Below are 138161 nucleotides of genomic sequence, written 5' to 3'. Positions count from 1 at the left end.
GAAGAGGCTGCTAGTGAGGCCTCCCATCTCCCCCAGCAGGCCCTTTAAGATGGGCCCTTCTCTAGCTCTTTCCCAGACCTCCTTGTCTTTGCTAGGATCTTGCCACATAGTGCCCCCTCCTTGGTTGGGGGGGGGGTCTGTCCTTCTGAGTCAGTGCAGGGATGCAGGGATTATAGTAGCCCTCCCTCACCCTCTTTTCTTGCCACCCCCGAGCTAAGTGCAGCTGGACCTAAGCACTAGGCCCCAGGACTGTCTGGTAGGCTTCCCCCACCACACAGCTCCCTGCTGAGATTGGGGACTTGAAAGGGGATGGGGCAGACAGCCCCAAACCCCTACAGATGCTGCTGATTTGCAGGGCTTGGGCTGTTAAGTGTCTAATAGGTGTGTACATATATCACACCTTGAGGGAAAAGAAGGCCCAGAGGAGGCTGGGACTCCTGCTGATCAGCCCCCATCCCAGCCAGGCTCTGTGGTGCCAGGCGGCTCTGAGTGAGGGGAGCAGTCTGTGAGTCAAGCAGCTGGCCATCTGTGCCCTGAGACTGGACTTCTGGGAGGGCCAAGGGTCTTCTGCCAACCCACTCGCTGAGGTTCCCCTGGCCAGCCTCACTCTTGTCGACTCTGGTATCAGAGGATCATAGAACCTGGGGCAGAAAGTACCTTAGGCCCTCATTCCACTGATGAGCACAGGGAGGAGAAGGGGCTGGCCAAGGTCATGAGGGATTAAGTCACAGGACCAGGATTTGAACTGAGTACTCCTGCCTCCTAGTTCAGTGCTTTGTTCCTTGGGATGGGGGGCAGGGAGCTGTCCATGTTTTCCTCACCAAGGCCCTCATTTCCGGGGGCTTGAATTTGAATTTGCTTCTGTACTTGGGAGCCTTGAGACCATGGGCAGCCCCTCTTTCCTCCCTGCGCCTGAGAAGATTGGCTCTTCCAGTTCCAGTGTGTTCTGAGACACGTTAAGCACTCCATCTCCTGTGTCCCCTTAGCTGAGGCCTTTCCTGGCCTCACCCCCCCCCCCCCCCCCCCCGCCCCGAGTTGTTGTTGGTGTGGAATCCCAAGGATGCTTGACATAACAGACAGAATGCCAGAGGAGGGCAGCCAGGGTGGAGCAGGTCCTGGGAGAAGCCCCTGGAGACTTCAGGCGGTGTGAGAGCTGACTTCCAGTATCTGGTGGTCTGTCCTACTGAAGAAGGCTCAGGGGGCTTCTGCTTGGCCCTGAGGGCAGAGCCAGGAACAGTGTGGGGAGGGAGATGCAAACAGGCCAATTGAGGCTGGAAGGCAGGAAAAGATTCATTCTGTCAGGTACTCTCATTAAATACCAAATGTAGGCAGAGTACCAAGTGGGCATCATCACACCGGCTGTGAGACCCTGGGCAAATTACTTAACCTCTCTGTGCAACTCTGAGAACAGACAAGGTGCCAGCCTGCACTGGAGGGAATTCCCAGTACCAGAAACCTTAAAGGTCCAGCTTCTAGCCCTGCCCCTATGAGGAGTAGTTGCAGGTCGGGAGGTGCTAGCGACAAGGAGGATCAGAAGAAAGGCTTTGCAGGCACCTGAGGAGCTGAGCTGGAAGGCAGGCAGGGATCCGAGATGGCCGGGTTAGGAAGGGGGACGTTCTGGCGTGGCCCTCGCTGACAGCTATCGCTGAGAGAGCTGGCCACGAGGGGAGCCCACAGGCCAGTTCTGGGGCCCCCTTTGCTGACTCCTGGCATCCTGCCCTCTCCTCCTCCCCAGGCCCTTCACCAGCTCTACTATGACCCCAACATCGAGAACAAGAACCTAGCCCAGAAGTGGCTGATGCAGGCCCAGGTCTCCCCACAGGCCTGGCACTTCAGCTGGCAGCTGCTACAGCCAGACAAAGTGCCTGAGATCCAGTACTTTGGGGCCAGTGCTCTGCACATCAAGATTTCCCGCTACTGGAGCGACATCCCTGCCGACCAGTATGAGAGTCTGAAGGCCCAGCTCCTGGCGCACATCGGCCGCTTTGCCAGCGGCTCCAAGATCGTGCTGACGCGACTGTGCGTGGCGCTGGCCTCGCTGGCCCTCAGCATGATGCCAGAGGCCTGGCCCTGTGCTGTGGCGGACATGGTGCGCCTGTTTCAGGCCGAGGCCACCCCTGGTGACGGGCAGGGCCGCTGCCTGGCGCTGCTGGAGCTCTTGACTGTGCTGCCCGAAGAGTTCCAGACCAGCCGGCTGCCCCAATACCGCAAGAGCCAGGTGCGCGCCATGCTGGCTCAGGAGTGCAGGGCCATTTTCCCCCTGCTGGAGCAGTTGCTGCAGCAGCCCAGTCTGCCCAGCGCCATCAAGCAGAAGGCGCTCAAGTGCTTCTCCAGCTGGGTGCCCCTGGAGGTGCCCCTGCTGGACTGTGAGCGGCTGATCCAGGCCGCCTTCAGCGCCCTCCGGGACCCTGAGCTCTTTGACAGCAGCGTGGAGGCCATTGTCAGTGCCATCTCACAGCCTGATGCCCAGAGGTGAGTGCACCGCCGGAGGGGGCTCGTCGCAGGTCACACCGCTAATGGAGCGGGTGCCAGCGGCAGCTGGTGGTGCAGTGGATAGAGCGTCAGGCCTGCAGTCGGGAAGACATGAGTTCGAATCTGACCTCAGACACTTACCAGCTGCGTGAACCTGGGCAAGTCCCCGACTGCCTCCGTTTCCTGAACTGCGAAATGGGGATAATAAGTAGGACCAAGCTTGAGGGTTGTTATAAGGCTCAAATGGGATAATATTGGGTAGAGTGCTCAGGGCACAGTAGCTGGCGCATAGAGTAGGCACTTCCTAAATGCGTGTTCCCTTCCTGAGAGCTCTCCCCTTCCCTTTTCCTCTCCATCCCCAAGAGGCTCCAGCTTTCTGTTGGCATCAGCCTGGGGGGCGAGCGGTCCCTGCCTCTCAGTCAGCCGAGCCAGGACGGGCCGCTGAAGTCTCAGGTGTGGGCAGGGCTGGGGAGGGGGCTGTCCTCTGGGAGCTGCAGCCGGGCCTGCCATTCTGGGCCTTGCCAGGCATCCGGATGATACCCGTCCTCCCCCAAGGAGGGAGCCCACGGCTGTCTGAGCTCCGATTGGCTGGAGAGCCCTTGGTTGCTTAGCAACACTCCCCATTTTCTCCGCTTGCCTCTCAGAGCTCTAATTGCAGGTCTGGGTTGAGCTCAGTGTGAGAGGCAGCCAGGAAGTCAGGTGCTGCTGCTGCTGCTGCTGCTTCAGCAGCTACCACCCGTGCCAGCACCAACACCAGCACCAGCACCGGCACCACCCAAGGGGCTGGGGCTAAGCCCTGCCCCCTCTTGAGGAGGGAGCAGGGAGAACCGGCTGCATCCCCAAGGGCTGGCAGCCTGGCTTGCCCTGGCCCAGCCCCATACACTGCCCAGTCATAGCAGCCTGGGCTGCCCTGCCTGCCAGCAGTGGGTCCTCCCCAAAAAGCCAAGGCCTACGTCAGGCTTCCAGACAAACCCTGGCTCTCTTCAGCTCTGGGTGCTCATCATGGAGTGGGGAGTGCCGCTTTGCTGCCACCCCAGCCCCACCCCCACCTGGCTTGTGCTCCTCCCCTCCCCTCCTCCTCCACAGCTGCTGCCACCCGTCACTGGTGCTCCCTGTGCCAAGACAACAAGTCTTTGAAGTGTATTTTTAATCCTGGTAGAGCACATCAGCCTAGGGTGAAGAGGCAGGGTAGGGCATGGAGAATGTAGGGGGTGGGGAGAGAATCCTGAGACCCCAAGGCCAGGGCCAGATTGGAGGAAACGTGTGGTGCGCACCACACGTTTCCTCTTGATCCAAGTCAGCCAATATTCATTAATTGGTGCCGACTGTACATTTGTGCTTGGGCCCACCACCTGCCCTGGCTGCTTTGCCTTCCTTGTTGAGGCCCTCGGTCCCCAAAGAGGCAGGTGCCTGGGCTTGGCTACCCTCCCCTCAGGCTGTGACCTTGGCTCAGAACCCTTCCCCCATGTCCCTACTACCCATCCAGGGAGACCAGAGGCCCTGGGTGTCCCCCTGAGCTCCAGGCTGGGGGGCAGGAGACCTGGCTTCCATTTCTGGTTTCGTCCATAAGTCACTGTGTGAGTGGGGACAAGTCACTGTCCTGGGCTTTGGTTTCCTCCCCTGTAAACTGTGGATAATCAAGCCTGGGTCACCTTTCTGTGTGAGTTGGAGTAGAGTGCTTGCTGTGCACCAGGCATTGCCCGCCACTGGCAAGCCCATGCTGGGCAGGAGCTGAAGGCTCTCATTGTTGTGGGACCTTGGGTGTCAGGGCAGCAAGGGGTGACGCCATCTCCACTGGCACCAGGAGGAACGAATGTTCTGAGAAAGAGGCCGAAGAAGGGGGAAAGGGGTGGGGTGGACATGAGAGCTTAGCCTCCCCCTTCCCCACCCCCAGGCTGGAGAGAACTTGTGGGTTAGTGTCCGATACCTAGAAACAGCTGCCTCCCTGGTCCTTTGCCAGCCTCCGTGACCTGTTCTCTCCTCCTCCCCCCCTCCCCATCCAAGGGCTGCCGTAGAAATGCCACTCTTGTGGGCAGCACAGCCTTCTTCAGGAGGCATCGGTTCCCCTTGACCTAGCTTGTGTATGGAGGCCCAGGCTTTGCTACCCTGCCCCAGTCGTGTTGTATCCTGGGTCAAGTAGCCCGAAGTTTCTGGGCCGCCCCCTCTGACTAGCAGGTGTCCTTGCCTAGGGTTCTCCTGATGAACCTGCTTAGGAAGGTAAAATGACTCCCATGGTTGAACTCCAGCTCTCTGGGCTCCACATGTGGTGCCCTTCCCGTTGCTATATTGTTTTTCTTCAAAAGCCTTTTTGAAAACCGCGTGTGGCTTGTTCCCACATCCACGGTCACTCCTCTCTGTGGGGCAGCGCCTCGCCTCTTCCTGGGGGGAGAGCCTTCAGGCTTCTAGCTTCTTGGAGGTGGAAGGGGGTGTGCTTCGGGGTTTAGGGGAAGGGTCCTGACCTCTTCTTGGGCAGGGAGTGGAGGAGACTTGTGGGTCCCGGTCTCACCCATGGGGGAGTAGAGATTACAGGGTCCTGGCCTCTTCCCTATAGGTAGCTCTGGTTGAGGACCCCTTGGAGGTCTGTGGCTAAGAATCTGGGAGAGCCACAGGTGGTTGTCCCCACAGGTATGTGAACACACTGCTCAAGCTGATCCCCCTGGTGCTGGGGCTGCAGGAGCAGCTTCGGCAGGCGGTGCAGAATGGGGACATGGAGATGTCTCACGGGATTTGCCGAGTTGCTGTGGCTTTGGGGGAGAACCATTCCAGGTGAGGCCTGGGGGGATGTGGGAAAGCTGAGGTGTGGGCTAGAGCCATGGTGGAGGTCGAGGAAGTTGGGGGCGTGGAGAAGGGGTGCTGAGTCGGGGACAAATGAGGGGCGAGCCCTTTTCTGAAGGGCCTGGTAAGAAGCAGAGCATCCCGCCATGTGGCTGACGCTGGTGCCACGTGGGCAGGATGGGGAGAGTGTCGCCGTCAGAGTCTCCCAAGTGGTCATGAAGGGAGGGTGGGTCAGGCCAGGTTAATTCTGAGGGACAGGAGGGTGCCCAAAGAAGGGACGGGAGGTCTGCTGTGCACTTACTGTGCTCCCTTTCTCTGCCAAGTCAAATAATCTTGGAACTGGAAGAGACGGCAAAAATGGGTATTGAAACCAGAGCTAAGCAAGGAGACTTTGAGAGAACACCCAGCAGCCTCTGTGTGACACTTCAGTGAGGCCTGCAGAGGGTCAGATGGCTCCGCTTCCCTGAAAGAGAAGGGGTTGTCTGCAGACTCTCAGCCAGGGAGCTGAGTTTTCAGTTCCTGGCAAAGTTTTCCAGCCTGTTATTAAAAGGATGGTTGGTGCACATCCTGAAAGGAAAGTGTGCTTGTGAAGCCCACACGGCTTCCTCAGGTACTGGGGATGACAGGCTCCTCAGACTGGTTATACCCCGAGGGCAGGTGGGAGGAGGCAGTGGGATCTTTTCCCTATGTTGTAGCAAAGCATGTGGTAGCCTTCCAATAGAAAAGATGATGGCGTTGGAGCCAGCCCATTGCAGAGTTCTGGAGCTGTGAAAGGCCAGACCCTCAGAGTAGTCATGAGTGGCTTGACGTCAGCTTGGCAGGAGGTCTTCAGTGGCATGCCCCAGGGATCTGTCCTCAGCACTGTGCTGTTTCATAATTGTGTCAGGGATTTGTGTAATAGCCTTGGCCTAGGATGTGCTTGGGAAATTTGCAGATACCACAAGCTGGAATGGACAGTTAATGAACTGGATGACCAGTGTCAAAATCCAGACTGATTTTGGCAGCCTAAAACATGGGGTGGCATCTAAGGAGAGGAAATTTACTGGGTTTAAAAGTAAAGCCTTACACTCAGCTTCCAACCTTATGGGAGAGGCATGCTGGGAAAGCCTTGTAAAGCCTTGTATCAGAAAGGTCTGGGGCTTTTACGCCCTCAAGCTGACCACTCGATGACAGGCAGACAGACCGGTGCCATGGTGGGCTGTGTCAAGGAGGCCTCGAGTTCAGAATTTGGAGGGGATAGCCCTGCTTGACAACTCCAGGTCGGCGCTCATCTGGAGCACCAGGGACAGTACTGGGCACTATGGTTTAGCGAGAGTGTCAGAGAAGGGCGAAGGATGGCAAGGCCAGGGCACAGCTGACTCAGCTGTCACTGTGTGCTAAACACTGAGAACATGCTAAAAAAAGACAGTGCCTGCACTCGAGGAACTCGCACTCTGATTGGGAGAGTCAGTCAGTAAATATTTGTTAAATGCCTACTGTGTGCCAAGCACTGAGTTAAATGCTGGAGTTCAGTTGCAGGGCAAATGGCAAGGCCCAAGGGTCAAGAGGGCCTAGTGGCGGGGCCAGTGAGCAGGCCTTGGGTCCCCTATCTCAGTGGACAGTAAATGAATTTGAGGTGAGGAAGTGGAGGCAAGCCTTGTTAGGAGTTGGGTTGAGAAAGGGAGGAGAGACCTAGGATGGCAGCTGGTGGGGTCTGCAGGATCGAGGCGGGGGCTGGGTGAAGACTGGACTGTGCCTATGGCAGTGGAGAAGCCACCAGGGGATAAGGAAGGGTCCAACATGGGAGTGAGTAGGGCCCAAGCGAAGGGACGATCTCCCAGGTGAGGCGGTTGGGGAGGAGGAATGTAGGGCTTGGCCTTGGGGAAGAGAAGGCTAGAACGAAGGAGGAGATGGGACTCACGGGCAGCCTCGGCTTTGTCAGGAGATGAGTTCCTCAGCTGAGAGTGAGGGGTGAGTCTGAGGAGATCAGCGGCTCCGGGAAGGGCTGGCCGGCGAGGGAGAAGGCCCAGCCGACCTCACTGGTTCTGGCAGCAGCCCATGAGTCAGAGTGAAGGGATAGGAAATGGGATAACCCAGCACAGAGGTCAGGCTCAGTGTGACTGGCAGTCACTGGATATGGGGTTCAAGGGCTAGGGTCAACCTGTAAAGGGATGGAGGCAAGAGCAGGGCAGATGGCCTGGGAGGCTGGGGGTCGGGGTGCGGGTAGAGTAGGAGGGAAGGATGGGAAGCTGGGTCAAAGTTCAGGATCGTAGAGGTGGGTGGCAGTTACAGGTGACGGTCACATCAGGGTCCAAGGCTCTCGCTGTGCTGGGGTCATGCAGGGCATTGCAGTGAAGGCGGTGTATGACCCAAGGAGCCAGGATGTAGGAGTAACATGTGGAAATGAGGGCAGGGGTTGAAGTGGAGGAAGCCACTGTCGGTGAATCAGATGCTAAATGCTTGGAGAAAGGGAATGTGGCTTGGGACCCGTAGAAGACTGGGCTGAGCGAATAAATGGATGCCAACTATGAATGAAATGCTTCTGGGGGAAGAGGAGTGAGCTGTGATGGCCGAGTGACTGCATGGATCTAGGAGCAACGAACGGGGGGGGGGGATCGCCTCCTCATAGCCGAGTGCAGGGAGTGGGCTGAGGTGGGGTGATGCAGTCTGTTGAGGGTGACAGACCGGCACTGGGGGTCTTCTGTGAGTGCCAGCAGATGGAGAGTGGGAGGCAGAGAGGCCCAGGATCAAAGGGCACTTGTTAGCCACCGAGTCGAGATGCCTGTGGGCAGAGGACTAGACTGTAGGGGCCAAATGGGGTGGAGAAAACTTCCTTGTGACCAGAACAATCCCAGAACAAAATCGGTTGCCTTGGGGGTGGGGGAGGCTTTCTTCTCCCTTAGAGACTGTAATCAGTTGCTGGGGAGCTGCAGACAGGAAGCTCGGCCAGGTCTGTCCTACCTCAGAGATCCTGTGATTCCTCAGGCAAGTGGAAGAACCCTGGCTCCCGTCCCTTTGCTTGGCTCCTGCTCCCTGCCCCATGGCAGCCTCTTGTTGGGTGAACTCAGTCCCCTGTGAGTGTCTGGCCAGGTAGGAGAAGCTCACCTCTGCCCTCTGCCCCATGCCAGGGCCCTGCTGGACCAGGTGGAACACTGGCAAAGCTTCTTGGCTTTGGTCAACATGATCATGTTCTGTACGGGCATCCCTGGCCACTACCCAGTCAATGAGACCACCAGCTCCTTGACCCTCACTTTCTGGTATACTCTGCAGGTCGGTTTCCTGTTTTCTTTGGTGGGGTGAGGTGGGGGAAAGACAGCTTGGGCCTTTGAAGTGGGGAGCGAGGGGGAGCCTTGGACGGCACATCTCACTGAGCTGTCACTTGTGAGGAGACCAGCCTTGAGCGTGATGGGGAGGCACAGGCGGGACAGACTCCTGATGAGCTGGAGGGGTCAGGGCCAGAGGGGGTGAGGGTATGTGGGGAGAGTGATGCTCAGTGCCAATGTGGGTGGGAAATGGGGGAAACCTAGTTTTGAGGTGAAGCTTCCTGGCAAGGGAACAGGTGAGGCTCCTGTGGGGTCCAGGCCAGGTAAACTTGACTGCCCTCACCTGACACCCCCCAGGACGACATCTTATCATTGGAGGCAGAGAAGCAGGCTGTGTACCAGCAGCTATACCGCCCTGTCTACTTCCACCTGGTGGATGTGCTCCTACACAAAGCTCAGTTCCCTGCAGACGAAGAGTATAGCTTCTGGTCATCTGACGAGAAAGAGCAGTTCCGAATCTACAGGTAAGCTCCCCTGGGCTCATGGCCCTGGAGGCCACAGGTGTGCCACTGGCCCCACCACACTGTGGGGAAGCCTGCCTGAGGCCTGGGCAGCTCCTAACAGCAGCTATTCTTAGGGTGGACATTTCGGACACACTCATGTACGTCTACGAGATGCTAGGGGCGGAGCTGCTGAGTAACCTCTATGACAAGCTGGGCCGCCTGCTCACCAGCTCTGAGCAGCCTTGCTCCTGGCAGGTACAGTCCCCCACCTCAGCCTGCCTTGGCCCGTCTTCTCCCCACTTCCCTGGCCCAGCCTGGCTCCTGGATCCTATAGACTCTGAGTGTGAAGGCGCTACCTTCATTCTCTAGTCCAAACTAGAGCTAAGAGTCTCCACACAATCCAACCCACCTCTGCATACCCCCTTCCCTGCCATGCCCTGGCCCCTGCCTTCAGCCTTGTGCCTGCTGGCCTGTCCTTCCCACAGCACACGGAGGCCCTGCTCTATGGGTTCCAGTCCATTGCTGAAACCATTGATGTCAATTACTCCGACGTGGTGCCGGGGCTCATTGGCCTCATCCCCCGCATAAGCATCAGCAACGTGCAGCTGGCGGACACCGTCATGTTCACCATTGGTGAGTTGTGGCTGGTGGGTGGGCCCCAGGCACCCGGGTTCAGAGCCTGCAGCCCCCGTGGAGGAGCCTCTGGGTGCCCCTTCCCCCATCCGTCTGTCTTCTCCTCTCCAGGGGCCCTGTCGGAGTGGCTGGCAGACCACCCGGTCATGATTAATAACGTCCTGCCCCTGGTGCTTCACGCCCTGGGCAACCCCGAGCTCTCTGTGTCCTCTGTCTCTACCCTCAAGAAGATCTGCCGGGAATGCAAGTATGACCTCCCTCCTTACGCAGCCAACATCGTGGCTGTGTCCCAGGTATGGAGATGTGGTGGGCATGGCCTGGGGCGAGGGGCTTGCTGACTCCACCCCCATCTTACTGATGGTCATATTGTTTCTTCCCTAGGATGTGCTGATGAAGCAGATTCACAAGGTATGGCCTTGGGCAGCAGCTGGGAGATGGGGAGGACGGTCTGGCTGCTGGTAGGGGCAGGGAGAGTATGGCCTGGACCCTTGGGACTGAGGGTCTGGAGGTGGGAGAACCCAAGCTCAGCTTGTAGCTTTGGAAGCTTGTCTGACTGGGTTTCTTCATGTGAAAAGTAATGGTCGCCCTAGCTCCACTAGCTTCCTGCAGTTTGACTGTAGGAGGGGAGCTCCCTTCCCGTCCTGGATTCCTGTGGGGAAGTCACAGACCTTGGGCCTTGTCCAGGGGCTGACCCTCCCCTGTTCTGCCCCACAGACAAGTCAGTGCATGTGGCTGATGCAGGCCCTGGGCTTCCTGCTGTCAGCTTTGCAAGTAGAAGAGATTCTGAAAAACCTCCACTCCCTCATCACCCCCTACATCCAGCAACTGGAGAAGCTGGCTGAGGAGATGGTGAGGGAGGCCGGCCTGCTAGAGGGTGGGTGGTAGGAGATGAGGGAGTCTGCCCAGGGGGAGGGGAGAGAAGGTGATAGAGATCTTATGGTGGTGGAGTGTGGGTGAAGATGCCAAGCATGTGAGAGGAGAGGAAAGGGAAGCTTCCCTGGAGTGGGAGGATGGGGTGCCGGGGGAAAGTAAAGGAGGGATTCCTGGTTCGGAGGAAGGCTCAGGAGGCCTGCCCAGAGTGGGGGTGGGGTGGGGTGGGGATGGCCCATCTGGCAAGGGGCAGATGGAGAAAGAAGGTGCTGCCTCAGGGCATTAACCACTACTAACCCGTCTCCCACCCCTCAGCCCAGCCTCACCCATTCAAATTGTGGGCCCTCTAGGATGTCCCGGCTTAATGTTGTCTCCACCTCCACAGCCCAACCCTTCTAACAAGCTGGCTATTGTCCACATCCTGGGGCTCCTCTCCAACCTCTTCACTACGTTGGACATCAGTCATCATGAGGATGAGCATGAAGGCCCTGAGCTCAGGAAGCTGCCCATACCACAGGGACCTAACCCAGTGAGTGATGCCCTGGCTCTCTCCCTCCCCTGTTCCTTCCCAGCCCCTGCCTGGTCCCAGAGCTGTGCTCCCCTTCTTCCTCTGCAGCCTCCAGGCCTCGTCCTGGGTGACCCCCCTGGGCCCCTGTAGCTCAGAGCCCCACCAACTTCTCTCTCATCTGGTCTTCTCCCCCAGGTGGTGGTTGTGCTACAGCAAGTTTTCCAGCTCATCCAGAAGGTGCTGAGCAAGTGGTTAAATGATGCCCAGGTGGTAGAGGTAACTTGTCATCCTTGGAAAATCACAGGACCCAGAATCAATAAGTCACCAGGCATTATTAATTGCTTACTATGGGCCAGATACTGTGCTGAGGACACAGACAAAGGCAGAAACAGCCCCTGCCCCGGAGGAGCTCCTGTTCTGATGGGGGAGATGGCATGCAAACACATACATGCTATGTACATACAAGCTCTTGGCAGGATCAGTTGCACACAGTCTCGGAGGGGAGGCCCTGGCAGTAAGGGGGATGAGGAATGCCTTGCAGAAGCGGGTTCTGAGCTGAAATGTGGAGGAAGCCAGGTAGGCTAGAGGTCCTCTCCATGAGGTGGAGCATCCCAGGCCTGCAGGCTGGAGAGCCTTGTGGGAGGCGCAGCCAAGAGGCTGGTGCTGCTGGATGGCAGAGAACGTGAAGGGGAGGAAGGCACGGCAGTGCAGCAGGAAGGCAGAGGCCAGGTTAGGAGGCTTCACAGCCAGACGGGAGGGGCTCAGGAGCCACTGTGCTCTGGTGGGGGTGGGGGGGAAGGTCACTGACAGCTGGGGCGGGTGGAGAGCTGAGGCAGGGAGGCTAACCTGAAGCTGCGTCAGGAGTCCAGGTGAGAGGTGAGGAGCACCGCTATAGGCCCGGTGTCTCTGTGAGCAAAGAGAAGACGAGACGGGTTGTTAGGGTAGAAAGGAGAAGGGATATCACCTAGTGATAATCTGGAGCCTGAAGGACTGGGACGCTGAGCACCCTTGTCAGGAAAAGGGGAGTTGGGAAAAGGAGAGGGTTTGGAGGGCTTAATTTGAAATGTCACAAACAACAGAGGCTCCCTGTCGAGAGTCCTGGAGTGAGCTGACCTCTCAGCACAGACCTCTCGGAGAGCCTGGCCTCTCCTGGGCTTCTCACGGTCATAGCGAGGCAGACTTCCTTAGAGACCCAGCGCGGGCCGGCCTCTCCTCTAGGCTTCTGTGATGTCACTGAGGGAGCCCCCCCTTCTCCGAGGGATCCTGTAGTTCCAGAAAGGCTCACCTGTCTTCGGGGATCTTAGAATCCCAGACCAAGCTAACTCGCCAGTCACAAGGTGGACTAATCCCTTCTGGCTCCTGGCGGGTCCTGTAGAGTGACTCAGTGGGCTCACTGGTCAGGGAGGCTCCCCTGGTCCTTCTTCCGGGTGGTCGCCATCTTCTAGGCCAGCCTGTCTCAGAGGGATCCTCAGAGGCAGAGGAGGCTGGCCTCTCCCAGCGACTCCAGTAGAATGACAGTGAGTTTATCCCATAGAGTCACAAAAGGCTGATAATAGCTACCATTTATAGAGCACTTTACAAATATTATCTCATTTCATCCTCACTACTATCCTGGGAGGTAGGTGCTATTATTATTCCCATTTTATAGATGAGGAAACTGAGGCTAAGTGTATTTAAGTGACTTGCCCAGGGTCACAGAGCTAGTGAGTGTCTGAGGCTGGATTTGAACTGAGGTCTTTGTGACTCTAGTCAAGAATTCTATTCACTTTGCCGCCTAGCTGCCGTCGTTTTGAGGGATCTCATAGTGTGAGAGCAGGCTCACCTCTCCTAGAGGATCCTATAGAGTCATAGTGGGCTACCCTCATCACTGGATGTCAGGTTTGGGAGGGACTGGGGGATGGGAGGGTGGGCATCATTTAACCTTGAAAAGACTAGACTTTTGCAACCTCCAGGCTGAATGAGGCCGTCTCATCCCACCTCAACCCAAAGCAGGAATTGCTTCTTTCCACTGCCTCTGACTAGAGAAGCCCTGTATTTAAACGCTATGGATGACCAGGTGCTCACTGCCTCCTGGAGCAGCTCCCGTCATGAGGAAGTCTCCTCTCATGACCACTCCTGGGTTAAATCCTGTCAAAAAAAACAACAGCTCTTATTTCTGTAGCTCTTAGAGGTTTATGAAGTATTCTTTTCACAACGTCCCTGTGGGATAGGTAGTGTAGGGGACATTGTATAGATTTTACAGAAAAGGAAACTGAGTCTCAGAGAAGTGATTTGCCTGCAGGTACACATCCAGTAAGTTTCAGAGCTGGGATTTAAGCTCAGGCCTTCTGTTTCCAAATTTGGCTCCTCCCAGCCTTGGCCTTCCATTCCTCATTGTGACAATTGAGCAAGGTGGAAGTGGTCATTGGGAGGGCAGAGGGGTGGTGGGTGCCGTGTGCGCTGCAGCCTGCCTCCTCTCTGCTCTCTCCTCTCCAGGCGGTGTGCGCCATCTTTGAGAAGTCCGTTAAGACCTTGCTAGATGACTTTGCGCCCATGGTTCCCCAGCTGTGTGAGATGCTGGGACAGATGTACAGCACGATTCCCCAGGCCTCTGCCCTCGACCTCACTCGCCAGGTATGGAGTGGGCTCTGCCAGGGCGGGTGAGGGACCCTTGTGGAGTGGGAGAGGGGCCTGGGCTGACGCACGGTGGGTGCACTTTCTCTCTTCCAGCTGGTGCACATCTTTGCTCATGAACCTGCCCACTTTCCCCCCATCAAGGCCCTCTTCCTCCTCGTCACCTCTGTCACACTCACCCTCTTCCAGCAAGGTAGGTCTAGCTGGGCCATGCTCCTCTTCTTGCCGCCGCTGCCGCCGCCGCCAACGCCACCCACCCAGGCAGGGGATTCCAAGCTCCCGACTCAGCCCTCCCTTTGCCCTTCCAGAGTGGCCAGACTGGAAAGGGGCTGAGAGGCTGGGGAAGAGATTCCTGAAGGAGGTGGCTGGATGGCGTGGGAGAGCAAGTAGAAGGGGCGTCTGTCTGTGTCAGCCTCGGCACTCAGCAGCGGCTCTGCCGGGGAGAGGCAGGCCTAGGGCCCATAGGGTTCACAAGAGGCTGCCTAGGTCTAGCTTTCTTATTCCCAGCAGGGTTTGGGGGATGCCTTTGAGCAGGGAGCTAGTTTTCTCTCTGCTAGTCATAGCCTAGGTATCCCCCACCTGGCTTGGGGTTGCTGACCCACAGTCGGGAAACATTGTGAGGGAGGCCTTGGGTCCAGAGTGGCTGGCACTAGTTGTCAGAGCTCTGCCTCCTTCTCCTCGCCCGGGCCTTCTCTTCACCTCCTAGCCCCTTCCAGGCTCAGTCCCTGGGCCCAAGGTGGGCAGAGCAGTGACTTTCTGACCCCTTCCTCTCCTCCTCCTCCTCCTCCTCCCCCTAGCCCCAGTGGTTGTGGCAGTGCAAATGCTGGTGAGGGGGAGGGGAAGCTGACGAGATATCTTTCCCTCACCTCCTGAGAGAGATCAATGTCTACAGATGTCCTTTCCGAGAGGCATCCGTGAGAGTTGCCCAAACTGCAAGGTGTTAAGGGGAGGAAATGTGAGGGTTAGCCTTGAGTCCCAGAAGAAGGACTGGGCTTGGTAGTGGGCTGTGTGTGCACACTGGTCACAGCAACCCGAAGGACCCCCACCAAATCAGGAGCGGCAGTCTGCCTCAGTGAGGGCTCTGGAGGGCTCTAGACCCTTACATGCTTGGGACCAAGACAAGAGAGCTTGGTTCAGGCCCCAGCTGGTCAGGGCAGGTGCCTCTCTGATACTCGCAGCAGCCTGATGGTGGGAGCCCAGGAGAGACATGGTACGTGTGGGCGTGTCTCATCCCCCATCCGGCAGAGGAGGACGTAGGCAGAGGTTAGTGGTAACATGGGCTGATCCTCCCGCACTGCCCAGGGAGGGACGTGGTCAGAGGGGAGCCTCCCTTCCTGGCAAGAACATCTCTCTGTGGGCCTGAAGTGTCGGGAAACCCTCGTGTGGATCTAAGTCATGAGCCTCCCCATTCCTGTTCTCCCGTAGCATGACAGCCCTCCGTGCATCCCTGTCTTCCCTGAGCTGTCCCTGGTGCTGCTGCCCAAGCTCAGCTCTTGGCTTTCTGGGGCCATCTCTGTGCACATCTGAACCCCGCCTGGAGTCCTTGCCTGAAGGGAAATAGGGTGGGGAATGGGGGCCGGTTCTGGAGCCACAGCCACCCTAGCTCACCCAGTTGTGGACCTTCCTCCTGCTCTGTCTGATCCACTCCGGGACCTCTGCATGCCCTGGGCCTCTGCCCTCCTCCTCCTTCTCCTGCCTCTCTGCCCATGACTGTTCAGGAAGAGTCCCAAGGGAAGCTTGGTACAATGCCTTAGGACAGGGGCCAGGGTAGGAGGTCAGTGCCAGGAAGAATGGGGCTAAGGTGAGGGGTCTGCCCCCATTCCTTCACTAATCCCTAAGCCAGCAGTCTGAATGAGAAGAACTCTGAGGCCCTTCTGCCCTTACTTGGCTGGCACGGGCACCTGGTGTCCTGGCCCTCCACCAGGGCTCTTTGGTTCTGTCTCTGGCATCGCTGGTCTGAGGGCCTGAGGAAGGAGGCTCAAGAAAGGTAGCCAGGGGTGGCAGTCCTGTCCTCGCCCCCTTCCTCTGGCGCTCTGTGCTGGTGAGTTCCCTGACTTGTTTGCAGGGGTTTCCCAGGCCCCCTCCTGCCAGCCAGGAGCCAGTCAGCCCACCCCCCACCGTCACTCTGCTGTTTCTTTCTGTTTGGGGCTTTCCCAGTTCATGGTTTTTGTATGTTTTGTTTCTTTCCCTCGCTTCCTGCCGCTCAGGCCTGCCTCCTGCAGGCCCTCCGGCCCACGTAACTGTATGACGTTGAGTTGCTGTTTGGATGAGTTTTTCTTAAGTTCCATCTTTATTTATTATATTTTAGGGCCCAGGGATCATCCTGATATTGTTGATTCATTTATGCAACTCCTGGCACAGGTGTGTTTTAGTTTCTTACTCATTCACGTTCTGTTCTCTCTCTTTCTCTTTCTCTTCTGTTGGAATTCAATTTAAATATCTTTTTAGCTTTCTGTTGACAACTTTTTTTCTGTTGAGTTGAATAGAGTTTCTCCATCTGTTTCCGTGGAAGTTGATAACCCGACACTCTCCTCTAGTCCTCCTTTCCCCCTGGACTTGCCACAAGGGTCGTGGAGAGGCTGCCCCCGTGGGCACCTAAGGGTCGAGTAGGCAGGCCTGGGGGTGGGCTACATTGGGAAGCTCTGCCGTTGCTAGGCGCCCACCCTCAAGGCTGCAGGAGGGGCCGTGGGGCCTGGGAAGCCAAGTGGAATTGGGAGTCCAGCTGCTGCGAGCCTCTGCTGGGAGGTCTCTTGGCTTATTTGTACCTGGTCTGTTCCAAAACTCCTAGGGAGTGGGAACCTTGGGGCTGGCGGATTCTGTGGAAGGTACTATGAGGGGGAGGAGGAGATGGGGGCTGGGCCTGGGCCTCTGGGCTGATTGATATTAGGGCTGGATCTGGTGAGGCCTGGGTGGTGGGCTGCCCCTGGAGACTGAAAAGTGGAGGGGCCTGGGATGGTCTCGAAATATCTGATCCACTGGAAGGGGGAGGCTGTGCCTTCCCCTGGGGTCAGAACCTCCTGGGGTGGAGATGAGGCTGTGAAGGGCTGGTGGCTTGGGATCGTTCTGGAAACGGATGGTCTGTGGGGCTGGTGATGGGGTCAGGAGGTACTGTCAAGGCTGAAAGAAGAGAGAGGATGATCGGCCCCCCTGAGCCCAGAGCTGAAGCACTGCGTCTACCTAGAGCCCTCTTTGGGAGGCCTGGCCCTGTTGGGGGGAGATTTGGAAAACACTCCCACTTGAGACTGTCCTTGGCCTTCTCCTGGGTCCTTCCAGTTCTTCCTTTTATGTATCTTCCCCCCCAATATGTGACTCAGGGTCTTTTGCCACCTCTGCCCAGAGAGCCTCTGGTCCCAGCACACGATGTCCCTGCCTTCATCAGCCATTGTCTCCCTCCTGTCCCCCACTTCGTGCAGGAGCTTTGAGGTGGCCTGGGTTCCTGTGTGGGGCGGGAAGGGAGGGAACAGGCTTTTTTGAGGAGCCTAGCAGGGCTGGATCCCTGGTGTGGCCACACCCTAAACCAGACCAGGGCAGGTGAGTGGCTTAGTGGGGTGGGGCCAGGAGAGGGTCAGGGGCTGGGTTCACGGGGGCTCCATCTCCCCATAGGCCTTGAAGCGGAAGCCAGACCTCTTCCTGTCTGAGAGCTTGGATGTCAAGGCTGTGTTCCAGTGTGGTGAGTAGGGGGCTGGTTATGGCCTGGGGAGGGGCTGGATGAGTTCCCTGGCCTGACCCGTCTCTCCCTGTGGGCAGGTGTGCTGGCACTCAAGTTCCCTGAGGCCCCGACTGTCAAGGCCTCCTGCGGCTTCTTTGTGAGTATGGGGCCTTGCTCCCCCTCCCAACCTCCAAAGGACTCTCGGGGTCCAGGATAATAGGAACCAAATGCTTCTATTGGTCATTCAGAGGACCGCTGTCCTGTGCTCCCAGGGTCTGGCCCAGGCTTCTACAATAGGACCCACTCTCAGTTTCTCCCCTCATATCCTGTCTGTGTCTCAGGCTCAGCATTGTTTCATGGTTTCTGCTGTGCAGGACCACTGGACGATGGCCGGGAAATAAGTCTCTAATTCATCCTCCTCTTCATTCTCCCTTGTGTTCTGTGTGACCAGGACCGGACTCCTTTCAGGTGCTGGTCAGCGCAGCCACAGGCCTGAGTGAGCTGTCCTGGTCCTCCCAGAGGCCTGTGGGCCAACCTCTGGTTTTGTAGGCGTCTATGTGTAGGACCTCCCAAGGGCCCCTGGAGCCAGTGCTGAACACCCTTCTATAGACAGGTAGTTAAGGTGCTGGTGCTGACACTGAGCTGGAACCATCTGCCTCAGCTGTAGGCACACACACACAGGAAGACACAGACACGCACACGTACACACATGCATCTACATAGATAATGCAGACACACACACATAGACATAGACACACGTGTACACACAGAGACATGTACATATACACATGCAAGCATACACAGATGTGCATAGATAGACATATACATACAGACACCTGTATACGCAGATACATGCACATGCCCACATAGATAACACATAGACATATACATATGGACACACATATACACACAGACACTCACATAGATAACGCAGACACAGACATATACATACGGACACATGTATACACACAGACATACATATACACATATGCTCACATAGATAACGCAGACACAGACATACATAGACATATACATATGGACCCCTTTATACACACGGACACACACGGATACACTCACATAGATAACGCAGACACACACAGATATGCATAGATAGACATATATACAGATAGACACATATACACACAGACACATGCACACACGCTCACATAGATAACATGGACATACATAGGTGGACATATACATACGGACACACGTATACACACAGAGACATACATATACACATGCTCACATAGATAATGTAGACAGACATACATAGATAGACATATACTTACACATGTATACACACAGACACACACAGATACGCTCACATAGATAATGCAGACACACACAGATATGCACAGATAGATGTATACATACAGACACATGTATACACACAGACACATGCACATACACGCTCACATAGATAACAGACATACATACGGACACATGTATACACATAGACACAGAGACATACATATACACATGCTCACATAGATAATATAGACACACACAGATATGCACAGATAGATGTATACATACAGACACATGTATACACACAGGCACATGCACGCTCACATAGATAACAGACATATCATACGGACACGTGTATACATGCAGACACACAGAGACATACTTATACACATACAACTCACATAGATAACGCAGACACAGACAGACATAGATAGACATATACATACGGAGACACGTATACACAGACACACGTGCTCACATAGATAACGCAGACACACGCAGATAGACATGTACATACAGGCTCACGTATACACACACAGAGACATGTACATACGCACGCACACGGGTGCGTACCTTTGCCCACGTTCTGCCCCCCTGGGGTCAGACGGCGTGCGTCTGGCGCCTTCCCCGCGACGAGCCTCCAAGCTCCTGCAGCGTCCTTGCAGCTCCCGTGCCCCGGGAGGTTTCTCTCCTCCGAGCCAAGCCCCCCAAGTTCTCTTAACGGACCCTTGTGTGATAGGGTCTCTAGGGTTCTTGAGGCCCTTCAGCAGCCTCCACGGGAGTGCGTCAGGTTGTGAAATGTCCTTCCAAACTGTGACAACAGTTGTTAGATGTGGCCTGACCACGGTGGAGGGACAGCGGACACTGCAGCCCGAGGTCACATGAGCTATTTTGGCTGCCTTGTCACACTGTTTGAGTGAGCTTGCAGTCCACTGAGGCCTCAGATCTTTTTCATGTGAGTTGTTGCCTAGTCCTCTCCCTCTTATGCTTCTTCAGCGCTTTAAGGCTACAAACTGTTGTCCTGTGGGGTGGGTGGTACGAGTGTGACCCACGCCTGTAAAAAAGGTCAGCCATCTTTCAGAAGTGCAGCGCAGTAGCAGCTAGGATCTGAACCCAGGCCTTCTGGCTGCCCTCCCTAGGCTGGTCTGGTTCTCTGGGCTTCTTCGGCATGTCCTCAGATCCTTGCGCTCCCGGTGGAGTATGCTGTCCCCGGGACAAATGCCAGTTCATCCCCTACCTGCTCATCCTCAGTCTTCTGATTGGGAGAGCGATCCTGACGATTGAAGGCCATGCTCTGCATTTTGTGGCTGGCAGTACAACCTGGGGAGCAATTTCTTCTGATATGGCCAGCCCACCTCAAGTGTCTTAGCCACTGCTTGCATTCAAGTCACCCTAATGTGGCTGTCAGATGTCATCTCTTGCATCCATCCTGTCTCTTTCTGTTGCCTTTGGGCTCACCTGTAAGTTTGCTGCTTGACCCCACCTGAGAGCATTACTGGGACAATATTGATATTAAGAATGTTGTGGTTTTGGCAGCAGGGAGCAGCTTTTCAAATATCACCCAGCCACTCTTCCCAAGCTGTTCAATTTTGGATTGAGCTCACTATCCATCTATAGTGTACCTTTCACAGAGAAAGTACTATTGGACCACATCAATGTATATTCTTCATCCACTTTGTTTTTCCTGTGTGGGTTGTTAAGGTTGTCTGTTTTTACTGTCTACTGATCTTACTGAGACAGCCCAGTGGTCACCTCTCTGCAAGGATACCACAGGTAGCTTAGTAAAATGACACCTTCAGTGAGATGGAGTAGATTCAGGGATAGACAGATTTGGGCATTATTTAAGGAAATTGAAGCTGTTCAACTGTGAAATAGGGTACCTCCAGAGGAAGCAGATCCCTGATCACAAGACGCCTTCAAAATTTTGCTTCTCCTTTCTTTGCCAAGGAGGATGGTCTTTGGACTAGAAGTGGCAGGATAAGTAAGGATAATTAATGAGATAATAAGGAAAGGACCTATCTACCTTTGATGAATTCATCACCTAGGCCAGAGAAACTGTGCCTTCCAGTGTTGAAAGAAATGGTGGATATGATTGCTGATATTTGAAAGATTGTGGAGAATGGGAGAGGAAAAAACTGAGGAGAATGAAATCCTCTAACTGTAAGCCAGTGAGTCTGACTTTGATTTGTGCAAAAAGTTCTAGATCGTTTTATTAAAGGGATGCTTGGTAAACCTCTGGAAAAGGAAGCAGCGATCACCGAAGCCATCATGGGTCCATCCAGAGCCAGTTATACAAGGGATAACTGCCCTTTTCGGACAACCTAACCAGCTTGGAATAGCTGGAGAATGCTATTAATGCTGTTTACTGAGGTTTTAGCAGTCATTAGGCAAAGTTCCTCATATTATTCTTATGGGATGTGGGCTAGGATTCAATACTGTTATATGGATTTGAAACCTGTGGAATGGCCAGACCTAAGTAGTCTTTGGTAGTTTGATGTCAGCTTGGCAGGTGCTGTTTAACATTTTTATCAATGACTTGGATAAAGGTTGAGATGTCTAATAGGTCATTACATTTTCAGACGACACAAAGCTGTTGGAAAAGAGCATTAACATACTGGCTGACAGGTCAGTCCAAGATGATTTTGACAGACTTTGGACTGAAAGATTGAATCTCCTAAGTTGAAATTTTTTTAAAAGATGAAATTTAATAGGAATAAGTATAAAGTCTCAGGTTTAAAAAAAAAGCTACCTTCATAGCCTCATCAGGCAGAGAGACATCTTGATGGTCCGTCTGAAAAAGATCTTTGGACTGCAAGCTCAATGAATCATCAGTGTGATGGTATTCCCAAGAAAGTGGGTGCCATTTTGGGCCACCTTCATAGGGGTGGAGGGTCCTGCAGGGAGGAGGGGGCAGTTCTTCTGTGCTCCATTCCCTCAGATGACATCCAGAGTACCTGGTTCAGTTCTGGCTGCTAAGTGTAGGAAGCATATGTATCAGCTAGCTGGAGCCTCTCCAGAGGAGGGTGGCCAGCTTGGAGAAGGGCCTCAAGTACGTGCTATGTCAGGACCGACTCAACCAAATGAAAAAGACAGACGTGAAATAGCCCCTGCCCTTGAGGGAGTACATGCATTATAAGTCTATACAAAATAAATCCAAGGTCATTTCTGGAAAGGGGCAGCAACCAGCAGCTGGGGAGCATGAAGAAGGACTTATAGGAGAAGCATCTGAGCTGAGCTTTGATGGAAACCAGAGGTTATAGGAGGTGGAGGTGAGGAAAAAGGGCATTCCAGGTGTGAGGGACAGTCTGCACAAAGCATGGAGACTGGAAATGATGGAAGGCCTTGTGGGAAGATCAACAATGAGACCAGTTTGGCTGGACTGTAATGTGTGTGAAGGGGAGTGATGTGGGAGTGAGGTTGTAAGGAATGTTGAATGCCAATGGAAGGAGTTTGCATTTGATCCTAGAGGTAATAGGGAGCCACTGGTGTTTATTGAATGGGAGTGAGGGGTGGCATGACGTGGTAGAACAAAACCCCTTAGGAAAATCTCCTTGGCTTGGGGGTGGAGGCTGGGGAAGGATGTATTGAAGTAAAGAGACAGAGTTGGAGAGACCAATTAGAAGACCTTTGCAGTACTTAGGGGAGAAGTATTGAAGGCTTGGTCTGGATCAGTGGTCCTGTGAGTGAAGAAAGAGGAATGGTAAGAAAGATATTGTGTGGGGCAGCTAGGTGGCACAGTGGATAGAGCACCGGCCCTGAAGTCAAGAGGACCTGAGTTCAAATCCGGCCTCAGACCAAACACTTGACACTTACTAGCTGTGTGACCCTGGGCAAGTCACTTAACCCCACCTGCCTAAAAAAAAAAAAAAAAAAAGAAGGAAAGATACTGTGGACATATAAACAGAATAGATGGGTAAGTGTGAGAGGGAAAAGTGTGAGAGAGAAAGACAATGAGGTCACGAGCCTGAGTGGCTATGAGGATGGGTGGTGCCCTCCACAGAAATAGGGAGATCTGGAAGAGGCCTGGGCATGGGAGAAAGGGGAGTGAGTTCTGTTTTGGATTTGTTGAGTTGAAACACCTACAGGACACCCACTGGGAAATGCCCAAGAGGCAGTTGTTGATATGCGACTGAACCTCAAGAGAGGTGGGCTGGATCTATAGACTTGGGAGTCATCAGCACAGAGTTAGTAATTGAACCCTTGGGAGGGAATGAGAACACCAGGAAAGAGTGTGAAGAGAGAAGAGGTTCCAGGGAAGAACCCTTGGGGAGCATCCACAGTTAGGTAGAGCGATGGGGACGATGATCCAGCAGAGGCACACAGAGCTGTTAGATTATTGTTTGCTTCGGACAGAGCAGTTGGAGTTGAGTGATGAAGGCAGAGGCCAGGTCACAGAGAGCTGAGAAGTCAGTGGGAGGATGGAAATGGAGACAGCAAGAGATGGCTTTTTCAAGGAATTTGGCTGGGAAAGGGAAAAGTAAGATATATGGGGAGAGATTGATAAGATCTTGTAAGGTATCATAAAGATTAGAAGAACCTTGGGCGTGTCTGTGCACAACAGGAAAGGAATTGATGGAGATTGAAGAAAGGTACACCTGAGGTTCTTTGCTGTGTAGAGAGGGGTAGTGGGTGTTGTGGGAAGCTTGAGAGATATCTGTTGTGCAGTGTATTAGAGAATCAGGAAGGGATGAAAGCCCAGCAGTGATTAGGGGACCTACCCAGATAGTGCAGACTGGTCAGAGCCAAGAAGACAAGAGGTAGTTGTCTAGGGCTGGTGTTTGGCAAGACAAGTTTGGTGTCAGGGCAGAGGCATGTGGGATGTGAGAGCAGGGAACAGTGTAATATTGAACTGATTACTCTAGATTTAAGATTGGGAGGAAGAGAGGAAAGTGAGGCCAGAGCGGGAGTAATGGCCTCAGAGAGAACTGAAGGCTTAGGCTGAGTCAGATGTTAGGATTAAGGTCATGGTGAGGAAGAGTAGTTTTAGGAGTAAAGTACGTGCAGAGATGGAATGATTAGATGTTAGGGTTGAGTAAAGGAATTTTAGAAATCTTAATTTTGGAAGTGGGACACTTGTGGGGTGATGATGAGAGCCAGGCCATGACCATTCCAGTGTGGCTAAGGAGTAAGTGGGTCAGGGGGTTGAGAATAAAGAACTGGGATTTCACAAGTATTTGAGGGACTATAGCCATAGTTCCTTAGAATAGGACAAGGGCTGGTGGAAGAAAAGACTGAGGAGGGAATAGGCCCTGGGGCTGGTGGGTAAAACAAGAGCTGTATTGGGCAATCAGTCTGGATAGGGGAAACCTCCAAGGAGGAGAGAGGTTCCTGAATGGTAGTGGCAGGGGGTGGTGGGTCTGGAAGTGGTGATGGGGAGCAAGCAGTATGCTGATTCCCCTACCCCACCCCCTTGCCGCCCCTGTCCAGGACCAGTGCAGAGTTTAGAGAAGCCTCACACCTATCTACCACTAATGTTTTCTTTGAGAATGGAGTTAGGAAGCTCTGGATGTGGTGAATCCCATCACAAAAACGAGATTAACTCTTATCTTGATTGGAAAAGACTGCTGTGGTCATCCTTTCTGAATCATTGCATCTACATCTTGCCACTGGACCCAGATGGCTGGTGACTTTGCACAGCCCTCCCTCACTTAAATCCAATTCACTCGCATGTCATGGCATCGCCTCCCTGATGTCAGGGTCCTCTTTGAGAATGAAGGACAAACAATAACAACAAGCCGTGGTCCTGTCAGAACATTTGTTTTTTAAAGATCAAAATCAGCACCAAATTTAAAGAACAGCAGGCAACAAAACCAGCTCCAACTCATTTTAAGACAATCTCGACACAGTGAAGGATTTCATCAGAGAAATCATGATAGCTTTTTTGAAACAGGGCTGGCCACGTGGCCAGTGTGAAGGGTGACTAATGGGCAGATGTTTCCCACCGTATCCCTGCAGTGGCAAGAGAAAGGAAAGAAGATGTCCACCCCCACCCTCATTCCTTCCCCAGGACTTTTTTGGGTGGGCATAAGCACAAGTTGCACTGAATGTGTTTCCATCTACATCATTAGAACGTTCACATTGATGAAGTCACAGATCCATTCAGATATTGTGAGGGGGAGAAAACTGGGAATGGATAAGGGAACAGACATTGACACGAACAATCTCTATTGCCTGTGGAAGTTTAACCAATGTAGTGCAATTCCTGCTCAGAGGAGGCCAGAACATCCTGGAAAGTGCTTGAGCCAGCAAACCCTTGATCTCCTGGCTGAGCAGCAAAACATGGTGGCCAAGGGCAGTCCCCATTTAGCATGACAACTCATTTGCAAAACCTTGTGGAGGAGAATGGTAGATTATAAGCAGTACTTTCTCATAAAATAGCAGCAAGAGTAGAAAGGAAATGTGTTGAGAAGCCAGAACTGCTGGACCAGTGAGCAGAGGATGGCAAGGATCCCTCTGAGATGTGTGACCAGATGTCTGCATCAGTGACCGTGGAAGCCCGGCTTCAGGGTCCTCGGTGTGCTCTGCAAGGAGATACAACAAGCAAAGATCAGTGGAGTGGCTACCCGAGCTCTGTCTCTTAGAGTACCTGAAGGAGAGAAAGCAAAGCCACAGATGGGGTGGCAGGCCCGAGGATGTCCACAGCTCCTCCACATCCTGGTCTCCACAGCCTAGGGCAATAGGCTTTACCCGTATTAGGGGCATGCTACAGGGGGTTGCACAGTGTTCCACAGCAGACCACATCTTTACAGTCCCCCACGGGCGGAGAACAAGGCATCCCACCTGACGACGTCTCCTAGAAACGTGCCACGATCACATAAGATTGCTCCAGAGATGTAATGGGCACATGCTTTGTTTAACAGCACTAAGTGCTACCTCCAAGTGCAGTAACAGAGAATGATGCTCCCCCCTCCCCAGTCACTGCTTGGTATGGCGGTGACCCAGCACGCTGCCCACATGCTCTTGGTAGTTGACTGGTGCCTCCTTCCTGAACAGCCTGAGCAGCTGTGCAGGAAGACCGAGGAACGGCTTCCTTCCCATCCATTCCCTGTGGATGTCCTGACCGTGCACTGCATCTGGACAGGCAGCGTTGGAGGAACAAGGCTGGAAATAATGTGGCGTTTTCTGTGCTTCCGAGCTTCTCTTAGAAATAAAAACTCTAACCTACTGTCTAATTCTGCCCTGGGGCAGCCAAACCCTGGCTCTGCTGGGTTTGAGGTGAAGTGCCCCAGCAGCATTCTCACAGGGCCCTACGCCTCACTTGTCCACCAGGTGTGAAATCCTACGTCAGTCATTAATAACTCATCTCTGGGCCTGGCCGTACAACTATTTTTAAATCTTTTCTGTGCTTATCCTGCTTCTTCTGAGCCATATTCAAGGCCTGGGTTTTATCCTATCAAGTCTGCCTCCTTTTTCAGATGCCTATTACCCATCCCTTTAAATAATATGTTCTAGGATTTTCGTAGAAATTCAAGCCTCACTCACTGGCTTGTGGACTTCATTTTATTTCCTTTTTTGAAAATTGGGACATTTGCCCTGCTCCAGTCCTCTGGTGCCTCTCCCGTTCTCCACAGGGGTTGCCTCGAGAGGCAGTGGGTCCCCTCTCTCTAGAGATCTTCAAGCAAAGACTAGATGACCACTTTTCGGATGTGTTATAGAAGGCTTTCATGTACAGGTTTGACTGGATGGCATCTGAGTTCCCATCCAACCTCGGAATCCTGTGATTGTTCAAAGACCTCCGACAGCAATCCCATTGGTATTTCTTTTTAGTACCTAAGAATGTAGCTTATCTGCCCTGGTGACCTGGGTTTTCTCTTATTATCTCTCTCCTTCTCTTTGGTTTCAGCTTCTCATCTGCCGTTTCTGTTCTCTCTTTATCTGCTGCAAAATGGTTCAACTTGGCAGAAAAAGGCAGCACAGAGCCGAGCAGGTCTGCCTTCTCTCTGCTGCCAGCCATTGCCCCACCAAGCCTGACAGAGCAGGGATCCCATCCTCCTCTTTTCCCCAATACCACCAGAGCCACCCCCTTGGTTGTCAGTCTTCTCTCCATCCTGAGTTCTTGGTTTCTTGGGTCCAGAAGACTTCTACAGATTGGTCTTCTCATCCTTCCCACCTTGGGGAAATACATGTCTTTGTGAACTCTTAAGTAGGCTGGTAAGTTCCATCTACCCATAAAAGATCATAAAATCAGTGGGTCCTAGACCTTGGCATCCAACCCTTTAATTTTATAGCTGAAGGAGCTGAGGCCCAGGCTGGTGAACTGGCTGGTCAGAGGTGGGATTGGAGCCCCACCTCCCACTGATTCCAGAGCTGTCCTCATTCCACTGTCCTGTTCCCGTGGTCTCTTTTCTTCTTCATCAGAATTGTTTCTCTGGGTTCAGTGTTATGTTTCTGGATTTGCTGACTTCTTGGTCCTATTTGTCTAGTGTGTTCCAGTGTTTTCTATTCTACTTTGTAAACAAAGTAGTTTGGAGAAGTCTCTCTTTATGATATAGTTTGAGATCTGGTAACTCTATGCCCATTTGCTCCTGTTATTTTTTTCTTTAACAAATCCCAAAATGGAGTGGACGCTTCCTCAGGATATTCCCATTATCTCCACGCAGGCGGCCAGTTTTTCCATTTGGTGAGAGACAGCACCAAAATAGAATTTCCCTCTGTTGGCCCTTACACCTTTTGAAAGATGGAATTATCAGTAAAGCAAATCAGTAAGTTCTTAGCTGCCCATTTCAGCGGAGAGTTGGGGGGGGGGGGTGAGAGAGGAGAAAAAGAGAGAAGAGAGAAACACAGAGAGAAGAGAGAGAGAGAGAGCATGCTCCGGCAGTTATCTGGATAATTGAAGTCCCCTGTCACTGTTTGCCCCTGTGCCCCGTTTCTCATGTTTTCTGAACTCCTTATCTCTTTCTTCTTTCTGCCCAGGTGGTCCATAGCCAACTCCAAAAAAATTACTTCTATTTCTCCCTTTGTGCTCCTTCTCCCACATGCTGTTCATGATTCTTCACTGCCTTTTCCTCCTTCTCTCTCTTACACCCCCCCAAATCTACCCCATTCCTGTCTCCCAGATTGCCTTAGGTGAGTATGAATCTTATGTTCCTTCATATTTCTTCCTATATGAGTGTGAATGGAGCTGCCCTTGAAGTCAGGAAGATAGGGATTGAAATCTTGCCTCCAGGACCTACTGTCTGTGTGAATCAGAGCAAGTCCCTCACCCTCTCAGGGCCCCAGATCACTCTCTAAGACTGTGAGTTGCAGGGGCAAGTACTGACCTGCATTGGTTAAGAGAGTTTCCTCATTGGCAGCACCCTGTGTCAGGAAAACCATGGATCTGGGCTTCCTGGTTCCTCCCCCCCTTCCCCTCGTGAGTATGTTCTTCATAAACAGTGCCCACCAGTGCCCTCCCTCATTCCCTTCTTGGTTCTCCTGGGCCTTTTGGTTGTGGCCTGACCTTCCTTCCAGAGTCCTGTTTGAGGCCAAGTCTAAGTGACACCTGCAGAGTTAAATTTGCCTCTTTGAATCAGGAACTGTGGTTTACCTGGCTTGTTACTAGTGCTTGGGACCTTTGTGGTTAGTCAGTGGTGCTCATGGGCCGTGTCATTACCTCCTTTCTTCCATTTTTCTCTCCTGTGGATTTCTTAGTGTCTGTCCCAGCTCTTTGTGTGTCGGGGCTGCCCCTGATGGCCCCTGGTTTGGTTGATAGACCTCATCCCTCAGGCTGATTCTCCTGTTGGATTTTGGGTCATGTACTCTTGTCTACCCTTTTTCTGATTAGAATGTGCTGGTTTTCCTCTTTTCTGTCACAAGGCCATGGAATAGTGGACAGAATAATGGCCTGGGAGTCAGGAAGACCATGGTTTGTAGCCTAGCCCCGACACTTGTTATGTGGTTATGGCCAGTCACTTTCAGAACCCCAGTTTCCTTTCTTAGGAAGCTTGGGAATAGTCACACCTGTATTACATACTTCACAAGTATCGTGAGGACCAAATGAGATAAGTCAGGCTCAGTGCTTTAGAAATGCCACCAGTGTGTTGTGGGGAGCAGTTTTCTCCCAAGCGTCTTATGATTTCTGTTTCAGCAACTAGTTCATCCTTGTTGGTCAGAGTTAAGGGGCTTAGGGCCAATCAGGAACTCATCAGCTGCTGTGTTTTTAGCAGAAGGAGAGATGGGCCAATGTCCCCATAGCTGAAAAGCCCGTCCCGCCGTCCTGCCTCTGCATTGGGTTTGTGATCTGTTTCCTGCCCTGGCCGGTAGTCTTCAGTAAACTACTATGACCACGTTACTTCTCTTCATCCCACTGTTGATTCTCACCCAGAAGCGCTCCACAATGCTTCCCTTCTCATTTGTGTATTTCCTCTCATGAGTTTATCTCCTTGCTATACTATGCATTCTACCACACATTTGATTTATTCTGACCTTTTAAAATAGGATATAACCTTCCATAACCATATTTTAGATTTGAGCTCCATTCTGAATGTCTTAGTGATAGCTGTGAGATTGAACTGACAAAGGGTCACCTTTGTTCTTGGATACAGACAGTTCTCACTTTACATAAGTGGACTGTTCCATAGACCTCCATGTAAAGCAATTTTATGTAATGCAAATTTGCCTGTGGATGGGGGGAAGAGAGGGAGGCAGGTAAGAAGGGGCCTGTGCACCAGTGGAGGGAGCAAGGACACCTCGGGCCTGGAGACAGAGAAATGAGAGGGGCAGGAGGAACATGTGGCAGGGGGCAGACATGTAGGAGTAGACACAGACCCAGACAGGAGAGGATGGGTGACGGCAGGGGCAGGGGACAGGAGACTGACACGTGGGTGGAGTAGGGCAGAAGTCTCAGTGCTAGAGGTCTCAAGCCAAGCTCGCAGCCCATCTTCAGCAGTGGGGGGTCTCTTCCCCACTTCACTTCTCTTTCACTTGGAGGGATTTTTGCGTGGGGATAAGGGAGGCCTCGAAGTGCCCCCAAGGAGCAGGGAGAGGGAGCCCAGTACTGTCCAGTGAAGTTAACACAGATGTATTTTTGGAATCCAGGTTCCTTTCAGTGTTCCTTCCGTGAAGTTGAATTTGCGTAATGCAGGTTTGTGTAAAGTGAGAACTGTGCGGATTGTGTTCTCCACTGGCCTTTTGTATTTTGTGTCATGCCTGGCACACTCTGTGCTGATGTGGCAGCTTTTCCTTAGCCCTCCATCTTTACTCTGAAACCTCCTTGATTCAGTCCACGAGGATGTGAGAATCACTCCCAGGTCTGTCTTCCTGCCTGCATGGATGTCAGTCCGTCTTGTCCCCAGTACTCGGGAAGACAAATTCACTCCCCCGTTGTGGCCCAATGGATGTGCTCCTCTGTGTTTCTGACCTTTCTCCAGGGCCTTGTGTATCTCCCTGATCCTTTCTTGGAGTCTGGGCAGCCGCTGCTGCTGCTGCTGCTTCCTCGGAGGGTGTGGCTCTCACCCTGGGCTGCCGCCCTGCCCAGTGTGGTGATGGTTCCTCATTCCCTTCCTTCTTCGGTGAAGGTGACAAAGCCCCTGGCTCTTGAGGTCATTCCTCACTGGAGGCCCTCTTTCACCTGTGGGGTATAATGAGTGCTTTGAGAGCCGAGGCCCTCCGAGCTTTGCCCTCCTGCCCCCCACCCCACAGGGGGCCAGGGGAGCTGGTCTGCAGGCTTCACGCACCGAGGTGTGCATTGTCACTGGCAGAGATGGCGTCACATTGTGTGAGCCCTCAAGAGTCCCTTTCCTTCTCTTTTTGCTGGGATGGAAGCTTCTTAAAGACAGGGACGTTCTGCAGCGCTCAGATCCTCCCTCGTTCTTGGGGATGTTTCTCATGGCAGCTGCCTGTCTCTTCAGCCCAGAGCTGGGTTTGTGTCCGATGACCAGGCACTTCTCACTCCTTTCCCTGGGGATTGGGCCTCCAGCCAACCTACGCTGCTCCTTCCTCCTCATCCTCTCAGCAGCCTCCCCTTGTTGCTTAGAAGTACCTTTTAGGGAGAATCCTGCCAGATGGACCCTGGTGCTTCCCAGAGGACTTGACTCTGGCCTGGGGACAGACACAGATGCATGAGGCAGCGAGGTCACATCTCAGGACGCTTGAGATCGCTCCTTCCTTGTATGTGTTCCCACTTCACATGAGAAAGTCAGGTCAGATCATTCCCTGGGGTGGCCAAGTCCTGGCCCCAGTGGGGGGGTGGGGGCAAGATTCTGCTGGCCAGGCCCTGCCTGTCAGCAGGTCACATGTGAGATGAAGAATGAAGGAAGCCTGCTTCAGTTGTCTGGCAGGAGACTCACCCTTGGGGAGGCAGGAGGCATTGCCATGCCTGATCCTAGGGGCCTAAGCCGCCTCTGTCCTATCCCTGCTGCAGACAGAGTTGCTGCCCCGCTGTGGGGAGATCCCACCTATCGGGCAGGTGGTCCAGGAGAATGGCAAAGTGCTGCTGCAGGCTGTGCTCGAGGTGAGTGGGCAGGGGCCATGCTGTCACAGAGGAGGAGGGCGGGCCAGAAGCAGAAATGTACTTCATGTGCAAGGTGTCCGAGAGCTAAGATCAGCCTTCTGGAGGCCAGAGCATGGGCTTTCTGGGGGCACACTGGCCATTGGGTGTGGGAGAGATGGGGCTTCTCTGCCCGCTCGCCCTCCTGACTCCAGCCACCTTGGCTCCCCTCTGCCTAGGCCATCGGCGGTCAGGCCTCTCGCAGCCTCATGGATTCCTTTGCAGATGTCCTCTTTGCCCTCAACAAACACTGCTTTAGCTGCCTCAGTGTGTGGATCAAGGAGGTGATGCAGCCGCCGGGTTTCCCCTCACCCCGGCTCAGTGCTGAACAGAAGGATACCTTCAGCCAGCAGGTCCTCAGGTGATTGGGCAGGTGGTGGGAGGCTGGGAAGGAGGGGGCAGGAGCCTGCTGGGGATGGTGGAAAGCCTCTGCCCTGGCCTTCAAGGCCCCCCACGGTCTGGCACCCCCGTACCTCGCCAGCCTCATCACATACTTCATTCAACTGGGAGCTCCTCTAGAACAGGGACTTGTTTTTTGTATCCCAAGAGCTTAGCCCAGTGCCCAGCACATAGTAGGTGCTTAATAAATGCTTGTTGACTGACCTACTCCATCCTTCACACGTGCTGTTCACTAGCCAAACTGGGCCCAGCTTACCAACAGCCTTGAGCTTTCCCACCTATGTGTCTTTTCTCAGTCTGTTCACTGGCCTGCCATATTGCCCCTTTTCCCCGGCCTGGGCACTTTCCTCAGCAGTAGGCCCTGATATGGGAGTCGTGGATGATGGAGCTAATGCTCTACCCCCTTTCTCTTCTCCCTGCCTTTGCAGAGAGCGGGTGAACAAGCGTCGAGTGAAGGAGATGGTGAAAGAGTTCACGCTGCTGTGCCGGGGTCTCCATGGTACTGACTACACTGCTGACTACTGAGGGCCGGCTGAGGCCAAGTTTCTATAGAATAAACCCCAACCCCCCACTCAGCTCTGTCCTCCTGTTTTGTGCTGCCCTGTGGGGGAGGACAGGGCTGGTTTGCAGCCATCCGTCCCCTTCATGAGTGTGAGGAGGGTCAGGTGGCCCCAGGACTGAGGGATGGGGATTCCCTCAGATCTGAGGTGAGGGCATGTTAGGCTTAACACCCCAGTTCAGTCCAGTCGTGATTGAGTGCCTTGTGGAGATATCCTGGGGAGTTCCAGTGTGGTGGGGGAGAACAGCCTCTCCTCCCTGGAGGGTCCTTTGATCCATAGTTATCCCCCATCCAGATCCTGGGGGCCCTAAGGCAGACCTCAAAAGCTGTTCTCCCCCTGACCTCCAGCCCCTCCACCCCTCACCCTGGCACTTCCCTCCCTTCCATCCTGGTGTCTTGTCTACACTGTCCCCTTAAGTCCCTTGCTGCCCTGTCCCAATACCTTCTAAGCCTTGCCAGTCTTCAGCCTTGGATTATCAGTCAGCTTCCACCATCTGCCTCTAGGGAGCTCAAGCAGGTCGTGAAACTGCACGTTGGGGCTGCTGCAGAGTTATCCTCGCATCTGCCCTGGGCCCTTACTCTGCAGCAAGGCAAACATCTCTTCCCTTCCTGATCCATTTACTGTCCCGCTCTGCACAGCAGATATTCTAAACCTGTCTTCTCAAGCCTCCACGTCACTCTCGTGACCCATACTTAGGGCCCCCCCCCATCTTTCTTGTCTCAGGGTGCTCTGACATTCCCCACGCTCTATGCCCTCACCTCCATCTCACAGAAAGAGATGGCCTTTCTCCTTGCCAAGGCCAACCATCTATCTGCAATCTTGATCCCATCCTTTCCTGTATTTTCCAGAAAACTGCCCCTCCACACCACCCTCACTCTCCTCTTGAATCTCTTTGTATTAACTTCCTTCCCTGCTGCCTCGAGTATGGCCCAATCTCCAACCTTAAAAAGCTCCCTGGGTCTTGCTGTTCCCTCAGGCTATTGTCCTCTCCCACCTTTTCACAATCAGACTCCTTGAGAAAGCCCCGTATTCTCAGCGCCTTCGCATCTTGTCTGCAGTCTGACCTCCGACCCCATCACTCAGCTGAAACGGCTCTCTTCAGTGTCACCCGTGATCTCTTAATTGCTGAATCTGACGGGCCTTCTCTCAATCTTTGTTTTTCTTGAGCTCTCTGCAGCCTTTGATTCCAGTGATCAGCACCTCCTGAAGACTTTCCCCTCAGCTTTTCCCAGAATGACTTTCAAAGTCCTACCTGTGTCACTGATCCTTCTCCATCCGTTTCATGCCTACTAAATGTAGGTGTCCCCCAAGGTTCTGCCCTGGGCCCCCTTTTCTTCCTGTTTACAATGGATCTCATCGACTCCCAAGTGTTCAGTGGTCATCTTCATGCAGATGCTTCCCAGGTTCATGGATACCACTGTGGAGTAGCACTGGACTTGGAGTCAGAGCCTTGCTCAAACACACCCTGTTCAGTCTGTCACTTCTTGGAGCCTCAGTTTCCTTCTCTCTCAAATGAGGGTCACTTCCAGCTCTGAATCTATGAACTTTTTATTATCCAGGGTCCCATGGGCATCTCAATCTCAGCCTTCCCAAAAGCAAAACCTATTATCTTCTTTCCAAAATCCATCCTTCCTCCAAAATTCCCTCTTACTGTCCAAAGGACCAGTCAATCAACCAGCACTGGTCAGGTGCTGTGCTTTAGAGCTGGGGATACAAAGAAGGGCGATTATAGAGTGCCTGCTTCTAAGGAGGCCACATTCTAACAGGAGACAGCGTGCAAACAACCACTGCAAACAAGATATAAACAGGTCTGGAAGGAATCTTCCAGAGGGGTGACATTAACTGAGGTGAATGGGTGAGAGGACAGGAAAGACCTCTTGTAGAAGGTGGAATTTAAGCTGTTTTAAAAGAAGACAGGCGGGGCAGCTAGGTGGTGCAGTGGATAGAGCACCAGCCCTGGAGTCAGGAGGACCTGAGTTCAAATCCAGCCTCAGACACATAACACTCACTAGCTGTGTGACACTGGGCAAGTCACTTAACCCAAATTGCCTCACCAAAAAAAAAAAAAAAAAAAAAAAAAGACAAGGAAGCTGAGGAGTGGAATTGAAGGATGGCCAGATGGATTTACCATTTGAGGGGAGGAGAGACTGAGGCAAGCAACCCCCACCCCTCCAAGCAGGCTAATGCAGTAGTCCAGGTGTTAAGTGATATCTCCCATCAAGGCAGTGATAGTGCCCAAGGAGAGAAGGGCACACGTAGGAGAGAGGTAAATATTAGAAAGACTTGACAATATATTAGATGTTTGGGGTGAGTGGAGACAGTCACAGTTGATACCAAAGTTAAGCCTGGCAGACTAGGAGGATAGCGTGGCCTTTGGCAGCAATAGGGACGTCTGGAAGAGAGAAAGGTGGGTGTAAGGGAGATGACGAGTTCCGTTTTGGACACGTTGAGTTTCAGGTGCTTGTGGAACATCCAGCTTGACATGTCTAGAAGGCATTTGGTGCTGTGTGTCTGGAGGTAAGGAGTGGATAGATCGATCTGGGAATCATCTGCATGTTAGATGATAATTGAAACCATGGGAACTGAGGAGATCACCGGTTGAAATAGTATAGAATGAAAAGATAAGGGAGCCCAGGGCAGAGCCTTGGGGGATCCCTATGGGAAGTGGACGTGATGAGGATGCAGTAAAGGACTTGAAGGAGCTGTCGGGAAGAGAGCCTAGAGAGAGCTGTGTCAGAACGTAGAGAGACGAGGGTATCCAGAAGGGATGGCGTCCAGGGCTGCAGAGGTCAAGAAGAAGGAAGACTGAGAAAAGGCCATTCCATTGGGCCCTTAAGAATCTATCCGGAATTTGGGAGAGACAGAAGCCAGACTGTGGAGATTAAAGAGAGGGAAGAATTTGAGACAGTAGGTGTTAGAAGCATTTAGTGCTTCTCAAGGCATTCAGCTGTGGAGGGGAGGCGAGATAGAGGGCTGTAGTCCTATAGTCCTCTGTAAGGATGGAACAATGCAATGAGGGATTTGAGTTTTGTTTTGTTTTAAGGATAGAAAGGCATGAGTGTGTTTATAGGCCGCAGGGGAAGAGCCAGTAGACCTCAGATTAGAGAGAGTGGGGGTGCTAGAGGGGGCAGTGTGCTGGAGTAGACAGGAGGGCTTGGGATTGAGGATGTGTACTCTCAGCCACTTGGGTTGGGAACCTTAGTGACCTCTCACTCCTGAGCTACATATCCAGGTAGTTATACCCTCACAACGGCTTATCTGGCCCTCTCCCTCCCTCCTCCCCTCCTCCCGACCCCCCAAGGCCTTCACCACTCATGTCTGGACTATTGAGATGCCTACTGTTTGCCCTGCCTCTGGAGTATTCTTTCCAATAAAACACTGCCGTGATTTTCCTAGAGTAAATGTCTGACCACGTCATCCCCCCCTCCACACACAGACATGCACATATGCTTTAAACTCCAGTGGCTCCCTATTCCCTCCAGCATCAGATAGGAAATCCTTTGGTTGGCATTCAGAGCCCTTCCCTTCCCAACTTGGCCCTTTTCCACCTTCCTAATGCTCTCCTCCACCTTCCCGCTGCAGCATTCCATACCTTCATGTCTTTGCCTAGCTCCCTCCACCCCCCACACACCCTGAAATGCTCTCCCTTCTCACATGTTTCTGTTAGCTCAAATGCCACCTCATGCAGGAAGCCCTTCTCAGCTCTCCCACCTCCAGCTGCAAGAGCCCTCACCTCTAAAGGAACCTTCTCTCTCTTCTGCAGCTGCTTGTACATACAGCACAAAGGAACGGCTGGACCACAGATCGGGGGAGGGGGAGAGATGGGAAACGAGGCTGGAAAGGCTGGGTGGGAGTGAGGGGCAGCTTCCAATTAAGACGTCCCCACAGTGAAACCCAGCTCCCCCACATTCACTCTGGCAATGACCTAAAAAGAGTACTGAATTGAACCCCAATGACTGGGAGCTCTGAAGAGGGATGCCAGTGAGTGAGCTCCTTTACCCAGTCCAGAACTAAGCAGCAGAACCCAGAGAAAGGCATTTAGAAGCTGTGGCCCCTCATGGAAGGGCCGTGCCCAAGAAACAAGCACAAGCACAGGTGAATAAGCCAGGAGCCCGGGGTATCTCCAGGCCAGGGAGGAAGGTCTGGAGAGGATGGGAGTGCTTCCGGAGGCCCAGGGAGGAAAGAGGACCCTGTGTGAAGAAGAGCCCAAAGGCCAGTTGGGCTGGACCACAGAATTCACCAAATGGAATAATGTGTGAGAGAGCTGGAAGAGGAGTCAGAGTCCCGCTGGGAAGGACTCAAATACACAACAGAGGAATTTGCATTCGACCCTAGAGGGACCAGGGTTCTAGAGGGAACTAGAATGTATTGAACAAGGTATTGTGTGCATCCTCTGTTCTAGGCAACGTGCTAATGGGTGAGAATATAAGGCAAAAGCCTGTAGCCCTCCTAGAGAAGCTGTAACCTAATGGGGGAGGGGGCAACCTGCAAACAATTGTGCAAAGAAGGAAAGCATTAGAATGAAGGGGTCTCGAAAACATTTCTCTTAGGAGATGGGATTTTTGCCAGGACTTGAAGGAAACCAGGAGGCAGAGATGAGGAGGCAAAGCATTCCAGGCATGGGGGACAGCCAGGGAAGATGGCCAGAATCTTGTGTGAGGAGCAGCAAGGAGGCCAGGGTCACTGGATCAGAATATGGGAGGTGGATAGGAAGGTCTAAGAAGACTAGAAAGGGAGGGGGAGGCTGGGACATGATGGGCTTTGAATGCCAAGCAGAGGGATTTTTATCTGTTCCTAGAAGTGATAGGGAGTCCCTAGCATTGGTTGGCTAGGAAGGTGATATGAACAGACCTGGGTTAAAATGAAGATATTCCTAAAGGAAGATTAAATTGAGAGCTGAATAGAGCACAGCTTGGCTTGGGGACAGACTGGGGACAGGAAGGCCAACCAGCAAGTAGCTACTACCATAATTCAGGGATTTAGTAGTGAGGGCCAGCACCAGGGGAGAGGCCATGTAGAGAGGAAAGAAGGGGGTGGATGTCGGCTATGGCAGTGAAGCCAGGAGGATCTGACAAGCGCTTTGTTGTACTGGGTGAGAGAGAGTAAGAGGTAGAGGGTGTTAGTATAGCTGTGAATCCGGGGGACGAAGAGTGGTGGTGCCCTGGACAGGAAACCACAAGTTGGGAAGACAGTAGATGGCCTCTTTGATGTCTTTTGATACCATCCTGCTCCCTCCACCCCACCCCGCTCTAAAGCCTCTGCCTCCAAGTGAATAGCCGTGACCACCCCCAGTGCCTCTAAGTGCAGAGACCTAGATCATCCAACTGGGCATTGATGCCCCAGGGATGGGGACCAGTCCAGCAAAGCTGTGATGACTGGATGAGCTGAATCCAGTCACCTCATTCCCTCCTCAGCACCTGTTTCTCATCTGTTTGAGAGGGGAGGGAGGGCAGAAGGAGGAGCAATGGTGGGGGGAGGGATTGTAAGTCGGCAGGTTTACGTTACATGTCATAGCAGCCTTGGGTTCTCCAGGGTCAATGCTGGTGGAGCGTACGCTGGGGCAGGTTCTGTCATGGAAAGGCCTGGAGTGGCGCCCCATCAGCCTGGCTAGTCAAGCACCCAGAGCAGGGCTGGCTACCTGACAATGAAGCTTCTTTGACTGTGGCAACAGCCATGGTCCCGTGGAACCCCTTCCTCTCGGCAGTGACAGCAACAGCAGCAGCAAAGGAGGAAGAGGGTGCCAAGTTTTAGGCCATCAAACCTTCATTGGACTGCTGGCCTTCTAATTCGAAGTCCTTGTTCACTGACAGGTGAGGGGACACATTCATTGTCGGAGGAGCTGAATCACATTAACTTTAACATCCTTGCTCTAAAAATGAAACCGGCTGGGTTGGTGCCAGGGCAAGATCGGGGGATGAGAGATGAGGGATGACGTGGGAGGGGTATGAAGCCATCGGAGATGTGTGTGCTAGGAAGAACAAATGGGCCCATCCCACCCTGAGAGCAAGGAACCATGGGGTGATGGCCAAGGTCCTCCATTGGAACTCAAGATGTCAGCAGAAATCGAGGAAAGCCCTCTGGCCTGTGGGTGGACTCCATGGGAGGACATGAACAAGAAGAATCACCCAGAATAAGTGGGTGGGCATGGAGGGGCTGCTATTTGGGTTGGGGAAATTCTTAACTGTAAGAGATCTCCACTCCACATGCATCTCTGCCTGGTTTCCCCTCCATGGACCAGATGCCCCTTCCAGGATCACTTCTAACCTCGGTGCCATGTTGCTAATTGAAGTCTTGGATATCACCTGCCTCAGCCTCTCCCCCGCCCCCCTCCCCCCTGCATTGGAGGGCTGGAGGGTGTCGTACTGAATTCCTACCAAAGCTCTCCTTTATAGGGGGCAGAAACCAGACTTCCAGTTCACTCTGCTCTCTATCTGCAGGTTTGCCTGGCTTCAACTCCATGGAACGAGATGCCTCCTGTGCCAGGGACTTCAACCCCCCCCCATGTCTCCCCACCCCTTTCCAGCTTCCTTTTGTGAGTTATCTACCTGATTAGATTGTAAGCTTCTTGAGGGCAGGAACTTTCTTTTTCCTATTTGTATCACAAGCATTTAGCACAGTGCCTGGCACATCTTTTGTTATTCACTCTTTTGAGTTGTATCCAACTCTTTGTGATCCTATTTGGAGTTTTCTTGGCAGAGATACTGGACTGGTTTGCCATTTCCTTCTCCAGCTCATTTGACAGACGAGGAAACTGAGGCAAACAGGGTTAAGTGACTTGCCCAGGGTCACACAGCTAGTAGGTATCTGAGGCCAGATTTGAACTCAGGAAGCTGAGTCTTCCTGACTCCAGGCCCAGCACCATCCACTGTGCCACCAGGAGCCGCTTAATAAAGGTTTATTTAATTGAATTGTCCAAAAGTGAAATGGACTAATGGGCAGAGTGGACTCCCCAAAACGGGAGGTCTCCAAGCAGACTAGGTGATTCCTTGTTGGCTTGAAGAATACAAATCTTAAAGTATTATATAAATGAAAGTTCTAAAAATGCTGCAGTCCAGTCGCTGTAGATCACTTGCAGCACTTTATGGCATGCCTAGATTGCACTCCCTGCTCACTTCAGCATTGCACAATCTCTTGCTTCTTCCAAAATTCATCTCAGTTGCCACCTTCTACAGGAAGTCTTCCCTGATCCCCACAGATGCTTGTGCCCTGCCCCCATTACCTGGGACTTACTTGGGTTTATTTTGTATCTATTTAAAGGTGTTCATGTTGTCATCTTCCCCAGCAACGTTGGAAGCTCCTTGACGGCAGGAACTGTCTCGTTTTGTATCCCCGTTGCCTAGCACAGAGCCTGGTGCTCAATAAATGCATGTTGGTTCATTGATTTTAAGGGTGGGTAGAAATTCTGCACCTGAAGAGAGGGACGATGGGGACATTCTAGGTGGAGGGAACAGCCCAGGCAGTGGCATATGGATAGTAGCATAGGAGCTGCTAGGTGGCCCAGAGGATAGAGAGCCTCTTCTGAAGTCAGGAAGACCTGAATGTAGGTCAGATCTCAAACTCATACTGGCTGTGTGATCCTGGGCAAGTCACTTAACCACTGTCTGCTCAGTTTCCTCTTTTGCAAATTGGGGATAATAACAGCACCTGCCTCCCAGGGTTATTGTGAGAATCAAAGGAGAGAATAACTGTAAAGTGCTTAGTACAGGGTCTGGTGCCTGATACGTGCTAGTGCTATATAACTTAGTTTATGATGATGACCATGATGAAGAAGAAGATGGTGATGATGATGTGAGGTGTCTTCCAGGTTGGTTCAGAGTGATGAGGAGAAAAAAACAGGAGTGAATAACATTTATTTAGTACTTTCAGATTTGCAGTGTTTTGCATACATTATCTCATTTGACCCTCAAAAAAATCTGGAAGGTGGATGCTTTTACTATCTCCATTCTAGAGATGAGGAAACTGAGGTGTGGAGAGGTTAAATGATCTGCCCAGAGTCACACAGCTAGGATGTGTGTGAGGCGGGACTGGAACTCAGATCTTCCTGATTTCAAGTCCAGCATTTTAGTACAAGTCCTTTAAGCTAGAAAGATAACTGAGTGAAAGGTTTTGAAAAAGCCTTGAATGCCGGGCATAGGGGTATGAGTTTCTCTAGGGAAGCCCTAGAGAATCACTAAAGGTCTGAGAGCAGTGGAGTCGCTTGCCCAGATTTGTGCATAAGAAAGGTTGTAAGAAAAGCCCCAAACCCGCTCCCCGTCCCCCTCCCCCTTTTTTTTTAATCTGCAAGTTCAGGGAAGGAAGAGTCATCCCCAGCGTAACAGGGAGAAGTGACTCAGCCCCAAGTCTCCTGACTCCCAGTCCCAGTATCAGTCATCTCCTCAGACTCGAGGTCAGGCCGGCTCGTCCTTGAGGGCTCAGGCTCCTCCTCCTTGTGAATACCGCCTGGGGAGAGGAGGAGAGAGGACCAAATAGCTGGAGGCCTCTCCTCTTTCCAGAGGTCGCGCGAGTGAACACAGACTTCCCTATCTTCACTCCTTCCCCCACCCCTACTGCTGTCAGTTCACCATCTACTTATCGGCTCCTTTAGACGCAAGCGCCGCCTCCTCCAGGCAGGCTTCCCGAAAAGAGCTAGCCCGCCGAAGTTCCCGCACCCCGCGGGAGTCAGTGGGTTTGGCCGTTAAGTCTCTGCTCCGCCACTTCCTTGCGGAGAGATCTCAGACACGTCTCTTCCCGACCCTCGCCCCACCTAAAACTAGGCGTGTTGTACAGGCCGAGCTGATAATCCTTTGGGTGCCGTGAGGTTTTCTTTCAGTTCTCGGTGCCTGTAACTCTTTTCCCAGCCCAGAGCTGAGGGAGTGGTAGCCACCTCGAGTCAGTCTGGCAGCCTGCTGCCTTGGAGCTACTTTGTATCCACCGCGGCTGACCTCGCCAGCCCGGGCAGCGGCTACATTGTATCCAGGGCAGGTACCCCCCCCCGAGTCCCGCCTTCAGCCGAGACTTGGAAGCTACATTGTATCCATCGCATCGCCACTGCGCCCTCCCCCTGCCCCGAGAGGGCTGGCTGGCGGGTGTATCTATTCGGGGGCGGCTGCTTTTATATAGTAATCCCAGTAGAGAGTGTGAGTGTGTGTGTGTGTGTGTGCGTGTGTGTGTGTGTGTGTGTGTGTGTGTCTGTCTGTCTGTCTGTCTGTCTGTCTGTCTGTCTTTCTCCTCCTCTCCAGCCCACCCCTGCTGCGGCTGCATAGCATGCAGGCTCGCAGCTCCGCCGCTCAGCCAACGATTGCTGGGAGGGGCTCGGAGGAGAATCTATGGGCCAGCCGCAGCGTTGCCCTCTCGAAGCGCTTTACGCCAATAGCTCTGGGTACTGCTGGTAAACGTAGTGATCGTCGCCGCTGTCACAGTTCGACTTAGGATGGAACACCTCCTATACCCTGTTGCCCGGGGAACAGAAAAGGGAACACGAGATCCAGGTTGCGCATGCGGCTCCGGGACTTTTTCCGACATCACCCGCCCTCCCTCTCCCCATCACCCGGGATCCTGGAAACTACAACTCCCACAAAGGTATGCGGCTGGGGCGGAGGTAGGGCAACTACGCCCCTTCCCATTGGCTCAGAGTCCGGGAGTAGTCTATTGGCTACTGGAGCAGGCAAGAAGGGAATCACGGGCTCGGATTGGTGAAGTCTGAAGGCAGGAGTAGTACCGGAAATAGTGGCGAGGCTGGAGGGGAGACCCACGTGGAGCGTCCGGGCTACCCAGTGCAGTCCTGGAGCTGACCCCAGGCTCGGACCCGAGGCCTGGCGATCCCTACTGAAAGGGGTGACATGGAAGACGCTTTCAGCAGCCCAGCAGGGGCCGCGCTGCAGCGGGAGGCTGGGGTTCCGGAACCACTGACGCCCCTCACGGAACTGGGCCGCACTTACGAGCTGGAGCGGGTGCAGGCCTTCGTGCTGGAACACGAAGCCAAGCGGGTAAGTGAGGGAGGGGAGAAGGGGAGGGAGAACTAGGGAAAAGGGAGAGTGTAGAGGCTGGGTGGGGGTAGGGGTTAAGGGAAAGGCCAGGACGGGGGGAGACTTGGGGGAAGGCGAAGCAGGTGAAGGGGCCTGGGGGTGGGGAAAGAGGATGTCGGGGCTGGGGGTGGGAGTACGTCCCCTACCCAGAGCCGAGTGAAGCTCTGAGCAGGGCTCTCTGCTGGCTGCTCAGGTGGCCTTGCAGTTCCCCGATGAACTCCTTGGAGACAGTGTGGCTGTAGCTCGGGCACTGGAGGAGATGACAGGAGCCAAGATGTTTGTTCTGGGGGACACAGCCTATGGCAGGTGGGAGCCTGAGGACGGGAGGGAATCAGGGAGGTCCTCTGTCGGCCTTGCCCCGCCCCTATAATTGATCCCCTTCTGCAGCTGCTGTGTGGATGTGCTGAGGGCTGAGCAGGCTGAAGCCGATGCCCTGGTCCACTTTGGCCCTGCCTGCTTGAGTCCGCTTTCCTGCCCCCTGCCTGTCATCTATGTCCTTGGCCAGCGTCCGGTGGCCCTGGAGCTGTGTGCAGAGGCCTTCAGAGCCCTGCACCCCAACCCTGCAGAGCCTGTGGTGCTGCTGAGTGAGACAGCCTGTGCCCATGCCCTGGGTGAGGACTAGGGGAGAGGCGGGTGGGTAGAGGCCTGCACTGGCAGTCTCCAGCTGTATGTCTATGTGTTCTTCCCCATTGGACTGTGAGCTCCTTGAGAAAAGGGACCGATTTTCGTTGTATCCCCAGTACTAGCACAGTCTGGCACATTATAGGGGCTTAATAAATGTTGATTGATTTACTGGGGAGGAGAAGAAATCGGCTGAGACTTTACTACCCAAGTCAGCCTGGGCTACTTACCTTTTTTGCTGCCTCAGTTTCCCTATCTGCTCCTTAGCCAAGAGCCTTAGTTTCCCCATATGTCCTTGGGATGGATGCCTGACTCATAGGACCTCTGAGTTGCAGGAACATTTCGGAAGGCCTGGAGTCGAATGTGTCCCAACCACTACAGTATAGTGGCCATCCAGTGTCTGTGACCTTCATTGAGGGGGTGCTCTCTCGTCCCCAGGCGGCCCAATCTAGTGCGGCGCAGTTCTGACTATGAGGAAGGTCTTCATAAGTCAAACTTACATATATCTTTGTGCTTTCCTCCCTCCTTCTTCCCCTTTGACCTTCGAGGTGAGCTCTCACGTCCCATTTAGTCCTCTCTCCTCCCTGATGAGCACCCCCGGCCCTTCCGCCTGTCCTAATCCGACCCATGCATTTTGCCTGCAGAAGCCTTGGCTGCTCTCCTTCGCCCACGGTATGAGGACATCCTGGTCTCCCTCCCAGCTCTGCCCACTACTGCCCCAGGCTGGGACCACCCACCGTTGGAGCGTTTTGGCCGCTTTTTCCCACTGGGCCCTGGTCGTCAGCTGGAGAACTATGGTGCCTTTTATGTGGGGGGCTCTGAGAATGGGGACAATAGCGGAGCTGAGGTGAGCCCAGACCTGCTCCAGCTGCTCCTGGGCTGGGCCCCCAGCCGCCCCTTCTCATCTTGCCTGCCAAGCTCTGGACAGGCCCGAGCAGAGGGCCCCCGGGCAGTCCGAGCCAGAGCGCGGAGCCACTATCTGGTGGAACGGGCACGGGATGCCCACGTGGTGGGACTGCTGGCAGGTGCTCCAGGAGGGGCAGGGCACTGTGAGGCTCTGGCCTACCTTCGGAAACTGGTGCAGGCCGCTGGCAAGCGGGCCTATGTCCTGTCGCTGGGCCGGCCCAGCCCTGCCAAGCTGGCCAACTTCCCAGAGGTAGATGTCTTTGTGCTGCTGGCCTGTCCCTTGAGGGCACTTGACCGATGCCAGAGTGGTGCCAGCAGAGGGCTCTTCCGGCCGCTGCTCACCCCCTATGAGCTGGAAGCTGCCTGCAATCCAGCTCGGGGGCCACTGGGGCTGGGCCCCTACCTGACTCACTATTCTGACCTGCTGCCAGGTAAGGCCCAGCACCTTTTGCCTTGGGTGTCTTCCCTGTCCCTTAGCCCTGTGCCTTGGTTTTGCTCCCAGCTGGGAGGGAAGGAGGAGGAAAAGGCCCATCTGTGATCTCCCTCCATTGTCCCTCCAGGCTCCCCCTTCCACGTGCCAATCCCACCCCCTGACTCTGAGCTATGGGGTACACCTGATGTGTCACTCATCACTGGAGAGCTGCGTGTATCACAGGCCTCAGCCTCGTCAGACGTCCCCGACGTCCTAGAGGCCTCGGTCCTGAGCCAGCGGTCCCGGCTTGAGCTTGCTGAGAGCAGTCCAGCAGGTAAGCCCAGTGTGTGCCCCTCCCCCAGCCCAGCTCCCCAGATCCTCTGGGAGCCTTGGTCAGTGAGTGGGAGGTGTCTAGACCCCTGGCTGACCCTCTTCTTTGTCCCCTCCCAGCTTTGTTCCTTGGTTCTCGTACTTGGCGGGGGTTGGAACCTCAGCTAGGCCAGACAGCACCAGTGCGAGCGGTAGCAGGGAGACGAGGCATCCCCATTGCCTATGAGGATGAGCCTGGCAGCTGAGGAACCCTCAGTGGCAGATGAGACTCCCAGAAAAGACCTTGGCACTCCTTGAAAGAGCAGATCCCAAGTGCCAGCGGCCAGTCCCGCTGGAGTAAGCAGGCTCAGGCCGGACTGTCCTCCCTGGCTGACTTCAGATACCTCTGCCCTCTGAGCCGTTACTGATGACTGAACACAAGGGGGAGGGGAAGGAACAAGCATTTAAACAGCACCTACTGTGTGTGAGGCAGTGGGCTGAACACCGTTACCAATAGCTCCTGGGATCCTCCTAATATCCCTGGGGGGTTATCCCAGTTTTATAGATGAGGAAACTGAGGCAGGCAGAGGTGAAGTGGCTTGCCCAGGGTCACACAGCTCATAAGTGTCTGAGGCCAGATATGGACTCTTGTCTTCCTGACTCCAGACTCAGCGCTCTATCCACTGTGCCCACCTAGCTAATAGGGGGTCCAAGATCAAGGTGACCCCCAAAACCGAACACTGTCCCTTCAGCTGCTGCTGTCTCTGTGTTCTGCCCTCCTGGTGTCTCAGGGGCTCTGTCAGCACACAAATGGCATTGATTAGGCACCTGCTGTATACAATATGTCAGGCCCTGTGCTGAATGTGTAAAGCATGGTAAGGCCGGAGTCCCTCCCCCTTTGCCCTCAGTGGGAGAAATGGACAACATGGACCGGAGACGGTCTGAGCTGCAGGGGATTTTGAGGCATCCAGGCCACCCTGCACCTTAACACCAGGTGTGGAAGAGGGACATTCCTGCCCCAGTCCCTGAAGCTGCCCATGTCTTTGAGGGAACCACTGTATTGGTGAGGGGGATTCTCGTGCAGGGACAAAATCAGCCTCTTGTGTGGAGTTGGGGGGAAGGAAGGTCCAGTTGAGTGTATTAGATATTTAAAAAGAAAAGCAACCTGGTAAACTAGGCAAGAGCCCCATTCTCAGGTTATCTTTTTCCTGTTCTACCATGTTCTTGGAAATGCCCATTTTATTCATCAGGTTCAGAATAAAAAATGTTTTCTTTAAAAATGTTGAATGCATTAATGAATGATATAAAGGGTGCCCTGAATTCCTGGGCGCCTTACCGGAGGAGATTCCTGGGTTTGGGGAGGGACTTGGCCCTAGGGTCGGATTCACCAGGATGGGAAAGGCCTCTTTGCCCCATGCGGCCCTGGCTCTGCTCTCCTTGGCTGGGGGTGGCTTTCTCCAGAGCCACAGCCTTGCCCGTTGCTGGCTCGGTGGACCCTGCCAGCTGGATGTTCTGTAGGCTTGTGTCCCAAGCAGAGCTCCTCCTCTCCCCAGTCCCTAATTTCCCCATTTCTGTCTGAGGCACCCCCTCCTCCCAGCATCATCCCTGACTCCCCCATCTCCCTTCTCCCCCATGTCCAAAAAAAATCAGTTGCTAAATCTTACTGTTTGTCACAACCCCCCACCCAACTTCTCCTCTCCACTCCCATGCTGCCAGCCTCAGTCTCTCATCCTCTCTCACCTGGACTATGGCCACAGCCTCTTCCTTGGTCTCCTCAAAGCCAGCCTTTCCCCTCTCGCATTCTTCCTTCTGACACAGCTGTCAGTGATACAGTAGGAGTGGGATCACATCACTCCTATATTCAAGAAGCCTCACTGGCTCCCTGTTGCCTCTCCTCTACGGCACACGGAGCCTGTCACACTTTGGCTGCAGCCTCTTTCCAGAACTCGGTGGCATGTGCTCCACGTCTTGGCCAGCTGTCCTCCTTGTTATTCCTCATTCACAACTTGCCCTCCCCCTTCGCACAGGCTGTCCCCCCTGTTTGGAATGCCCTCCCTCCTCCCCTCTCATCTGGGGACTGTGGGCAGCTCTCATTAGTATAACAAGTTCCCCCCAAAGCAATCTTCATTCTGCCTCTCGCCCTTGATTTGGCCCTCGGGGCCAGACAAAACAAGCCCTATCTTTCTCCGTGTGTCTGATTTTCAAAAACACGAAGGAAGCTGCGTTGGCCCACTGAGTCTCTCCAAGATAAACACCCCCAATTCGTTCAATCCTCATATGACTTGGGCTTGAGCCTCTCCCGTTGCCCTCTGGACACTCCCTAGCTGGTCCACTGTGGTGGCTAGACCCAACCACACTCCTCCAGATGAAGTCTGGCAGAAGGCAGTGGGGCCTCACCCTACTCCTAAAATTGTGTCTTCTTTGAATGCAGCCCAAATCACATTGGCTTTTTCGGCCACCTGCCTCATCACACTGCTGGCTCATTGAGCTTGTGGTCCACTACCCCCCCCCCATGTTTTTCCAGAACACCTGCTGTCTGTCCATGGCCCTCCCATCCTAGACTTTTGGTACCCAAGTGCAGGACTTCTTTCCCTAGTGAATTTCACCTTCTTAGAATCAGCCCAACGCTCCCACCTTAATGCCATCCTTTTGGAGCCCGGTTGCCATCCAGTGTGTGAGCTCCATCCCTCCCAGCTCAGGGTCATCTGCAAGGCTGATGAGAGCACATAGCATCTATGCTTTTCTCAGAGTCAGTGATAACATTAAACAGCTTAGAGCCAAGCATAGATCCCTGGGAAATGCCACTGGAGACCTTCCAAGTGGGACTATTATTAACAACTCCTGTCAGGCCACCGTATTGGACTCTTGTCTGGCTACATCTTTTCCCAGAAGACTGTTGTCTCACATTGCTAAAAATCCAGGTAAACTACCTGAAGTATCTGCCGATGTGGGAGAGAGAGAGTCTCTGAGGAAGCTTCGGGTTTGCCAGGTTCCTATGCCCTCACGTGACTTCCAGTGACTTCCACAGAGAAATGAGGAAGCCTCTTGAGGATGGGGAGGAGATTGCTCCGGGAGGCCCTGCCCTGGTGGCTGGGACCCCTCCTCCCACTCGCTGAGACTGGAGAAAAGGAAGCAGAAGCAGCTGCAAGGTCATAGCTGGTGTGGGGGGTGGAGGGGAAGAGGAGGAAGGGGAGGGACTGTGCCTGACCATAATCAGCCACTGTGGGGAGGGGACGGGTGGTGCTGGGGGGTGGGGATGGCCAGGGCAGCAGGGGATCCCACATGTGCTCCCAATCCAGGCCGGAGCCGTTTGGCTTTCTTCCCTCTGCCCTGATGTGCAGCTGACCAGAGAGCCAGCCCGGCTCTTTCATTCCAGGCGGAAGCCCCTCATGTATGGAGTGTTGGGGGAGAAGGTGACCCCCGGAAGCTCTTGGTTCCCCAATGTCAGTCATCCCCAAATAGCATTTGGAGTCCTTACTCTTCTCAGTCATATTCTGCATTTCTGTTACTTGAAGTCACTGTTACACCATGTATTTCACTGTGCTCTTTACATGTATACTCATACTCTATATAAATGCTAGAAAAGCTCATTTACAAAGATGTGGACCCAAGTGCCCGGTTCAGGATGGAAGCAGGGGGAGTCAACACAAAAGGGAAAAATTGAGTTTCCCCTGGAGGAGGAACTGAGAGGGAGACTGAACAGATGAGGAAGAGTTCCTGTAGATGAAATACTACTCCAATCACACCACAGACTTGCCGGCCTTTTTTTTTTTTCTTTTAAACTCAGATAAGCTTAACTGGGAATGAGTCTGGAAACAGTGATAGGGGTGGGGGGGGGGGGGAGCAGTTTCACCTTTGCTCCTGTTGGTATTATAGGACTCCTGGGACCAACCCCCCTTTCCCATAGAGAATTTCCCACACATACACCGCCCTGCCCCCGATTCATTCATCATAGCCCACAAAAAAGCTTAGTTTGGCAGGATCTGGGCTGCCTCTCTGATCACTCTGCTCCCCTTTCCACACGTGCACTAACCATTCCTTCATACAGACTGAAATTTTGCCAGGAAGCCCAGAACCAATAGTTGATAGATTCTGTTCCCTTCCCTTTTTTTGAATGACCACCTTTTGACCTAGCCATACCAGATCTTAGATTGTATTATAAAGCAGCAATCATGAAAACTACTTGGTACTGGCTAAGAAATTGAATGGGGGATCAGTAGAATAGGTTAGGTACACAAGACACAATAGTCAGTGACTATAGTAATCTACTGTTTGATAAACCCAAAAACCCCAGCTTCTGAGATAAGAACTCACTATTTAACAAAAACTGCTGGGAAAACTGGAAAATAGTATGGCAAAAACTAGGCAGAGACCAACACTCTACACCGTATATATCAAAATAAAGTCAAAATAGGTACACGATTTAGATTTAAAGGCTGATACTATAAGCAAACTGGGAGAACAAGGAATAGTTTACCTGTCAGATTTATGGAGAAGGGAAGAATTTATGACCAAACAAGAGAATGAGGACATTATGAAGTGCTAAATGGATGATTTTGATTACATTAAATTGAAAAATTTTTGCACAAAGCCAATGCAACCAAGATTAGAAGGGAAGCAGAAAGCTGGGAAAGAATTTTTACAGCCAGTGTCTCTGATAAAAGCCTCATTTCCAAGATATATAGAGAACTGAGTTGAATTTATAAGAATAAATGTCATTCCTCAATTGATAAATGGCCAAAGGATATGAACAGACAGTTTTCAGATGAAGAAATTAAAGTTATCTATAGTCATATGAAAAAATGCTGTAAATCACTATTGATTAGAGAAATGCAAATCAAAACAACTCTGAGGAACCATATCATATCTATCAGACTGGCTAACATGACAAAACAGGAAAATCATAAATGTTGGAGAAGATGTGGGAAAATTGGAACACTAATACATTGTTGGTGGAGTTGTGAAATGATCCAACCATTCTAGAGAACAATTTGGAACTATGCACAAAGAGCTATAAAACTGTGCATACCCTTTGACCCAGCAATAGCACTTCTAGGGCTGTATCCCAAAGAGATCACAAGAATGGGAAAAGGACCCACATGTACAAAAATATTTATATCAGCTTTTTGTGGTGGCCAAGAATGGGAAATTGAGGGGATGCCCATCAATTAGGGAACAGCTGAACAAGCTGTGGTATATGAATGTAATGGAATACTATTGTGCTATAAGAAATGATGAGCAGGTGGACTTCAGAAAAACCTGGACTTACATGAACTGATGCTGAGTGAAGTGAGCAGAACCAGGAGAACATCGTACACAGTAATAGCCATGTTGTGTGATGACTAACTTTGATAGACTTAGTTCTTCTCAGCAATGCAAGGATCTAAGACAATTCTCAAAGACTCATGATGGAAAATGCTATCCACATCCAGAAAAACTATGGAGTCTGAATGTAGATCAAAAGCATACTATTTGCTCTCTCTCTTTTTTTCATTTCTTCTTTTTTGTGGTTCTTCCTTGGTTCTAATTCTTCTTTACAACATGACTAATGTGAAAATATGTTTAATATGAATGTGTATGTAGAGCCTATATCAGATTGTATGTTATCTTGGGGAGAGGGGAGGGAAGGGAGAGGGAGAAAATTTAGAACTCAAAATTTTAAGGAAGTAAATGTTGAAAACTAAAAATAAATAAATTTTTAAAAAAAGACCACCTTTGCCCACTCCAGTCCTGTGCCAGTTTTCCTGTTCTCTATGATGATTCACGTCTCAGATGATGGCTCAGTAATCCCACTTAACCATTTTTCTCAGTCTCACTGGATATGTTCCATCTGGGCCCAGTAACCTGAACCCCTTAAGGGTGGCTGGCTATGCTCTCACAACCTTCCCACATATCTGGAGTATCAATGTCCATTTTTATTACATCCTGATCCTTCTTCATTCTCCTGGACTAATAAAGCAAATACAACTAGACTCATTGAGCCACTCTATGGTTTAGAATCCCCTAGAAGCGAAACATACTTGGAGCGGCTTAAAGATTGGTGGTTTATTTCCTGCTTGTCTGACTTCCCCTTTGCAAAATCATTATCTACATGCTACCCATCCCCCCACCCCAGACCATGAGTGTCCTCCAGAATTCTCTCACTTAGAAAGCCCCAGAGAAGTTAGGTAAAGAACTTAGAAGCTCTGGGGGGTGGTTAGGAGACCAGTCTGATGCCAACTATCAAGGTGTTCCTGGGCTCAGACTGGGAAAGCCCAGGTCCAGGGGCTCTGAGGTCCCTAGCACTTTGTTCTGAGATGTTGGAGAAGACCCTAAAAATCCAGCACTCTGGACCTCAAAGATCCAGGAGGGCCTAACCTTAGGAGTTGGGGTCAGCACGAGAAGCCAGAGGACTCTTGGGGAAGACCAAATAGGGTCAACCACTCCACCCTAAAGCACCACAGGTAGTGGGTGGATCATGGTCCTGACACAAAGCTATGAATCAGGAACTAAAGCTGAAGAGACAGGTACATCAGGTTGTTGTTTTTCCATCCTTGGTTCTCGAAGAGGACCAATGACATCACAAAGGTGATATCTTGACTTGTGCATAAATTGGATTTAAGGGAATCAGAGCTTTGTAAAGTCATCAACCTCACTCTCTCCTCCAGAGTCATCAGAGTCCAGGGGCAAGACAAAAGTCAAGATGACTGGCAATGGCCAGGGTAAATCAAGGAAAACACTGATATAAAAAAATTTTATTTTAGATCTAGAGATCCCCACCCCCAAAGAAGGAGCAAGTTAACCTTGTAAGAACTGCAAGCAACTCAAAGGACAAAAAAAAAATTCTCACAAGGACTACATGCATACATGGAAGAAATGAAGCAAGAAAATTTTTAAAAAATAAAATAAAATCTCAGGAGGAAAGAATTGGGGAGAGAATACATAGCTTAGAACAAAAAGTAACAAAACTTACTCAAATAAGAGACTCCCTGAAATCTAGAATAGACTGAATAGAAATCAATGGCTTCATAAGAGCAAGAAATATTAGACAAATACAAAAGATTGAAAAAGAGAAGAAAACGTAACTACTTGTATTCTAATATAAGAAGATATATGTGTCTCCTCTGAACCCCTATAATTAGAAGGCCTGGCTGTGATTCTGTTATGTCTTAATGATCTTTAAAAAAGGAAAGGAAAAGGAAGAGCACTATACTAGGGGAAGGAAGGGAAGGAAACAAGAGAGGAAGGGTAGGGAGAATCATCCCACATAATCATGGTGCTGTAGGAGTCTATACAAACAAGACGGGAAGGATGCACATATACACACTGTTTGGTACAGAAATACATTTCACTCAACAGGGAATTAGGAAGAAAAGGGAAGAAAGGGAATGATAGGGAGGGTAGATTAGTAGGGGTTAGTCAGAAGCAAAGAAAGCTAACTAAATATGTACAAAAATATCCACAGCTCTTGTTGAGGTGGCAAAGAATTGGGAATTGAGGAGGTGCCCACCAATTGGGGAATGACTGAACAAGTTATAGTTTTTATGTAAAGGTGATGTAATACCATTGTGGTATAAGACATGATGAAGGGGATGGTTTCAGAGAAACCTGGGAAGGCTTACGAACCAATGTACCAAATTCCCATTAGGCTTGCCCTACACTTGTCCAGAGTTCTCAGACTATTTTTAAAATTTCTTTTTGGAGTGATATTACTTGTTCTGATAGTGCAGTCCATCCATGTTTGTTTGATTTTTGGAGCATAACTGGACAGCCTGCTTGATAACAGGAAGGGGCAGGACAGTTCAAGAGAAAGCTCTTTTTAAAAAAAAATAATAATTAATTAATTATGAATTATCAATCATCACTTCCATAAGCTTTTGAGTTTTAAATTTTTCTCCCCTTTCCTCTCCACCTCCCTCCCCAAGACAGCGCACAATCTGATACAGGCTATACATACACATTCCTATTAAACACATTTATTTTCACATTAGTGATGTGAGTAAGAATTAGAACAATAGGAGGAACCATCAGAAGAAAGTTCTTGAACTAGTATTACGAAGTGCATCTTTGGGGTTCACCTGAGTGCTTTTCTCTCTGATGAATAAAGCTTCCCCCCCTTCTATTTTAAAATGTCCATTCTGAGTTCTTTGTTTTACTTTTATGAATGTTTTTTTCTCTCTCCTATCAATTCGAACAAATGTCTTCTATACAGTGTCGACACATAGAATTTGTTTTACTGCTCCAGCACTTACTGTTATTTCATTATTCATAGGCTCAGTGTGAGTGTGGCTGCTTCTTGCTTGCCCTACCCATCTAATCAGCTGCCAGATGTTGCTGCTGTGATCTCTCCAACATCATATCTCTCCACTCACACAAGTACCCCCTCCCCCAGGGGAGGTCCTCTCAGCTGAGTTATTGTAATAGCTCGCTGGTTTGTTTCCCTTTCTTGCCACTCTATGGTCCAACACAGAGGCCAGAATGCTATTCCCAAAGTGCAGATCTGACCACACCACTGCCCAAACAACACTCCAAAAACTCCTTGAAAGGGTTCCTTATTGCCTCAATGATAAAATATAAACTCTCCTGTTTGGTCCTTCTTCCACTTTACTCTCCCTTTCCAACTTGGCCTTCCAACCATACTGGCCCAACTTGCCGACCCCATTTCCCACTTTTGTGCCATCGAACCAGCTGTGCCCCATGCTTGGTATGCCTTCCCACCTCTTGGAACCCCTCTTTCCTTCTTGATTCAGCTCAAGTATCACTACCTACCTCTCTGCTTGAAATCTTTTCTGGTTCCCCTCCCCCAATTTCTAGGGCACTTCTTCCCCAAACTACCTTATCTGCATTTTGTAGATATTTTGTATGTGTTTGCAGCTGAGGTCCAAGTTTATACCAGTAGTGTCAGAGGCCAGATTTCCATCCAAGGCCTTTTTTTTCCACACAGACCTGAGTGGGTCTGAGCCTCCCTGGCCCAGACAAGCATCGAGGTGGTGCGCTGTGGGGTGTGAAGGGTGGCGGCTTCGGCTCCATTTTCCACCAGCCCCTTTCTCCCCTGAAGCCCCAGCGGTGCCAGGCGCTCCTCGGGCCGACAGGCCGACTAACTACAACTCCCAGAAGCCCTCTCGGGCCGCCGCCACAGGATCACGTGGACGTACGGGGGTGGAACCTGCGGTCACATGGCAGAGGTAGTGACGTCAGGTGACCCGGCGCTGGGACGGGCGGGCGGAGGTGGCAGAGCTCAGTGCGCTCGGGCCCGTCCGGCGACGGCGACCGCGACCCCCGACCCACGGCTCCAGCCTCGGACCCCGGCGCTGTCGCCGCCATGACGGGACTCGCGCTGCTGTATTCCGGCCTGTCCGTGGCCTTCTGGAGCTGCGTGATTGTCGTAGGTGAGAGCCGGGCCTTGCCCGTGGGCGGGGGGCGAGGGAACCAGCCCCTCAAAACCAACCCAGGGGCCGCATCCTCACTACAGGGTCCGTGCGGCCTGCGTGTGCCAGCGACCCCCGTGACCCCTCCGTGCGCGTGTCCGCGCCCGCGGACCCCCCCCCCCAGCGTGTCCGTGCCCGTGACCCGATCGTGTCAGTGCTTGCGGGAGACTTCCCACCCCCGTGATCGTGCCTATGCGCCCTTTCCCGAAATCGTGTCCGCGCGTCCTGTGCCGTTGCTCACTCCCACTTTATCCATGCGCCCCCCCATCAGTCTTTCCCCCACACCCCGTGACCGTGCACCCCTGTCCCCCTCCCACTCTTAACGTTTCTCTGGAGCCTGCTCTGAGGAGGGAGGGTGAGGGCTCCAGGGCCTGCTCGGCGTTCCGGAAGCCCGTCCCTCGCCACTACTTCCCCTTTGCTGTATTAGTGCCCAGGCCTGGGCTGGTCTGATCTGCCCTGAGCTACTTAGGACCCGCTCTGCCCTTCCAGTTTGTTGAGTAAACAATCCCCCGGGCAGGTCAGGCTGGGACTGCTACGGCCGGCCTCAGCTACTCTGCCCTCCCCACCTCCAGGAGCCCCCAGCTTTTGCTGCACCCCTCTCCTCGGTTTGGAGGGAAAAGTGGGAATTGGATGGGGGGCACCGAGGCTTCAGGGTTGTGAGCTGCCTGGACCGCCGTGGCTTCAGGTACTGCCTCTTCCAGGGCCACTCGAACTCTTCTTGGGATTTGGGAGCAGTGGGATCACCTGGGGAGGATAGCCCAGGTGGGCTGGAGATCTCAAGACTGTGAGCCACAGGTGTCAAAGCAGCTTTAGGAACTCTCTTTAATGGAAGAACCAAGCTCAGGTCCTCTCTGTAGCCTCTGTTTGTAGACTCCCCAATAATTCCCAAGCAAGCCCAAGATCGAGTGCTGGGCCTGGAGTCTTGAAGACTACTCTTTCTGAATTAAAATCCAGCCTCAGCCACTTACTGGCTGTGTGACCCTGGGCAAGTCACTTAACGCTGCCTCTTTTTCTTCTTATGGAAAAGGAAATGGCAAACCATTACAGTATTTTTGCCAAGAAGACCCCAGATGGGTCACGAAGAATCGGACAGGACTGAAAAATGAAGAAAAACAATGAGGTCCAGCAGAGCTGTGACATTATGGTCCCCACCATGATCCCAGGCAACCTCTGGCTAGCCCCTGCTCTCATTTTTATTGAGAGAGAATCCAACCCTGCATGGTGTGGGGTTCCCTTAGATAAAGGCCCTGGATCTAAAGTGGGGGGAGGGGGCTTAGAAAAAGTCTTAGTGTGGAATGTGAGGGCTCTCCAGGAAGCTGCATTGTCCCCTTCCCGCCAAATTCTCCCTCTGCTCCTTTCTTTCCCCTTGGACCCTGCTCCCCCTCAGTCTGGGGGCCTGAGGCAGCACAGCCATGTGCCCAGGCCCAATAGCTCTGAGGCTGGCAGAGGTGGGTTGGGGGTAGAGGGACACTCCTAGCCCCTGCTCTCTTCTTTTCTTCCTAGGAATATGTTATACAATATTTGACTTGGGCTTCCGCTTTGATGTGGCATGGTGAGTCGTGGCCCATGCTCTCCAGCACCCCCCTTCTAGGTCCTGAGGAGAGGTCCCGTCCATGGTCAGAGCTGGGTGGATGGCTGAGTGGCCAGGGGCTGGTGGGGAGTCTTTAGTTAGTGGGCTAGACCCAGAACAGGCACTGACCCCTTTTCTTGCGGCTTTACATCTTTCCTTGCCAGGTTCCTCACAGAGACATCACCCTACATGTGGTCCAACCTAGGGATAGGGCTGGCCATCTCCCTCTCTGTGGTGGGAGCCGCCTGGTGAGTATGTGTGTGCTGGGGCAGAGGGAGAAACACTTGAAGTCGAGATGTTGGGGAGTGGGATGGGGAGGTTAGGGCCTTGGTGTGCACTCATGTCCAATTAGGGGAAGGGGTGGGGATGGGGTACTCAGTGATGTTGATGCCTGAGCCCCCTTGGGGGTGGGCCTTGGCTCATCTTCTCATGCCTGTCCCCAGGGGCATCTACATCACAGGCTCATCCATCATTGGTGGAGGGGTCAAGGCCCCCAGGATCAAGACCAAGAACTTGGTCAGGTGAGTTTGGGATGGCCTAGGGAAGCATGTTTCCAGTGGTTAGCCTCCAGCCAAAATTCTGCTCTGTGCCTGTTCCCTGTGTCCTGGGAAGAAGACAGAATAGAATCCATCTTTTCCCAGGTTGGGAAGGAAAAAGGGCAGGGATTGGGATGGGTTGGGTGTATCAAGGGGAGGCTTCCTGGAGGTGGTGGGCCATGAAGGATGGATCAAACTCTAACCATCTTGAGCCACTGTCCTATGCTTCCAAATCCCACAGCATCATCTTCTGTGAGGCTGTGGCCATCTATGGCATCATCATGGCCATTGTCATCAGCAATATGGCAGAGGTAGGGGGTGACCGTGACAGGGGAGACATGGTGGGGGTGGAGGGCACTGACATCCTGGGATGGGAGATGGGTGTTGGGGCAGGGTGAGCTGTCACTCAGGGTTGGGGCATTTGTACTGACTAGAAGCCATGTGTCTTGCAGCCCTTCAGTGGCACCACCCCCAAAGCCATTGGAAGCCGTAACTACCATGCAGGTGGGCTTGGGGCAGGTCAGGCTTGGGCGGGTCAGGAGAGCCCAGATGTGGGCACTCCCTCAGCATTCCCCTCCCCTGTCCATAGGCTATTCCATGTTTGGTGCTGGCCTCACCGTGGGCCTGTCCAACCTCTTCTGTGGTGTGTGCGTGGGCATTGTGGGCAGTGGAGCTGCCCTGGCTGATGCCCAGAATGCCAGCCTCTTCGTCAAGATCCTCATTGTAGAGATCTTTGGTAGTGCCATTGGCCTCTTTGGGGTCATTGTGGCCATCCTTCAGGTAGGAGCCCAAAGCCTGGGGCGAGGGGGCGGGGCAGGGGGCCTGGGGCTCCCCTGCTCACTCCTGGTTTCTTTCTTTGTTTCTCTGTGTGTTCTCTGTCTGTCTGCCTCCTGTGCTTTCTTTGCAGACTTCTAAAGTAAAAATGGGAGACTAGGCCTGAAGCAGTGGGAGGGCCCTGCCCTGCTGTGCCCTACTCTTAATTTATTGGTTTTCCTGGGGGGCCTGGCTGCCCCAGCCAGTGGAGCCGCTCCCCCATGGTGTCCATGCTGTGTCCCTCTGGCCCTCACTGCGATCTGCCCCTTCTGGAGTCCCTCAGAGGGGCAGGCCCTGGCCTTGGGAGGGCATGTCCTCTGCCCACCTGTCCTGCCTCCTGCCCCATCCCCCACCTCACCAGTGTTTGAAATAAAGGTCTGTGTCCTGGGTCACCCCAGCTGTTGCTTCCCTGTTGATCGTTTCACAGAGGGGAGGGGACAATCTGTATGGTGCTTCGTGTGCCCCAGAGAAGGGGGTAGGAGGCCCTCATTCCCTTTAGTGGGTCTGGCTTTGGGGATCCTTGCCCCTTCTGTCCCAGTGCTTATATACCTGGGTGTGGCCAGACCAGATGCTGGTCACCCCGTATGGGGTGGGGAGGGGTTCCAGCTGCCCCTGTGCCCTGACATGCCTTTTCCCCCTTAAGTGCCCTCTGGGCGGCCCCTTGCCCTGCTGCTCTCCCTACTCCCCAGCAATCTTCAGTGCCTGTGGCCCTCCTGGAACCCCGACTGGCCCTAGCCTCCCCACCCCTCCAATCCTGACCACTCTGGTTCCCCGATCTCGCCCCTCTCACTTCTGCCCAGTCCACCCCCGCCTCCCCGCCCAGGCTTCTTCCTGGGCTTACAGCCGGCCACCAAGTCCCACCTCTTTGGGATCCCGGAGCTGTCGGAACCCCTGCCTGGGAGGCTCCGCCAATTCTGTGGGGCTCCGCCTCCTCGGGCTGCCTCCTCGGGTCGGGCCCCGCTCCCCTCCCCGGGCCTTGCCACCGCCCAGCCCCGCCCCCGAGCCCCCCCTTCCTGCCGTGGATTTTACATGGACCCGCCCCTCTCCCCAGGCCCCGCCCCTGAGGCAGCCCGCCGTAGATTTTATACGGATAGGCCCGCCCCTCTATCCAGGCCCCGCCCTCTCCAGTTGCTTGCTGGGGTTTTACCACTGGCAGTGACCTGTGGGCTTCGTAGGCTCCGCCTCCGACGCCGGGGCGGGTAGTTTCAGCGGGAGTCTTTTTCGGCCTAGGTCACACCCCCTTCCCCTCCAGGCTCCTCCCTCCGTGGCTTCTGCGCCTGCGGCCTGGAGCTCCGGGGCGCGCGGACGGGCGGGGCGGGGCAGGGCGGAGCGCACGCGGGGGCGCGCGGCGCCGCTCCCTGCTTCCCCTGCGAGGCTCCGTCTCGGAGGCTCCGGCTCCGGCTCCGGCTCCAGCGGCCCCGGGCGGGCCGCAACATGCCCCGCGGAGGAGGAGGCGGAGGAGGAGGCGGGAGCGAGAGCGGACTCGGCATCGGGCCTCCGGGGAGGCGCTAAGAGGGCTCCGGGGCCATGGGGGACGGAGCGGCCGCGGCCCGGCCCGGCCCCGGCCCCGAGCCCGAGCCCAGCCCCGCGGGGCCCTGAGCGCCGAGCGCAGCCGGTGAGGATGCGGGGAGGGGCCCTGAGCGCCGAGCCCACCTCACCGCCCCCCCACCTGTACATCCCGGTGGGGCCCTGAGCGCTGAGTCCACCCCCTTTACCCCCAACCTGTACAGCCCAGGGGGTCCCTGAGCGCCGAGTCCACCCCCTTCAACCCTCCCCCCATACAGCCCAGCGGGCCCTGAGTGCCGAGTCCACCCCCTTTACCCCCCCCACCTATACAGCCCAGCGGGGTCCTGAGCACCGAGTCCAGCCCCTTCACCCGCCCCCCCACTTTTACGATCCAGCGGGGCCCAGATTGCCGAGCCCTTCTCCCTTTCCCCCACAACCTGTACAGCCCTGAGTGCCAAGCCTACACCTCCTCTCCTTCTCTCTGACACCCACGCCCACACTCACTCTGGGTCTGTGAGACCCACCAGTCTGGCCCCACTGTACCCTGAAGGCTGAAGCCCACGCCCCCTCTGGTCCTCTCCTACTGATCCATTCCAACTAGCTGGTCAAGAGACGAAAAAAAGGAACAGTTGGGGAATTGGGAAGTGCCATGCAGGCCCACAGCTTAGGGGACCCCTAGCCTCCCCTTTCAGAATCCCACCTTCCCCAGTACCTCTCTCCTTTCACCTGCATCCCTGACCTGCTTTGGCCTCTTTGTCCCCGATTCTCCCAGGGTTCCTTCAGGTCTCACTGAGGTTTTTTCCCCATTCAATCCCTTGTTCTTTTCGTGTTCCTCCCCTTACCTTCAGACTTCCCTAGGTCCTTTCATTCTTCCCTCCCCTTTATTTTTCTTCTTCCTCCCTTCCTGGTTCAGAGCCTCTTTGCTGATCCCTAACTCCAGCCTTGGAGCTTTGAGTTTGTCGTGAACCGAACTCAGCCTCCATGTGCTTGAACTGGGGCCTTGTTTGGCTGAGAGAACATGGCAGCAGTTGGGTTGGCCAGGCTGGCTAGGGCCTGAGCCTCTGGAGCTGGGGAGAGAGGAGATGGGTGGGTGCTGCTGCTTCTGTGTGTCTGTGAGTACTTGTGTCCCACAGAAAGTAATGATTGCCCTGCCCCTCACATAAGGGGATGGCTGCTGCTGGGCAGTGCCACCTGTGACCCTCTAATGCCAGCCAGGGCTACCTTTCTTCTGTTGAAAAAGGGCCCAGCTGCCTCCTCCTCCCTTCCTGAGGCCTTGGGCATGCCCACTGTCTGCAGTCCCTAAGGTCCTTCTTGGCATCTCGCTCAGAACCGGGGGTGTCTGGCAGCTTCTGTCTTTCTCAGCCTCAGGGTGGGGTCCCAGATCCTTCCCAGCAGTCCGAGAACTCCAGCCAGGGCAGGAGAGAAGAAAGGCCGTGAACCTTCTCTGGGCTTGCCTTGCCCATTCCGGGGTCTTCTTCACTCCCTCCCAGCTTTGTGCCTTTGGGAGTCTGGGAAAAGACTGGTCCAGCTGAGCTCATTGCCCTTCTTGGGGACTTGGATTCAGGTGCTGGCCTTCTGTGGGAGCTGGGGGATTGCTTTGAGAGCTAGCGGCTCCCCCAGACCATCAGTAGTTGAGCCTGCCCGGGCGGCGCGGGCGTTGGGGTCCCAGTTGGGGCTGCCTGCTGCCAGGGTGGAGCCAGCTGGCTATTTGTTGGCAGGGCCGGCAGGACCAATGCCCAGGCCGAGCCGGGCAGCCAGAAGATGAGCAGGCTGCTGGGGGGGACCCTGGAGCGGATCTGCAAGGCTGTGCTGCTTCTCTGTCTGCTGCACTTCCTCATCGCTGTCATCCTCTACTTTGACGTCTATGCCCAGCACCTCGACTTCTTCAGTCGCTTCAGTGCCCACGGCCGCCGAACCGCCGCTCGCTCGTTGCACCCCGCGGCTGCCACGGGCGTTGGCACCAACTGCTCCCGGCCCAACGGCACAGCGCCCAGCTCGGAGGCTCCTAGCCCCCGGCTGGACGCCAACCACTCAGTCACCACGATGCCCCTTCCCCCGTGCCCTGACGTGCCGCCTGGGTTAGGTGAGGCCCTTTGCAGGGCATGGGGGGCCGGCTCTGTGTGTGCAAGGGGGAGGTCACTGGGGCTTGACTCCCCCGGCGGCTTCCCTTACAAGTCCCTTCCCTCCCCCAGTGGGCCGGCTGCTGATTGAGTTTAGCTCACCCATGCCAATGGATCGGGTCCAGCAGGAGAACCCTGGCGTGCAAGGGGGGGGCCGCTATGCCCCCCCCGACTGTACCCCTCGGCAAACCGTGGCCATCATCATTCCCTTCCGCCACCGGGAACACCACCTTCGGTACTGGCTGCACTACCTGCATCCCATCCTGCGGCGGCAGCGGCTGCGGTACGGCATCTACGTCATCAGTCAGGTGTGCGTGGCCAGTTGGCGGCCGGGGGGAAGGGGGGCTGGGGAGCAGGGCCAGTGTCTCACTCAGCCCTCCCAGAGCCTTGAATGGCTAAAGTTGGGACCCCCTGGGGCTGGCCTGGGCTGCTGGGCCATTGAGGAACAGTGCTTCCAAGCTTCTGCCTGTCCATCCGCACACCCAGGCCTTCCCCAGCTGCTTGCTCACCTGGACAGCTGGCTTTCCTGCTTGTTTTTAAGTTTTAGGAAAGTTGGGTATTGCCAGTTCTTCCTTGTTACCCAGAATATGCCACTGTTGGGCACAGAGCAGACTCTCCCGTCTGTGGTTAATTAGCCATGTGGTATGATGGGAGGGTCCCCCTCCCCCAGATCTGGGGGCAGAAGGCTTGGCTTTGCCGTTTGCTCCCTGGTGGATCCTGGGCAAATCGCTCCTTCTCTTTGGACTTCAGTTTGCTTCTTAATAAAATAAGGGCCCTGGACCTCATGCCTCCTGAGACCCGGAGCAGCCAGGGGCCTGTCCAGCCAGGGCAGGCTACCCTGTTGTTCTGCTCTTCCTGATCTCAAAGAACCAGGCGCGGCGGCGGTGGTGACCCCCGCCCCCGTCTCTCTGTGTGCGTGAGGCCTCGGCTCGGGGGCCAGGCCCTCCCAGGAGGCTTTCCTGACGTGGCTCCGTGGCATGACCCCCAGTAGAACGTCAGCTTTTTGAGACCAGGGCCTGTGCCTGGCTGACCTCGGAGGATGCTTTCTGTCCTCTTTCTCACTCTCAGGCATGTAGAGGCACAGAGTCGTTCTGTGAGGTCGTCAGAGGACGGGGCCTGGCCTAGGGCTCCTGAGCCTGGGCCTGGGGCCGGGCGTGTCTGCTGGGGGGCAGTCCAGTGACTGTCTTGTGTTTCCTCCTGCCCGGTGCCGCCTCCTCCCCCAGCATGGCGAGGACACGTTTAACCGGGCCAAGCTCCTCAACGTTGGCTTCTTAGAGGCACTGAAGGAGGACCCTGCCTACGACTGCTTCATCTTCAGTGACGTGGACTTGGTGCCCATGGATGACCGCAACCTCTACCGCTGTGGGGAACAGCCTCGTCACTTTGCCATTGCCATGGACAAGTTTGGCTTCCGGTGAGCACGGCTCTTCTTCTTCCCTGGGGGGTGGGGAGTGAGGCTGCTGTCTTTGCCTCCAGATCTGACGGAGTGCCTAGCCCCTTCCCTGCCGTGCTGTAGAAGCTGCTCATGGTTCTTTCGGGATGAGGGGTGGGCGGAGCCTTTGGGCCCATGCTACCAGACTGAGCCCATTTGCTCTTGACTCTCTGCAGACTGCCCTATGCTGGTTACTTTGGGGGTGTATCAGGTCTGAGCAAGGCCCAGTTCCTGAAGATCAATGGCTTCCCCAATGAGTACTGGGGCTGGGGGGGTGAGGATGACGACATCTTCAACCGGTGAGGCTGGGGCTTGGGTTGTGCCGAGAGGTTGAAGTGGGGTGGGTGGGGACTGGTCTCAAGAGTCAGTTAGGCTAGGGGGGTGGAGATAGGAGGGATGGCTTGGGGTGCTGGGCTCAGGGCTCAACCAGGTTAAGTGGGGGTGAGAAGGATGGGAGGTATCTGTAGGGGCAAGGGCAGGGGGCTGGGCAGTTAGGGGGTTAACTGGGCCTACATCATTGCCTCTGACTCGGAGATCTTTACTCAGCCTGAGTCCCACCCCCCTCCATCTCCCCTAGGATTTCCCTCTCAGGGATGAAGGTCTCCCGCCCAGACATCCGCATCGGCCGATACCGAATGATCAAGCATGATCGGGACAAGCATAATGAGCCCAACCCCCAGAGGTGACCCCTGACCCCACCCCCACATGGCCCCTGACCCTCATCCCCCATCCTCAGATGGTACCTCCTCTCAACGCCTTCAGGCAGCCTGAGGCACAGTTAAGAATAAAGACCTCAGCAGTTCTTAAGAAAACCATTTTTATAATTTAAGTCTATGTTTAGAGATTAGACTCGGTGTTTCCTGAACACCTGTGCCTATCCCTCTCCTGGGCACTGTGAGGAATGTGCAGGGAGCCCCCCAGCCCCAGGCACACTCAGCAAGAAGTTGGGCTTCTGTTTCTGGGGAGAAGCTGAGGCCTCTACCTTAGAGACACTTCAAATCCAGTCACTCCAGGAAGGGGAGGTCCTGCGCCCGGAGCAGTCAGGGTAGGCTTCCTAGAAGAGGTGGGACTGAGCGGAAGGCTAGTCTTAAGACAAGTGGAGGAGCACATCATGAGCCAGAGCCTGGTACGGTGCAGGCGAGCAGGCCCCTGGGAGGTTAGCTGGAGAGGGGTGTGGTGGGAGAGGAGGCTGGAAAGACAGGTTGGCTCTTGAGCTTGAGTGTGAGCTCATCAGATCTAGATTTTAGGGTGACTGGAAGCATGGACGGGGGCCAGTGGCTTTTGAGGTAATCAGGAATGAGGGAAGGACTCATCAGGCTTTGGTGCCAGACTGGAGAGAGGAAAGAAAGGAAGAGAAGGTGGTCTGCTGGCGGGCAGGGGTAGGTGTGAGTGTGATAGTGGTGGTGTGTGACCTATGTTGAGTGATCTGAACCCTGGACTCCTGTAGGGGAAGGACCTATCCTCTCCATAAAAGCACAGGATACAAAGCATTGGGAGACCCAACATTGAGGGGGGGAGGGGATGCCTGGGGACTGAGGGGTCTGGGGAGGCCACAGTGGGGAGGTAGCCCCTGATACGGATCAGGACTCAGAGGAGAGGTAGAAAGCACAGGCTAGGTAGAGAGAGGTTCTGAGCAAGCAATTGAGGAGTTGGTCATGGAGAGTGAGGGTAGAGACAAATTTTGGGGGCCAAGTGAGGGTGGCCTCAAAAGCTCGGGAGCAGGGACAAGGGGCCTCCAAGCTGGCATTCCAGGAAATGGCTGGCTTCTGTATGTGAGCTGTAGAGGAGGCGCTAACGGGGCGCAGAGGTGGTGATGAGGTAGCTGGGTGCCAGGCCCTGCACTGGGCACAGGGAATCCAAAGGCAAGTGAAATGATCCCTGTCCTCAAAGAGCTGCATTTTAGGCAGGTAAAACATCAGGAACACACACCAAAGTACAGAGTTGAGTAAATGAAAAGTCATTGGGCTGAGATGGAAGGAATTCAGTGGTGCCATGAAATAGAGGGAGGGCATCCTAGGCAGGGAGTTGGCCAGTGCAAAGGCCCAGAGATGGGAGATGGGAGGTTGTGTCCAAGGAAGCACAAAGTACAGAAAAGCTGGAAAGGTTAGGCGGGCAGAGTCAACCTCAGGCTGTTGCGGTGGTCCAGATGTGAGGAGATGGGGCCCTGCACCAGGGTGGAGGCCGAGTCAGAGAGAAGGGGGCAGATGATGAGATGTCACAAAGGTAGATGGGCGGATTTTGGCAACAGCTTGGATGTGGGGTGGGTGGGAGAGTGAGGCGTTGAGGATGTGAGACGCGGAAGGTGATGAAGCTCTTTTGGGGCAGCCCCTTCCATGGGGGACAGCTGTCATTGACCTCTGACCTGAGTCTGCCTGGGCAGCTTTCCCCATTCCTCCTGATTCTGCCCTCCAGGGCCAAGCGGGAGTCATAGGTTCATAGAGCTCTAGCTGGAAGGGATCTTGAAGGAGGAAACTGAGGCCCAGGGCATTGATTTGCCCAAGGTCACTTGGGTAATGAATGGGTAGCAGGATTTGAACCCAGGGCCTCTGACTTCACAGCTTGTCTTCTCTCTACTTTGCCACACTGCCTCTATCCATCACTGCCCCTCTTCCACCTGACAGCCCCTATGGGTTCTCATCTCAGTCTCAGGGGCATCTCCTGCCACATTCTTAGACAAGAGTCCCTCTGCAGCATCCCCTAGTAGTCACCTCCCCTTCATGGAAGACGTCCTTCCTGGTCATTTGTGAAAAATGGTGAACGGTACAGGGCTGAGTACAGATGTCTGGGGCACTCCACCGGAGACCCTCTTGCCAAATTGACATGGAACCATTAATGACGACAACTCAGAATTCCAGTCAGGGGGAACTTGGTAGCCACCAATCCAATGCACACCTGAAAAGGACTCATACTGTTCCACACCTGGCGAGTGGTCAGCCAGTCTCTGCTTAAAGCCGAGTGATGGGGAGCCCATCGTTTCCCAAGGAAGCTCACTCAACTTTGGGGCAGCTCAGGCTGCTGGGAAGTCTTTCCTGATGTCATACCTGAATCTGCTGCCCCCCTCCCATTGCTCGTGGCTGTGCCCTCTGGGATCAAGCAGAGCGAGATGGGACCCATCTCGGTGTAACTTGGACACTTATGTGCCCTACAGCAATGCAGAGACATTGCTTAGGCAAAGCCTGGACCTGCCTGCCCTTCTGGTGACTGCTGCCCACATCTCCCTGCTCCACCCATCCGCCGCGGGCTTCCTTTGCCTCTTTCAGTGCCAAGTTGGCCATCAAGTCTCTTACTCTGGTTGTGTGACCAGCCCGTGGGTCTTGACCCCAGTTCCTTATCTGGGACACTGCAGCTTTCATCCTTTCCATCACCCTTGGAGTGGTCCTTCACTCAGCTCTTGAGGCTGCAGCATTTCGTGATTCTCCACATGGCCAGCTGGATGTTGGTGCTACAGAACTGGCCATTCACAGGACATCCGTCTTTCCAAGGCAGCGGCGCGGTCTGCCGGCCACCTGCTGTCCCAGCTCAGTGGCCTAGCGGAAGACCTCAATGGGCCATCCGTCTTGTGGCTTGTTGGAAGAGCTGGGCCAGGCTTCTTCCTCCACTCCCGACATTCTCCATTTTTTCCCAACTCCCGAGGGATGCCGGCTCTCCATTTGGAGTGTCTGCAGTCTTCTGGGGCTCGCTTCTGCTGACCTGGTGTCATTGGCAAGCAGTCCGTTTCCTTTTGGCCTGCCCTGCTGATGGGTCCCAGCCTCTAGCAATCCTACATTGTCCGGTGTCACTTCCTGCTTGATCCGGAATTAGAGTGGACGTTACCCTGTTGCATCTTTTAAGGAGTAGTGTGTCATTTTAATGAGGGAGACTCCTGGTGAGAGCAGAATCTTCAAGGCCGTGTTTTGCTAGACTGAACCCAAGGCTTTTTCTCCTAGTCCCCGAGGAAGAAGTGCAATGGGATCTTGTTTCTCCATGACCTTCGGTCAGTTGGGTGACTGCTAGGATCCATGCGTATTGCTTGGGAGAGAGAACTTTGCCGACTCCTTCTCCTGGCTTCATTAAGGATGTATGTACTAGACGGGCCTCGGAACCCATCCTATGGGTGTCCTCTCGCTGGGCATTTTTGGTAATGATAAGGCCCCAGTTTCTAGGACGCTGGGATCCTCTTCCCTTTCTGATACATCGAAACCAGACCCCTCAAGGACTTCATGATCTTGTGGCCTTGGCGCCAGGCCGCTTCTGTGTGGGCTTGGTCTAACCTGCTGCAGTCTTTTTCCTCAATGCCATTTCCCTTCTACACTGTCAGAGAACTTGAGAGCCAGATGGGACCTCAGCAGCCCAATTTGTCCAATGCATACCTGAAAAATAATCCCTTTTAGGACATCTCTGCCCCTGCTTGCATTCTTGCAAGGATGGGGAGCTCACCATCTCCTGGGGCAGCCCATTCCACTTTGATGGTAGAATTGATGGGCGGGAAGTCTTTCCTGACATCAGGCTTAGATCGGCTTCTCTGCAGCTTCATCCCATTGCTCCTGGTTCTGCCCTCTGAGACTAAGGTCTTTCAAGGCCTGGACCTAGAAGATAGGAATTATAAGAATCTCTAGCTCCTTCAGCTGTTCCTCCTTTGTCACCACTTCCAGGCCCTCTACCCTCCTGGCCCCCTTCCTTTGGATGCTTTCCGGCTTATCAGTGCTTCCTAAACTGTGGCATCCAGACCTGAGCACAGGTCTCCAGATGACTCTGGAGCAGGGCCCTGGACAGGGGATCTGTCATCTGGCACCTCTTGTTCCCAGCAGCTCTTTGGGCCTCCATATCACACTTCTGATTCATGTTGCAGTTGCAGGCCATGAAAACAGGTCTTAGTCAGACAAGATGCCTGCTAGCCATAGCTTTCCCATTTTGTACCTTTGAGCTCTATTTTTTTTTTTAAAGGCAGTTGGGGTTAAGTGACTTGCCCAGGGTCACACAGCTAGTAAGTGTCAGGTGTTTGGTCTGAGGCTGGATTTCAACTCAGGACCTCCAGACTTCAGGGCCGGTGCTGTATACACTGTGAGCTCTGTTTCTTGAATCCCGACTTTACATTGATCCCTATTGAGTTTCATTTTATTAGATTCATCCTCTGGATCCTGGCTCTGTTATCCAGCACTTAGCCCAGTGTCAGCCACAGATTTGATAAGCATGTCATCTATGGCTTTGTCACAGTCATCAGTAAGGCCCCAAAGCATAGCACCAAACAGGGACCTCTGGGGGTGCTCCCCTGGAGACTTCCTGCCACATGGACACAACCCCACACGTGACTCCTCTCCCTTTGACCATTCATCCAATTGACACTCTGTCTGACTGCATGAGGTACTTCAATGGACGCTTGGCTCAAATCTACGTAAACATAACTCTCAATCAACCAGCCTTTATTAAAGTGCCTATTCTGCTCCAAACTGTGATAAGCGCTGGTGATGCAAAAAAAGAGGCAAAAGACAGTCCCTTGTCCTCAGGGAGCTTATAACTGGATGAGTTGTAGTATCTGTACTCTATAATCTGGATCCATTCTCCTTGGCTGCCAGCCTGTTAACCCTGCTGGAGGGCCCAAGAGCAGCCTGGCACAATTTGGTCTTGATGCTATGCTCCTTTTTGTGATCACTGCTTTCTATGCTGACTGCCCCGCAACTGTCTAGAATTTTGCGTGGAATTGATGTTGAGCTCCCTGGCCTGTAGTCTGAGAATTCTGTTCTCTTCCCCTCTCCCCCTTTTTTAAAAACTGAATCTTCTCGACATCACTGACAGTGGCCCAGCCATCCCACCTGCCGGTTTTATTTGCTTTTTTTTTTCAGGGCCTAAAGATGTAGTTCATTCATCTTGGCTAGGGACCTGAAATCCCCCCAGAGCAGCTGGGTATTTTCCTGCCATCTTGTGCTGTATCTTGGGTATCAGCTTCTTGTTTGCCACATTTATTCCATTATTTCCAAGTGTGAAATTTGTTCTTCTTGGTAGAGAAAATGGAGTCAAAATGAAAAGTGAGCAGTTCCTCGTTCCTCTCTGAGCAGAGGTCCCATCCCTTCTCTGAACCTCTCTCCCCCAGTCTATCTAGAGCCGTCAGCGTTCCTTGCCAGCCCCAGCTCAGCCTGATGGTACTGCTCCTCACACTCTTCTCCATCTCATGGTACCTTCTACTTGCTTCCGTCTTCTGCACTCAACTTTTTTTTTTTTGCTTTTTTTGTGAGGCAGTCAGGGTTAAGTGACTTGCCCAGGGTCACACAGCTAGTAAGTGTTAAGTGTCTGAGGCTGGATTTGAACTTAGGTCCTCTTGACTTCAAGGCCAGAGCTCTATTCACTGCGCCAACTAGCTGCCCCTGTACTTAACTTTTTAAAATAGAAGTTGTTTGGTGAGTTCCCTATGTGTCAGAGGGGGTGGATACTTCTCCCTAAAATGACCCTGTTCCCTTCTCTTTCTGCCCCAGTTGATCTTCATTCACATGTTCTCTCCCATGCCTCCCATCTGGTTCCTCCATTTTCTCACAGTGTGTTCCCCCTGCCCATTTTTGCCAGTCTTTTTCCTTTTGAAGAAGGAATCTTGGCCCCAAACCAGCAAGGAGGTCTGGTGGACCTGGAGTTAGGAAGACCTGAGTTTGAATTTTGTCTTAGACACTACTTGTATAAACCCGGGCAAGTCATTTAACCTCTCTGTGTCTGAATTTCTTCATCTGTAAAATAGGGATAGGGCTGTTGTGAGCATCACATGAGCTGACACATGTTGCTTTTGAAATGTGGGGTATTATTATTCCAGCAAATCTCATGATGCCTAGGAAGGCAAGTGTGTTTGCCAGTGTCAGGGACTTGAGGTCTGTGGACCTCTCCATCTTGCTGTTGCCTGCTGTTGCCTGTCTTCCTTTCACCTTTATCTTTAAATGCCCTTGGGATGACTTTGCTTAGCTGGGTTAAATATTTTTCTCTTTGCTGCTTCTTGGTGTTTATTAGTTCAGCTTTTTTAGGAAATGTTTTTAATCTGTGTCAATATCCATTCCTCTGTTCACAAATCAACAGTGTATTTTAATCAGTCAGATTGGAGTCATTTTTGTTGTTGATTGTGTCTTTGTCTTATTTGTATTCTTCGTGTTTTATATGAGCTTTGGTCTTTGTGCTAAGCCAGGGCTGGGGAACTTAATGCCCTTCCAGGTCCTTGGGCATGGACTTTCTGACTAAGTCCAAGTTTTACAGAACAAATCCTTTCATTAAGGGGATTTGTTCTGTGAAGTTTGGATTCAGTCAGAGGGCTGCACTTAGGAATGACTCCAACATCAGTAATGAGTTTTTTCTATTAACATAGAATCTATTAATGTAAAAAAAAAACCCCAAAAAACCTTCTCTCACCATGTTAAAACTTCCCAGTTCATTTCTTGTAGAAAGTATTTCTGACATATTGATGGGAGACTCTGACTTGAAGAGTTCTTGTGGCACCCCTCCCCCTACATGTGTGTGTGACTTTATATTTATCGTGATTCTTTTTTTTTTTTTTTTTTTTTGGCTAGGCAGTGGGGTTAAGTGACTTGCCCAGGGTCACACAGCTAGTAAGTGTTATGTGTCCGAGGCCGCATTTGAACTCGGGTCCTCCTGAATCCAGGGCCGGTTCTCTATCCACTGTGCCACCTAGCTGCCCCAATCCTGATTCTTTGTAGGTCTTTTCGGGTCCCTCTTCCGTCATCATGTTAACTTGTCAGTTCGATCTCCTCTGTGAATCTGTTAATTACGCCACATGTGCCTTCATACGCGTCACTAATAAATAGACTGGATTAGCCTCCAATGACTTTTCACCTAAGCCTCTTCATCTTGACGATAAGCGTATGGTGGGAAGCCTTGGTCTGAAAAGGACAGACTAGAAACAGTGGGGTGGGGGTGGGAGCAGAAATCAATGGTGGGGCCCCCACTACAGGATGCTCAACTCCTGCTTCAAGATCTGTTTTCTTGATGCACATAATTGAGGTTGTCAAGCAAGAGCATCTTTGTTATCTTTCAAGGCATCCCATCTACTTTTGATTTATGAAACACTCCTTGTTGGAAGAGAGACGCCCTCTCAGGCCAAACTGGCCTCCTTGCATTGGGGTTTCATTTTTCATGCTACAATCACTGAATCAATTAAATCTGTGCTTGATGACTTGAACTCATTGAGGGTCACTGGGTACTCCCTTATCATCTGTTTTCCAGATTTGTCATTGATTTTTTTTCTTCTGTCTGAATAGTCTGTAGCAAATTCTTGTTCCTTCTTTGATCTTCACCTGGGGCTGTCTGTTGGTTGCACCCCACTTTGGTGCCTGGATTTCCTCCCATAAACATTTCTTTCTATGAACATTTTTTGTTTTGACATCACTTCCCAACAGACCATCTCCCATTTTCCCATCAGCCACGTGAAGCCCCCAAAGGTAAGGGGGTCAGTGGAGGGTCCCCGTCACTTTTCACACTTGTAGTTGACTATGAACAGAAAGCTAGGCTGTGTGGGGAGTGCCTTTCCTCATCTTCACGCTGTGACTTCTGGGCTCCTTTGATTTCCGTAGTTCCTTCATCTGATGGCAGTCTGGAGCCCCAGACTGTCAGGTCTTGGGGATCCCTCTGTCTCTGCCATTGTTCAGACCCCTGGATCCCAGACCTCGTCTCCTGTCCCGTGTGCATTTGTGGGTAGATAACTGAAGGCCGATGTTTTTATGTTGCCCCCTTTTTGAAGCAATCTGTGGCAATCCTGATCCTCCCTCTCCACTGATGGCATTCTTCCTCACTTGGCACCTCAAAGGATCCTAGGGTTCAGACTGCACACCTTACAGTTGGAGGTAAAGCACTTTGCCCAAGGTGGCAGGCAGCAGAGCTGGGCATCAGCCCCAGCTCCTGCCTCCAAATGCTGCATTCCTTCCCCTGGCTTAGGGGCTGTGCCTGTGCCCAGGTACAATGTGCTGATGATCTCTGATGTAGAGTGCTTGGCATCTGCCCTGGCCCTTTCCCTTCGCCCTATTCAGGGTCCCGAGTCCTTCCTGCCCCTGCCGTCCTCCTTGCCCCTGCCCTCTGCCCTGCTCGGGGCCCCGAGGCTGACCCTGAGCCCTCCCCCCAGGTTCACCAAGATCCAGAACACGAAGCTGACCATGAAGCGGGACGGCATTGGTTCGGTGCATTACCGAGTGCTCGAGGTGTCTAGGCAGCCACTCTTCACCAACATCACCGTGGACATTGGCCGGGCCCCGCCACGGCCGGCCCGAGGATGACGCACACTGCCCAGGAGCTCGGGGTGTCCGTGGAGTGCAGGGGCAGGCGTGCCTGCTGGCCTGTGACTGACTTTGAGGAGCTGCCCCACTGGCTGTGGGCATGAGGCCACCCTTCCCAGGGGGGGCTGGGCCAAGCAGGGCTGGCAGGGCGCCCTCATGCCTCTCCTGGTGCGAGACTCGAGACTGCTCACCTGGGTGGCTTAGTGTTCATTGGTTGGTCTGTCTGTCTGTCTGTCTGTCTGAGTCAGAAGGCTTCTTCCTGTTTTCTGACCTGCTGGCTCAGGGACCTGGGCTTCCTCACCACTGTGGGCTCCAGCTGGTGCCCCAGGGAGGGGGAGGGGCTCGCTCCTCCAGCCAGGCTGCCTGCCCTCCCCCCCAGCACCTCAGGTTCTATCTAGGGGGGTGTTTTCTGGGGACACCGAGTCCAGGGGAGGCAGAGGTGACTCAGTACCACCTGGGGGGTTGGGAGTCTCCCACCTGCATTTTGCCCCCCCCAGCCCAGCTGCCCTCTGCCTCACTGTCAGGGGACCCCTTGTGGCCCCCAACCCCACCACTGCCTGGCTGGCCTTAGGCAAGTTCCTTAACCGTTCTGGGCCTCAGTTTCCTCATCTGTAAAATGAGGGGGTTGGACTATATGATCTTTGAGGTCCCTTCCCAGCTCTGAGATCGTGTCCCTACTTCACCTCTCTGTGCCTCAGTTTCCCCATTTAAATCCCCAATTCCTTGAGAGGGGGAGGAGCCAGCATCACTACCCCTGGGCCCTCTTGAGATGGAGGGCTCTCCCTGCCCTTGCCCAAGGGCCTGCGGGAGCAGAAGGAGGTAGAATCTAGAAAGGGATGAGCCCGGGCTCAGGCCCTCGCTACCAGCTTTGGGGCCCCCAGACTTGGGTCAGGGCCGTGGGAGGCTGGGCTGTTGTGTCCATCTGAGGTGGCGGACTTGCATGGGTCAGGGGCTGGGCAGGACAACCGATGACAAAAACTAGGCCCCTGATAGGGTAGGGGCCCCTCCCTCCCCTGCTTGGGGATCTTTGTATATCACATGGGAATTGGTTTGAGTGCTTTAGTAAAAAACCTGAAGAGAACTGGGGCTGAGCCTAAGCTATTTTCCTACCATGGCTTCCACATGCCTTTTCATGGGGAGGGGAACCAGGAGAACTCGGGTCGTCATTGCTACAAGGGGATGGCAGTGGGCCGGTGAGAACCCAAGGAGATCCTCCCCCACACACTGGGGAAAGAAGCCTCATGTGCCCGTCTTGCAAGGAGGGGAAGCAGTCAGGAAACTTCCCCCTTGGATTAAGGGGCAACCCTGGGGTCCTATCATCCCAGAAGGAGGGGGAGCACCCTCAGGGCCTAGCAAGAGCTCCCCTTCATTCTCTGGCATTCCCATTATAAATGTGCAAAGCCTCCCCCTCACTGGAGGTATGACCTTCCAGGTTGGGGGGAGTGGAGCTGTCAAGGGGAATCCTTGTTCAGGAACCCACTGGGCTTACTTAAGTCCTCTGCAGGCTCTAAGAGTCTCTGACAGAAAAGCCCAGCCCTAGTCAGTCTATTTTTTTTTTAAGGCAATTGGGGTTAAGTGACTTGCCCAGGGTCACACATCTAGTAAGTGTCAAGTGTTTGGTCTGAGGCCGGATTTGAACTCAGGTCCGCCTGACTTCAGGACTGGTGCGCCATCCACTGTACCACCTAGCCGCCCCAAACAGAATGGACACAGATTTTCTTTATTTTTAATTATTATTTTTTTTAATGGGGCAATGGGGGTAAGTGACTTGCCCAGGGTCACACAGCTAAGTGAGTGTTATGTGTCTGAGGCCTGGTTTGATCTCGGGTCCTCCTGACTCCAAGGCTGGAGCTCTATCCACTTCGCCACCTACCTGCCCCCCTCCTCAGTCTTGAAATGATGTGGGATCCTGAAGACCACCAATGGAAGGCACGTGGGCTTGGCTAGGTTCTGCCCAGCTTGGGGCTTTGAGGCAGAGATAGCCGAGGACCTGTCCAGGGAAACTCACCTGGGGGATGAGTTTTTGGCCACAGCAACTAGCTCAGGTACCGAGATGAAGAAGCCTTGTAATCTGCATGGAACGAGGGGGTCCTTCATCAGTGAAATCATGGACCTTTGAATCACCTGACTGTGGGTAGGGACTGTTGGCACCAGGCTAAAATGAGACTGCCCCTGCCTGCCCCCTAGGAGGATCACCTACAAGCATAAATAAATAAGGACAAAGTGATTAAGGAGGGCAGAGGCCAACCCTTCAGTGAAGAAAGGTCCAGGGATGGAAACGGGCTTCGCTTCATTTCTGAGAACATCTCCTTTGTGGGCTGACTTGTAGAATTTGAGTCCCCAGCCTCTATCTACCCATCCTTTTTTTAAAGCCCTTTGAAATCTGCCCTCCCAGAATCTAGGGTGTGTCATGCTGCATTTGGGCTTCCTCTATCACAGACTCTAAAAGGGAGTAGGTAATTTCCCCTGAGGATTCCCATCACTCCCACCACACAGCTAGTGCCTGCCTGGCTGCTTTGTGAGGCTACATCCAGAATGGAATTTCCTTGAGTGGCTGGTCTACTTGAAAATGGGGGAATGTCCTCTTAACTAATCTCTGGAGTCTGTGGGGATGACTGAAGCCGAGGCCTTTGTACTAGGCTGGCAAGCTGCTTCCCAGACATTATCCATTTCCTCTTTCTGTCCTGTTGGTCTGTAGTATCCTCTGGCCTGTTTCTTCATCTACTGCCAAATGCTATGCAATGTGCTTAACACCTAAAGGTTCTCAGATATCCTCATGTGGGTGTTCTTACTATGCAAAGTTATGAAGCCATATTTTCCTTGGGGTAGGGTCTCTAGTTCTTCCTGTTTTTGTTTTTTGTACTTCGTACTTAAATTGAATGCCACCCTCCTCCCCAAAGGAATTCTTGCTCTGGACTCACACAAAGCTTATATTCATCTGACCCCCCCCCCCCCCCAAGAAATGAGTTAGATATTTTTCTTTTATTTGGCTCGTATCTGCACTCTGGAGTAGAGCTCCAGCTTAGGTACAGCTCATGTCTAGGACCATCCCCAAAGGAATTAACAGCCTCTCTTTTAGAAATAAACATGATGGCCAATTCCATATGTATTCAGGACAGTTATATTTCTTTCACAAAAGATGTACTTAAAATACAAAAAGCTCCTAAGTACATGTTAACCAATACTTAAAACATAAGGCATTACTCACCACACCTGTCTCCTGGCTCTTCATCTAGGTCATGCCCCCTCACTGTAGGAGTCCCTGGGCTGCCTTCTCCCTGTATACTGTGTGGCTTGGTGATCTCAGCTCCCATGATTCTAAAACTTATTTATCTAGCCTTAACCTCTCTGCTGACCTAGATGGCAATTTGATGGTACAGTGGATAGAATGCTGAGGTTGGAGTCTGGAAGACCTCAGTTAAAATCTGGCCTCACTTGCTAGATGTGGGACCCCTGTAGCTTCAAGCTCTGCCTCTATTTCCTCAATTGTAAAATGGCATAAGAACAGTACCTACCTCTCTCTGCCCAAACATAGCAGGAGCTTAATAAGTCCGTCCTTCCTTCCTTCCTTCTTTCCTTCCCTCCTTCCTTCCTTCTCCCATCTCCAGCTGCCTCTTGGCTATCTTACCACTGGATGTCCCAAAGACATCACCAACTGAACATGTCCAAAATGGAACTCATTCTTCCCCCCACGCTCCCCAACCATAAACCAACCATAGCCACTTCAAGCTTAGTAATTTTACTTAAATACCATTTTCCTTCCTATTAACACTCTTTGTTCATCCTCACCCCACATATGGAATAGGTTTGAAATTTTGCCTTTTCTACCTCCACTATGCTTCCTATAAATGTCCCCTTCTCTCCTCTGACTCTGCCACCCCCATGGTTCAGGCTCTTATCACTTCACTCCTGGGCTGTAACAACAGCTTTCTGATGTCCCTCCTAGTTTCTCCTCACCCCAAATCGTCTCTACCCCGCTGCCAAAATGCAGTCTGACTGTGTCATCCCCCTACTTAATCAACTCCAGTGACTCCCTATCGCCTCCAGGATCAGACATGAAATCCTTTGGGTTTAATAACTTTGCCCCTTCCTACCTTTCTAAGCCCCTCCAAGCACTCGGCGTTCCACTGACTCTGGCCTTCCTGCTGTCCCTCACTCACGGAACTCCATTTCCCACCTCCACGCCTTTGCCCCAGCGGGGAATGTTGCCCCTCTTCATCACTGCCCCTCTTCCTTCAAGGCTCCTCATCCTGATGTCCGGGCTACTCAGGCAACTCCCACAGACTGCCCTGGATTTCGTTTGCATTCAATCTGTATCTGCTTCTGTGGGGACCAGCGGTTTCTCTCGTGACTGCCCAAAGCTCCTGGAGGGCTGGATAGACATCGGAGCTGAGGCTGTAAAGGAACCCTCCAGCCCGAGTACCTCTTCCAGACCTCGGCGCGGCCTGGCCCTTTAAGGGGGAGGGGGCCAGACGCCTCTGGGGCGGGGCCTTCGTGTGCGCGCTGCCGTCGTGACCATGGTTACGGCGTGACTGGAACGCAGGGGGCGGGCTCATATCCGCGCGGCGCCCGCTCCCCTGACGCCCGGCTCCAGCCCGGTAAGTCAGACCGCGACCCACGGACCCTGAAGCAGCGAGGGGGAGGCAGCGTGGGGTTGGGGAGCCGGGCGAGTCTCCCCTAGGGCCCTGCGATGTGCGGGGAGGGGAGGGACCTCGAGGTGGGGGCGGGGCCTGGCGCGCAGGCGGGGGCTGTGTGGGCATGGGGAGGGGCCTATTCTCCAGGGCAGGCCCAGGATGGGGGCGTGGCCTCGCTTTGGGGGCGTGGCCTATGACACGCCTCCAGGCATTCCCTGACTCCGCCTCTCTCAGTGGGGCGGGGCTTCACGCGGAGGCGGGGACATGGGCTGGAGAGGTGAGCCAGGCCCCGCCCCTCAGGCCCCGCCCCTCAAAGCAGCCACCTGCCCTGCAGGCCGGGGCAGGGGGCGGGGCCCCGCCATGTCCCGCATCCCCCCATCCCTATGGGGGCTGGTGGAAGAGCATATTCAGCCTCCCGAGCGGGCAGAGGTGAAGAGGATCCTGGGTGAGACCGCAGTGGACCTGAGCCTGGAGCTGCGGGCAGAGGTGAGGGTGGGCGGGGTCATAGCGAGGGGTGGGGTTCTCCGGCCTTCCCAGCCCCACCCCAGGCCCTCCCCCTCCTTCTGTACCTGGCAGGTGGAAATCCTGGAGGCCCTCCTGGAGGAGGAGCGTAGGGTGGTCCAGGGTTCTGGCCATGCCCCCCACCCCACCCCCTTCTCGCTGCTGGCCCCGCCCCCGCTGATGCGGGACCTGGTGAGGAGGGAGCTGAGGCAGCTGCTGTGTGGTCTTCACCAAAAGGCGGTGCTGGAGGGCAGGTAGGAGGCTGGATTCCCACGCCCCCCTCTGGGGTCCCCCTGCTGCCACTCTGCTGCCTCGCCCAGGCCCCGTGTCCGAACCCCAGAGATCCCAGGGGTTTGTCCCAGCGCACTCCCAACACTCCCCCAGGACCCAGAGACAGCACCTCCCATTGTGAGCCCCTTCCCCCTGTGGAGTCCCCTCCCCTTTTCTTTCCTCCCTCTGGCCCTAAGCTCCCTGGGGCTGAGGCCCCCAGCCATCAGGTGCACCCCTCCAGGGACACGGCCGAGGCATGGGCCCGCTACAGCCCCAAAGTGCTTCGCTTTGCCCTTGGAGAACCCAGGGACCCTGTAGAGGACGAACTTGAGGCCAGGCTGCTGGGATCCCCGGGCCTCAGGTAAGGTCATCTCTGCCCCCCTGGGTCTCCTGGGGGTCGGGTTCCTGGATATGTTAATTGTGTTTGGGGGTGGTTGGGGGAGGGGAAAAGATAGATGAATAGATGGATGGATGAATGAGTGAATGGGTCGGTGGGTGGGATGGCTCTGAGGTTTGCAGCCCAGGAGAGGTGGGGACCAGACAGAGGGAGCAGAGTCAGTGGGACATAAGAATTGGCTGGGTCGGGGATGTGAGGGGATGAATGGGTGGGTGGGTGGATAGGGGATGGGTGGAGGGATGGGTAGGCAGGCCTACTGGAGTCCAGGAGCCTCTCTCTTGACTGAGAAGCAGCAGCCAGGACCTCAGTGCAATCAAGGATTGCCTCAACGTGGCCAACATCGACCGTGTCATCCAGCATCTCCGGTAAGGGCCTAAGAGCCCAGCAGGGGAGACCCCAGGGGAGAGGAAAGCCAAGAAAGGGTAAGGTCAAGGTCAGCTAGACTGGAGCAGCCAGTGAAGGTGCTGGGCTTTCAGGGAAATCAGGCGAGGGGGAAACCAGGTGAGCAAAAGCCTGGGGTCCAAATGAGCATCCAAGAAGAGGCCAGGTGCCCTGGGCCAGGGTTGGGGGAGGCTTTGAATGCCAGGCTACGTCAAGAGGGAGCCACTGACGGTTAGTACTGAGCAGGGGAATGATGTGATCAGATCTGGATTTGGGGGAAGTTACTTTGGCAGCTGAGCAGGGGAGGGTTTGGAGAAAGGAAGATCTGGAGGTCCAGGAGACCAATAAGGAAACTGCTGCAGTAGTCCAAGGGAGAGCTGATGGATGCCTGAACTGGGGTTGGTTAGTGTGGGTGAAGAGGACAGACGCGAGAGATGTCCACGGAGGTAGGAAGGGTGAGAGTGAGTGATAAAGGAGACAGAAGAGTTGGGGGTGGCTCTGAGGTTTGGAACCCAGGAGATGGGGGCCAGACAGAGGGAGCAGAGTCAGTGGGACATGAGAATGGGCTTAGTCGTGGATGCGGGCATTGGTGGGAAAGCCAGATGGCGATGGAGGCCCTGGAAGCTGCCGGAGAGGGGTCAAGGTTAGAAGCAGAAACCTGGATCTGGGGCTGAGGACAGACTGGGGGAGGCACAGTCGTGCTGCAGCCTATGACCCCTGACCCCTCTGGCCACGCTCCAGGACCCTCCTGAAAGAGGAGTGCCGTGCCCTGGAGAGAGCCATCGAAGCCCTGCAGGTGAGCGGGAGGCTCCATCCCTGCCCCTGGATTCAGTTGCAGAGGGCCTTGGTGTGCACCCGGTCCATGACCACCTGCATCCCCAGGCTTGTGATCATCTTTCCCTTGGCATTCTCTGCCCCTTACCCCCTATGGACCTAGGAGAGTTGGTGGGCACCCCACGGGGGGCCCTACCTTTGGGCCTTGTGTGTGAGCAGGTTTTTGCCTGACCTCTGTTTCCCCGCCTGCCTGCCCTGAACTCTGGGCCCCTTGTCTGACAGCTCGGGTGGGCCAGCCAGAGGGGCAGAGGCAGGGCTCTGAGCAGTGACTTTGTGCTTCACTGTAGCTGTGCCTGGAGGGCGTGCCCTGCTCAGTGACAGAATCCTCTCTGATGATGTTGGAGCCCACCCTGGCAGGTTGGGATTTGGGACGCCCTTTCCCCCTTCTGTGGTCCCTGTGAACCCCAGACAAGGGTGTGGGGGAGCAAGGGAGGACCCTGGGCCCCTGCCACACTGCCCCCGAGCCAGCCTCGGCACTCTTCTTCCCAGAACTGAAAGAACAGAAGAGGGCCATGGAACAGGATCTGCTGGGGCCCCCAGCACCCCTGGGCCTCTGTCCCAGCTTGCAAGGGCACAAGAGCCAAGATGCTGGCTGGCAAGGGCTGGGCAGGTACAGGCCTGGGCTGGACCTTTGGGGAGGGCAGCTGGCAGGGCCTGGGGGGGGCACAGCTGACCTCTTGTCTCCTAGGCAGGGGATGCTCTCCAGCAAAGGCCAGGACCTGCCCTTTTCTGGGCAGCGGCCCCGGGAGTCCCAGAGCTGTGGGCTGCTGCCAGCCCTTTGCCCTACTTCACACTCCCCTAAGCCTCCTCAGCCACGGGCCTCGGGCACCTCCTACCGCCAGAGCCGCTGGGGCCGCCGCCTTCAGTGCCATCCCCAAGAAGAGCCACTGCCCAGTGCAGGGCTTCCTGCAGGCGCTCCCTCCTGATGGCTGGGGCCTGGGAGCCGGGAGCCACGCTGGGGAATAAAGACCCCCTCGCTCAGGAAGAGCTGTGTGCGTCTGTGTGTCTGTGCCTCCACTGTACCCGCCCCCGGGCGCTCCAGAGCCGCCTGCCGGGCCCAGGGCTCGGAGTAGAGCCCGAGGCCCTGCCCGCCTCCCACCACAGCAGAGAAGGCGAGAACAACAGCGACCCAGAGTCAGGAATAAAAATTTCATTAAACCCTAGCAGTGCACCAGCCAGGTTGGGCCAGGGCTAAGCCCCACCCTTATGGCCACAGGGGATTAGAGGAGACACACACAGCAGAGGGACCGAGGACGGGGCCAGCGTGAGGCCGAGGAAGACAGGTAGGCTGGACAGGCTGGGCAAGGCAGCAGTGCCCTCCAGCCCCAGACAGGCCCGTTTGGCACCATCACTTGACACTTTCCCGCGCACCCCTGGGGCTGAGCTTTCCACAGCCCACACCCCAAGGGGCTCTGGACCAGGGCGTAGGGTAGGGGGGCAGGAAAAGGAACAGTCCCCAGAGAGGCCCAAGGGAGGGCGGGTCAAGCCTGGAAGACACACTGGGCCTGGAGCTGGGGGTGGGGTAGCAACAACAAATACACACATTTTGGACACAAAGAGGAGCCCACAGATGTTGTGCCCCCTGCAGACCACACAAGAGCTATTGCTAGAGGGGCGGCAGCCGGACACACAGGGAACGCTGCTGGACACCCGCTGCCTGGAGATGGGCCAGCAGGGCCAGGGGAGTCACAGTGGGTGTCCCCCCAGCCTTCTTCCCTCCATTTCTCTACCTTAACTCAGCAGGCAGACAGCTGAAACCAGCTTGGGACATCACATTTCATCTTCAGGGACGGAGTTTGGCATCCTTGGGAAGGGTGTGTGCCAGGCCTGGCCTGGCAGCATCTGAGACCCAGGGTGGCAGCCAGCTGCATGCTGGGCACAGGACAGTCACAGCCCTCCTGGCCCTCAGGGCCTAGGCTGGGCACCTCCCCTTTCTAGTGGGGATCAAGAGAACAGCAGAAAGCATGAAGGAGGCTGGTCCCACAAGGCCAGACAGGCCCCTGGTTTGGGGTTTTGCCTTTCCTGGGTACTGAAGGGCAAGGTGGCCCTCTCACTCCAGGTCTTATTCTGGTCTCCAGGTGACACTCAGTGGCCTCTTGAGGTCCTTCCCAACTCTCGTAGAACAAGAGCTTGCCTAGAGCCCAGGGTCCCAGGTGACAGGGGGCTCAAGTGCTCCTGTTCACCCCAAAGCAGCAAAAGGCTCCCAATATCTCGGCCTCCTCGGGGGCGTACCCTCTTCTTTCCCACTGCCACCCCTACCCCACCCTCCCACCGGCCATTTTCAGCCTAGGTCCCACATCCCTTGGTGTGTGGACAGATTTAGGGTGGAGGGAGAGTGCTGGCCCCTGACCTCTGCCCCCTCCTGGTCCTGGCACATAAAAGGGACTTGTAATGTAAACACTGGGGGAATGGGCAGGGGGAGACACAGGATGAGAGACTCAAAGGGCACAGGGGTTAGCGGTGGTGATGGCAGCAGTGGGCAGGGCGCTCACTGCCTCCTGCCTGGGGCAGTCTCTGGAGGGTGGGTGGGGAAGGGTTTGGAGGGGGTCAGTCCCCCGCAGCAGTGCTTATATCCGGGAGTCCTGGGGGTGGGCAGAGCCATTGCTGCCCCGGAGCAAGTTGTGGGCTTTGTCTGGGTGCAGGGGCTGAACCTCCAGCCCGTCCTCCGGGGAGATGCCTGTAGCAGGGGCATAGCGACCCGTCCGGTGCTCAGGGAGGGCCGGACCCCAGTCTCTGCTCGGTGTCGTGGCATTTTTCAAACGCTGAATGAGAGAGGGTGGGCAAAGGGAGCAGGCCAGAGAGCGGATCAGAATGGCGCCCCTGCTCCCCTCCCCACCTCCATCCCCTCTGATCCCCATCCAGCTCCTGTTTACCCCCAGCTCACCTGCAGAAAAGTGTCCCCGTCGACACGGCAGAGCTGGAACAAGGCATAGAGGGGAATGCAGATGACCGAGGATAGAGCCATGAGGAAGCCGATGGCCACTGCCCAACCTGGGTACTGGTACTGGTTGTAGGTAATTGGTCGATACTGGATCACCGTGAAGATGAGGATGAACTGCATAATGGGGCAAGGAGAAAGTGGGCCGTGAGAACCCTGGGCCAGGTTCTCTCTGGACCCCGTCCTCCCTGCCCTGGGACTCCCATGGATCCAGGCAAGGCTTGTCCTAGGCCAGATAGCGGCTCAAGGGACTAGGCCCTGCCTTGGACATGCGTGTGTGTGCACACATGTATGTCGAGGGGAGGGAGATGCTTGGAGCCAGGTTTGAGCCAAGGGAGGCCACGGCTGTCCCACCGATTGCTACCACAAAACAGGCCAAAGAGGAATGGCTGGGGCCAAGACAGAGGGGATGGTGCCACCAATAGGGCGTCACCAACGGGGAGCTGCAGATATGCAAATGGGGACGGTTGTCAGCCAAGTGGCCCCAGGTAAGAAGGAATTCTCTGGGGCTGGGAAAGGGACACAACATCTCACAGAATCATGGCCAAAGGAAGGTACCTCACTGAGTCCACCCGTGAACTAGACGCTTTCCTCCTTCCAACATCCCTGTCAAATCCAGCCTTGGCTTGAAGACCTCCAGGAATGGGGAGCTCACTACCTTATGAGGCACCCTATTCCACCTTGGGACAGTTCTCACTGTTCAGTTTTTTCTTACATTGAACCAAAATCTGCCTTTGGGATTTCTACATAATTGCCTTAGGTTCATGGCACAAGGAGAATGTTGAAGCACGGACACTTGGCTTTGAGAGGGGGTGGTGGAGTGGGTAAGAAGTGCCATAAGGGACTGAAGGGCCGCCAGAATGAAAAGGGAGTTGGCTGGTTCCGCTTGGCTCTAGAAAGCAGAATCTGGAGCAAACGGGTTGGGAGGTAGGGGCGTCACAGAGGCAGAGTTAGGGTCGACGTCAGGAAGAACTTCCACCCAGAGGGGACAGGACTGCCGTGGCTGGGAAGCTGTCCCTCCTTTGAAGTACTTTGAAGGACGGTGGACCGATCCCCTGTGGGGCAAGGGGTTCAGAGTGGGGATTCTTCTTCAGGGGTGGATTGTTCCAGAAGGCCAGTTGAGTCCTTTCGCTCCATATGTCTCTGTGTAAGAATACTGTAGCGGTCTGGGCTGGATGACTTCTACAGTTCTGCGAAAAATCCCTCCTTCACCCAGCAGCTCTTCACACTGGAAGACAGCTCCCCCTGAGACTTCTCTTTTCCAAGGTAAATATCTCCAGTTCCATCATCGGATTGTCCTATAGCAAGGATCTTAGCCTCCGGTGCCCTTCTCTGGAAGCGCTCTAGCTTGTCAACGTCTTGCCCAGAACTGACCCCAGCCTTCCAGATGGCTCAGACCCAGGCCAAGGACAGTGGGGCAGGCATCTCCTTATGCCTCTTTGGGAGACACCCGGGGCCACGCTAGCTTTCTGAAACGGACCATTCAAATGCGGCTCATATTGAGCTTGGAGCCCCTTTAAACTCGGAGACCTTTTTCACCTAGACTGTTACCTGGTCACACATGGCCCATCCCAGCTTCTGTACCCGTGCACTTATTTCCCTATTACATTTTATTTTGCTAGATTGGGCTGATCATTCTAGACTGTAAAAATCTTTTGGGATTCTGCCTGTTGTCCCATTTATAATGGTCTTAAGCCCCTGAGAAAAGCCAACAAACTGGGCTGATCCCTATAATGGGATTTAGGAAGGCTGGCACACAGGTGGAAGCAGGCTCTCCCCGTGAGGCAGTTTCCTCTCTCAGATTTTCCATATCTTAAGATGACAAAAGTCAGAGATGAGGCAGCCAGATGCCAACAACATTGGGGGTGGGGAGGGAAGAGACATTGGCTCGTTATATGTTCTTGCAAGACTTTGAGGAGGCACGTTTAGAGCTGTGCATCTCCCAAGTTGTTCTGGGCCTTTCCCTGGAAGGCTTTCTGGGAAAAGCTCTTTGAGAATTAATGCTCACCTAGGACTCCAGGAGTCGATATAGGCACCTGAGCCAGTGGGCAGAAACCCAGGTCAGCCGATGGGAATACTGAATTCACTCCTCGGACTCAAAGCTGGCTGCCAGTCGAGGTGGGAATGGGCCTTTGCCATGCGAGGAGACAGGGGGAACTAGGAAGGGGGAAGGAAGTGCTGCCCTGGCCAGCCCCGAGGGACCGTGATGTCTGGGACACTTGGAAGTTCATTCCTGCAAAGGTCTTTCAGCGTGTTGGTCCTCCTTCCTCGTGGGAACATGGAGGATTGATGGAGAAGAAGCTGGGGGACCTAGACATCTGGCTTTTTCTGGAGTGGGTGTGTTCCCATCTCGCTGGTCTATTCAGTGATTGATCTGCTGAAGAAGGAAGTGAGGCCCTTGGGATCCTGCAGGTGAAGGCAGTGAGTCATGAAGGACTGAGGGCTGATATGGGGTCCTGGGAAGCAGAAGAGAGCATCAGAAGTCTGGAACGACTGGCCGTGTTGGTCCATGCTCGTCTGCCCAGTAGTGAGCTGGTGCAGCCCAGGCAAGCAAGCAACCAGCGTCGATTAAGTGCTTCCTAAATGCCAGGTGCTGAGCTTGGTGGGCGCCACCTGGTGGCCTGCCCAGAAACTACTCCAGCCACTCCCCTGCTGGCTGATAAAGTGAACTTCCACCTCTGTGGGAATAAGAGCTTCAGGGTGATTGGAACAAAAGTGAAAAAACTCAAGGACAACCAGGTTCAGATGAGCTCAGAGGTCTCTGCTGTCCTGAGGTCCTGTGATTCTGTAAAGAGCTTTAGGGAATACTGTGAATGGAACAGTCAGCACCACAGCAGCTAACCTATACAGACTAATATAATAAAGACAACAATGATGAGGAACAGCGAAAGGAGGATGTTAATAGCATTTATATAGCACGTACTATGTGCCAGGCACTGTGCTAAGCATTTCACAATTGTTATATCATTTGATAACCCTGGGAGGCAGGTGCTATTATTATCCCCATTTTACAAATGAGGACACTGAGGCCAACGAAGTTAAATGACTTTCACAGGGTCAGACAGCTAGTAAGCGTCTAAGGCCCAATTTGAACTCGGGTCTTCCTGACTCCAGGTCTGGCAGTCCATCCACTGAGCCACCCAGCTGCCTGCCTGTGTCCTACTAAGACCATGTAAAAGGACAACACAGGCTGCCACCTAGAAACCAGTGATGCAGACTTTAGTTCCTGGGAAAGAGATCATTAAAGAGATGGTTGGTGGGCATCTAGAAAGGGAAGCAGTGATCAGTCACAAAGAACCAGCCTGGCTTCCTCAATGATGGAGAGATCCTGGCAGATTCTCACCATTTCTTTTTTTGACAGAATTACTAAACTAGTAATAACAACGCTGTGGATAGAGTTTGCTTAGGTTTTAGCAAAGTCTTTGATAAAGTAACTTGTCATATTCTTGTGGAGATGATGTGAGCTAGATGATAATAAAATGATCTGAAGTCAAAATTGGCTAGATGGCTTCCATGTTAACATGGAGGTCTTTAGTGGAGTGGCTCAGGGATCTATGCTCATCTCTTTGCTGTTTGCTTTTTTATCAGTTGACTTGGATAAAGGCATAGATAGAATGTTTTTCTAACGTATGAATGACACCAAGTTGGAAGGGATAGCTAACACACTGAATAACAGAATCAGGATCCAAAAGGATTTTGATAGACTAGGGCATTGGTCTAAATCTAATAAGATGAAATTCACTGGAGATAAATGTAAAATCTTACACTTACACAAAAAATCAATTTCATTAGAACAGTTAATGGTTATATAGAAGTTCTGAAAAACATCTGGAAGTTTCAGTAGATTGCAAGCCCACTCAGCAGTATGATAGGGCAGCCAAAACATCTAATGTGACCTTGGACTGCTCTGGGAGGGGGCATAGCTTCCAGAAATAGAGAGGTGATAGTTCCTTTGACCATTGCCCTTGGCAGACCTCATCTGAAGTACTGCATTCAGTTCTGGTTTAAGAAGGATGTTGATAAGCTGAGAGTGTCCAGAGGAGATGGTAAAGAAACTTGAGTCCAGATCACAGAAGGATCAGTTGAAGGAACTAGAAAAGAGAACCCTCAGGGGGGCATGATAGATGTCTTCAAGTATGTGGAGGGCTGTCTGTCATGTCTGAACCCAGGGGGCAGAACCAGGAGAAACTACTGGAATGATGTCAAGAAAAAAAAAAAACTTTCCAATAATGAGAGCTGGACAGAATCGACTGTCACATAGTAGGTGCTTCATAAATGTTGATTGATTGAGTGATTCTCAAGGTGATGGGTTCCCTCTCCTTGTGGGTCTTTGAGCAGATGTGTCAGATATGTCAGAGCAGAGATGGACGGTAAGCTGCTGAGGTCCCTCCCAACTCTTGACTCCATCATTCTGTGGTAAATGTGGATGCGGACGCAATGCAGAAAAGCAATGGGGTAGGGCACAAAGATGATGGTGGACATGCTAGATATATTGGTTCAGACAAGTTGCATTTTCAAGGTCTTTTCTGAAAGTTTAGTTATTTATAAATATAATTTTGTATCATAAGTGAAAGTTCTAGAAGTTTTCTCCACAAAGTCCTACTCCGATGCCTCATCATGGCCCAGGTTCTTGGGTACTATGCTACTGCAGAGTGACTCATATTCTGTGAGGCCAGAACAAGTTCAAGTCTGGTCCCAGCAACATTTGGGGTCTGCCTTCTGAGGACCAGGAGTAGCTCCTCCCAGCAGACAGGCTGTGGAGTGGTGAATTTGGTGGTCCTTGCATCTGCAGCATGGAGGAGAGGGGTCAGGGATGGGGAGAATGGTTCTGATGGATTCTGACACTCTCCAGGTGAGATCTTCCTCCAGCAACCAGGCAGCTGGACTCTTGTTGGGAGAACCAAATTGTATCAATGATGTCATTCTTGCTAGAAAAGAAACCAGAAGCCTGAAGGAAGCTGAAGTTCTGTGGAAGTCCGGCTCATAGGTTCTCCTTGTTGAGGTGTATAAAGAGGTCAGGGGAGTCACTTTGGTTGTGTACCTAGAGTCAGCATGAAGAACCATTTCTTGGGCTGCTCAGCCTCCTCACCTACAGTGCTCACAGTAAGCAGAAGCAAGCAACGTACTGTGTGGAGAGCTGAAGACATCACAGACAAGTTCTCAAAACAGCCAGATCCACTGGATTGAGATAGCATATACATGGATACTCCACGCTTGCAATCCCAAGGTAGACATAGGGGAGGATGGTGGAAAGTGTATTGGAAGAACACAGAACAGTGTTATAAGAAAGGAAGAAAGTCAAAGGCTTATAGAGTGGTCACTCAGAAACCTCTAACCTTTGTGTCATGAGTACTTTTTTCAGGAGGAAAATCAGAAAGTCTTGGATATAAAGAGAACCAGAAAATACCTCAGGGAATGAAACTGATACTATGGGGGCATTACAATAGCTCCAGCAGTGGAAAGAGCACTGCTTCTGGAATTAAGAAGACCTTAAACCCCACCTCTGATGCTTACTATGTGACCATGGGAGAGTCACTTAACCTCCTTGGGCCTCAGTTTCCTCACCTGTAAAATGAGGGAGTTGAACTAGATGGCCTCTGAGATTCTTTCTAGCTTAAGATCTATGGCCCGTAGCATCCTATTCAGACGAACTACTACAAACAAAAAATTGGAAAGAGGAAAAAAAGAAAAGACTAATTTGGATTATGTGACTTCCTACAGAAGTGTAACCAATACAAGGAATCACCACAACAAAAATTACCACAGGAAAGCAATCCAGAACCTGCCTCGGCCAGCAAAACTTGATCCACTCAACAAACAGAGACAGAAGAAAAGAGGCTTAGGTTATCAGTCCATTTGTAGGAAGTTATGGAGAAGGTTGAGGCAAGATCATGAGCAGCACTACCCCACAAAGAGCAGAGAGCAGTGGTAGGGGCAACAGGGTTCTAGAAAACTTGGCATGAGGCCAGCCTAAGTCCATGTACAGGAGAGTCTAGAAGGAGGACAATAGAAAAAAAAATGTAACCTACCTGCCAGCATTTTGACAGGGTTCTAGTTTTAGTTCAATCCAACAAACATTTCATAAGCTCCTGAATGCAAAGACAAAAACAAAATAGCTCCTGACCTCAAGGAGCTTATCTGCTGAAGGCACACAATGTGCATATATATAAAGAAAATGCAAGGTAACTTGAGGAGGAAGAGAATACCACCAACTGGGGCGGAGCCAGGGCCGAGGAAAGGCTGCACAGAGAAGGTGGCATCTGAGCTCAGTTTTGAAGGAAGACAAAGAGATATTCCATGCCTAAGGAACAGACACTGAAAATGTACAAGGTGGGGATATAGAATGTCAAACCTAGAATAGGTAGTAGTCCAAGCAGGCTGGATTGTAGAGTTCTTAAAAATGAATAGTATGAAATAAGACTGGAAAGATTGCTTGGAATCAGATTTGGGAGAGTCCTAAATGTCAGGTAGACAAGGCTGTAATTGAACTTGTAGGTTATTAGAAACCTTTGAGGATTCTTGAGCAAAGGAGTGACATGATCAGAGGTGGGTCTTTAGATGATTCTTTGGTTAGCCATGTCGGGGAGAGACTGGAGGCAGGGAGACTAATTAGGAGGCTGACAGTAATTAAAGTTGTCCAGTCAATAGGTAACAACAACCTGAACTAGCATGATGGTCATTTGTGTGCAATGAAGGCGTAGATTTAAGAGATATTGCAGAGATGGACTCGTTAGTTGGTTAAGGGATAATTAGATAGGGGATGAGGGAGAGGGAAATGTGAAGGATGATTCTGTGTTTAATGAACTGAGTGAGTGGGAAGATATAAATAGGGAGGCTGAGAGGAGAGAGGAATTCAGCAGAGGCAGGGAGGAATCTATGATTCTGGGAAGTCAAAATACTCTGTTCTGGATGTTAAATTTGAGATGTCAATGATGATGATAATAATAACTAGCATTTATATAGCTCTTTGGGCAGCTAGGTGGCACAGTGGATAGAGTACCAGGCCTAGAGTCAGGAAGACTCATTATTCTGAGTTCAAATTTGACCTCAGAAACTTACTAGCTATGTGGCCTTGGGCAAGTAGCTTAACCCTGTCTGTTTCAGTTCCTCATCTGTAAAATGAGCTGGAGAAGGAAAACACTGGAGATGGCAAAACACTCCAGTATCTCTGCCAAGAAAACCCCAAATGAGGTCATGACATGACCAAAAATGACTTAACAACAAAACAATATATCTCTTTAAGGTTTACAAAATGTTTTGAGAGATATCTCATTTTATCCTCACAATAACCCTGTGAGATGTGTCATTATTATCCTCAATTTATAGGTGAAGAAGCTGAGGCAGACGGAGGTGAAATGATTTGCTCAGGGTCACACAGCTAGTGAGTATCTTAGGCAGGATTTCAACTCAAGTCCTTCCTATCTCCAGATCTAGTCCTCTATCCAATGTGCCCTCAGCTGCCTATAAGGCATAAGAGGAGCTGTCCAGTATAGAGCCTGAGTCTGGGCAAATAGTTGGAGCTGAGTCATCTAGGCAGAGGTGATACTGAATCCATGGAACTGATAAGACCACCAAGAAAATGAATAGAAGGCAGAACCCCAAGAGCCAAACCCAAACTAAGGGGCTGGAGGATGGACAGTGATCTAGCAAAGGAGAAAGAGAAGCAGTGGTCAGACAAGTGGGAGGAGAATCGAGAGAGGAGGCTGCAGCAAAGACAAGATGGATGACCTACTCATCAATGTCAGTACCACCACGTTTGGACTTGGATGCCTTTGGTGGCATCATTCTGAGGAAGTGCAATGGCCTTCAGAAGAAGCACACTCAGACAAAATTCCTTCTGGAGGTGACTCAGTTTTTAAAGCATTGAAAAACTGGTTTTCAGGATCTCTGAAAGAAGAACAATGCTGAATAATCAGAAACACCCCCCCACCCACGTACCCACCCACCATCATATAGATGGGATGGTCCCTCAAAGAGGCCACTGAGGGGAGAATTGAAATTACCCAAGGCAAGTACCAACTACTCAAGAGACAGACAGGAGAGACCCCAGGCAAGAGTCAGTACACCAGAAACACCACATCAGAGACGGCACACCAGAGATACCATGAGACACCACACCACAATAAACACCACACCAGAGACTCAACATGAGAGATACCGCATGAGATGCCATGCCAGAGATGCCACCCAAGAGACACTACACAAGAGATGGCACCCAAGAGACAAACTAGAGATGCAACATGAGAGACACCTAGGTGTCTAGATGCCTAGGTGGCACAGAGGCTAGAGGGCTGGCCTTAGAGTCAGGAAGATCTGACTTACCTTCCAGGCTTGTTATGAAGATTAAATGAGATAATATTTGTAAAGCCCTTTGCAAACCTTAAAGAGCTATATAAATCTTAATTGTTATTATCATTATTTATTACTATATGAGAAATAACATAAGAGACACCAAACCAGAAATAACACTCAAAAGACATCATTCAATAGACACCACATGAGAGACGACATACCACAGATACCATCCCAGAGACACCACACAAGAAGTCAGCACACCAGGAACGCCACATTAGAGAAACCACATGAGAGACACCACAGAGAAATGCTGAACAAATAATACCATACCAGATCTCATATGAGATAACACACAAGAGATACTATAACAGAAACACCACCTGAGAGACTCCACAAGATCCCTTGGAGCAACAAACAGAAAAATAACTGTTCCATGGTTCTGGACTAGTGGAATAAAAGCCAGAAGTTATGATTCCCATGCCACAATAGTGGTCTCTGATGTAAGCTTGTCTGAAGGCCTGGAGAAAAGGCAAAATCCCTAATTTTTTAAAAAGGGAAGAACCTAGAATCTTCAAACTATAGACCAATGATTTGGTTTTGGTTCTTGGCTAGCTTCTAGACCAGATAGTTAATAAGAATTTAGAAAGGGAAGCAGAGATTACAGGGAGACAGCCCGGCTTCATCAGGAACAGGTCCTTTTTTTTTTTTTTTTTTTTTTGGACGAGGTCACTAAGTTGGCACATTATTGGCAAATATAGTTTGCCTATCTTAGAAAATGGATAAAGTATCTCATATTATTCTTGTGAAAAAGTTGGAGGGATATGGACTAGGGGACAGAATAGTCAGAGAGATTTGTAATTGCTAGAATGGCTGGACTCAAAGAGGAGTCACTAATGGTTTGACATCAACTCAGAGGAGGTCTTCAGTGGAGTGCCCCAGGGATCTGTGCTGGGCCCTCTGTGGTTTAACATTTTGATCGGTGATTTAGAATAAAGCATTGATGGCATGCACATCCAGTTGGCACTTGACCTCTGGATTTGGGAGGGAGAGTTAAGACATTGGATGACAGAGTCAGGTTCCAAAAGGATTTGGGCAGACTGGATCTCATTAGATGAAATTGAATAGGAATAAATGTAAAGTCTTATTCCTGGATACAAATAATCAGACTCATCAGTACAAAATGAGGGAGCTGTGGCTAGACAATGGTTTGTCTGAAAAAGATCTGGAGGCTTTGGTGGACTGCAAGCCCAATATGACTCAGCTGTTTTACATGGCAAGAATAATAGCTAATATAGAACTTTCAGGTTTGGAAAGCATTACATATATAATCCCAGTTGATCCTCTCAACAATCTTGGGAGGTAGGTGCTCTTATAATCATGCCCATTTTAAAGATAAGGAAACTGAGTCTTAAAGAAATTAAATGGCTTGCCTAGGGCCACACAGCTCTAGTAAGTGGCTAATGTGGGATTTGAACTTAGTTCTTCCTGGCTCCAGAGTTAGCCCTCTATCCACTGTAGTGCCCCCTAGCTGCCTTAAGAGTATCCATTCTAGGAAGGCAACAATCCTGCTGGACTCTACTATGAAATATTAAGCTCAATATCTGGACACCTTGGCATTGTTCTGCTGGACAGCATTCATGCCATGTAAAGACTGGCTAAAGGAGATGGCAGTATTTTGTGGGGAGAAAAGAAGATTTGGGGAGAGGATGGGCACCAGTGATCTGGAAAGGCTGTCCTGGGAAGAAAGGAGGAACTTTGTGTTGCTTAGCCCCAGAGGGCAGAACCAGGAACAAGGGTTGGGGTGGAGTTAGAATGCTTTCACTGGACCCATAATATGAAGAGAAACTTCCTAATAACAAGGCATCCAAAAGAGGAAGGGGCTGCCTTGGGGGTCTCCATCTTGAGAGGCTGCTTTTGGGAATTCTCATTCAGATTAGACCCAATAGCTCCCTGGTCCTCTATGTTCTGAGGGTCTGTGATTCTGCACCCACTATTAGGGATCTGGAAGCTTTTCAAAGACTGCTCTGAACAACAGCTTAGTGAGAGAAGGGAAAAGGAGGGAGGGGCTGGCTGTCAAGCTGTTACTACCAAAGAGGTAGTAAGAGGTACCGGCTGAGAGATAGCCTGCTATAGTAGAGAGAGAAGCAACCTCCAGGCCAGGAAGACCCAGGTTCATGTCCCTCCTGCCTCTGGCATCCATGGCCAAGTCATCTGACTTCTCAATACTCCATGATGCAGCCCTTTAAGACTTTAAGTTGTAGAGAAGGAGGGAGTTTCCTCTCTGGGAGCTCCCTAAGATAAAATCATAAACCTGTGATTTGTAAAAACAAACAAACCCAGGTGACAAGAAGAAAGTGATAATCACCCACAAACAATCCAAAAAGCCAGCACTGGAGATTTCATTTCCAGTAGAGTGGACAGTGGGACGAATTTTGCAGTGTCTTTTAAGTGTGAAAAATTTTCCTTTCTGAGGGAGGAGGACAAGTGACTGCTCTCTGATAAAAAATTGGGCTTGCCTCCCAGGAGAGGAAGGAGTTCAAGGCCATGTTCCATGCCATGAAAGAGGGGAGGGACAATGATATATTCCTTAAGAAGGTTATCATGTGAAGAAATCCAGGACTCCCATAAGGAGGATGGGGTTATGGTAAGAATGTGGTTAAGATCTACCATAGCTGAAACTGAAGCACTGTTGATGCTGAAATACTGCAGACCACCTGTGCAGAAAGAGGATAAAGATGAAAAGTTCAGGAAACAGATTTCAATACCGGCACAGAGACACAAACATAACATAGTAGTGATGGAGGATTTCATTCATGGAGACATATACTGGAGTTCTCTGTCTCTATCTCTCTGCCTCTGTCTTTCTTTGTCTCTCTACTCAGAAGAGTGGAAGACAGGAGTCTTTTAAGAATGAAATTCTGAAGACCTAAAGAAAACCAGTCCCAATGAGGAGGTAAATGAGACCTATCTAAAGAGACCAATGAGGATCCCAACCAAGTGGGACTGAAAAGAGAGCTATACGCAAACCAGAAGCAAGGGCAGATAATAGAGGACAAACACAAGAAACTGTCAAAGTCCTGAAAGAATAGCATCAGAAAGATTCAAGCTCAGAATGAGCAGAAGCCTAAGGGAAGCCAACCAAAAATGTGATCTTTTTGGATTTGTCAGGGAAAGAGGGGGATCAGCAGAGGCTAGGACTCCAGCCAGGGTAGGATGGGACAGTGAGAGCTGGTGACAGCAGAGAGAGAGGATGAACATGAATGAGTACCATAAGGTTTGGAGAAACATTTCCCTGCATAAAGAAATTTCCAAAGCCAAAAACACGGAGCTGTGGGGTTATGTCAATAAGAGATTTTCAGGCTGTACTTTATTCTCTTCCTTACTTAATCAGCCAGACTAATTCTATCTCGAAGGAGGCTTCTGCTATCTTACGGATGACTAACTATTCATTTCCCTACGGGAAGATCCTCCCGATCTTATTCAGCTCCTGTGACTCCCAGGCTTTTGCATTCCCCTTTCCCATTCCCTTTCTGCTGAGGAACGCCTCTCATTGACTGTGTGCTCTAACCAAACCTAAAAAGCTCTCATAACCCAATCTTTGCCCTAAGAAGTTGAAGCTGCTCCTAGCCCAAGCAGTCTACCTCAGCGCACTAAATTATTTTCTTTTCAGTTTGGTGGCTCACTTTTTGACTTCTAGTCTCTCTGACCTCATGATCAGTGAGATTTTCCTTGGGTTCTCATGGACCTCAGGCTAGAAAACTCCTGCAACAACAGCGCGGGGGCCAGGCCTAGAAGCTCTGGTACTCCTTCTGTCTCTTGGACAGAAAGGATGATCACTGGATCAGGGAGGGTGGAACAAAAATGACCAACATGGAGTGGCTGCCCACGGGAACAGTAACACAGCTCCCCAGATGAATTCAAGTTCCATGGCCCACTTGAATGACATCTTTCCTGTGGTCCTGAAAGGGAATGGCTGAGCCACTGTCAGTGATGTTTCAAAGAGCTTTGAAAATGGGAGGGGTGCTACAGGACTGGAGAAGGGCAAACATGGTCCCAATTTTCAAAGAAGGGAAGAGAACTAAGTCTGCAAACTAGAGGCTGGGGAGCTTGACTAGAATTCCTGGGAAGCCTCAATAACATATTATTAAAGAGACCGTTTTGTAAAGTTTCAGCTTTGGGTTCACAAACCAGCTTCCCAAGTACATGATGGAGGAGGGCTAGGGTTATGATCTGGACATTTTGATGGCCTGGGAGATCCATGTGAGGCAGCAGTGGGATGTAGTAGCCGAGAAAGCAACTGGAGAAAGGAAGGGACCAGGAGGGGCCAGGCCAGGCTCACCTTAATCCTTTCTTTTTTCTTGTAGGTTCACTAAATTGGTAAATCAGAGGGTGACTGTAGATATAGGTTAGCCAACAAAGCACTCAATAAAAAAGTCTCTCTGGTGTTCTTATGGAAAAGAAGGAAAGATGTGGAAGAAGGAAATAGTACAAAGAGGTGAATTAAAAACTAGTTGAATGGCCAACCTCAGAGGTAGGTATTAATTATTACCTACTCAGGTAGGTGTTAATAATTCAATGTTAACTTGTCAGAAGGTCTCCAGTGGAGTTCCTCAGAGATCTACTTGGTCCTGTACTGTTGAACATTTTTATCAGTGACCGGGATGAAGACACTGGTGAGGTGGCATGCTCATCAACCCTGAAGATGACCCAAAGTGGGGAGGGACAGCTAAGACATTGGAGGAAAGAACTGGGATCCCAAAAGGCCTTGGTGGCCAAGAACATTGGACTGAATGTGCAAAATGAAATTTAATCGGGATGAATGTAAAACTTTGGATTCAATTTCATTAATTCAAGATGAGGGTGGAACGGTTAGGCAGCAGTCAGTCTAAAAAAGATCTGGGGGTTTTAGTAGTTGTCAAGCTCCCAATGACAGCCCAGAAAGCTGCAGTCACCTTGGGTGTCCTCTGTCCTCCGCCCCAGTCAGACCCGATCTGGGCTACTGCGTTCATCTCATTTTAGAAGAAGGGAATTCAGGATGATGAAAGGCTTTGAATCTAAGCCATTTGAGAAAAGGTTGAAGGAACTGGGAATATTTAGCCCAGAAAACAGAAGGTTCAGGATAGACCTAAGAGCTATGGTCAGGTATTTGAAGGGCTGTCATGAGAAGGAGTCAGCCTTGGTCTGCCTGGCCTCAGAAGGCAGAGCCCGGAGCACTGAGGGGAAGGCGCAGAGAGTCAGATTTAGGCTTGATGTCAAGATAAACGTCCCAACAGTAAGAGCTGCCCCAGTGTGGACTGGCTGCTTTGCAAGGTGGTAGGGTACCCCCTCCCTGGGGGCTTCACGTAGAGGCTGGATGCCCACCTGTATGGCAGAGCTTCCTTTTGGGTACAGGTCAGATAGGATGGCCCTGACAGGATGTTGATTCTGTGATTCTGTTTCTGGTGTCATCTGAGGAGTCAGGACAAGCTCTTTGGTAGTACTGAGCTTATGGACAAGAACACTACTCTCCCTCCACCCCAGCAGCTGCCTCTACTCCTTTATTTGTCTGATTAGTTTGTCTGAACTGAAGGCCAGGCTTCTACCCTCTGGTTAGGCCGGGACCATCCCTACATTCCGGGAAATTCATCATGTCCTTGACTCTGATAGCTACACCTACCACTGCTCATTGGCTAGCTGCTGAGGCCCTCCAGGAACCTTATTTCTGGATGATTAAACCCAGAGAAGGAGGGATTGGTCTTTGGGCTGGCAGGGGTTGGGGGAGGGTCGGGGGAGAAGCGTAGGACCACAAGGGCACTTACGAAGATGATAACGGGGGAGACAAAACGCCAGCACATCTGGAAGAAGAGGGGGGGTGGGAAGCCCAGCATCATCTGGATGTCCTGGAAGTAGTTCCGGTGTCCTGGGGAGAGAAGTCATCAGAGGCCATGCCCACCCTGGAGAGTCTCTGGGAGGGTTAGAGGTCAGGGGTTGGCCTCAGGGCAGCCTGGACACCTACCATAGATGTACATGATGGTCACACACATGATGCAGGAAATGATGACCAATGAGAAGCTGGCAGCGTAGTTGTCCATCAGCAGTAGCCAGTAGATGCCCGCCTGTTGGGCAGAAGTCATGTGAACCACCGGGGGATACTACCTACCTCCCCATCCCCTTTCTGCTGCCTAGTTGCCTACCAGGACAGCAGAAGCATATGAACCACCAGAGGGCGCTGCCTGCCAGGTCTGCCCACCTGCCCTACCTGCCACTGCTGCAGGGCAGGCACATACCCTATGAGCCACCAGAGGGTGCTGCCTGCCAGGTCTGCCCACCTGCCCCACCTGCCTCTGCTGCAGGGCAGGCACATACCCTATGAGCCACCAGAGGGCGTGGCCTGCCAGGTCTGCCCGCCTGCCCCACCTGCCCCTGCTGCAGGGCAGGCACATACCCTATGAGCCACCAGATGGCGTGGCCCTGTTTAGCCCTGTGCTGCCTCTGTGCCCACCTGGCTGGTCAGGGGCACCCCGAGCAAGAAGCCAGCGATGGCCACAGCCAGAGTGACGTAGGTTTTCTTCTTCAAGATCCATTCATTCCCCACTTCATCCACAACTGCGGTCACTAGAGTCTCCAGAAGGCAGAACTGAAGGGATGTAACATCAAACAGTCAGTCAACAAGCATTTATTAAGTGCCTGCTATGTGCCAGGCACTGTGCTAAGTGCAGGGGATGCAAAGAAAGGCAAAAGACAGCCCCTGCCCTCAAGGAGCTTACAGTCAAATGGGGAGATACCATGCTAACACTATGGACAAATGAGTTACGGAGGGATCAACTGGAGGTAATGTCTGAGGGAGGGCACTAGAATGAAGGGGAATCAGAAAAGTTTCTGTAGAAAGTGGGATTTTAGCTGAGATGTGAATGAAGCCAGCAAAGCCGAGAGGTGGTGATGGAGAAACTTGCAGGCATGGTGGACAGCCAGGAAGATGCCTGGAGTCAGGAGATGGGGGGGGGCTTATCCAGTCTCACTGGATCATAGAGCAATGGGGGGGGGGGAAGGAGATATAAGAAGACTGAAAAGACAGGAAGGGGCCAGGTTAGGGAGGGCTTTAAAAGGCAAACAGAGGATCCTGGCATAATAGGGAGGCACTGGAGTGTACTGAATAAGGGGGTGACATGGTCAGACCTACATTTTAGGAAAATCAATTTGACAGCTGGGTGGAGAATGGCCTGGATCGGGGAGAGCCTGGTGACAGGGGTGGCTATTGCAATAGTCCAGGGGTGAAGTGATGAGGGTCTGCCCCAGCAGGGTGGCAGCGTCAGAGGAGACAAGGGGATGTATTCGAGAGATACTGCAAAGGCAGAAATGACAGACCTGGGCAACAGATTGGCTGGCGGGGTGAGAGTGAGGGCTGCAGGATGACACCCAGGTGGTAAGGTATCCTCGAGAGTAATAGGGACGTTTGGAAGGGAGGAGCGTTTGTGGGGCGGGGATAATGAGTGCAGTTTTGGATCTGTTGAGTTTAAGATGTCTATGGGACACCCAGTTTGAGGAGTCAATTAGGTAGCTGGACATGTGCTGGCTGAGTGCCCAGTCCCTTCCCCATCCCAGGCGTTTCTGCTCTGTCCCCTCATACCTGAGTGCCCAATCCCAGTAGGATAAGCATGAAGAAGAACAGCAGAGACCAGAGCGGGGAGATGGGCAGCAGGGTGAGGGCTTCTGGGTAGGCTACAAAGGCCAAGCCTGGGCCATGGTCAGCCACTCGGGATACGTCCACACCCAAGTGGTTTGCCATGAAGCCGAGGATGGAGAAGATGACAAAGCCTGCATAGACACTGGTGGCGCAGTTCGTGATGCTGATAATGATGCTATCCCTGGAGAGACCAAGAAGAGACAGGCTCAGCCCTGGAGACCAATCTCACCATGGGCTCCACACTCCAGCCCCACCATGGGCTCCACCCCCCCCCAGCCCCACCATGGGCCTTGGGTTCCCAGAATCCTCCCTGAGCCTGTGGGCCACCCCCACCTCAGCTTTCCCAGGCCTTTCCACCTGCCTCCTCATTCCCTTATCCTTTGCCAGTTTAGTCTCTGGCCTCTGGGGATCTGGGGTGGGGGTGGGGGTGTCTCTGGCTCTGATGGTTTGCCAGCTATACAGAGTTAAGATTGAGAAGCTGAGGTGGGGCTGAGAGAGGCCACCCAGAGACCTCAGGGCCTGGTGTGGAGTCAGGGGTGGGGACACTAAAGGGGTGAAAGGAACAAGGTCTGAGGTTCACCTGTAACAATTGTTGTGGAATTTGTTGTAGGAAGCCATGGTGATAAGACCCCCCCAAGCACAGCCTAGGGAGTAGAAGATCTGGGAGGCAGCATCTCCCCACACCTGCAAGGGTTGGGGAGGAGGGCTAGTGGTCAATTGGGACAGGCAGGGCAGAGGACAACTGCTCCTCCCTCCAGCCCCCAAACACCCAGACACCCACCTTGGCCTCCAGGATCTTGTCCCATTGTGGCGTCAGGTAGTACATAATACCTGTGAAGGCGCCTTCCAAAGTGACCCCCCGAACAAACAGAATGGTCAGCACCACATAGGGAAATGTAGCTGTGAAGTAGACCACCTGGAGGGGGGCAGCAGGGAGGTGTTGGCTCAGAACCTATCTCCTACTGGAGAGATATTCTCAAAAGCCGAGCCCTTCCCATGTTCCTTGCTTCCCCTCTCCCCATCCCATCACCTCCCCCACATTTCACAGCCCTGACCTTTCCTCACCACCCCCCCTAATCTGGCCTCCCCTGGTTAGGGGACACCCTTAAATCCCAGGAGGGGAGGGGAAGGGGTGAGTGTACTTGCTTTCCCTGAGGACTTGACGCCACGGATGAGGCAGAGGAAGACGACCACCCAGGACACTCCGAGGCACCCAAGCAAGGGTAACCGCACCTCCCCAAAGTTGCCAATGTCATCTGACAGCTTCAGCACATAGCGCCTAGAATGAGGAAAAGAGAGTGTCTCTGAGGGTGTCCTCAAAGCTCTTATTGCCTAGGAAGGAATCCCCAAGGTGCTGCTCAGCACCACATCTCTCCTCAGGCTCAGCACTCTCTGGGAGCAGAGGGTGAGCCTGGTAGCAACCTGGTCCCCTACCTTTGAAGGGGAAACAAAGGCAAGGGGAAACTCATCACTTCCCCAGACAAGTCAGTGCAATGAACATTCAGCAGGACCCTTGCTAAACCAGCTGCTGCTCAGGGTAGACAGAATGACAATATTCTATGAATAGATGAGAGAAGGTAGAACTTTTGTTGTTCAGTCATTTCAGTTGTATCTGACTCTTTGTGATCCTATTTGGAGTTTTCTTGGCAAAGATACTGGAGTGATTTGTTGTTTCCTTCTCTAGATCATTAGACATATGAGGAAACTGAGGCAAACAGGGTTAAGTGACTTGCCCAGGATCACACAATTAGTAAGTCTGAAGCCAGATTTGAACTCAGGAAGATGAGTCTTCCTGACTCCAGGCTTGGCACTCTATCCAATATGATGCCACCTAGCTGCCCAACTCTTACTTGCTTCTATTTTCTTAACCAGGGACAATGATCTTTGGATTGGGAAAAGCAGAATAAAAAGGGTCAATGATGGGGTAGCTAGGTGGCGCAGTGGATAGAGCACCGGCCCTGAAGTCAGGAAGACCTTGAGTTCAAATCCGGCCTCTGACCAAACATTTGACACGTACTAGCTGTGTGACCTTGGGCAAGTCACTTAACTTCAGTTGCCTTAAAAAAAAAAAGAAAGAAAAAAGAAAAAGACTGAAGGAAATGGTCTAATGGGCAAAAGGGGGATTTTTCAAACTATAGTCCAATGACTTGACTTCCAATTCCTACCAAAATCCTAGAACTCATTTAAAAATTTTTTTTATTAATTTATTTTGATTCATCAACAATCACTTCCATAAGCTTTTGAGTTTTAAATTTTTCTCCCCCTCCCTCCCCCCTCCCTCCCCAAGATGGCACACAATCTGATACAGGCTATACATATACATTCCTATTAAACATATTTTCCCATTAGTGATGTTGTAAAGAAGAATTAGAACCGATAGGAGGAACCACAAGAAAGAGGAAACAAAACAAAACGGAAGGAAAAAAACAGCAAATAATATGCTTTGATTGGCATTCAGACTCCAGAGTTCTTTCTTTGGATATGGATAGCATTTTCCATCATGAGTCTTTTGGAATTGTCTTCGATCCTTGCATTGCTGAGAAGGGCTAAGTCTAAAGACGTTAGTCATCACACAACATGGCTGTTACTGTGTACAACGTTCTCCTGGTAGAACTCATTATTAAAGGAATGATCTGTGAGCGTTTAGATAAAAGGGAGCAGTGATCACCAAAAGCTAGGATCCATTCATCAAGAACAAGTCATTTCAGACTGTGCTTGGATAAGGGTGGCGACAACAAAGGGATGAGTTGTTCATCTTATTTAATCTTCTATTAATGCAGACTGGGAAAAGGCACTATCTCTCCTTCGCCATCCCCTTTTTTGCTTCCTGTCTTGCTTCCTCTGCCCTTGTGATTTGGGCTTCTGGGAGACAGACCCTAGTGGCCATGGGTGACATAGAAGGTGTGGATGACATCATAACCAGCACCACCTTACAGCTTTGCTGCCATGAGAGCAAGTCGCCACATCTGGGAGAATTTTAGAGCCTCTCACAGAGGCAAAGGCCAGGACCCACGAGGTGGAAGATCCAGAGATGCTGAGGCTGACATCTAGGAATCCTATTCTCCTCGGAACCTGGAGAAGTTGATTTCTTTCAGCCAAATGGTGAAAGTGGGAATGAAAGTATATCCTGATCATATTTCCTGCTTTCTCTTGTTTAAGCTCATGGTACCAAGACGAGGAGCCAGGACTCCTCCACAGATCCTTTCCCGAAAGCCTCAGGGGTGTGTGGATCAGGATTCTCTCCCCCTCACCAGTCACACCAAAGATGTGGCAGGGAAATGGGGGGAAGGCTAGTTGAAGACCAACGTCTTTGTAGAGAAGTATTTGGTCTAGTTTCCTTTTTGCTTTATTCTATGTACATGTGTGTGTGGGAAAAGGACTGGAGTTGGATCCTATATAGGCAGATGCTAAGGTGTTAAACTAAATGTGACAGTGTGTATATGCCCTGCTTCCCTATATTAAATGCTAGGGGAACGTTCTTTGATTGAATTGGAAGGGGCAGTTGCTATTGACTGACTGAAGATGGGCCATGACCCGGGTCACCTTTAAAAAGTTAAGTCTGCCAAGCCCTAGAGACAGTTAGACAACTTGAGAATTCGAGGCAGCTTAAGGTAGGGGCAGCTTTTAGAGTGTAACTCCTATGCTTCTTCCAGAAGGCAGTGCGGGAGGAAAGACTTTTTCTCTTCTTACCTACCATCACCCATGGCATCCTGGAAAGGTTGGCACTCTATCCAATGTGGCCAATAGATAATATCCAATATCCAACAGAATCTGTCTAGTAGCAGCCACCTCATCAAAGTGTTTGGATAATCACCCAGTTTGAGCCAGGGAGCAGAGACAGATACAGACTCTTCAGACATATCAACACAGAAAGGAAGCAATCCAGGCAGGAAGCAGTGTTAAAGAGTAAACCTTCTGGGGCAGCTAGGTGGCACAGTGGACAGAACACCGGCCCTGGAGTCAGGAGGACATGAGTTCAAATCCAGCTCAGACACATAACACTTACTAGCTGTGTGAACCTGGCCAAGTCACTTAACCCCATTGCCTAGCCAAAAAAAAACAAAAACAAAAACAAAAAACCAAAGAGTAAGCCTTCTGGCAGCAGAGAAGAGAGCTAACTATAGATCCAAAGGAGAATTAGCCCTGACAATTGAAAGTCAAGCTGCAGACCAAAGCAGATCCAGAGAGCCCAGGATGAGGACTCCATAGACAGGTATAGAACAGTAAGTGAAATCTGCCATGATCACATGTGTTCCCTACACGTGGGCCTCACTACCATCGTACTGTGTTTGTGCCCACTCCTCTAATTGATACTGCATTTGTGACAATGTGCATCTAGATTTATGAAGAGAACATTTTATTGTTACTGATACTATATCTTAGTAAAATGCTTTTGCTTTGAGTTCATTGTGTCTACTGGGTAAAATAAAAGGTAAACTCACTGATGAGGGATCATAAATTGTAGTTTTAGGAGTGGGCAATAATAATAATAACAATAATCAGCTAGCACTAATATAGTGCTTTAAGTGCTACTACAAAGTGATTTCCAAATATTATCTTATTTGATCCTCCCAACAACCCAGGGAGGTAAATGCTATTATTATTTCCACTTTACAGATAAGGAAACTGAGGCAGAAAGTGGTTGAGAGACTTGATCAAGGTCAAACAGCTAGTAAGTGTCTGAGGCAAGGTTTGAATTCAGGTCTTACTGATTCCAGGTCCAGTACTCTATCCGTCTAGAACCTTGCAAAGCATCATCTTCCCTGGAAATCAACCTGTAAACGTCAAAGTGCCAAATTGGAGAGGCAGCCCAGAGACGTTGCCACACACAGGATAAACTATGTGATCATAGCATGCTAAATTTCTGAAAGTGCCAGAAAAAGAACATTTGTACTGATCAAATCAGCTTGAGAAAAAAGTCTCAGATGAAATGTTGAGGATAGGGCCACACTGAGAGAAAACTACCCTTACCCAGATAAATATATTAAGATGGCTGGTTTAAAGGCAGAACACTTAGTGAATTAAAGGTGGAGGCAGTGCCCTGTGTTCCACTGGTTCATCTGCATGCTAAAATTTTCAAAGTTTTTAAGGTTATAAATGAGATATTATAAATTAGCTGTTTAAGGACTACAGGAAAATCACATCAACATTGCAAGAGTCTTGCTTGACAGAAAGGTGAATTTTTTGAGTTTCCCTTTATAAGTTAAAAATGGGTCACTGATTACAAGGAGGCCTTGATTTAAATCATTAGAATCTAAAAGAGTTAGGAGGGGTAAGAGATGGTCAGAGGAAGACGGGAGAATAAGTTGAAGACAGGGGAGTCAGGAACTGAAGACCCAGGAGGGGAGTTGCTTACAGAAGACAGAATTTTTTCAAATGGACAGAAAATGATCAAAAGCAGATATACAGGGTCTGCTGTGGTTTTGCTGAGAGCCATGCTGATTGAAAGAAAGACATTGCTTTGCTGGGAGCTGATGGGCTGGAGAAATGCAGGATTATGCTCTAGCATCATCAACTGCCTGAGAGAAAGGAAGCTTCTCAAGAGTTTGCCTGTGTTGCCCTTTACTGCCCACCTGTGGTTTGAGAGGGAAGAAAGACAGGCTTTGCTGTGAGAAGTTCATCTTTGCTAAAGACTGATTGAAGACCTAAGAAGTTTTGTAGTTCTCTAGCCTTAAGGGATTACTTGTCACTGAAAGAGCATAACTCTTTCTCAGCACTCTACCAAGAGTGGCTGCTGCATAAAAGGACGTGTTATTGCTTCAGGACCTGGGAGTAGCAGAGAAGTAGCTTTACTAAGCAGTGAGCGGAGAGCAGTAAAGTGGTTTTTGCCCAGCAATTAATACATGGTGAAGACTGCTCTCTAAAGATATCAAGTCTTGCCACCCAGAAACATGAGTTGTCTTAGGCACATGGGTTTCCTTACTCATGTGATTTTCTGCTAGATTTCTACTGTAAGCATGGTATCACTCTCTCCCATGGACAGGCAAAATGATATCATTGGTAATTCTCTACTAATGCAAGAGAGTGTCAATGGGACCAGAGATAAGACATGAGCAGCCTATGATGCTCTATGTCTGAGGCAGCAAGAACAGAAGCCTCCTGTGAGAAAGGCCCAGGATAGGCAGAAAGCCCCAGGGTGAGAACCTTTGGGGATCAGCTACACAGCAGGCAGTGACCAGCACACAGCAGATGGTGTGGTGCCACCTAGCAACTCATACTGGGCTCTGAGATCCCTAACACTTTTTCTTTTAATGACAGAGAAGCGCTCTGAGATGCTGAACCCCAGAAGGTGGAACTCAGTGAAAGAACCCAGGGCAAGAAGAAACAGGGCCTACCACCCCACCTAAAAGTGCAGCAGGTGGGCAAAGCCTGGCCTTGGCAAAAAAGCCCCCATTCAGAAAATAAAGCTGAAGAGGTGAATAAATTAAATACCAACTAACACCAACAATTGCAAATCTAACTCAATAACAACTGTAAGCAGACTTAAAGGAAAAAATGGATTTTCTACAAGAACTACATGAATACCTAGAAGAAATGAGGTAAAAGATGAAAGCTCTGGAAGAAAGAATTGGAAAGAGAACATATAGTTTAGAAGAGAAAGTGGTAAACCTGACCAATATCATATCGCTTGCCTTCTCAATGGGTGGACGAGGGGCTGGAGGAATTAAAAATAAAAATTTTTAAAAAGTTGAAACAAACCAACAACAAAAAGAAAAACCTGACCCAAGGAACAAACTGCTTGTAAAGTAGAATAGACCAAACAGAAATCATTGGCTTCATAAGACAGCAAAACATATCAGACCAAAAATCAGAAGATTTAAAAATTAGAAAAAAAGTAAGCTATCTGCTATCAAAACCAGCTGACCTGAAAACCAAGTCAAGGAGAGATAATTTAAGAATAATTAGAATCCCTGAAAATCATGATTTTTAAAAAAGCCTGAAACCTACATTTCAAAAGATCATATCCAAAAACTCTCTACAGCTATGAGAACTAGAGAACAAAATCAAGATAGGAAGAATCCATTGATCACCTACTGAATGGAACCCCAAAAGAAAAAAAACATTCCAGGAATGTCAGAGGTCCCATGAGGGACCATGTCAAAAAAAAAAAATACTGCAAACATCCAGAAGGAAACAGTTCAAGTTCCACGGAAAAACGATCAGAATTACACAGGACCTGGAAGCTTCTACCAAAAGTGAGAGGTGTTCTTGGAATACAATGTTCCAAAAGGCAAAAGATATACACTGACAATCAAGAATAATTTGCCCTGCTAAATTGAGTATTATCTTACAGGGGAAAAAATGGATCTTAAATGGAATAAAGGACTTTCAAGTATTTCTAGTGAAAACACCAAAAGCTGAGTAGGATATTTAAAATATGAACACAAGAATCCAGAGAAACCAAGAAAGGTAAATTTATTTGAGGAACTATAGATAATGTGGTGCTGACATTCTAATAGGAAGAGAAGTAGCAAGTGTCCCTTCAGAAACCTTTCAGATGCCCTTTGAAGGCACTGAGGTAGTTAGATAAAGTTAGACTGGTTCAGAAGAGTGTACAAACAGAGAGGAAGGAGGAGAGGAGAGGGCATCAGAGGAACCTCATTCTTATCAGAGACAGACAAGGCAGGCTGAGCACACAGACAGTCACACATGTTTAGTGTAGAAATATATCAGACTCAACAGGGAAACTACCAGGGATAGGGAGGGGCAGGTTAAAAGGGAGGGAAACACATAGACTCCATCTCCTGCTTGGTGCCTTTGGCTGTGGCTCTCCCCATTGCTTAGAATATGTCCCCTTCTCACCTCTACCTCTTAAAATCTCCATTTCCTTAAAAGCTCAGCTCATGCACCACCTCCTACATAAAAGCTCGTCTGATTCCCCTGGCTATAGATCTATAATAATAACTAGCATTTATATAGTGCTTTAAGGTTTGCAAGGTGCTTTCTAAATATCTCATTTAGTCTGCATAATAACCCTGGGAAGCAGGTGCTATTAGTACTCCCAATTTACAAGTGAAGTAACTGAGGCAGACAGAAGTTAAGTCACCTACCCAAGGTCACACAACTAGTAAGCGTCTGAGGCACGATTCAAGTCTGGTTCTCTATCCACTGTGCTATGGAGAGGCTGTTAAATGTCTATGTACTTTTCTCCAGTTAGTCTGAGGTTTCCTTGTGGGCAGGGATAGTTTCACTATTACTTTAGCATCCTCAGTCCTTAGCACAGTTGACCTCTCTTCATGAAGCCCACCCTCATATCATTTTCTTTGTTGGCTGTGAACTTACAAGTGAGCATGTGGTCCACTACGAACACCAGATCTTTGTCCCATGAGTTGTTGCTCATGCCACAACCCTCTAGTTGGTATTTGTACAGTTTATATTTTTTTTTTTGAAGCAAAGGCTACAACTCTACATTCAATTTACTCTTATTCAATTTGATCTATTCTTCTAGCCTGTTGAGATCTTTTTGAATCTTGACTTAATCATTGAATGTGCTAGCCATCTCTCCTGGATTTACATTAGTTCCAAATTTGGTAGGTATAGATAGCATTTAAGACTTCATTCAGGACTGGCTGAAGGAACTATGGATGTTTCTATAGCCTGGAAATGAGAGGATTTATGGGGGACATGATTGCTCTTATCTGTGTATCTGAAAGGCTATCATCATTGGGCAGATTAGGCTTGTTCTGTTGGGCCCTAGAGGGCAGAACTAAGAGCAGTGGGGGGTAGTGGGGAAGAGAGAGGGATGGTGCAAAAAGGGCCAATTTAGGCTTGCCATCTTCTATCGTTATAGTGAGTTATTCACAGAGAATGCATATCTGATAGGAGGGGAGTTTGCTTGTCCAACAGCCCCAGTGTATGTCTGCCCACCAGGGAGAGCTCAAATCACATACCATGAGTCTGTGTAGGACCTTATGTGACAGACAGAGATAAGCATAACAATGCCTAATTTCATTAGAATGTAAGCTCCTTGTGAGTATGGATTATTTCATTCTTTGATTGACTCAGTGGCATTTCCAAGTTGATTTCCTTCTGAGGGGAACTACTATGAGTGTTTTCTGCATCCATTATGGACTCCTATGAGTCCTTTTTTTTATTTGTGAGTCTACATTTCTCACAGGTGAATTAAGGCTGTCCTCTGCCCATATACTTTTGTTACCATAAGTAACTGTAAGGGAAATGAAGGCCCTTTTCCACCCACAAATGTGAAAACCTAGAAATTAGTATATTTGGAGATTTACCAGAGTAAACTCTAGTGGAACATTGAGGGCATAGAGAAAAAATGGCCTGGTGGGATCAGCCCTTGAGATCAAACCCAGTCTGAGTGAACCCAGAGCATTGAGGGGCCCTGAGACATACTACAGAATCAGAGTCTCAGGGGCTTTCATGGTAATCAAATCCAACCCATCATTTGATACATGAATTCCTTCCACAACAGGTGTATAACCAGTCTCTGCTTCAACATTTCCAGGGATGAGCAACTCACTACTTCACGAGGCAACCTATACCACTTTGGGATAGGCATAATTGCTAGGAGTTTTTTTTTTAATACTGATCCTGACCCCAGATATGATCTGACCGAGGCTGAGGACAGGAGAACAAACCACACGGCTCTTCCATTGAATCCAACACACATACATTATGACTTCCTAAGTGCAAGGCACCGAACTTGGCCCTGAGGATGTTAACATTTCTACATGGAAGGAGCTTAGAATCTAAGCTAAGGGGAGATAAAATAGATAACACAATGTTAAATAATAGTGAAAAGCCACAGAACAAATACTGAACAACACGCACAGAAAAAGAGAGGCTGGACAGAAAGCAGAATGTGGGAAGTGTCAGAGCTGCTAGAAATCAGAGGAAGGAGAGTTTGTTTTCACTTGAATCAGGGAGAAGGAGAGGCCCTGAACCAGACCTCGAGGCACCAGAAGATCGCATTGAATTTTGGAACATGCAGCCAAGAAAAGCTCCTTGCCCACCCCACCCCTCAGGCCTTGTCCCATGAGTTGAGGTCAAGCCACATTGGCCTCAACCTGTAGAACCAAAGGGCAGGACTTAGGTTCAAAACTTAAGGTTTGCAAAATCCTTTATAAATATTATCTCATTAGATCCTCACAACAACCATGGGAGGTTTTATTATCTGATTATCACCCATGTTTTACAGATTAGGAAACTGAGGCTCAGGGTCACAGAGTTGGTAAGTGTCTGAGGCCGGGGTTTGAACTTAGGTCTTCAATGCATCACCTGCTGCCTCCTTGGAAAAGGCTCAGGGCGACTGGGAAGGACAGCTGTCCTCAGAGCTGTTAGGGAGGGTTCTGGCAGAAAGAACTCAGAGTTTCTCTCACTTCCCTGGGCCCAAGCTGGTGGTAGCATTCATCCTTTCGGACTGGTCCTCTCAAAGACTTCATTTTGGTTCCACAGGCAGCTGGGTAGGGGATGGAAGTGGTGCAGACACTGGGAAGGGGGCTGGAGTTAGAAAGTCTTTTTGGTTCAAGGCCTCACCTGCAAAATTAGTGGGGAGTCCCCTCCAACCCTGTCATCTTCTCAGTCTGACTCTTGTCAGCTCCACCTTCCAAACCTCTCTCCACCCCAGTCCCTTCTCCCCACTCCTGCTGCCCTATGAAGTGGAAGACCTCACTCAGCAGCTCTTAGCTGGATCAGTTCAGGACCATCCTCACTCAGGGGTCTTCTTGCCTCGGTTTCTCCACCATTTAGCAGATCCCTAACCTAAGTTTAATAAGTCCTCCCTCCTTCCCTCCCTCCCTTCCTTCCTCCCTTCCCTCTTTCCTTCCTTTCTTTCCTCCCTCCCTCTCTTCCTTCTTCTCTCCCTCCCTCCCTTCCTTTCCTTCCTCCCTCCCTCTCTTCCTTCCTCCTTCCCTCTCTTCTTTCCTTCCTTTCCTCCCTCTCTTCCTTCCTTTCTTTCCTCCCTCCCTCCCTCTCTTCCTTCTTCCCTCCCTCTCTCCCTTACTTCCTTGCTACATGTCATTCGCATTTCTTGCCCAGCAGGGGGCATCAGGATGCCACTCTGCCAAGGGCAGCTGGACCTGGCCAGGCTGGACGTTAGGCCCTGGTCAGTAGCCCAAGGAGTCATGTGCCCCACAGGCTTGGCTGGCTGGATTTGTCTCCAGGCCATTTCCCTTCCACATCCCGTCCGACACGTTAAGCTGCAGGCTGGTGCCCCATAGGTCTCATTTGGTCTCTGTCTTTCTCTAAAACCCTGAAGTGGCGGTCAATAGAGCCAAGTTCAGCACTCAGCTCTGCCACTGTTAGCAGTGTGACCTTGGGCCCTAGGCTTCCTTACGGTCTTCTTTGAAACCAGGACTTGGACTTCTGAGTTGGCGCCTACCACTCTGACTCCCCAGGTTCCTATAGGCCAGGGATGGGGAACCTTGGCCTCAAGGCCACATGTGGCCCTCTAGGTCCTCAAGTGCAGTCTTTTGATTGAATCCAAATTTCACGCACTTGAAGACCCAGAGGGCCACATGTGGCCTGGAGGTAGCAGGTTCCTCACTCCTGCTTTAGGCACTAGCAGACATTAGCTCCAGATAAAGCAAGGAAGTCTTTTTTCCTAATAAAATTGAATGGGCGTGTTCTGAGTCACATAGCTGTGGTCTTCAATCCCTTTGAGGGTAGAAGTTTGGCCCTGTACATAGGGAATCTAGTCTGGGCTTCTGACCACCCCTACCTGGAGAGCCAGGCCTGGGGAATTCTGCCTGGGACCAGCTTTCTCTCCTCTTTGCCCTCCCCAACACTGCAGTACAAAGGGGGCCCAGAGACAACAAAGGAGGGGCTCCTGAAGCTGGGCTGGTGATTCCCCTCTACCACTTCTCTAGCCCCTCAGGCAAAGCATAACCGGGACTCATGCCTTCAATCTGGAAAATAGGTGTGTGTCCACTCCAGCCCTGAGATCCTATGCCCTTTCTACCATAAGTCTGTGGGGCTGGGAGTGGGATGTAGGGGAGAGAATCCTGCTACTCACTAGTTGCATGGCCCTGGGCAAGTCACTTTTCTTCTCAACTTGTGTGTCCTCTGAGAAGAAAGGGGTGGGAGGGTGTCACAAGGGCCATGTAAAGGCCTTGCAAACATTAAAGATCTCTAGGGATGCCAGTTCCTGTGACCCTCCCTCCCATGGCACAGGCTGCCCATCTGTCTGTGACACCTTGGATTCTTCTCTTGATGTTCAAGTTTGCCTGATAATGGGCAGGGGGGGGAGGAGGGGGGAGAGGAAAAGGGGGAAAAGAGGACACTATGTGATTTACTCCCACCCTCCCACTCCATCCTGCTGCACGGGTTGGGAACCCACCACAAATAGCTGGCCATAGGCCACTGCTGGGGAGTGAGAGGCAACCTCAACTGTGCCTCCCTTCAGAGGAAGCAGACTGGGGCCTTTCTGCTTAGCCCTCAGGGCCATCCCAGCTGGGCCTGATCTGGTGGGGAGAGCTTGGCCTCTATTCAATCCCCAGATTAGAGAAGGGAGCAAGTCCCAGGCTCTCAGAAGGGAACTGGGTTCAAAGAGGCCTTGGCCGTCCTCTGGCTTCAGTTCTAGCCTCAGTGAGGACGCCTCCCAAACACGCTCTTGAGGCCTGAGTCTCCCAAAGTCTGCCGAGTAACTCCCATGGGCTCTCTTGCTGTCACCCAAAGGACTCTCACAGTGACTCCTCAGGGTCCTCCACTATGTACACACTGATACTATATATACTGATAGTGTATATACACTGATACTGTATATACACACTGATACTGCATACACACATTGGTACTATATACACACACTGATATTATATATTTACCCTCTGATACTGTATACACACACAGACACTGTATTCACACTGTATACACACCATGGATGTGTGTGCATGCGGGTGCTAACACAGGGGAGAGGAGGGCTCACACAGTTCCAGCTCTGCTGATCTCCCTTCCCTCTCTCACCTCTTCCCAGCTGCCCTGGACCTCCAGCATGTTCCAGGCGGCGCTGACTGGGCTTTCTGACCCATCTTTGCATCCCATAGGTCCAAAGTCCTATCAATTCTTCCCTGGAAATGTCTCTCCCCCTGTCCCTTCCTTTCCATTTTTGCCACCACTGAGCCAGTCAATGCCCTCATCTCTTTTCTCAGCCTTGCAGCTTCCATGACTAGTCGCCTCCTACCTAAGATACCTCCTATAGCCTTCCCTAACTCCAGATCTCATCACCTCCCAATAGGGCCCCTGGACATCTTGGCCTCTTTTCCCGGCTTGTACCATCTCCTCCTTGAGGATGAGACCTGTATCTTGTTCTATGATTCTGTGATCTCTTTCTCCCCATCTCAGAAGCATGGGGCCTGGTTAAAGGTCTGGGGAAATGTATAGCCTTTGTATAGCCTAGGGTCTGTGGCAGAGTGGATAGAGTGTTGGACCTAGAGTCAGGAAGACCTAAGTTCAAATCTGGCCTCAGACACTTACTAGTATGACCCTGGGTAAGTCACTGAGCTGCTTTCTGCCTCAGTTTCCTTATCTGTAAAATGGGGATAATAAAAGCACCTACCTCCTAGGGTTGCCATGATGATCAAATGAGATAATAATTGTAAAAAGCACTTAGCATAGTACTGGCAAATAGTAAGAATTATATAGATGTTAGTTATTATGATTATGATTATTATGCAGAAGGGCCAAAAGGCCTTATGCAAGACCTAAAGATCCATCTGTCTACCTATCCACCTATTCATCTATCCATCTATCCATCTGTCTGTTCATCCATCCATCCACTCATTCATCCATCTGTCTATCCATCTACCCACTTTGTCTGTCTCTCCATTCATTCATCCATCCATCATCCATTTGTCCATACATCCATCTATCCACCAACCTGTCTGTCCACCTATCATTTCTCCATCCATCCATCCATCTGTCTATCCATACACCTTTCCATCCATCCATCCATCCATCCGTCTACCCACCCATTCACCCATCCACCCACCCATCCACCCATCCATCTATCCATCCACCCATCTGTCCAACAAACCTTCATTAAGCACTGGTATGATGAGCCCTGTGCTAGGCATTGAGGGAAATAAAGACTACATATAAAGCTGAATCCCTGCCCACTTGGAGCTTAGACGACAAGACAAGGGGATGAGACACAAACATAACGAATTGTAATGCAATTCATTCATGAAAACAGTATAAAACCAAATGCTTTCTCCATGGCATTGCAGAGTATCAGGGAAGGCAAATGAGTCTGAGCTACACCACATAGGACATTTTTCAGCAAAGGATTAATAGAGCAGATTTGTGAGCCTTTTAGTGGGTGTGGGAGGGCCTGGAGCAAGGACAGTGACCCTCCACAGCACCACCCGCCCACCCCCAGCCTCCAATTTAGCTTCTTTCCAAATAAAACCTCTCTTACCCATTGGGAATATGAAACAAGGATGCACCGACGAAGAGTGTTACTTTGAAACATCCCTCCCTTCCCCTCCTTGCACAGCTGGATCTGGCTCAGGCTCTATCCTCCTGCCCCTTCCATGGCACCCCGTCTCTGCTGCTTCCTGCCTCCTATGTGAAGACTGGACTTTTCTGCCCCCATCCTAGCAATAATCAGAGCTGCTTGCCCTTCACCCTCTGGTGGGACTCCGAGCTTGGCAAGCTTGGCAAGTTCTTCCCAGAAGCAGGATTATTACCTCCATTTTAAAGATGAGGAAACTGAGGCTCTGGGAGGTTAGGTCACTAGCCCAGAGCTCCCAGCCAGTGCTCTTCCCTCGAGGCCAGGCTTTCCCACAGAACCTCTCCAGCCCCCTTCTCCATGGCTCTCCAGAGGCTCTGTCTGCTCTAGCCCACCAAGGCAGTCTCTGCTGTCACAAGAGTACACCTCACTTATTCCGTCTGCTTCCTTGTCCTTTCTGCCTGTCCACCTCCAGCTCCAGGCCTGCCCTGAGCCTGAGGCTGTTTGCTCCCGGCCTTCCTAATTCCCAGCAGATCCCTCCAGGAGGGACACTCACCGCCAGTACTCCTCACTGGGGCTGGTCCTCTTAAGGGTGTAGTTGAGCAGCTGGGAGAGGTTGAGGGGCCCGTGGGCTGGGTCCGAGCTGTTGGTGAAGTTGGCAGCATCGAGGACCCCAGCACAGTCGAGTGTGTTCCAGGGGTTGTTGCAGTACGCCCAGGGTAGCACGGGGGTCATAGAGGAGAAAAAGTAGTAGAAGGCGATGCAGATGACCACGTTGTAGTAGATGCCAATGTAGGTGGACACCACCATCATGCCGTAGCCCACACCTGCAGGGCAGGCAAATGAAAGTTTTCATGGTGGGCTGGGGAAAGAGGAGGAGGCAGCCTGGAAAGAAGCGTGTGGAGCCAGGCCCAGGCAGTGGCCAAGGGCAAGAAGGGGAAAGAGAGGTCCCGTGTGGGGAGAGGCATGGGGCCAAACCAAGGAATACGTGGCCCCAGCTAGGGAGGCGGCACTCCCGGGGCAGAAATGTGGGCACATTAACACTGCGTTTGATCCTCACCTTTAAACATGGGGCTTATCCTCCAGACCCCCAGACAGCCCTGGCTGGCAAACTGGCCAAAGGAGAGCTCCATGAAGAAGAGCGGGATGCCACAGAACACCAGCATGATGAAGTAGGGGAACATGAAAGCACCTGGGAGGGTGTGGGGAGAGAGGCCAGGCTCAGGGAGGGAGGCTCTGCCCCTGACTGCCCTAAGCCCAGAGTCCCAAGGAAGAAGGAGCGCTTTAGGGCCAGTGGCCATTGCCTCCCTGCCTCTGCCTGGCTTTCAGGAGCAGGCCACAACCCCCTCCTTCCCCATGGAACAAGGACCCGAGCAACCCCGAGAGCCAGACACAGTCTCTGTGCCCAGAAGGAGACGGATGCTCTCCTCTCCACTTCCCTCCCCCCCAGAGTGTGTGTGCCAAGAGCTGGAGGTGGTCTATGCCCCAGGCAGAGGGGCATCTGTGCCAGGCTGTGGGGGAGGAGCCTGTCCTCTGGGTGGGTGGTATCTACCCCAGGGAGGGCCCAAGGATGCAGTGCCCTCTGGGTACCTCCCCCGTTGCGGTAGCACAGATAAGGGAATCTCCAGACGTTGCCCAACCCCACAGCATAGCCCACACTGGTCAGCACAAACTCAATCTGGTTGCCCCAGTTGCCGCGTTTGAGATTCTTGTCCCGTTTGGCCACCTCACTGGGGACAGCACCATTCTGTGGAAAGAGGAGAGGAGGCGCAATCAGTACGAAGCCAGGCAACCCCGGCCAGGGCCTAGCCTGCTCCCCTTGCCTGATGCCTGCCACCTCCCAGGAAGGACAGGAGGAGGCAATGCCATGTGGAGATGGGGGCCAGTCTCTCGTCCTAGTCTGCCTTGCCCCAGTCAGCCCAGGACAGCCCAGGCAGGCCTGCCTGATTCCTCTGCCTCTCCCAGGCTTCCATCCTCCACAGCTCTCAGGGGCGTGAGGGGTAAGCGGCTCAGTGTCATACCAAGCAGCCCCACTGGGACTGGCAACAAAGGGTCCTGTGTCCAGCATGTGCGTCCCCCCCCGCCCCAGTCTATTAGTCTGCCTGCAGGCCTGTCTGCCTAGCACATCGCCAGGCTGAGCACGTGGGCCAGCTGGGCACGCAGGAGAACAGGGGGAGTGGGCCCCTTCCCCCTGCTTTGGGCTTCGGGGGCAGGACAAATTGGTTCAAAGGCAAGACAGGAAGGCTGGCACAGCTGGGCCTAAGGGCCCTGAGCTGACAGAGTAGCTCAGTGGCTATGGTTGAAGGCAGAGGAGCCAGCTGGCACGACAGGGCCTGGCCCATAGGCAAAGGTCCCTGAGGAGTAGGTTCCAGCTAGGGCTGGCCAGAGCCTGTCAATGATGTCAAAGGCAGGAAGGGCAGGTTGGCACAGCTGTGCCCACGGAAGGGGTCCCGGGCAGTAGGGTTCAGCCCAGAGCTGGCGGGGAAGCTGGGGGCTACCTAAGATAGACTCAGAAGGTCAAGGGGAGATCAGCTCTGAGGAGGACAGAACTGTCTAGGGCCTGTGGGGCACTTGTCTTCTGGGACTCAACAGTGTGGGGGAGTGATTATAGGGTGTGAAGCAGGAAGGAGCCCCTGCAGAGAGGGGAGGATCTGCCCCTGAAGGGCCCCTGTCCCAGGGGCAGGGGATTTGAGAATGAGCTCCAAGGGAGGAGCCAATATCTGACTGGGGAGGGGAGATAATCGCTGAGGACAAAGACAATTTTGGAGAGGGGAGATGTAATTCTAAAGAGGGAAAGATGATGTCTGAGGGGAGAGGTGGTCTCTAGTTGGGGAAATACGACTTCTGAAGGGGAAAGACAATCTCTGGGAGGAAGGCCATTTCTCATGTGCAGAATCTCTGAGGCTGGAGGCTAGGCCTGCCCATGGCCCTCTGTGGGAGAACCAGATTATCCCACTATCACCCTCTCTCCAGTCTTCAGTTTCTGCTGATATGTCCCCTACAAAGGATCCCAAGTCTCCCCATCTTTTAAAAAATCACTGACTGGATCAGGCTACCCCGTAAGGCTATCTCTGGAGTCAAAGGTTCTGGATTCAAATTTTTCCTCTGGTGCGTATTGCCTGTGTGGCCTTGGGCAAGTCACTTAACCTCCATAGGCCTCAGTTACTCCATCTGCATAATGAGGGGGCCGGGCTAGATGGCTTCTGAGGTGCTTTTGGCTCCAGAGTCGGGACCCTATGAACCCTATGCTAGGCAGAATGCCTGGCACTTAGTAAGCACTTAATAAATGCATGCTGATTGACTGCTGAATTGCTCTCCCTTTCCTCATCCAAATTCCCAGGAAACAAAATCTGTCCAGGCTGCTTATCTCCATTTCCTCACACCTCACTTACTCTGCAGCCTTCTGCAATCTGTTTTCTGAGCCCATAACTCAATTGAATTAGCTCTCTCTACAGCTACCAACAATCTTTAGTTGCCAAATATAATCACCTTTTCCAGTTCTCAAGGGGAAAAAAAAAATCCAGGCTTATCAATAGCCATATGGAAAAAAAAAATCACTAATAGGGACATACAAATTGAAGTAATCCTGAGCTTCTACCTCAAAGCAGTCAGGTTAGCAAAGCTGTCAAAGATGGGGAATGTTGAAGGGGCTGTGGGAAAAATGGGCTTACTGATACACTGTTGATGGAACTCTGAACTGGTCCAGCCATTCCAGAACTATGGCCAAGTTACTCCTAAACTGAGTACATCTCCTAACCCAGAGAGATACCACTCCCAAAGAAATAAAAAGAAAAGGAAGAGAATCTTTATGTATGAAAATATTTATAGTAGTGCTTTTTTGTGGTGGCAAAGAATTGGAAATGGAGGGGATGCCCATCAACTGGAGGATGACTGAACAAATTATGGTATCTGAATGTGACGGAATTTTTTGTTGTTGAGTTGTTTTCATCGTGTCTGACTCTGTGACCCCGTTTTGGGGTTTTCTCGGCAAAGACACAGGAGTGGTTTGCTATCTCCTTCTCCAGCTCATTTTACAGATGAGGAAACTGAGGCAAACAGGGTGAAGTAATTTGCCCAGGGTCGCACAGCTAGTAAGTATCTGAGGCTGGATTTGAACTTATTAAAAATCTGACTCCAAGCCCAGTGTTCTATCTAGTGTGCCACCTTAGTTGCCCCATGTGAGGGGATATTATTGTGCTATAAGAAATGATGACAGGTATAGTTTCAGAGAAACCTGGGAAGACTCAAATAAATGGATGCAGAGTCAATCAGAATCAGGAGAACAATTTATAGAATACATTGTAAAAATGAAAAAAATGTTGAAAGACTTAGGCACTTTGATCAATGCAGCAACCATCTATAATGTCATGGGACTGATGAGGAAGCGTAATGAAGCTACCTGCCTTCTGACTGAGGGGTGACGGGCTAATAAAACAAAGGTTCATCAAATGAAAAAAACAAAAACAAACAAAACATTGAACTTAACAGCCTTGTCTCAGTCCTCATCTTTCTCGAGCTCTTGGTGATATTTTCCACTGTTGACCCCCTCTCCTCTTAGATACTCTTACCTATTTTATGACCCTACCCTCTCTTACTTCTCCTCCTTTCTATCTGACTGGTCCTCATGCTCCCTGGTATCATCATCGCCTACTATTTGAACTCGATTCTGAGGACCCTGGGACCACTTCTCTCTCCTACACTTTCTCACTTGGTGATCTTATCAGTTAGTCATCAAGCATATATTATGCACCTGTTTTGTGCCTGGCACCGTGCTCAGCCCTGGGGATACAAAGAAAGAGAAAAGACAGTCCCTTTCCTTAAGGAGTTCACAATCTAATTCGAGAGACAACTTGCAAATAATTATGTACAAACAGGATAGATACAGGGTAAACTGGAGATACCGTTGTTTGTCCTTCATTCTCAAAGAGGACCATGATATCAGGAAGGTGATGCCATGACTTGCAAGTGAATTGGATTCAAGTGAGGGAGGGCTGTTCAAAGTCATCAGCCTCACTCTCTCCTCCCGAGCCATGTGGGTCCAGTGGCCAGATACAGACCAGAATGACTGGAGATGGCCCCCAAATTGGAGATAACTAACACAAGGAAGGTGCTAAGATGAAAGGGCTGAGAAGGGCTTCCTGTAGAAGGTACAATTTTAGCTGAGTCTCTAAGGAAGCCTGGGAAGCCAGGAGGCAGAGATGAGGGAGAAGAGACTACCAGGTATGAGGGACAGGCAGGGAAAATGCCTGGAGTTGGGAGATGGAAGGTCTTGTCTGAGGAACAGCCGGGACACCAATGTCAACTGGACACAAAGTGATGGGTGGGAGAGAATAAGGTATAAGAAGATTAGAAAGGTAGGAAGAGGCCAAACTGATTTTAAATTTGATCTTGGAGGAAAGGGACAATCCCTGGAGTTGACTGAACAGGGAGGTGATATGGTCAAGCTCGTGCTTTAGGAAAATCAATCTGACCGTTGCATAGAAGATGGACTTGAATAGGGAAAGACTCGAGGCAGGGGGACCCACCAGCAGGCTATTGCAATAGTCTAGGCATGAGTTTGCCATCTGAGCCAGGCTGGTAGCAGTGTCAGAGGAGAAAAGGGGATTACATGAGAGAAGTTCCAGAAGTAAAATCAATAGGCCACTGCAACAGATGGGGGAGGTGAGAGAGAATGAGGACCTGAGGGTGACACCTGGGTTGTGAACCTTGGTGACTAGGAGGACGGTGGCGCCTCAATAGGAATATGGCAGTTTGGAAGAGGGAAGGGGTTGGGGGAGAGATGATGACTTTGGTTTTGGACATGTTGAATTTAAGATGACTATTGGACATCCAGCTGGAGATGTCTACTAGGCATTTGGAGATGTGAGACTGCAGGTTGGCAGAGTTTAGGGCTGGATAAACAGGTCTGAGGATCATCTGTGGAGTTGAATTCATGGGAGTTGATGAGGTCACTAAGTGAAATACGATAGAAGGAGAAGAGAAAAGAGCTCGGGACAGAACCTGGGAGGATACTTGTGGTTTGTGGGAGTGGCTTGGATGAAGCAGATTGTCTGACTACAAGGAGCGATCAGCTGAGTAGGAGGAGAACTAGGAAAGAGCAGCGTCACCAAAACCTAGAGAGAAGAAGAGAGTGATCAATAACGTCAAAGGCTTTGGAGAACTCAAGAAGGGGGAAGAATGAGAAGAAGCCATTAGATCCAGCGATTAAGAGAGTATTAGAAACTTTGGTGGCACAGTGGGTACAGCATGGGGCCTGGAGTCAGGAAGACCTGAGTTCAAATCTGGCCTCAGACACTTTCTAGCTGTGTGACCCTGGGCAAGTCACTTAACCCTGTTTGCCTCAGTTTCCTCATCTGTAAAAGGAGTTGGGGAAGGAAATGGCAAACCACTCCAGTATCTCTGCCAAGAAAACCCCAAATGGGGCTACAAAGAGTCAGACATGACTAAAAAACAACTGAACAACATCAGAAACTTTGGAGAGAGCAGTTTTAATTGAATGAGGCTGAGAACCAGACAGTAGAGTCAAGACGAGATTGAGAGGAAAGGAAGTGGAGATGCATATTGTAGGAAAAGTACTTTCTCTTCACGGGGGTTAGAACTGGAGGAGGAAATAGTGGGGGAAGCCATCTGAGTGCTAAGAGAAGAGAAGGGGGTCTTGGCTAATGGCTCCAGTTTTTCAATGAAATATGAAACAAGATTTTCACTGAAAGAGTGGGGACAGGGGAAGCCAGGAGAGTTTTGAGGGGTACCCCCCCACCCTTGTGTGGACCCTCATCGCCTGAACTCTGGCAATAACCTGCTGGTCAGTCTCCCTGCCTCAAGACTCTTCTTCCTGCTCCAATCAGCTGCTAAAGTGATTTTCCCAAGGTGCAAGTCTTCATATTTCACTTTCCCCCTCAGTAAACTCCAATGGTTGCGTATTACCTTTGAGATAAAATACTAACTTTCAAGCTCCGCATTTAACTCCATCTGGCCCCAAGCTACCTTCTAGCCTTTTTACACGTGACCACTCTGTTCCCTCTATGCAGACTGGCCTCCTTATAGTTCTTCCTGCCTTGTCACATCTCCCAGCTCTGTACTTTTTCTCCAGCTGGTCCCCGGGTCTAGGACACTCTCCCCCTGCACCTTACAATCCCTAATTTCCTCCAAGACTCAGCTCAGGCACCACCTTCTGCTTGAAGCCTTTCTTGAGCTCCTCTCCTACCTCTCCCCACCCCAAACTATCTTGTATCTATTTTCGAACAGAAGTCGCCTGAGGGCAGGGGCTGCCAGTTGATCGATTCCTTTCTGCTCCCCTATGCTGAGAGGAGCTACAAGGTGCCTCCCTCCTCCTCTTTGCAGCCAGGAAGAATGGAAGGGCTCCTTAGCTCCAGGGTCCTACTACAAGGCTGGCCAGGAGAGAGGGCAGTGAAGGGGGGGTGGGGTGGCACTGGACCAGGGGTCGTGTGCCAGCAGTGGGTAATCACATCAGAGCTGCCTGGCTGAGCACCGATGAGCCCGCTGTTCAGTTTAACAAGAAGCACACACACCAACGAGCCGTGTGCTAACCTGCCCAGTCATGCGGGTGAGGCCACGAGGAGGGTCCTGGAAATGGGCATTTGGGGGTGCACAGATCTGGCAGGAGATGACTGAGGAACGTCTAATATGAGAGGATCCTGGAATCCAAGAGAGGGGAGGGAGAAATGGAGCTGAGCAATGGGGTCACCCCTCCCCATTGAGTTCTTTCCATCTCTGACAGCCCTGACAAGCGGCCAGCCAGAATCTGCTCAAACACTTCAACCTGTGGGCAACTCATGACCCCCCCACCCCCACCCCAAGGCGGCTCGTTTGGACTGCTCTCATTGCATTCATAGGAAGTTTTGGGTCCTGGAAAAACTTCCAGCCTCTACAGAACTAGCAATCTGCCAACCTTCAAGTGCTATCAAACCGTGGGTCACCGTTACAGTTCCCATGCCCATCTCACTGTGGTGTCCTGGCCAGAGTACTGGGTTACTCCACAGTGATCGAGATGCCAAACAAGGGAATGCTTAGTGAGGTTCCACCTGCAGCAGGCTGCCTCAGCTTCCCGACCAGCAGATCAGGGGAGAACGCTCATCCCCAAAGTTCTCCTTTGGCCAGCGGCTTTCTGGATATTTATCCTCCTTCTCTCTCACTAGTGAAGCCCCTGCACAAGCTCCCCTGCGGCCCCCAGAGGAGTCTCTAACACTTTTCCCCAGACCACACACATTTCTTCCTGAGCCTTTCCTTGCTGCCTCAGTTTGTCCCCTGCCATATGGTAGGGGCAAACACTGGAGGGGCCTCTGTGAGGGTGGGATTCGAGGCTGAAGCCATTGAGGTTTGAACCCAGGTGTGGTCAGGGAGAGCCCCTGCTTGGCAGGAGGCATGCTGCCCCAAACGATGAAGACTGACCGCCACTCACTGTCTTGTCAGCCACCCTTCCCCCTTGGCGTACTCCTCTTCCCTGCCTGGCCTCCTCAAGTTTATTTCTTCTGATGATTCAAAGGTTTTCACATTCCCCTCTCTTCTTTTCTCCCCAGGACATCCCCTTCATTTTAACAGCTGCCTCTCTGTGGGCTATTTATTGCCTGTCTCTGGAAGTTCTTTGGTTCAGCCCCCTCTCCCCAGGCTTCTCAAACTCACAGTTAGAAAAATGGGGCGGCCCCTTTATTCACCAATATTTCCTGCACCTCCACATAACCAACCCAACCCTACCAAGGAGAGTGTTATGATTCTAGAGACAAAGGGAGCCTCTGCCTCCTGGTGCCAGGACATTTAATCAATCAATCAGTCAGCCTTAGCCCTGTGCTGGGCCCTAGAGATACTAAGAAAAAGTCCTGCCCTATAGGAGTTTCCAGCTGCCCAAGGCTGCCATTGGGTTCCTACTTGCGACAGAAGGCATAACTGTGTTTCACCTGAACCCTTCAGTGGGCAAGAGAATTTTGATCTTCCCTTCCTGCAAACAATCCTCCGCCCTGGAGAGGACTATTAAGGCTGGTGAGCCTCTGCATCATCAGTCCAAGAGTCCAAGCCTCCTCTGGCTTGAGATAGGAGGTGGAGGAAGCAGAGTGTAGAATGAGGAGACAGAGTCAGTTTTATGAACACAGACAGGTTCACTGGCTATCCTGGCACAGCCACCCTAGGGCTTTCCTTGCGCTCAGAGATAATAAAGATAATAATAACTAGCATTTTATGTAGAGCTTTAAGGTTTGCAAAATCCTCTACATATGTTAATCTCATCTAATCCTCACAATAAGAAGGGAGGTAGATGCTATTACTACTTCCATTTTACAGATCAGGAAACTGAGGCAGACAGGAGTTCCATGACTTGCCTGAGGTCATATAGCCAGTAAGCGTCAGAGGCAAAATTCGAATTCAGGTCTATCCTGACAAGTGCAGGGCTCTTTTCCACTGTGCCACTTACCTGAGACCACACCTGCCCCCTCCTCCTTCCCCTGCACCCTCTAGGGAGGCTAGGCCTGACGCCATGGCCCAACCACTGGGATTCAGAACAGCACCAAGCATGGAGTAGGTAGGGTCCTCCAAATTACAGAGGGGGAAACTGAGGCCAAGAGTATTTCCTAGTCCTCTTCATTCACTGCTCTTGCTGAGCTTTTCCCTGGGAATGAGGTAGCCCAATTTCCCCCGGGGCAGAATCACCAAAATGGCTTCATAAGAATTTGCAAAGTCTGTTCTCCTCAACTCTCAAAGCAAAAGGTTAAAACATTCCACTGTATTATTGTTGGTCCCATTTGGGGGGGGGGGGGGGGGGGGAGCATGCGGAAGCATAAACTCCTCAAGGGCAGAAACTGTCTTGTTTATTTTTTGTCATTGTATCCCTAGCACCTAACAGTGCTTTTCGTGCACACAGTAGGTACTTTAAAAGTCTTTGAAATTAATTGCATTTTCCCCAAATCATGATGCTGCTATTGATACCTTCTACAAATGGTCCTTACCAATCAGCTCCCAGAGCCCATCTGAGCTGGCTCCTGAACACTCCAAGACAGGGGAATTTGGTGGCCAGGGCGGGGGCGGTGGTGGGGGGGGAATGTCCAATAGTTCTGAGATTCTGATTCTGCCCCCTTTGGGGTTTTTCTGAGCCCAGAATCTGTTTTCTGTTACTTTACCAGGTTTCTGGCCTGGGGTGGGGTTTCTCTGTCATCACAGGAAAGCCCTTGTCCAACTGTGGGAGACCTAGTGGGGTGAGTCCTGGGTGGGGAGTCCTGGCTCCAGGGGGACTAGCTGTCCTCAGTTTCCTCATCTAGGAAGGGAAGCTGACTTGTCTGCTCTGTTTCAGGGCTGCTAAGAGGCAGGCACTGGGCAAATTGTCAGACCCCATCAATCTGTGCCCTTTGGCCTGGAGGGTGGTTCCCTCCTCCCTCTCTCGAATGGAAAGGAAGGGTTCCTGGAGCTCCCCTGCCTGGGCCGGATGTGCTCTTGTTGATAGCTCTCCAGCCCCGTTTAGCTCATGAGATGGAGTTACATCCAAGACAAACTTTACAAAAGTGAGAGGGCAGGACCCCACATCGCATCCTTCCCTGGAGTTCCATCCAGGCTGCTGGTGATTTTCTCGGGTGCTGCAGGAAGGATCTGAGACAAAGGCTCTTATAGCCAGATCTATCTGGCTTCTCTTCTCCACCAGCCATTTCTAGGGACCCTGCCTCTTACCATTTGTTTTTCGGATGTGATTCTTGCCTCCACAGAGAGACATATGTCATCTGTCACCTGCCATGTTCCCCCATCCACAAACTGGGCCATCATGGTAGGGGGAGGGGAAGAGCAGACCCTCTTCACTCAAGTCCTAGATGAGACCACTATGAAGACTAGTGGGAGCCCAGTCCAGCTGCCTGCCCAGCTTAAGGAGCTGGAATGGGATTGGTGGGGCTGTGGCGAGCACCGGGCCCATAGCAGGTCTAAATGCTTGTCCCTCTAGCCCATAGATACTCGGCGCAGCATCCTGGACCCTGTGGCAGTGCCGGCTCATGGACGACATAGGTCCCTGAGATGGCTCCTTTTCCATTTCTTCTCAGAGCTCTGTTGACAGGGACAGAAGCACCAAAGCCCCAACAGAGCAAACAAAAGGCTGCCCTCCCTTCCCCCTCCAGGAGTGCCAGCCAGTGCCATGACAGGCCAGGCCCCGGACACTGTGGGAACCCAGCCGGAGCAGCCTGAGAAGGTACCATCATGCCGTCCCTAATGCCGCTCTTGCTAAGGAAGGCGCCAGGATGGTGACCGATAGATGCTTTGGCTAACCCTCTAGGCATCTGAGACGTGCAGACACCTTTTTCTTCAGGGAGGCCCAGCGTTACTACCTCAGGGAGACCTGGGAGCAGTTCCTATGGCTTGGAGGTATTTGTTCCAGCAAGGTCAGTAACGGAGCCCCTCAGGGACTGTCGGAAGACAGGGGCTGCTGCATCCTTTTCTAAAGACCCAACCCAAATCTCCTGGATCCACTACTCTTTACCATTTCCTAAGAGTGAACCAGCCTCCCCTATTCCTGGCCCCTGCCTCACACACACAGAGGAGAGGGAACAATTCATGGAATACCCTCACTCCCACTAGCCACATCATGCTTGGCACCATGGCCCCTGCCTAGACACCAGAAAGAAGCACCGGAGGACTTTTCCTAGAGCATTTCCCAGCTAGAGGGATTACATTAATAGGAGGTCATCTCCTATCTCCCCAAATCTCACTCTGAGACTCCTGCCACCCATCCCCCCCCATCGCCACTGAATTTGTGGGCACCACATTGGTGCCCTCGCCCCCCTCCCCACAGGAGTAACTGCCGTGGCCCAGACAATGAGGCTGTATTGATTAGTCCAATTCCTGGGCACCTCCGGCCCGTCTCCCCGGGAGCCAGGACAATGCCCCTTTGATACACAGAGCAGATTCTCAGCAGGTCCCTGGGCAGGGGGAGCCCTCACAGCGCCCCCCTCTCCTCCCCTATTCACCCCCCCACACACATACACTCACACACACACCAACTACCTCTTCCCTCACTCTTTGCCGAGTTGCGACTTTCTGGGTCAGTTCTGTCGGCGGCAGCTCTCCCTGTGCCTGCCCCCTCCCAAGAGACAGCTCATTCAGCCCGTCACCCTCTTAGCCCCTGCCCCAAACCCACAGGATGCCCAGGCCAGCTGGGACCAGGAAGGGGGATGTTGGCTGACCTGTTCTGGGGAGAAGGGAGCCCCCTGACCACCACGGGCCTCCGCCATCCTGGGACGAGCAGTGGGGAGCTCGGGCGGCTCAGTCCGAGACTCATTCACACCTCTGCCAGCTCAGCCCTCCCGCCTCCCTGGTACTCCCTCTGCCGTGCTTGGCCAACGTCAGAATTACTTTCACCTCATCTCCTCCCGAGCTCTGCCTTCTCCAGCACCCCCCCCAACCCTCCCCCCTCCAGTCCCCATGCAGCCCGGACGATTCAGAGCAGCCTCTGATGTACTTCCCTTGTTTCCCAGCAAGTTCTTGGAACAAAAAACACACACATACTCACACCCGCAGAGGCTCTGCCATCCTCCCAAGACCCCAGCCCAACAGGGAGCAGCAAGCTCTGGGAATGAATGGGGCCAGAGAGGCCCCTCCAGTCCTGCAGGAGGGACCCAAAATGTGGCCAGAAGGATGGGCCACAGCCTCTACGGATAAGGGGCTGGTGCCAACACACCATCGCCATTGCCACCATCCCACCCAGGGTCCTAGATTGAGGGCTGAGAGGGCCCTTGAAGGCCATCTAATACAATCTCCTATTTTACAGACACGGAAACTGAGTCTCCAAGACCTACAGTAGCCTCAAGGCCCAAAGCCGCAGTCTACACAGCTAGGAAGGGGTAGAGCCAAGAGCCAAGGGGGCTGGCTCTCCTGATGCCAAGTCCTGTATTCTTTCCACTCTGTTTCCCTGTTCTCAGAGAGGACTCAGAATGCCATCATCAACCTATGGAAACTGATAGAAATCCTCACACCCTGCCCAGTGGTGAGACACAGCTACTTTTCAATTCTGGACAGAAACAAGATTAGCCAGAAACAAAAATTCTAGCTCCCCTCTGGTCCCGAGGAATCACCTAGGTGCTTGCCAGCTCCCAGGCACAGGCATAGGTCTGGGACAACAAAGATTGGCATACATTATCAATCAGGGTAGGAGGGAAGAAACCTGTCCTTCCAAGGTCCATAAAATCTTTCCCTCAAAAAAAAAAAAAAAGGAGACGGGCTCCCAAAGTCTTAAGGATGTGACACCAAGTCCAGGAGCACTTCCCCTGCTCGCAGGTGCCTCCCCTGAGGCCAGAGGGCCCAGGCACTGATGTGGGGCCAGGATGGGGAGGGGGAGAGTGCTCATTGACTCCCCAGCCCATTCCTGGGTCAGACTTGTTCCTGCTTCCGGCCCCTGGCGTGGTTACTGACTTCAGGAAGGGCCAGTCACCCACGGTCCAGGGTAGGCACTGGGCTCTGGCTGCCCTGGCCTGGGCGAGGTGCCCAGAACACACAGCCCTAGTCCAGGGACAGGAGGAGGCAGCAGCCCAGCTGGGCACTGGCCTTAATGAGGCCTCATTAGTGGGATCCAGCTGCTTCCAGGCCCACTTTCTTAAGCACTCTCCCCAGTTCCCTTCCTGTGCCATGCAGACCACTCTGACCCCTGGCCCTACCCTATCAGAGCTGCTACAGTGCCAGAAGGGTATGAAGCCCAGAGGCCCTAGAGGGTCAGGCCTGACCCAATGCAGGAGGTATCCAATGAACTGAACTGAGGTGCAAAAGCCAATGGGCATCATAGGGCTGGCCTGGGGTGACATGTGCTCATAGAAAATCCAGGCTGCCAAAGAGGCACAGGGAGGACCTGGCAGACAGACGGGAGATGACCAGAAAGAATGGAAAAGGTCCGGGCCTGGGTCTCAGGGGCCAGAAGGCCCATGGGATGGACGTTTCCCCTCTGAGCCTGCTTCCTCAGGGACACTGGGCTTCTTCATATCTGCAGTTCATTCACTGAGGCACTAGCCCCACCTCTCACTCAGGCTCACCGCCTGCTGGGCTGGGGTCCAGCTGGAACGGCCTGTGGCCACATTTCTGGGGCTATTTAAGTCCCTCGGCTTGGCCCACCTGCCCCTCCCCATGGGCCCTGGGCTCTGTCACACTTCCCTGGGTCCCTGGAGAGGGCGGCCAGAGTCAGTGGGTCGCCAGGGCTCTAGAGTGGAGGGAGAAGAGCAGCAAACAGGTATCTGGGACCAGGGAGGAGGCCTGGCTGTCTGGGCTATGGTCCTTCTGGGCCCAGGCTGAGCTGCATCCAGGTGCCCTAAGCTGAAGCAGAGCTGCTATGAAACCCCCTCACTGGCCTACCCCCAGAGGAAGGAAAGGGCATCCTCCTGGAGAAGGAAGGCCCCTGCTCAGCCCCCACCCCTCTAGTCCCCTGGTTTGGGTGGGATAGGTGGGTTTGGGGGTAGCCAGGAGTGGGCTTGAGAGGGGTGTTGGGCCAGGGGAGGGAGACGCTTTGCAGTCCAGAACACCAGGTTGGAAGCAGCCTGTTCCCTCCTCTGCCATGAGCCCCTAACTCCCAGAAGCCACTGCGGAGGGATTATCAACAGCTCATAGCACCTGGCTTGTCCCCTCAGAGCACACCTCACCTTTCCCGATTATGGACTGGACCCGGGGGGAGGGGCAGCCTTTTCTGTCTGGACAGTCCAGTTAATCCTTCAAGCTTCTTTCTGCCCCTGGAGACCTCCCTCCAGCTTCCAATGCCACAGACCCCCACCCAAGGGCTCCCTGGGAAAGGGCTTCACTGTGTTCTCAGTAGGCTCTCTTCCATTCTGATTCACTCTCACCCTCCGCATCTGCCCCCAAGTTGTCCAGCTGCTCCCCTTGCCTAGAGGCTCCATGGCCAGCTGGCCTCTCGGGAGCCCAAGTCCTGGAGCCACTGAGGCGTGAGTGAGGCATCCGAGCCAGCCTGGCAGAGCCCATCTGGGCTGGGAGGGATGGGGAGGGGGGCACGTGGGATTCAGGCACAGACACATGCTTGAGAGCTGCCCCCTCTCACCATCCCCCTGCCTCCACGGGAGAGGCCCAAAGATATGTAGCCCCTACTGGGAACTCGCTGGACCTATGGTGACCCTAAAGGCATCCAAGCCTGGGCAGCTGGGGGCCACCTAATGTTCTATCCCTCCTTGTGGCTGTTAGCATGTCTGTGCCCATCACGACAGAAGAATGACTTCTCTGTACATAAGCAGGGAAACCAAGGCTCAGAATGCTGGGTGCCAGATCAGAGTCAGAAGCACAATTAGCATCCATGGTCCTCCTTCCAGAGAATATATTGGAAAGAGCAGAGCAGATCTGGCTGCTCCTGGCCATGGCTAAGGGACCTACTATTGCTCCCCTCTTCCCACACCAAGAGGAGATTCAGCTGTTGGCCAGGCAGCCTGCATGGGAGCTCCCTCTCCCCCAGTCATCTGGCTTGGCTCCAGCTGCTGAGTGGAGACTAAAGCCTCACTTGGGGATTGGCTGGGAGATATCTCCAGTCCCGGATCCTGATTCTGAGGGGGCCCCAGAACCACTAGATGAATGCGGCGATGTGTAGCAGGGGAAAACTGGGAGACCATGTGGGGTGAGCTTTCATTGCCAGAGAAGGACAGGGCACAGCAAGCCAGAGACCTGGGGCAGAAGGGGCCTGCTGGCCTGGGCTCGGAGGCTGGCTGCCAAGTTCTGCACTGAGACTGCACAAACCCAAGAGGAAGGATAGCTCCACAGGTCCAAAACGGGAAGCCTGAGAACAGAGGTTTGCCCAGGATCCTCAGAGGGACGGAGGCCAAGACAGGATTAGAATTTCAGAGGCACCCAGCGGGACCTCCCATCCCTGGGATACAGGCTGGAAGCAGGGAGCCCAGCTGTGGGGAGGGCAGAGGGCAGAAGCCAGGCCCCATACTACTAACTTGGGCAGAGAGGGGAGCTCTGGGAATGGCACTGCGAGCAGGCGCAGACCAGCAAGGCTGTCCTGGCAGGAGCCAGTAGAGATCCCAATGACTGGGCCTGCTCCAGGGGTCCCTGGCTCAGGGCCATTCACATCAGGTTCATGTTCTTCCTACACAGGTGCCCAAAGTCACTCTTTCCCACACCTAACCGCTGGAGCCTCTTCCCACCGGGGTTCCCCAGTCTAAGCAGAGGCCCCTGGCTTGCTTCCCACGAGCCTCACTGTGTCTCCCTCTCCTCCACAGATTCAGATCAACTCCCAGACCATAGAGATTTTACGAACCATCACCATCAGGCAGCCCTGAGCCTCCCGGTACCCCAAGATCTCAGACTCACTCTGGAGCAGCCCTCATAAACTAAGGGCAGGAAGGGCCTGCCTATCACCAAGTAGCCACTCTTGCTTTTTGGGACAGCCTCAGGTCTGATCTTAATTAAGCCATATCCCCTCACCTTTAATTGGATGGGGAAAAAAAAAAAACCAGAAGAAACAAATACTAGAGGCGAAGGGGAGGGACAGTTTGCAGAGACCTCCATACCCTACCTGGGTTTGAAGCCCAGAACGGTCCAGAGAAAAACAGCGCCAGAGTCCATGGGATGGGGGTCTAGGCAGGGGTGGCTACAAGACTGGTCTCATCTGCCTGCTTCTGCTACACCCCTCAGTGGGTGCTGTCCCTTCACACCTGCTCCTCCTGTAACCCGCTTTCTTCTTGTCCCAAATCCACTCCCAGGTGCACACCAGGGCTCAGGGCAGTGAGAGATTAGGCAACTTGCCCTATGACAGACCCAAAGGAGGGGGACAAAATGACTTGTCCTACCACCCTATGCTCATTTTCTGACAGAGGAGACTGGAAGATGGAGAAAAGAGATAAAACTAAGAGCCAGGCACCAAAGATGCCTGGATCCTCAGAGGGGGGCCCCTCCCTGCCTAGGCCTTGAACAGCCCACTTTCAGACCTGCTCAGTAAGGGCTTGACTTCTCTGCTAGGCTTTGCTGCTGGCCGTGCAATCCCAGATCAAACAGCCCAAGAATTGGGGAGAAGACCCAGGAGCGGGCACGGCTGCCATCCTGCTCCTTGACCTGGATCCAATGGTACTCACCTGTAACCCTTTGACATTCTTGACTGCCATGGTGACCCCAGGGAATCAGGCTGCCGTGGGTGTGGGGCTCTGAAGTCCCGGGCAGCACTCACGGTCTTGGGTTCCAGCTCCGTTCAGGCCCCTGGCATCAAGAGCTGAAGGCAAAGCACAAGAGGGTAGAGGGCAGTGAGTGCATGGACTGCATCAAAGAAGGGAGCAGGACAGGCTTGGGGCGTGGGAGTTGGAAAGATGTTCTTCAGTCGGGCTGATCTCTAACCCAGGCTTTGGGGTGGAACAGAGGGATTGGACAATCCTGGAAGCCTGACATTATACATACTCAGGCCAGCAGTTTTCATCTTCCCCAGCCTGGAAGCACACCTTGCCCTTCATGCCCCCCATCACAGGGTATCTCTTTTCTGTTTCTCCTCTCTTCTTGCCTCTCCTGATCACAGAAACAAGGACATAAAGAGGTAGAAGGGACCTCAGACGCCATCTATCAGACCCATGGGCCCTTTCCTCTCAATAGATAAAGGTATATTTTTGACTCTCCAGATGCCCAATTCTATGAAAGATTTTTTAAGCACTCGGCACACACACACACACACATACACACACACACCAACAACCCACAAAAACCAGACCTGGGCTTATGGCCAAATCCTTTATTAGCGGCCTGGATCACAGTTAATTCTTCCCCTTGGGGGGATGCAGCTCAGAGCAGCAGCCCCTCCCCACTCTCCACTCTCACTCTGGCCCGGGGTTGCCTTTTCTGTGGGCTCTTGCCCGATCTGGGCCCTGCTCTGCCTGGCACTTCCAGGGCCTTCCATGTCACACCTGCCAAAGGGGATGAGAACTGTGGCTGAGGGGTGATTCCAGCACTGATCTTCCCCTTCAGTGTCCCAGACCCTCAGAAAGGAGAGGTGAGACTGAAGAGTGATGGAGCCCAAGGAAGGCTAGGGACATTAGAGAGGGAGGGCTTAGAGGTCAGAGGCTCATAGATTTAGAGTTGGATGAGACCTTAAGAGGGTACTGAATCCACGCTCCTCATTTTTTTTTCCAACAAAAAACAGGCCTAGAGAGGTTAATGAACTTGTCTGGAATTACACAGCTGGTGGTGACTTAGTGTCTGCTCAGGCTTTCCTGACTCCCAGTCTAGAGCCCTACCTACTTTGTCACCCTGGTGTGGTCACCCTGAACTAAGTTGCTGGATTAGGGCTATAAGGAACTAGCTGCAGGCAAATGGCTGTGTAGGTTGGGCCTGTCCTAGATTCAAGAGGCCCTGCTCCAGTTTCCTAGAGCTAGGTGGGCTTGGACCTTTGACCATTGGGAGGTCCTTCCTGGATCCCCAGGAGGCTTGCCCCAGGGCCCCTAACGACTCCATGCCACCCTGCCCTGGGCCATGGGAAGCTTTCTCTCTCACCCTCTAGGATGCATGGGAAGGGGGAGAAGCTGATTTTCCTAGGCAAATCCACGTTGTCCTCCTTCCTTTGGCGGTTGATCTGGTCCTGCCAGATCCTGCACCTCAACCCCAGGCACTTGGCATGGGAAGGATGGAGAAGGGGCCCTTGACCAGGTGTTCCTCCTGCCTCTGGTCCTCTAAGGCTAAGCCTCATTGACCTTCTACCTCTTTTGTGCCAGGCTCCTGACTGCTCAGGGCTTGCCTTTCCCAAGCTGGCATAGGAGGCCAGGGTCTTCCCTAGCCCGACCCCCAAACACACCCTGCTTCCTCAAGGTCTCCTGGTTGCTGCAGGCTCAGCGACCCAGGCCTCCCTCAGTTTCCCTACCTGGAGGTCTGCTGGGTGACTGCTCTCTAGGGGGGAAGACAGCCAGAGTGGGCGTGCCGGCGCCCCCCTGGACAGCTCACCGTCGCCGCCCCAGCCTGGCCGCCTCCGCTGTCGCTGCCGCAGCCGTGCAGACCCCGCAGGCCCCCTTTGTCTGTCCTCCCTGGTCCCGCGCCTTCGCTCCCCACCCCCCCCCGCCCCCCTCTCATCCCCCAGCTTCTCATCGGCTTTAGGCCTTCTCCTGGGGGCCAGCCTGGGCTGGGCTTTGGGAGCAGGGTGGGGTGGGGAGTGGGGGTGGAGACGAGCAAGCTCCCCGGCCCAGGAGGTCAAGGAAGGGGGATGCGGCCCCTTTAAGGGTTGTCAAGCAGAGGGGCGCGGCCTCCTCGGGCAGTTTGGTCTGGCCCGGGGGAAAGAGGGGGGGCAAGGACGTCGGGATTGGGGGCCTCAGGGAGCCCCTGGAGAAGGCTTCCTGCACCTCCGTTCTTGGGGGGGGCGGGGCTCTGCCCCTTTAAATGCGGCGCGAGGGAGCCAGGGTTACATCAGCCGCCACGTGTGGGCCTCCTCAGCTGGAGTGGGAGCGGCGGCCGGCCCCACCTCCGGCACATGCCGTGGAAAAGTACCGGGTCGCTTCTGCTCCGCCCCCCTCAATCCGCTCCTCCCCGCCCCAGCCGGAGAGGGGGAGACAGGAGGGAGGGAGGGGCGGGGAGATAGGAGGGAGGGGCGGGGCTCGGGAGGCTCCCCGCCCTCACCTGTGGCTGCTCCGGGAGGCGCCGGCTCTGACCCTGGCTCTGACCCCGGCCCTGACCCCGGCCCTGACCCTACACCCGGCCGTAGCCCTGGCCCTGGCCCTGACTCTGACTCTGATTCGGCCCTCCAAATGTCTCTCCCTAGTCTCTTGGAGGGCATCGAGCTAGTGACTGCGGCTAGGGCCGAGGAGGGCCCACAGCCCCCCAGGGAAGGGAGAGGTTGATGGAGAGATCCAGGCTGCTAGGACCCGGGAGAGGGAAAGCTGGCTGGGCTGGGCTGGGCTGGGCGAGGGCGATGCAGGGCGCCCGACCAGTGGCTAGGCGAAAGAACCCCGACAGAAACTCGCGCACGCACGCACGCACGCACACACACCGCAGACATACACACACACACACATTCTCGGAGGGGGTGAGAGTCCCCCCCCCCCCTTTGCCAGCTGCCTGCCTGCCCCTTCAGACTCCAGAGATGCCTGAGAGTAAGCCGTAGCCGGCGCTGGCGCGGAAAACTGCAACAGCGGGCTGCTTCCTCCCCTGGCTACCTTGGTGACGGGCACTGCGTGGGGCCACACACACACACACACACACACACACACACACACTCACGCACATTCACGCACGCGCGCACACACTCGCGTACATTCGCATACACTCGCACACAGAGCTACGACGGGCTCTGAGGCGCACAGGTACCCACGGAGACCCACATCCTGGGCATCCAACATCATCCACAGACACGTTGGTTGCAGGCGGGTACGCACACACCCGCACACACGCAGCCGGGGTGGGAGGGCGGCGTTGGCAGGGAGCACTGATGCCCTTACTCACACGACACGTAGAGAACCCGGCACACACAGGGAACCACAGACACTCAGGATACCGAGGCAGGAGCAGCGCATACACACACACACACACACACACACACACACACACACACACACACACACACTCCAGTTTCCCTCGATCCCTTCATTTCCCTTTACCATGGTCCTTGGTCCTTGTCCTTCCTTGCTCGAGCCCCTAGACCCGCGGGCCGCGGACTGTCCAGGTGGATTTCTTAAAGGGAGAGTTGCATCAGCCTGGCCCAGGCGGAGGCTGCTGTGGTGTCCGTCTCCCCGACTGCTGTGCTCCGAGGCTTCTCCCGAGCTTGTTGTGTTTTGTGTGTTGGGTGGGGGGAGCAGGGAGGCGGGGGCCCGGAGTTTGGTGCAAGTTTGGAGAACCAAGACGGCTTCGGGGCCCCAGCCAAGCCCCTCCCCCTCGCAGCTCCCCGGCCCGCCCCCCTAACCCGTCCCCTTTCTCCCCTTCTCCCGCCCTCGACGCTGGTCCGTCTGTCTCCCCCAGGCTCCTCCTCCCGAGGAATAAGGTTACCAGCCTCCACTGCCGCCCTCCGGGGCTTGAGCGTCCAGAAGATTGATCCTTCCCCAAATAACTCAGGGAGTTGGTCCTGGAGGCCGGGGCTTACCACCTCCGACCCAGCAGTCAGAGCTGGGGCGCTGCCTGTCCGCCACCCCCAGAGCGTGGAGAAACCAGCAGCTGGCTCCCTTGGGGCCTTGCAGGTGGGGAGGGGGGCAGCCCTGCTGAGCCCCTCTGTTTTCTCCTTCCCCTCCGACGAAAAGCAACTGGCACTCGTGGGGGCCTCTTTGGTCAACCTAAGGGGCAAGGTAGCCCACTGTTCTCGCACTGGCCTGGGCTGTAGTCTGCCTGGGAGCTGAAGGGAAGGGAGCTATCGTGTGTGAGGAAGGGACCTGCGTTTGAGTTGGGGAGGTCAGACATGACTTTTCTCTGAAGACCAACTGCATTTCTTCTCCCCCAAGGTGCTCCGTGGCAGCTTCAGCTGGCTTGACCAGGAGTGAAGGATGTGTGGTGTTAAGTCCTCCACCCTTCAGAGCTCCTTCATCCTGTCTCAGGACCCCACTGAGTCCAGCATCCTGGCCTTTGTGTCAGACTGATTCAAATCCTCCTTCAGACCCTCCTAGGTGTATGACCCTGGGCCAGCTATTACTCTTCTCTGAGTCTCCTAATTTGAGAACTCAGGCCTTTAGACCTGGACCTGTCTCCTCCCCCAGGGTAGACAGGAAGGTGCTTCCAAACCTTTAAGTTACAGAAATACCAGTTATGTAGTGTTTGCTGAATTTACTCAAGGCTGTGTGGGGAAATGGAGAGACTGAACAGAGAGCCCAGAGCCCTACCTTTTCATCCCAACTTGACCACTCATTTGCTGATTGACTTAGGAAAAGTCCCTCCCCCATTCTGGGTCTGAGTTTACTCATCTTGTAATTGGAAAGTGAAAGGTCTTGGAGTATAGAGGCAGAGACCGGGAAATAAGTTGAGGGGTGTGTATGTGTGTGTGTATGTTGGTGTATCTAGGTAAATTAGGGCTTGGCTTTTGAAAGCATGCAGGGGTGTGTGCCAAGGCAGAGCTCTGGGGCTTGAGCCATGCTCCTCCTCTCTTTCCCTCTTGCTCAGACACAGCTCCTTCTCTTTTTTTCCCCACAAGCGGGCTGGGCAGATCCTCCCTTCCTTTAGCTCCCCCTGGGCATGTGGGGAAGCAGAAGCCACACCTTCCTGGAAGGGCCCATGGGCCACTGCCTTCCACCAGGGGTTGGCCATGGCCCTAGATGGGGTGGTGACCCTATAGTTATTTTCCTTTCTCTCCCCCCAAGTTGCCCACAGGAAACCAAGAGTGGAGAGAGCACCCCCTCCTTTTCCCCAAGGTGTCAGCTTAGGGTGAAGTAGAATTTCACCTCTTCTCACACTTTTAAGAGAGGAAACTGAGGCACAGGACAGGGAAGAGATGTATCCATGCTTCTTGTCCAGCAATAGTAGAGTCTAGCTCAGGGATGGGGAACCTGCAGCCTTGAGGCCACGTGTGGCCCTCTAGGTCCTCAAGTGCAGCCCCTTGACAGAATCCAAACTTCACAAAAACAAATCCTTTTATTAAGGAGATAAGCTAGACTTTAGCCTCTTCCCCAGGGAAACACCACAAGGAAACAGCCTTTATAAGACTCAAAGAAATCTGCCATCAGCCTGGGGGTTGGGGTGACAACAGAGTGTGAGGTTCCCAGACAAATAGCAGCCCAGTAGGAGGGGAGAGGGTTTGCCCCTGGTATTGGGGGAGCCACTGGGGGCTTCTGAGTCTGGGAGTGGGTGGATGGGGAATTAGTTCTAAGGGAGGGTTGCTAGTTGTCTGTGAGGATTTAACACAGCCCAGAGTGCTTAGCAGCAAGTGAGGGTGGGGGAGCACATTAGTGTTGAAGACAAAGGTATTAAGGGGAGAGTGTGAGCCTTGGGGAGTGGAAGGGCTGGAGGGAGGTAGGAGAGAGAACTAGAAGGACCCAAGGAAGGGAGGGAGGGAGGGAGGGCTAGAGTTATCATTCTGGGGTGCTGAGTGCCTAGGCAGATGTTGCTTCTTCCCTTCTGGTCCCTGTGGGGGTCATAGACTGGGTGACTCTTGTCCATGTCTTCCCACTGAGGGGGACCCGGCCTAGGGGGTATGCCCAGGGTCCTGAGCTTTCTTTCAGTCTTGCTCCAGGGCTGAGCCGCCTGTTCACACAAATCCTTAATTATGTCTTACAACCCATTTGGGTTACACCACTGTCATGTGTAATTGAATCCACCAATAAGCACCTCTCTCGTGCCAGGCCCTGTGGTAGCCAGCCCAGAGGGAATATGGAGATATGAAACAGTGCCTGCCCTCAGGCAGCTTATAAGTGAATGGGAAAGGCAGCACCCACACCTATCAGATACAACAAGGCAGTGTAGGGGGAAGTACCAGCAGGAGAGGGAAATCAGGAAAGGCAGGCCTCACACAGCAGAGTAATTGAGTGAGCCTTAAAGTCTGCGGAGAATTCTCTTGAGGCTCAAGGGTGGAGGAACAGAATTCCAGGCATGGGAGACTGTCAGGAGAAAGGCATCAAGCTTTGTGGATGAGGAACAGCAAGCAGACCTGGGGGGGAGGTGGTGGAAATTGGGTCATACGGTCCTTAGTCACCAACTCTCACCTGTGGCTCCAAGCAAGGGCAGCAGCCACACCCCAGCAAAACCGTCTCCTCAAATGGGCTAAACCAGGTGAAGGGTAACTGACAAGCCTCAAACCTGCTGGTGAGTTAGTGGGGTGTCTGCCCCAAGAATGTCAATAAAGGCTTCCCTCAGGGGAATGGGTGGTGGTGAACAATTTGGAACAGGTGCTGTGAACACTTAGAGTTTGGGCAGACAGTGAAGATGCCAAGGTCATCCACTGCCTCCTGAGCCATCACCTGTCATCCTGACTCTTGTCTTGCCACTGGACTTTGATGACTCTGGGAAAGAGAGTGAGGATGAGGAGGACTCTGTGCAACCCTGCCTCACTGAAATCCAGTTCAGCAGCAAGTCAAGTCATCACCCAGTGAGGTCATTGGTCCTCTTCCAAAATGAAGGACAGACAACAATTGCGCATGAAGGAGAGTCATGTTTGAGAAGAATGGAAAGCTAGGGAAGCACTGGGTCAGTCCCTTAGGCAATGAACTAATGTTTACCTACCATGTGCCAGGCTTGTTACTAAGTGCTGGGGATCCAAAGAAAGGCAGAAGACAGTCCTTGCCCTCATGGAACTTACAGTCTAAGAAAGGAGAAAACATGCAGGTAACTATGTACACAAGGGCTATGTGTAGGATAAATTGGAGATAATCAACAAGAGGGAAACCACTAGAATTAAGGAGGATCAGGTTGTTATCGTTGTTTGCCCTTCGTTCTCCTAGAGGACATGACATCAGGAAGGTGATTTAAGTGAGGGAGGGTTGTGCAAAGTCACCAGCCTTACTTTCTCTTCTGGAGCCATCTGGGTCCCATGGCCAGATATAGATCAGAATGACTGGAGATGACCACCAAGGAGGATCAGAAAAGGCTTCCTAGAGAAGGTAGGATTTTATCTGGAACTTGAAGGAAGCCAAGAGGCAGAGATGAAGAGGGAGAGCACTCCAGGCAGGGGGCATAGCCAGTGACCATGCCTGGAGGCAGGAGATGGAGTGTAAAGTGCTAGGAACAATAAGGAGGCCAGTGTCACTGGTAGTGGGTGGAATAAGTTGTAAGAAGGCTGGAAAGGTAGGAAGGGGCCAGCCTAGAGAGGGCTTTAAAAGCCAAACAGAAGATTTTCTATTTGATCCTGGAGGTGAAAGGGAACCATCTGAGGTATTGAATGGTCAGACCTGTGCTTAAGGGAAATCAATTTGAGAGACTGGTAACTTTGGAACAAGAAGTTTTGGGTGAATCATGAGGTCAGAAGTCAGAGAGTAATTGTAGAAAGTGTAAAAAGAGGGAGGGGCAGCTAGGTGGTACAGTGGTTAGAGCACTGGCCCTGGAGTCAGGAGGACCTGAGTTCAAATCCAATCTCAGACCAGACACTTGATACTTACTAGCTGTGTGACCCTGGGCAAGTCACTTAACCCCATTGCCTAGCAAAAAACAAAAACAAAACATAACAAAAAGAAAAAAGAAAAAGAAAGTGTGAAAAGAGGGAGAGGAAAAGAAGAGGAGGCAGTGATGGTAGCCAGCCTTCTCGATGAGGGATGATAGTTAGTGGGGATGGATGGATGAGGTGAGGGCTTCTTGAGGATGGCAGTGATGTAGGTGTACTTGTAGGCATAAGGGAACAGTCAATAGACTGGAAATGACAGGAGGCAATCTGTTGGAGGAGATGAGATGGAATGGGATTGCTTATGCAGGTAGAAGGCTTGCCTTAGTAAGGAGAAGGGCCACCTCTTCATGGGAAATGGGAGTGAAAGAGGAGTTAATGGCATATGAGTTATGTGAAATGAGAAAGATGGAGCTCTTGGGGAAGGACTCTTTTTTAATATGAGGCAAGTTTCTCAGTTGGGGGGTGGGGGAAGGGGGAAACAGCAGAAGTTTGAAGAGGGATGAAAAGGTTGGGAAGAGCCACTGTGGTGAGTGGGATAGTGAATCAATTAGAGTGGTACGAAAGGTTTGCCTTGTAGCAGTGAGGGCCCAGTTGAGGTTGTGTAACATAAATTTGTAATAGATCTGATCAGTATGATTTCATGATTTTCTCTAGCTTCATGCAGTAGTATGTGAGGAGGAGTGGAGGTAATGGGTGTTGGAAGTGATTTAAGACTCTGGCTTGGCTGGACAACATCAGCAATTGGGTGAGAGGACGAGGGCCTCCAGAGCAAAAGATAGGGGAGAGTTGAACTGATTTGCCAAAGGGTCAAGATGGGGAAGGGAGGACGCTGTAGCCAGTGCAGGGGTGATGGCCTGGGAAAGAACTCAGGGGTGAGAGGGTGGGAGGTCATGGTGCAGATAAGATCAGGGGTGGGGTTTGCAAGGCAGAGGGAAAGCTGGAATGACAATAGATTGTGATCAGAGAAGGGAATTTCAGAGTTCATGTATATGGTAGGTAATGGAGAGTTTTCAATGCCAAATAGAACCGTCAGTATTTGATTTCAGGACCAGTGGCCTTGGACAGTGCTAGCCTCATAATTCCAGAATCTGAACGCTGGAAGGGTCTTCACTAGCATCCTGTCCAGCCCAGACTTAAACAAGACTGTCCTCTTTAACAACCCTACCAAGTGGTTATTCCTTCTCTGCTCCAAAGAGCTCAGTACCTCCTCTTGAGGGAGCCCTGTTCACTAGCCTTTGGTCTTTTGCAGTTTTGATTCTTCAATCAACCAACTGATAAACATTTATTAAGCACCTACTATGTGCCAGGCACTGTGCTAAGCTCTGGGGGTACTTTTACTTGGCAGGCAGTAGGAAGTCACCTGAAGCCTGTTCAATAGAAAAGTTAGGGGCAGCTAGGTGGCGCAGTGGATAGAACATCGGCCCTGGAGTCAGGAAGACCTGAGTTCAAATCCGGCCTCAGACACTTGACACTTACTAGCTGTGTGACCTTGGGCAAGTCACTTAACCCCATTGCCTACAAAAATAGAAAAAGAAAAAGAAAAAGAAAAAAAAAACATCAATAGAAAAATTATCCACGCAAGAAAGGATGGTGATCAGCATGAAGGATGGATTGGATTGCGGAGACAGTAGAAGCATGGAACCCTGTTTGGAAGCTGTTGCAATAGTCCAGAGCCAAGCATGGGTATGGGGAGACAGTACTGAAGTCGAAGTGGCAAGACTTGGTAATAGATTGGTTATGAAAGCAGAGGCTGAGGAGGAACCCCAGAAGAGCTAGGGAGGGACAGGGAAACCCTTCCCCTGTGGTCCAAGGACCCTGCAGGCCAGTTCGCTTCTTGCTACCCCACTCCCTGCTTCTCTTCTGTGGGTGACTGAATGACTGACTATGAGAGCCCATGATGGGTCAGTAGCTGAACATCAGTGCCCAGCCCCATGCCCAGCCCCCAGCATCCAGCTAGAGAAGACTGGTTGAGGTGATTTGGGATCTATGAGCTCTCCTTGGGGCACTATTGTGTTCTTGGGGGCTACCTTCCTGTCTTCCCTTCCTTTCTGCTGGCCGGGAGAGTAATGTCTGTCCATCATGAACAGTGGATTCTGCCCC

The 138161-nt window shown here is 52.3% G+C and overlaps 6 protein-coding genes across 14 annotated transcripts in view; 5 read left to right on the top strand and 1 right to left on the bottom strand.

Moving 5' to 3' along the window:
- IPO13 (importin 13) overlaps window positions 1–31956 on the top strand; it is a 33311-nt gene extending 1355 nt beyond the window's left edge. Inside the window, exons 2-20 of the mRNA XM_027837933.1 lie at window positions 1736–2472; window positions 5098–5238; window positions 8355–8496; window positions 8847–9013; window positions 9127–9247; window positions 9478–9625; window positions 9737–9918; window positions 10007–10033; window positions 10340–10474; window positions 10881–11024; window positions 11199–11279; window positions 13479–13616; window positions 13713–13809; window positions 15925–15977; window positions 17220–17286; window positions 17364–17422; window positions 30857–30946; window positions 31162–31343; window positions 31810–31956. Of these exons, the coding sequence (XP_027693734.1) occupies window positions 1736–2472; window positions 5098–5238; window positions 8355–8496; window positions 8847–9013; window positions 9127–9247; window positions 9478–9625; window positions 9737–9918; window positions 10007–10033; window positions 10340–10474; window positions 10881–11024; window positions 11199–11279; window positions 13479–13616; window positions 13713–13809; window positions 15925–15977; window positions 17220–17286; window positions 17364–17422; window positions 30857–30946; window positions 31162–31343; window positions 31810–31906 (2808 nt within the window). The 3' untranslated portion in view covers window positions 31907–31956. The remainder of the gene's footprint in view (window positions 1–1735; window positions 2473–5097; window positions 5239–8354; window positions 8497–8846; window positions 9014–9126; window positions 9248–9477; window positions 9626–9736; window positions 9919–10006; window positions 10034–10339; window positions 10475–10880; window positions 11025–11198; window positions 11280–13478; window positions 13617–13712; window positions 13810–15924; window positions 15978–17219; window positions 17287–17363; window positions 17423–30856; window positions 30947–31161; window positions 31344–31809) is intronic.
- Window positions 31957–41404: 9448 nt separating this feature from the next.
- On the top strand, window positions 41405–45473 carry DPH2 (DPH2 homolog). 3 transcript variants are annotated; one of them, XM_027838245.1, is made up of 6 exons: window positions 41411–41906; window positions 42139–42251; window positions 42333–42556; window positions 43211–43903; window positions 44033–44218; window positions 44335–45473. In XM_027838245.1, the coding sequence occupies exons 1-6, from the start codon at window positions 41760–41762 to the stop codon at window positions 44457–44459; spliced, it is 1488 nt and encodes a 495-aa protein (XP_027694046.1). In that variant the 5' UTR covers window positions 41411–41759; the 3' UTR covers window positions 44460–45473. The 3 variants fall into 3 exon arrangements, with proteins under 3 accessions (XP_027694045.1, XP_027694046.1, XP_027694047.1); XM_027838244.1 differs by having other exon boundaries at window positions 41405–41906; window positions 44033–45473; XM_027838246.1 differs by lacking the exons at window positions 41411–41906; window positions 42333–42556 and having other exon boundaries at window positions 42175–42251.
- Window positions 45474–53445: 7972 nt separating this feature from the next.
- On the top strand, window positions 53446–56916 carry ATP6V0B (ATPase H+ transporting V0 subunit b). The gene is made up of 8 exons (XM_027838062.1): window positions 53446–53561; window positions 55104–55152; window positions 55335–55418; window positions 55614–55691; window positions 55948–56017; window positions 56159–56210; window positions 56296–56486; window positions 56614–56916. The coding sequence occupies exons 1-8, from the start codon at window positions 53495–53497 to the stop codon at window positions 56638–56640; spliced, it is 618 nt and encodes a 205-aa protein (XP_027693863.1). The 5' UTR covers window positions 53446–53494; the 3' UTR covers window positions 56641–56916.
- A 2827-nt stretch (window positions 56917–59743) lies between these two features.
- B4GALT2 (beta-1,4-galactosyltransferase 2) lies at window positions 59744–71888 on the top strand. 2 transcript variants are annotated; one of them, XR_003566957.1, is made up of 7 exons: window positions 59744–60108; window positions 60218–60453; window positions 61369–61559; window positions 61754–61876; window positions 62155–62259; window positions 70279–70381; window positions 70657–70746. XR_003566957.1 is itself a non-coding variant. In XM_027838053.1 (6 exons), the coding sequence occupies exons 1-6, from the start codon at window positions 59787–59789 to the stop codon at window positions 70805–70807; spliced, it is 1128 nt and encodes a 375-aa protein (XP_027693854.1). In that variant the 5' UTR covers window positions 59744–59786; the 3' UTR covers window positions 70808–71888. The 2 variants fall into 2 exon arrangements, 1 of the variants encoding a protein (XP_027693854.1); XM_027838053.1 differs by lacking the exon at window positions 70279–70381 and having other exon boundaries at window positions 70657–71888.
- Window positions 71889–75497: 3609 nt separating this feature from the next.
- Window positions 75498–78789, top strand: CCDC24 (coiled-coil domain containing 24). The gene is given in 10 exon segments (XM_027838176.1): window positions 75498–75522; window positions 75525–75559; window positions 75562–75927; window positions 76018–76196; window positions 76454–76573; window positions 76900–76974; window positions 77732–77786; window positions 78112–78181; window positions 78314–78434; window positions 78513–78789. Coding segments are annotated over 10 exon segments (1284 nt in total). The 3' UTR covers window positions 78751–78789.
- Window positions 78790–78959: 170 nt separating this feature from the next.
- SLC6A9 (solute carrier family 6 member 9) lies at window positions 78960–131918 on the bottom strand. 6 transcript variants are annotated; one of them, XM_027838124.1, is made up of 14 exons: window positions 131653–131918; window positions 128167–128300; window positions 112724–112880; window positions 112194–112325; window positions 111690–111960; window positions 97867–97999; window positions 97502–97636; window positions 97301–97404; window positions 96664–96901; window positions 95539–95673; window positions 95053–95152; window positions 94856–94956; window positions 80709–80879; window positions 78960–80586 (listed from the first exon to the last, which is right to left on the bottom strand). In XM_027838124.1, exons 2-14 carry the CDS (start codon window positions 128194–128196, stop codon window positions 80392–80394), a joined length of 1902 nt encoding a protein of 633 aa, XP_027693925.1. In that variant the 5' UTR covers window positions 128197–128300; window positions 131653–131918; the 3' UTR covers window positions 78960–80391. The 6 variants fall into 6 exon arrangements, with proteins under 6 accessions (XP_027693925.1, XP_027693927.1, XP_027693926.1 ...); XM_027838126.1 differs by having other exon boundaries at window positions 112807–112880; XM_027838125.1 differs by lacking the exon at window positions 131653–131918 and adding an exon at window positions 129930–129962.
- Between the last annotated feature and the right edge of the window lie 6243 nt (window positions 131919–138161).

The sequence above is a fragment of the Vombatus ursinus genome, unplaced genomic scaffold (assembly GCF_900497805.2).
Source record: "Vombatus ursinus unplaced genomic scaffold, bare-nosed wombat genome assembly UNPS02014825.1, whole genome shotgun sequence".
NCBI lineage: Eukaryota > Metazoa > Chordata > Mammalia > Diprotodontia > Vombatidae > Vombatus > Vombatus ursinus.
Note: the sequence above shows the minus strand (reverse complement) of the source record. Positions and strands in the feature narration are given on the sequence as shown.

Coding starts and splice junctions, on each gene's coding strand:
- DPH2 (XM_027838244.1), top strand. CDS start 41,760: ATGGAAGACGCTTTCAGCAGCCCAGCAGGGGCCGCGCTGCAGCGGGAG. Junction 42,557..43,210: donor AGCCTGTGCCCATGCCCTGG/GTGAGGACTAGG, acceptor TTTTGCCTGCAG/AAGCCTTGGCTGCTCTCCTT. Junction 43,904..44,032: donor CTATTCTGACCTGCTGCCAG/GTAAGGCCCAGC, acceptor TTGTCCCTCCAG/GCTCCCCCTTCCACGTGCCA.
- ATP6V0B (XM_027838062.1), top strand. CDS start 53,495: ATGACGGGACTCGCGCTGCTGTATTCCGGCCTGTCCGTGGCCTTCTGG. Junction 56,018..56,158: donor TCATCAGCAATATGGCAGAG/GTAGGGGGTGAC, acceptor TGTGTCTTGCAG/CCCTTCAGTGGCACCACCCC. Junction 56,487..56,613: donor TCATTGTGGCCATCCTTCAG/GTAGGAGCCCAA, acceptor CTTTCTTTGCAG/ACTTCTAAAGTAAAAATGGG.
- B4GALT2 (XM_027838053.1), top strand. CDS start 59,787: ATGAGCAGGCTGCTGGGGGGGACCCTGGAGCGGATCTGCAAGGCTGTG. Junction 60,109..60,217: donor TGACGTGCCGCCTGGGTTAG/GTGAGGCCCTTT, acceptor TCCCTCCCCCAG/TGGGCCGGCTGCTGATTGAG. Junction 61,877..62,154: donor GATGACGACATCTTCAACCG/GTGAGGCTGGGG, acceptor CATCTCCCCTAG/GATTTCCCTCTCAGGGATGA.
- SLC6A9 (XM_027838124.1), bottom strand. CDS start 128,196: ATGGCAGTCAAGAATGTCAAAGGGTTACAG. Junction 97,637..97,866: donor GCGTCAAGTCCTCAGGGAAA/GCAAGTACACTC, acceptor GCCCCCCTCCAG/GTGGTCTACTTCACAGCTAC. Junction 80,880..94,855: donor TCTCCCCCGTTATCATCTTC/GTAAGTGCCCTT, acceptor CCCATTATGCAG/TTCATCCTCATCTTCACGGT.